Here is a 144,179-nt window from a genome sequence, read left to right on the forward strand (position 1 = left end):
CCTGCCTCCCCTTAAATGAGCCATTTTTTTCTTTCTTTCACACAAATTCCAGATTAAAAGGTAGCAACTCTTTCTGAAATGGCATGGCTTTGAAATTATTTCCCCTGGAAATTATTCTTTGGCATAGTTCTTTCCTTATTAAATAAATAAATAAATTACTCCTAAATTTAAGATAAAAAATAAGTGATAAATTCTTCATAATCTTAAAGTGCTCAAAGGACTAGATTTTAAAAGAAAAAGGGAAGGGGGGGAAGGGGAGAAGATCGTGGAGGGGAGAAGTGGGGGGGTGATAAAACCAGCATCTAATATGTTTGCTTGTTTATAAAAATTTAAGTAAATTTCCTCAAGATCTCAAGATTCAGCTACAATATTTTTCCTTTAATCACTCAAAGCAACCGACTTGTAATCACCCAGTGATTCCAGGAAAGCCACACCCATTCACTTAAAAATGTTGATGAAGATTTAAGGACAACATAGATGGTGACCATTCCTAAGATCTATATGCATTTGAGGGTTTGCTTACTTAATCAAATAATTTCATTGATGTCAAGTGTTGGTTCCCTCATTCAAAAGTTTTAAAGTTTTAATAAGTGCAAAAATGGCTGAAGCATATCAGAACTTTGAGACCCCATACACAAAATCCCAATGAAATAGAGGCAATCAGCAGACTACTGCCAAGAACACAGGTATGCTAATAGGAAACACGTCATCTGAGATAATACTCTCTCAGCCTCAGACTACACGAAAGCAAGCAACCTTGCCTTTTACTCCTGTGTGTAAAAAATAGTATCATTTTCTATGCACAAAAAAAAGGGATAGCACCAAAAGAGATTATGAAGCAATGAATATGGACAGAGAATGTTGATGAGAAGAATGATTTGAAACAGAAAAGAAAAAATTCACTGAAAGAAACAGTCAAAATGGTTACAGAGATGTAGTCAATTCAAAAGAACACAATGATTAGAAACATGAGTTACAGTTGTGAGCATTTCTAGGCAAGATAATATGGTCAAGAGTTAAACAGGCAAAGAAATACATTAAATGCTCTGATGATGGTAAAGTGTCTGAAACAACAACTGTCATGAAGTCTGCGTCTAGAATACCACAAGAAAGTAAATAAACATTTTGGTTTGGTTTGGTTCAGTTACTTTTCTTAAAGATATACAACTCAAAACTGCATTCTCTTCAGTGTACTCTAAAATGCAATAACCAAACAGAAACAGTTATTTGGATTTTATTTACACAGCTGATTTTTTAAATGCATAAGTTTATTGCTGACTATAAAAATCTGCTTTAATACAAATACATGCTATTCCACAAAGCAATAATTAGTAGTATTTCAGTGAGATTAAAATTCAAAATGTAGTACTTGGTACAGTAAGGAAAACAAAGATTGGCTAAGTTACAAAATTTTATAAAATTAATTTAGTCATATAAGGAGTGTTTCTTCTTAATATTGAATTCAAATTCAAGTGACAAAATCCCTTTGAGAATGCTCACAATGGTCTGAAATCAAAGTAGCTTTTTCACTTTCAAATCTTTTCATTAGATACTAAACATAGGGAAAATCTTAGGATCAAACCTCCTAGAAACTATTTTTATTTTTAAGGTACAGCCAGTCAAAATATATTGTTATTATTATTATTTGGGAAATTCTATGGTTTAGGAATGTTTGTCAAAGTTACCTTTCTGTTATCTCTATGGGAAATAACACTAATTAAATAATAATCCCACAAACCAGAGATAGTTACTCCTAATATTCTAATATATTCTTAAAGAATTTTTCTTACACATTTTTTTACATAATAAACATCCTATAATTTTGCATCATGCTTTCTAACATAATATTCTATTACAAGCATTTCCTATCTACTTACTTATATTTCAGTCACATTATTGGTAATAGTTACATATTACTCCATCTTACAACTACATTATAATTTATTCCAGCAGTTTTAACTCCTGTTAAACATTTAAGTAATTTGTATTAATTAAATAATTTGTACTTATTATTGTAATACATACTAGAAATGTAATACATACATAGTATAAATATTATAAAATATTTCTATTAATATTTTATTACTAGAAACAATATAAACTTCTCTAGACAAAACATTAAAATATACACCAAGGTGTGTTTTAGCAAAATAAAAAACTATTTTAATATATAGTCAAGTAAGAGAAAATTAAGTCTTAAGGATAAGTAGGATATGAACCACTCACCAGGAGTATTAGAATCAGAAAGGCCATAGTGGCTGGAGGCTGCAATTTAACGGTTAGGAAATAGGAGAAGTCACACCCATGAGAGTCAGAACTAAACTTTGCATAAAACAGGGAACTGTGAAGGACTGTGCATTCTATTCTGCAAGCTCTGCTTGCCAGCCTTGGTAAGTTATAAAGAAGCCGGTCACGTACACAGGGATAAGGTTGAAAAAGAATCACCCGTAGGAGAGCAGAGCTCCAAACTTGTGCCATGGGTAAGAGGGTCACATTCTCTGAGTATGGAAATCCCAACATGAGAAACTAATAGAACAGTCTGTCCAAACCAGTAAAACTCATAAATCCTTGGAAGAGGCAAATACAAAATCATTCCACAGGAATGACTCCACAGAGATAGTTCCACAACCCAGGACACTGGGACTTCTGTGGTAAACAACCCCTACTGAAATGAAAAGTTCCTGTTGTGGCTCACAGTGAAAAATTATAAGCCCTCCACAAAATCGAGCTACACTAATGCAGAGTGAGTAGATACAACTAATGGAATCATTTGAGTCCTAAAAACTGAACATAATAGAGCAGTCCAAAATAAAGTTGCCTCTCAAAAATGAAAGTAAGTTTCAAATGATCAAAGAAATATTGAAAAGAACAGAAATTCAATGTTGGGAACACAGGATTAGGTGTGAAGGTAGTTTTTTTAATTCTATAAATAAAAATATACAATCAATGTAATTTTTTAGATTGAAGTGTTTCAACTCAAAAGTCATTCACTGGAGCTGAGAACGATGGGTGTCTGTGCAAGGTCAATGAGTGGGGAACACAGATGCAATGAGAAACGGCCCACATACAGGTAGGACTGATGCAATAAATATTTTGAGGTAATGGAAGTCAGTTTCCTCATGTGGGAGCAAGGAATAAAAAATACATAAAGTTAAAAAAATAAAATGGATTGGAATTGACATTAGTGGGACTCACGGTGTCAATATAAATTGTATTAGAAGTAAATATTAAAGTATGTATATATTTATATATTTATGAAATACTCACAGAAGGAGAGAGATGACAGTGATAGGATGTAACAGCAATGATTATACCTAACATTTAGATCTTAATTTCTAAATAATCACTTTCTACTAAACCTACAAGTCTCCTTGAAGAAAGGCTTCCTGAGCTGTGCCAAAGAAAGTAGAGGTGATCCTGGAATATCTTTGGGCCAGAAATTAAGAAAATCAAAGAATTAAATTAAGAAATTAAATTAAAAAATTAAGAAATCAAAGAACCACTGGTAAATAACAAAGACACAGGGAGTTCCTGTTGTGGCTCAGCGGAAACAAATCTGACTAGTATCCATGATGATACAGGTTTGATCCCTGGCCTCGCTCAGTGGATTAAGGATCCAATATTGTCATAAGCTGTGGTGTAGGCCATAGACATGGCTCAGATTCCACGTTGCTATGGCTGTGGTGTAGGCCAGCAGCTACAGCTCCAATTTGACACCTAGCCTGGGAACCTCCGTATGCTGCAGGTGCAGCCCCAAAAAGACAAAATAAATAAATAAATAAATAAATAAAATAACAAAGACACAGACATCGGTGTAAAGGAGTTCCTAGCCAAGTCTTTGACAATTTGAGAATCAAAATAAATAATTATTGAAACATACTTAAGTATATTAAACAAAACAGAAATTCATGAGTCCATACTGATATAAGCAAATAAGTGAGTATCTAAGCATGGAGAAAAGTTTTCCTTTACAGTAGACTTCCAGTGAATAAATATAGAATGAAGATAAAATTCAGTTTGATGATCATACGAGTAATTAATTCAGCCAAGAAACATCAATGGATGGTAAAGCCACTTAGTGAAAGTTTAATGAAAAAAGGGATGTATGGTTTCAAAGAACTTCTTCACAAAATCCATATTAATCACAAAAGAATAAAAAAATACCTTTACAGTGGAGAGTCCTGACAGATACCACTTTAATCATGGTTATGATCACCAGTAATGGAACAAATCCAAACCATGTGCCACCTGATAGGATGCAATGAAAAGAATATGTTATCACTTCCGTGATACTCCTATCAAAATACATAATCTGAATATAACCATAAGGAGATAGCAGAGGTGAAAACTGAGGGACATTCTACAAAATAATTGGGCTGGAATCTTCAAAAGTTTCACTGTGAAAGTCAAGGAAGACTGAGGAACTGCTCCAGACGAAAGGAGACTAAAGAGACAACTACACACAATGCATAATTCTGTGCTAAACCACTTTACTAAAAAGGGCATTATTGAGGCAATTGGCAAAACCTGAATGGAGTCTGATTAGATGGTGGTAATGTATCAGTGTTAATCTCCTGATTTTGATGACTGTGGTATTGTGGGAGAATTTCCTTGTTTGTAAGAATTATACACTAAAGTAATCAGAAATGATAGGACATCACATAGGCCACTTTTAAATTTTAATATTGGGAAAAAAAGTTCTTCATCCTGTTCTTACAAGTTTTCTCTAGTTTGAAATTATTTCATATGAAAAGAATAAAAATGTCAAATAGTGGAACAAGCACAGCTAATAGTGAATTAATTATTTGGAACCTCATACACAAATAACTTTAAAACATGGGGATTAATATATGGGACAAAAACTAAGAAAATGAGTGGGACATTTCAGAGTTAAGGATTTACAAGGACCTTACATTGGTTCACAGGAAGACAGAGATATACTGCTTAATTTCAGATTTTAAGGAGACACATAAAAATTTAAAGGTAACAAAGTAGAAACAGCATTAAAAATTTCCAAGTTAATAGAGAAAAAAGTGAGAAAAAACAAAAACATGGTTTTATGGAAAGCCAGATAGAGAATAAATCCATAGAAACTAAACAAATGTGACTGAAAAAAATAAGTTCCCCACATTATAATAATCCTCTTTAAATATATTTGATAATGTCCATAGAATCCCCAGAAACAGAATCACCATGTTAACAATTTATGTACACAATTTTATTATAGACACAATAACTCTTGATTCATCAACAACTAAGGTTCAGTTTTACGAACTACACTTTTTAATAAAAGGTTTTAACTGCATATCTCTTAAACTTCACTTTGCCATGCTCCATCCTGTCAATGACGTCCCAGCCACATCACTCTTCTACCTGCTCCCAGAACATGCCAACCTCCTTCTTGCCTTAGGGTCATGCAGATGCTGTTCCCTCTGTCTGGTCTCCAACTTTCTCCCGCACCCCATAATAAACATGGTCCCTCTGGTCTTCCCACAATTTGCACCTCCCTAGAGAAGTCCTGTCTTAATTCTTCTTTAGCCCTTCCTGGGAGATCACCTCTCAGGGAACCCAAAGCCACATTCTGCAGAAAATTTTCTACAACTTTCTCTTCTTAAACTGAGGAGTAAGTGTCAGCTTCTTATGTTAATTTTTATAGAGCAGTCTTTCTCTTTTGACACATTATATTCAGTTTTTTCTTCCATAAATCAAGCTGCTAAGTGCTAATAAAACATGTAATAAAAAGGTAAATGGCCTCTCTATTAATCTTAAGTACTGGCACCTATAATATGATTTTTAAAGCTATATTCTCAAATTGCATAAACCCCATGAGGCTGATTGTCAATGTCTCTCATAAATAAGAAAGCCTCATGATAGCAGTCAAATAACTTATGCCAAAACTGTTTTCTTTTCCAAAAAGAAAAAAAGAAGAAAGAAAGAAAGAGAGAGAGAAAGAAAGAGAAAAAGAAAGAAAGAAAGAAAGAAAGAAAGAAAGAAAGAAAGAAAGAAAGAAAGAGAAAGAAAGAAATCTTGTTATAAGAGACTTTTGTGAACTTAGTGCTGGTAAAAGGATCCACACTAATAGCTGGTAAAAGGATCCACACTAACAGCTCATGACTTTGACCTTGGCTTAACCACAGGAGAAACACCCTCTTACAGCACTGATATGCCTCATATGCACTTCTCCAAATCCACATTTTCTTGTTAACAATTACCTAATACCATTGAAAGTTTTCGTCATCTGAGTTTTTCCCATTTTCCTATAGGAAATTACCTGGAGCACTACAAAGCAACGGGCTTTAACAGTCTGGAGATGGTCGCCAGGCATAAACTGGTGAATTATTAACATTACTAGACCTGTCTGTAGCATTTAGGATTTTCAGAGCATTGTACAATCCCTCTTAGTTATAACTCATAGACTTGTGAAAGGGGCAGCTCCTGTCATTTTTGCTTTGCAATTTGGATGCTGATCCATGGAAAGGTTAAATACCGTTTCCAGGGTCACCAAGAGTTTTCCTGACAGAGCCTACTTAAGCATTCATTGCTGCTGACATCGGGCTCTGGGGAAAAGGAGAGAGACGAGGTGAGGAAAAGCCCTAGGCTAAGAGAATGCAACATTATAAGCACATTGCTGAGGATAGCCTTTCTCATAAATTAAAGACAGCTACACCACAAAATATCTGATTATGACCAGCTTATGCTAATATTAAATAACATTATCCTTAGAATTCCTGAGAACAGCAAAGCTATAAACTGAAATAGAATGGGAAGGGGATGAAGGAAAATACCTTAACTTTTTTAATATCTCCAAGATATACTATTTTTTTTCTATCTATAGCATGTCGATACTAATACATGTAGCTTATATTTAAACTCTAATGTAGTCCTATTGTGTATGCTGAAAACATTAGGCATTGTCTGATTTTTCTACCTAGGGTCACAATAGGATCTTATTGTCATTACTGAGAACAGCACACTGTCTTCAGAAAAGTTACATGGGTTCATCTAACATTGCACAGCTACACAGTGCACCTTGCCCCCAGCTCAGCACCCTGTCCCCAAGCCATGCTACCTCCCTCTGGCCTTTCTCTGATGGACACTACTGATATCTTTAAATATGCAGAAAATAGCATCTATGAGGACATTTTAATTTGGGAGGATGGCATGAGAGGAGGCAGCAACAAGAGCTACTAGTCAACTGGATTTGGATGAAATACTGAAAGTACTCATATGATGTGAATACCTTTAAGGAGAGGACTTCCCCACTGCTCAGGAACCATCAATCCTTGTTTACCACTTATCCTAAGAACATGGACACAGAGTTGAAAACCCAGATTAGCTCTGGAGGTAGGCCGTGACTCCAATCCTAGGCTCTTAGTCCCTATAATTATTTGTTTGATCGGACTACCTTCTGCACACAGAAGGGTACAATAATGGCTATTTCTCAAAGAAAGAAAAGTAACAGCATAGGAATCAAATCTCTGGTCTTTGCCCTGTTTATTCCAGATACAAATTTATTTCCATTGCACTGTAGTTCACAAACACATGTGATCATAAAATCTTGGCAGCTCTTGGGAGTTAATGTTGTCTAACCTAGAGTAGAATGGATTCCAAGGCATGGCCTAGAGCAACGGAAAGACCTGGACCTTCAACAAATTCCTTTCAACTCTCCTCTCCTCTAAGCAGAGTTGAAGCATGGCCTTTTTACTCCTGCCTTCAGCAGCAAACTAAAGACTTTTCACTGTGGGATTTGGGGATTTGGTTTGTTTTCCCTCAGCCCTCTGACCATGACTTTTCTGGTACTGAGTGAGTTCATTGTTTCTCTGCTGAGCTTCCCAATTGATCCCCACAGAACAGACTTGGCACCCAAGGTGACATAGCCAGGCAGACCACAAAGCCTGCAGAATGAGAAAATGTTGGAAACTGATAATATATTCAGCCAAGCATTCTTCCTGGCAGTGTGAGTGAACCTTAAAAGCTTAGTGACAACAACAAATGAGCACTGGCCTGGAAAATCCACTTCCTCTTAGGCCAGACAAGGTAGGTAACAGGAAAATAAGCTTTAGGTATTTGCAGAATCTCTCTGCATTAAAAAAAAAATGGACACAGTCATATACAGGCCACTTTCATGGAATCATTCAGCTCTTCATCCCCTGTATGTAAGATCCAAAGCTCTTTGCATCTCTGACTGCTTCCCAGTACCTGAGGGTCAAGTATCCCACTGAGAGCTTGGAAAGAGAAGCCAGAAAGATTTGGAGCTGGTGTGGGTGACTGTAGAGCACAGATGGCCAGTTATCGATGTAATCTGTGTATCTGGGAGGCATGTGCTGTAAGGAGGCAGCTGCTAAACCAAATGAATTAAGTCACAGTTTTTAAGAGAGTATAGGTTGGAAGAGAAGTTTTGAATGTATGCAGTTGTGCAGAGTTATGATCTATGGTTAAAAATCAGGATCATGTACACTGATTGAGGATTTTCCTAAAGTGCAACTCTATGGAAGTAAGAGTGATAACCATTTTATTGCAGGTGGTGAGGTAGCATCATTTTGCAAGCTCACCTTTAACTCTCAGTAGTCCACTATTTCCCTAGTATGCCAGAATGTGTTATATTACCACTGGTGCTCTGTGCTTTAGGATAAGATACTCGGTCCAGGTTTAAAAGAGGTATTGGCATGCTATTTTCCTATGGAGGGAGAGCAGGGAATGTTTTTACTCCACTTATTGATCTCTTATATGAGGGGCTTAATCTACAGGACTGGATAAATTCTGAATTTTCTATCTGTCCATGGTATAACCCATAATGTTAATGGAAAATGAGCCAACATTATTTCGTTCTGGCTATGTTAGCAGCACTGAATTCTAATTTTGTTTCACCATCTAAGCCCAAGAATGGAAACTGCCAAGATCAATTCATTTTGATAAATCAGCTGTTTCTGATGGCCATCTATGCTGAACTACAGCTGCTGTTCTTTTTTTTCCTAAAAAAAATGATTGTGAAGCAAGCATATTCCAACTATTACTCATATTGTTTTACTGAACTAATGAATTGCTCTCGGAAGCCAGTTATGAAGATTTTTGATCAATTATTACATAAAAATGGTTAAAGGGAAATACACCATAATTAGGCTAACAAATCTGCTATGATGCTGCCTCTCCAGATGAATGAATTCCTTAGAGACGAAATGGGGACATTAGGGTACTTTGTATTTTTCTTTTTATATTGTTATACCATATAATATGATGGATTAACCAACACTGCTTCACAACTGCTCTTTGTCCAGAGTTTAATGGAGAAAAAAAATACCTTTTTGTCTCTAAAAATCTCCTAGAAGTGAAGGAGGAATAAGCATATGGTCTCCAGTAATACTACTGAGAACACCTAGATCAAAATGAGGAGATGCATTTCATCTGTCACTACCATGTCATTACAGCCCCTCCTCAACTGCATTTATGTTGCCAACAAGAATCCTCACCAGATCAAAATGATTGGAATCAGGCCCAAGACAGCTGTGGCCTAGATAAAGAAAATCAAATGATTTTCAGTCTCCTGGTTACCAAGAAACGGAATATGTCATCTATGGCCAGTTAGTGATATTATTCTACACTTCAGTACTGCTCATCTGTGTGCAATACTTTCTGTATGGTCCCTGGACCATTGTTATCTGTCACAGTTTAAAAAGAAAAGGATTCCACTTTCTTTAAAGCCTTTTAATACAAAGTTGGGGATTCAGACACCAAGGGACAAAGAGAAAACTTCGAGAGCCTATAAAAAGAACCATCAATTCCATCAACTAAAATGCCCTTTATTCTAACAATTTTATTGTTCAAAAACTGAGGAGAAATTGGCATGTATACAGACTCTAGATTGGAGACTACCAAATGACATATGGAATGAGACTCTGGATTTATTAAAATTTGACTTTCTATATAACATAAAAGGGGGAAAATCACTACATGAAGGAAAAGCATGAGTCAAACTCTCACGTTTTGGGCATTAATAAATCAACCCTTTTACACACACCAACCCATATTTAAAGACACTGTTAACATTACACTCTTTGAGATGAAACTTAAGGATTTAAAAATGCTGTAGGTCAGATATGAATGTAGGCAAGGTCAAAGTCAGCTGAACTTTATGCCCAAATAGAAGAGTCTGTGGAACACAGGGGAGGTACATTTCTTAGGAAGAATCCATGTACCACCTTCCCCTATTCCACAAAAGAAGACAAAAGGGGTCCCTTTCTTGGGCCTCCACTTTCCCTTGTGAGTGATCTTATTCTTGTCTGAGGGGCTTTCTCCCAGGAACTCTTGAGCTCCCTTGATCACAGAGTTTCTTGTTGCTCCAAACTTTTGTTCCCTCCCCCAGTAATAAATCCTCATTCTCCCTGAAATAAAGATAGTAACACTATGCAGGAGATAATTTGAAAAAAGTATGTTGTCCTTGGAAAACCAACATTAAAAGGTCCAATCACTAGTGACTTAAAGAGTGTTCCCAACCTTTCTCACATCAGACAACACATAAAGGTAATGTTTATACAGACAAGGCTGTCTGAGATCAGGCAACCTGCCTGGGGTGGCTCCAGCAGCAAACTGCCACCCTGAGGACTGATATCTCAGATAGACTGTAAGCTATTCGCATGAGAAGCTTTGCCATCCAGCAGAGGATGTTAACCTTTTGCGCCATAGACCCACCCATTTAGTATCTGGTGATGCCCTTGGATACCTTCTCAGAACAATATTTTTAAACGCACAAAATAAAATTCATAGTATTGAAAAGTAAACTGATTATATTGAAGTAGTTATAAAATATTTCAAAACCAAACGTATGATATAGGACATGTGCTTTTTTATTAAAGCATTGAATAAGAAGATCTATTGGCAAGCCTAGTAATGACCATAATTTCAAAGTGGTTGGGAGGATAAGTAATATTTCAAGATATCTGCAACGATTACACTGTGATATAAAAACATTTGTTATTTCTATTAAAGACAAAGTCATGGGTGTTACTAACATGAAAGAGGTTTGTGGATTAAACTCATAGTTGGAAATGCCAACTTTCAGTTAGGAGTGAGAGAGAATAAACATGAAGTTTTTCAAATCCCAACTCACAAACCCCCTGGTTTTTCTCTATGGATCTCATGCTGAGAACTCTGTTCTAAAAGAAGAAAAGTACAGGAAAGAGAGTCTTCTCTGCTGCTCCATATTCCTCCCTCTCCTCAGAGTTATCTCAAATCTCTTAATCCCCTTCCCTGTCCCTTTTTCCTGGAGTTTCTATTTATTCTCTGTATCTATCTTCCCTTCACTCTTTCCTTAATTCTTCTTCCCATTCTTTTCCTTCACTTCATTCTCTTTTCTCATTTCCAGAATCCCCTCCTTGACACACTGAGCACATAAGCAGGCCATTTAGGACAGACCCCTGTCCATGGCAAACAGGGGAGGTTTGGGTAAAAGAGGGAAATGCACCATGAAATGCAGCCAAGGTATGAGATGGGTGAAGTTTGCTCCAGGCCAGGCCTCTCTATCACAAGTAGAAAGAAAACCCCTTCCACAGCTCAGAATGAAAATGGGCAACTGTTTGCTAACTTTAGGTCAATGTACGATAAGTAAAGTCATCCAATCTCCAAAGAACATTTTGACTTAATTTTTATCACTTAAATATCAAGTTCTTCCTATAGAAATTAAGGTTATAGTAATCAATCCCATATTGTAATAGAAATCAGTGTTTAAAAAAACCCTAAAAATATTTCTGGATAATCAAGAAGATTGTAAGGAAACTTAAGTATTTAAAATCGTTATCCACATACCTCAAATACACAACACTCAAAAGTGTAGCAACACTTCACACACACACACATCATTCTCCTCCTCAAATAATATTCTAGAAGTATCTTATGTGAGTATTCTCTTTCAGGCCACTGAATTCTCTGGATGGCCTTCCGGGCATGACTGAGTAAATCCAGAAGACTGTTAAATTCCCCAGCAAATAGTTACTAAAAAATACTGAGTAAATATGGAAACAATAGGAAAACAAGAGACTCATAAACGAAATTTATTTTCAAATTGTGCCAGATAGATTAGACTTGCCAGTGAGGAAAGAGAATTTATTAAATGTTAAATATTTCATTCCAGGAAAACACATGTAACAACATTTAACATAATTTTGTGTGAGACCATTTGAACTAATTTTGCAAACCACCAAAACTCAGCCACCTGGGCAGAAAACTGTCTGAAAAAAATAGTGATAATTTATAATAATGCCAATTGGTGGAAAGTACTTAATACTATGCTGTCCAGCTTATTCCAATTATTTCATTAATACTCTGACATAAAGTTTTTTGTGTTATTTTGTTCTTAACTCATCATTAAGAAGATGCTATCAAGAGGCAGGTAGAAGCATCTGTGTGAAATTCACACTTTCTTTTTCAGATGACTGATCCCTCCGCAGACTACATCAGTCTCCCTACTTGCTATTTCAATAAGTAAACATGATGTCTCTCATTCAGTTCTTGGCTCTCTGACCAATTGCGTAACCTAGAGCAGTTACTTTTTTCTAAGTCCCAGTTCCTTCTAATACAATACAGGCACAATTCACAGAACAAATATGAAAATTAAGATAGACAATTCAGAAGTTCAGAAGTTCCCTGGTGACCTAGCAGTTAAGGATCCAGCTTGTCACTGCTGTGGCATGGGTTTGATCCCTGGCCTGGGAACTTCCGCATGCTGCGGGGTGCAGGAAAAAAAAAAAAAAAAAAAAAGGACAAACCTTGATGTTAGTACTGAGCCTGGCACAGAGTAAGCTCTCAATAAATAAAAGAGTTATGATCTTTAACTGATCCATCCAACAGAGCAGAAACAGACCAGATAATATTTCAAACTATGAAAAGGGAACGCAATTGAATTGTGTATACTGTGGAATATCTTTTACCTGCTTAGGAATCCTTTTTTTTTTTTTTTTTTTTGGATTTTTAGGGCCACACTCACGGCATATGGAGGTTCTCAGGCTAGCGGTTGAATCAGAGTTGTAGAAGCTGGTCTATTCCACAGCTACAGCAATGCTGGATCTGAGCCGCATCCGCAGCCTATGCCACAGCTCACAGCAATGCCTGATCCTTAACCCACTGAGCAAGGCCAGGGATAGAACCCAAGTCCTGATGGATACTAGTCAGTTTCATTAACCACTGAACCACGACGGGAACTCCAGGAATCTTTTTGTTCTTATATTTTGTGAACTATATACCAAAGGTGTGCCAATGCTGTGCCATTTTTTTTCACAACAAAGTTGTTAGAAGTATAATTTTAACTTGAAGTTAGCAGTTCATATTATGCCTAGGACTATGTCATCTGCTTTGATACAACATAAAGAAAAGTTGTATCTACCTGGAGAGAGAGGGGACAGTTATAGTGTTGCTTCTATTAGGGAGAATAAATAAAAATTTTGTGATTTCTGCCAAAATAATTTTTTTTTAAATAATAGTGATCTTTAAAATTAGGGGAATGATTAAAAGCCCATCTCCTTTATTCAGCCCATTCAAATACAATATCTATAAAAGCTCTGTGTTCTGGTAACAATCCCTTACTATTTCCTCTCTCTCTACTTGGTCTTTTCATTTATTCATTTCCCACTAATCGTAAAATTGAAATAAAAAGAGAATGAATTTTTTAAAGTCACTTTCCATTCTGGAGCTTTGCTAATTTCTTCTAAGTGCACTTTAGTGCTATTTAATTTGTATCTAGGGGTAGTGCACTGTTACGCACTGTTCGCTTATTCCTCCAGATAGAAGCAATTAGCTGGGCTAGCCAAATCCTCCACCTGGCCACCATCAGCATATGCAAAGCACCAAGAAAAAACAGGAGGCCAAGTGTTCCTTCTAGCCTGTTTCCTTTGGTATTCAAAATCCTCTTTCACCAGTGTGCCTGTGGTAGTGAAGGCATATTTATGGAACTCAGAACATCTCTGAGTCTAATCCAGCAGACAATAGACATAGTTATATTCCTACTCTGATATTTCAAAACCAATTAGTTTTTTTCTATTTAAAAGCTATTGCACTAACAAATAGAGAATCTTTAGAGTGCAATTACTAATCTGGCATTGGCTGATACTTGGTTTGTGTATATTTTTAATAACACCAAGCAATTTCCTATGACACTGGCTGGGGGTTCTACAATTTAACTTGATTTAACACTATCTACCTTGAGCCAGCATCAGATCAGGTTAAGGGTTCAGTTCCACAAGGCTTGCCCCCCCACCCCTCCACCCACACACTGCCCCAGATGCCACACAAGGTCAGGTTGTTATCTGTGTTTCTTACCAACCAGCTATAGATCAGAGGTTCCCATGAACCCGTCTTTGATTTCAATTAATTTGTTAGGGAGAAAGACCAAATATATATATCTTATTCTATATCACAATATCACAGTACTGGAACTCAATGTTTTGTCTGTTATATAAGAAAAGTCTAGAAAGAAACAAGAGTGACCCTGGTATGGCTTAACTAGTGCTATGGATGTCCAAATTTTGGAAAATGTAGTATATGGTAAGACTGTCTTTAGACAACTCCATGTCCTTGTGAATTCAAATTTAATAAGTTTGAAGTGTAACCTGAAATATACCTATGTTTAAAATTTCTGTTCTCTTAATGATAGCATCACTAGTTTCCAGACTTTCTTCCCAAAACTTAGCATAGCGTTTTCTGTTGAGTCATCCTAACATCTGATGAGTGCTCATTTTGATGCAGAAAAGTGTGAATTTAAAAATTAAGTCATGCTGCATCTGGAAATGAATCTGAGACCCAAGAAAGCAGTCTTTTTTTTTTTTTTTTTTTTTTTTTTTTGTCTTTTAGGGAGTCATCTGCGGCATATGGAGGTTCCCAGGCTAGGGGTCAAATTGGAGCTATAACCACCGGCCTACCCCAGAGCCACAGCAACTCAGGATCTGAGCCATGTCTGTGACCTACACCACAGCTCACAGCAATGCCAGATCCTTAACCCACTGAGCGAGGCCAGGGATCGAACCCGCATCTTCATGGATGAAAGCAGTCATTTTTAATTAAGGATTTATTATGTCATATTCAACTGGAGCAAAGATTAAGCATGCTGTACAAGATTTTACAATAGAATACAGCACAATATTTATCTTCTGTATGAAATGCTTGTAATTAATCTTGTTTTTATTTTGAACAATATTTTATCTATCTCCTTAGGTTTCAGCAAAACATGTAGGGTTCAGAAGACCTCATCTTGGAGGTCTTGGAATTTTCACTTTAGAGAATGATTCTTCTTAACCTTGGTCATGTTTTTCTAGATATTGGAAGCTGCTCAATTCCAAACCCATAGGGATTCAGAAAAAAATGCTGACCAAGGTATCACATCAAAATACTGAAGAGACGCCCCAAACATCTTTAAATCAAGTTCAAAAGTTGCAAAATTTCTTCTTCCAAAGAAAATTAACTCCTTTTTTTAAATTAGTTGAGAAAATCATCTGCTAAATACCTTCTTTCTTTTACTATGTACAATTTAAACTGCTGTTCACAGTTGTAATCGGGGTGCCTAGCTCAGTGTCAAGCATATGAATGATACCATATAAAAATCTTTAGCAATAATAAGAGACTAGTTTTGTGAATAGATAGATGAATAAATGAATGAAGACCATATTATGTCTCAATCTATCACCACCAGCAGAAATGCCCTGAGAAGTGTTATTGTTAATGTTATTTTAACATTCATCATCATCATCACACTTTCCCTATTCACACCATCAAAAAATGTGCAAATGCAGAATTGGACTCTAAATTGCTCTGCAGTTGTAAGAAGCCAAGGAACAGAGCAAATCAAGGTGCAGGAAATTTTCCAAACTCTTCACTTCTCTGGCAAATGAATAAACTATCCTGCATGTTGTCCTGGATTTGAAAAGATGTTAAAACAAATTACTTTTTTTTTCTCTTGGCTTTTTAAGAATCAAACTACATTCCAGTTTTCAAATGTGAAATATCCTTCAACCATAAAAGGACAAAAAGGAGGAGATGAAATGATACATTCAAGGACATAGTTTTGGAGAATTAGATTGCTACATCACTACAGAGCAGTCTGGAAATGACAATTGCTAGGCTTTTTGGTGGTATTAGCAGAGTAGTAAATATAATGTATATGTCATTTTTATTCCAGACAGGAAGACTGGAGGTAGTTACTAGTGAATGACAGTAAATTGTACCAGATGCCAAGTAAATTTTAACAGCCTTTTAGCTGCACTTCTTATATTCACATACTCATTAGTATTTTAATTTTTAGGTATATAACAAGGTTTCAATACAACCCATGTGAAAAAGAAAATTACAAAAATGTCTATAGAACATTCCGCTCTTGAGACAAGCACCCATGATGGATCAAGAAATTATTCTGTATCTACTCAAGAGAAATGAAAACATGTATCCACAAAAAGGCTTATATGTTAACGTTCTTAGTAGCATTATTCATAATAAGCAAAAAGTAGAAACAATCCAAACATCCATGAACTAGTAATTGGATAAATAAAATGTGCTCCATCCAGACAATGAAATATTATCCAACAATAAAAAGGAATGAACTACTGAAAAATATTATAGCATGGACCTCAAAAAAAATTATGCTAAATGAAATAATCCAGGTGCAAAAGACCACTTATTATATCATTCCACTTGTATAAAATGCCCAGGAAAAAAAATCATCGGAAATAGCAGATCAATGACTGTTTGGAGCTAAGGATAGGAGCAGTGATTAACTGCACAGGGTTCTGAGAGATTTATTTGGGGTGACAGAAAGGTTCTAAAATTGGATTTCAGTGACAGTTACATAGCTCTGTAAGTTTACATCATCATTGGTTCCTCACTTTATATGGCCTCACAGGAATGTGCTTTAGGCCTTAGAGTTGAATCTCTAAGGACTGAGACTTTGGGGAATGTTGGGATGGATGAATATATTTTGTAACTTCACCTTTCCAAAAACCCAGACAATCACTTCCAACTCCCTACTGCACATTTCTACTTAAATAACATATCAACAGTGCAGATTCCTATACTGTATTTCATCAAATCTAAATTGCTATCAATTACAAAATAAACCACTACTTTATATACCATTAAGAAAAAAAGAGTCTGGGAGTTCCCACCATGGTGCAGCGGAAAAGAATCTGACTAGGAACCATGAGGTTGCAGGTTCAATCCCTGGCCTCACTTGTGGGTTAAGCATCCAGCATTGCCATGAGCTGTGGTGTGGGTTGCAGACAAGGCTTGGATTGAGTGTTGGCTGTGGTGTAGGCCGGCAGCTGCAACTCTGATTAGACCCCTAGCCTGGGAACGAACCTCCATATGCTGTGGGTGCAGCCTAAAAGGCAAGTCTGGAGTTCCTGCCATGGCTCAGTGGTTAATGGACCCAACTAGTATCCATGAGGATGTGGATTTGATCCCTGGCCTCACTCAGCGGGTTAAGGATCTGTCATTGCTGTGAGCTGTGATATAGTTCACAGATGTGGCTTGGATCCTGCGTTGCTGTGGCCGTGGTGTAGGCCAGCAGCTGCAGCTCCAATTTGACCCCTAGCCTGCAGAACCTCCATATGCTGCAGGTGTGGCCTTAAAAAGACAAAAGGACAAAAAAAAGTCACCAATTTGATTATGATATGCTATTCATTATTAAGAATCACAGCAGAGACACACTAAAATGGAGAAGGTGACACCATGCCTTGGATTCAATGAACTGTGGGAAGGAGGCGAAGAATTTTCTCAGCTAGACTTCACAAAGGAAGCTATTCCCACCAGCAGGCAAATCACAAGCAAAGGAACAGATGTTTAAAAATGCCTGGTGTTTGGGCAATGATGGTACCTGGAAGGACCAAAAACAACTTGAAACAGCCTATCATCAAAAAGGCCTGAGCAATTAAACAAGCTTTCTCAACAATCATCCACAATCCCTACCTCTGCAGTGAACTCAGCATCCACACTCAAACTCTCATTGAAGCTGTCACATTTCAAATGAAGATTTACCATTCACTTTAGTCTTGAAAGGATGCCCCCTTTAAATTACCTGGTAAGCAGCTACAAATTTTTAAGAATTCTATAACTTAGAAATCAGAAAATTACACTGGCTTTTTAGAATTCTAAATACATAGAATATAGCTTTAAAACATATTCCTTTAAGAATGTGTTAAATGTAAAATTTTAAAACACATAAATGAGGAAGTACATCTGGTGCTTGCACACATTTTTACCTACAGTATTAGGCAGGCCAAACTCCAGAATATCCCATGGTCTACTGAAAAATGTCAAGGATAGAAAAAACTATTCGATTGGATCACAACGAGACAAGAATTAGCAAGAAACAAACACCTCTTTTTTACTTCACTTTGGAGAGGTAGTGTCACAACTAAAATAGAAGACAGAAGTAAGTATACAGCTGCTAGTTGCCCCGCCCCAACTCATCTTCACCTGGAACTAGTAAAGGGAATCAAGCCTAAGAAACATGAAGAAAAGTAAGAAAGCATCGGTCCATTTACTGCCATCACGGTCTCCAGGCCCAGCTGGACTATGAGGAAAACTTTCCCTGGGGGACCGGAAAGTACTTGCAGATGTTCAGAAGGAACAAATGCCAAGGAACTTTGAAGAAATCAAGTTACCTCTAGTCAAGAAAATCTTCCTGCTCAGTAACTGCCACTGTCTTTGTAGGCAATTGCTATTGCTTTCCAGCTTGTCACAACTCAGTTTCCGCTTCTCAGGCCATGCTTCAAGATTTCTTTTGCCTTGGGTACAGTTGTTCCACTTCAGCTCACAAAACCACAGCTGCTTACAGGACCACCAACCTCTATGTTCTGCATAGTTTCGGAGAATAATCTACTGGAGCAGGCATCATTTTCATGTTGACATGTAAGCACTTCATTGTCACTGATGTTGTCTTGTAATTTAATGCTTTCATAGGTTCTAAGGGATGCTGATGGAGCCATCAAGAAGCCATGACCAATGTCTAATCTAAACATACTACATATATACCTTTTCTTGATTTGCTTCTCCAGTTGGGTCCACGTAAGTCTTACTGATGTTCAGCAGTCTTAGCTTGACTTGGAAGCAAGTTAATTCTATCAATGGACCAGTGGTTCTCAACAGGAGAGGTTTAGCCCCAAGAGGTCATTGGATAATGTCTGAAGACATTTTTAGTTATCAGAACTCAGAAGAGGCAAGGGGGTTACTATTGGCATCTAAATGGTAGAGTATAGGGATGCTGCTAAACAGCCTAAAATGCACAAGACAGCCCCTGAACAAAGAATTATCCAGCCCAAAATGTCAATAATGCTAAGATTAAGAAACCCTTGCAGTAGTCTTACAAAGCATCACTAATTCCATGACTATAAACTTATTTTTCATTTGTCATGCATTTGTGGTATATAATCACAGTATTTACAGAACCTGCCTTCAAAGCCTGAACAATAATAAGATCTAGAATATGAATCTGTTCTGCATGCCTGCCATGCATACATTTAAATCATATTCAGATATCACCAGCATCAGATAAAATAATGCATGCCAAAATACTCTTGACTTTTTTTAATTCCTAAAATATATGCAGCTATTAATATGCATAAATCTTTAAAACAACTCACTTAATAAGTTCATGAAAGAACAAAGTCCAAAGTTTCCATGCATAATTTAGATTTATTAACCTGTCTCCAGACTCTCATCTCCATTAAAATCATACCTGCATTAAACATAGTATCCCCTATTATAACCAGGAAGAATGTATGGAGTCCCTCTTTCATGTCAGCAGATTTGAGCCACATACCTGACTCTGTATGGCTAGAATATACATTATATTCTGAATCTTCTTGATGCCATTAAAATGCTCCCACACTGAGGTACTAATTTATGTAAACATTTTATGTGATTGACAAGTGAGAAGCAGAAATGAGCAAATGAATGACTTTAAAAAAATGAGTATGAATAAGAGAGTAAAAAAGAAAGAAGACTGGGAATAGAAAAAGAGAGAAAGAGCTTTTTTAAAGTAAAAATCATCAAGTCTTATGCCAAAGATGTTGGGGATAATTACTTCAGCTATGTCTGTCTCCCAGCCTTGGAAGCCCTGCCATTGTCCACAATATGTGACTTGATCCTGTATTACTCCTGATCAACTTGTCAGTCTGTTGTTTAGAATTTGCCATCAAACAAAACTTTTACCAACTGCTACCCTTATGCCCATTGGACTTAAACCAGCCACTCTTTCCCACATTTTATACTCTGAACTAAATTGTGTGTGAAAATTACCTTTTATTGACTTTAGTGAGAGCCTTATACAAACAACTGAGGGCAGATTTCAACTGCCCACTGCCAAAATAGCCCTCTGTCCCATCTGTTGGATGCACATATCATTAAGACTTTTATTAGCCTCAGAAATAGAGAACTCATTTTATGGTGCTAGCTAAAACTCTACAAAAGTCCTTGAAAAGCAAGCTCTTACTGGTCCTGGTAACCACTGCATCTAAGCAAATGCTGCTAAAAAACCAGACTGGCAACAGATATTAAAAGATAAAATTCCTCCAAATGATAGCACCAAACTGTAATTTCATGTCTGTAAATTCATACTTTCCATTAAACTGCTCAAAGAAAATATACCTATTGTCCCTCTAAAATGGAGGTCTTTTTTTTAATTTAAGCCTTGAAAGAAGAATAAGATGTCCACAGAGATATTGGGAAAAATATAATTCCTTAAGAAACCACTGTGAAGGAAAGACAGTATAAGAGTCATCATCAGAAGAAATCAAGAACTTTCTTGGAAATGGGAAAGTTATAAAAGACTTAACCATTAGGGGCTCAGGGAGAAGTAATGATCTTTTACCAGAAGAAGAGAATAAAATCATGGAAGCCTAATATGGCTTTTTACAGTTCTGCTTACAATTACGCATTAAACAATTTACCCCTTGTGGATGAGTTCCTAAAGCCTGCTGAGATGTTGCACTTGGAGAAACGAGTACATGCTGTTTTTTCTTCTGTTGTGGTTTATTTTTATTAAAACAAAAAACTTACAACAACTAAAAAAAATTCACTTTTGCTGAATTTTACTCTTTCCAAGAAGACCAATAGTATGGATGAACATTTGTCCAATGTTTGTAGGAAGCCCAACAATAAAAGACAATGGCTTATACTTTCATGCCCAGTCAATGTCCTATGGGCTGGAATTCATAAAATAAAGGCAGCAGATGGCATACCTAAATTTAATTTGCTATTTGATTCATCCTTGTGTTACCACTCTGAAATGCAGACACTGAATGTTTATCCAACACTGCTAGAAAACACAAGATCCTGCTTTGTGAAAGTTTATCATGCAATCTGATGCTGGATCATCAATTCTGAGAATGAAAACCATTGCCCATCTACAGAGGCATTTTCCTCAAATTAAAAGGGACCTGTCAACAGCCAATACTCTGTGTATCAGAAATGGCATTCCATGTGGCTTGGAATCACTTCTCATGGCAGTAAGGCAATACTAGAGACCATAAAAAAGAAGAATGTGCTTTGATTCTTCTGTTTAATTTAAAATTAAGGGGGATATTTTGTGTTTCGGCCTCACCTCCCAATGTTCCATAAATGGGATCACTTTTCCTTGTGGGTTCTTCTCTTAAATACTGTGCTACTGTCTTTGACTACCCATTAGTATGTATACATCAGACCAATATTCTAGACCACTACACCCTAAAATGAAAACTTTTTGAACCTTATGTTACAGCTTTTGGCAGCTGTCAAAATAATTCCTGCTGACATCATGTTTAACAGACTTGCCTCAGAGTCAGATCAATGTTGGGAAGCAGCATGCAGTGCTACAAAATTAGGTCATTAATTGTGAAACAAGCTCAACCCTGCTTGCATTCGGAGGCCAAAAAAACTCTCAGTTTGAAAGAAAAAAAAAAACAAAGATTCTGGAATCTTCTTTCAAATCTCAAAAAAGGTGTCAATTCAGCTATTCTCAGAGTTCTTCGGAAGAATTTTATTATTTAAAAATATGGTGATATAATGTCTAGTCCTCCAAAAGGACTATAAAACATTCCAGCATTAAAATATATACCACTGCTAAAGGGTGAAAATCCAAGTGCTAATGTACCGACCATCTTTCTGAGAATTCAAAAGTAAACTTTTTCAAATGACTCCAGGAGAACCTGTCATCCACCTATCAATCTCAAGTGTCAACCTGAGTAGTCCTCATGGGATTCACCTATAAAATTAACTCATAGTGATCTAATAGAAAAAAAACACAAGAGTCTCAATGACTTAGAATTTGGGAACAGAAAAAAACAGTCTGGTAGTTAGAACCACACTGCCAAATGACAGCATCAGCTGCATTATCTGTGTGCCTGGAGGTTGCCCTTCCAAATTAATTTCAAGAATAAATTGAAATTGCACTGGAGCCATGCAAAATAGAAAATGGACCTTTTCGAAGATCATATCAGGTAAAGAGTAAACAAGTTGTCAGAGAATATTGACATTTTCTTTTTAGAATTGATTTTGTGCTTTTATTTTTCTACTCATATGGCATGTTATACTATTAACATTTATTTATTAAAACCCTGCCCTTTCTTCAAAAGGTTTTAAGGAGTTTTAATGTTTTGTTACAACATTTTAAGATAAAAATAGTTTCCTATTATCTTACAAACTAGAATGAAACAAATATTTCTCATATTTAAATTAAGGGCAGAGGAGTTCCCATTGTAGCTCGGTGGTAATGAACCCAACTACTATCCATGAGATGCAGCTTCAATCCCTGGCCTCGCTCAGTGGGTCAAGGATCTAGGATTGCTGTAAGCTGTAGTGAAGGTGGCAAACACAGCTAGGATCCTGCATTGCTGTGGCTGTGGCATAGGCTGGCAGCTGCAGCTCTGATTTGACCCCTGGGGCCTGTGAACTTCCATATGCTGTGGATGTAACCCTAGAAAGGAAAAAAAAAAAATGAATTAAGGGTAGAAATGTACATCTTCTTAAGTTTGTTTCCAATAAAGTTGTTAATACGGAAATAGAAAAAAAAATGTCACTTATTCACTTTAATTCAAAATAACTAATTTTTAGGGAACTTTTCCCCAAAATCCATCATTAATGCACAAATCAAAAATCACAATATGAAAATGGTCTATAAGAATGAACTAAGATAAATGTAGGTACGAAGATAAGTTGATTTATTTATTGGTAAATTGGCACCACTCCAATTTACCTCCCTACTCTTCTGCCCTGATTAATTGCCCTCAGCAAGGAGCTGGAACCTAGTTATGCTATTTTCTTAATTCTTGTTGATGAGGTGTTGACATAAGGATAGAAAGAGAACCAACTGCCTTTTAACTAGCCCATTCTTCATGAGTTAATCAATCATAACTTGTCCATTTTAATTATCTCCCAAATTCCAAGTAGAGACATGCTTGCAATTTCCAAATATTTGCATGATTAAAGATGTTTTCCTTGTTTCAATAAGGAACCTCAAATTGATGAGTAAGGTGGCAAGATTTATGGGATGAAGTTGTCCTGTTTATCTTCCAGCTTTCAAAAATACTGGTCTGCAATTCAGTAACAAAAAGCATTCCCACCAGAGATATGCAGACTATGCCCATTCATGATGATGAGCATGTTTAAAATGTGTGTGTGTGTGTATACACCAACATCAGTAGATGCCAGAGAGAAAAGCTGCCAAGAACATGTTTACTAGCCTGCCTCTTCATATCCATAAAAAGGCAATCTATTCAAATATTAAATATAATTACACAGAGCTAACAGGCCATTCGTACACCTGGATAACATTTCCAGGTTGTTTTTCCCCTCCTTGGAGCAATACCAACAGATTGTGTCATCAATCAGTTATACTCCCTCAAGTTACAGGGAAACTCTGGCTGCTTCACAAACAAGTGGACAGTTCAGTTAAGATACAGATGTGAACAGAACTTTCACTGAATTTATGAAACCAGTTATTTTGATTGGATGCAAACAGAAACAAAAGCCAACTCTGTTCAAAAATAATTTCCTATTTAGGAGCTTCCCTTTTCTATCACCTAAAATCCTATCATGTTTAAACATCAGAATTGAAGTGACAATATTCTTCTTTCACAGTAAATGGTCTAGCAATTGATGATAAAATATGATGATGATAATGATACAGAGTTTCTGAGAGAATAATTGTTACATAAAATTTTTCCTACTCAATATCCAATAGACACAAATACATTTAAAAGTACTTGAACTCCTCCAAGTCATTAGAACTGTCTGCTCTGATTTAACAGAAATCTCCCATTTCCTGATTCATCTCTCTTCCCTTGTATCATCTGGTCCTTTAACAGTGAAGAAGAGCTGTCTATTTACTCCTCACCCATCAGTTCTAGGTAGTAGTCAAACTGAGAGAATGGTTTGCTCAGAATCATCAACTGACCCAATTATTAAACCCATATTCCACAGTGAAGAAGAAAGATGTCAAGAAAACCACTCCCTTAATACTGGCCTAACCACTAACATGCCTGTCACAGCACAACTTGAGGAACAGGAAGCAAGCCCTTTTCATCTCTGAAAACTCATAGTCACTCCTCCCAAGAGGGGTGATCATTACTTGCCCCTCCTGGTAGGAGTGACTTATCTGCCTGGTAAAACTTGGGAGAGGCTGACATCCATGACAATATCATCCTGGAGGCAGGGTACTGTTTAAAGTACAGGGAGTACAGGTTCATCTCTCTTTCTCCTGGACTGGTCTATCCTTAAGTGAAGAATTTTTATATAGCTCCAAAAATCAAGTTATATTTCAATATCCTAAATCATGTAATCAAATATAACTAATACATTCATATATATTCACTGACACTTAAAACTTCCATCTTAATAGTATAATTTATGATCCAACATGGGTTTCAAAACATGCCTGTAAACATTCTTCTGAATATATTCTTAGCATTTTATAATCACACCAATAGCACTTAGCCCAGTGACCTTAACACTGAAGTCACAATAAACTTTTTGGCCTTGAACAAAACAGAGCAAGAATGCACAAGTTAATATGATTCCATCTGTGAACTCAGTCTAGAGTTTCCCAGAATGTGCTCCCAAAATCACTGGTCCTAAGTGATGTTTTTGACGAAAATATTCCACAGTCGAACAAAATGGAATGTAGCAATAGTCCTAAATATTCTAATTTAGCTGGACTTATCCAACCTGATACTCTACTATGAGATAAGTTTAAGAAATGTTGTATCAGAGTTCCTTTTTGAGGACTTACAATACATATTAATGACTCTAAAAAGCCCTAAAACAAAACAAGTTTGTTTATTTTAATTTAAAGCAAACACATTTTACCTGAGAACCCTTTCCTATTTAACACCATGGCATACGCCTGGGAAAGTGCTTTTCCAGGAAGCGAAACATCACATAGAATGAACCATAACTCCACAGGGCAGTTTCCACATTCTCCAAAATCTCATGCAACACAGACACTCTTGGCTTATTAATCACCAAAGCCATGCATAAAAAAAGAAGAATTTAAACATATAAACATGAGACAGGAAGCAGAAATTTTAATATCTATGAAAAAATATTGCAACAAAAATTGCTAACTGAAAAACCTAATTGATTCACAAAGCATCAATAGAAATAATTTCTCCAGTATATTTACTGTCCCAAGTACAATACCACAAGTCATCCACAAATGATTATGTCCTCCTTTAGTGTCCTCCTTTCATCATTCTTTTTTAACCATCTAATTCAAACCACTATTCTAAGTTTGGAGAATGCTCTAGTTAAGGAGTCAAAGGAGGCAGAGGCCCTTCCCACTATCAAAGTTAAAAGTCAGACTTCCACTTTCCCAGCCTCTCTTGTAGCTAGGCACTGATCTATGACCTTGACTTTGACAAACACAAGTGAGGACTACTCAAGATCCATCCTGGGAAAAGTACCAGCAGCTGCAGGAATAATTTTATTAGTATTTTAGGTGGATTTATGCCAAGGTCCTAGGGGTGATCAAATGATTTAGGTCGGGCCACTCAGCACATCCTATCATCCACACAGAAGTGTTTCAAGAATAGAAAAGCACATGTGCCAAGTCAGCCCATTGAAATTCAATCTGCATATCCGAGCTAAAATTTTGGGGAAGAAGAAACTGCCTTTCTGGGTCTTTGTTTTTTTGGGTTTTTTTTTTTTTTGTCTTTTTTTTTTGCCATATGTTCCCATGGCATATCGAGGTTCCCAGGCTAGGGGTCCAATTGGAGCTGTAGCCGCCGGCCTACGCCAGAGCCACAGCAACGCAGGATCCAAGCTGCGTCTGTGACCTACACCACAGCTCATGGCAACACTGGATCCTTAACCCACTGAGCAAGGGCAGGGATCGAACCAGCAACCTCATGGTTCCTAGTCGGATTTGTTAACCACTGAGCCATGACAGGAACTCCCAAAACTGTCTTTCTGGATTGGCTAATCCAGTAGGATGCAAAACTTGACCTATTAGCAATTCCCTGGTGGCTCAGTGGGTTATGGATCTGACATTGTCACTGCTGTGGCTCAGGTAAATGCTATAGTAAGGCTTTGATCTTAGCCCTGGAACTTATGCATGCCGCAGGCACAAAAAAAAAAAAAAAAAAAAAAAAAAAAAAAAAAGGACCTGTTAGAGGCCATCCTGCTATCACATGGCAGAACTGATCAAAAGAGTGATCCAAGCTTAACAAACATCATCAACTGATGATGTGAAGCCAAAACTACTGCTAAACTTTTCAGTTACATGAATACCAAGTTCTCTATCATTTAGCTAGTTTAGACCAGGGTTGTTATGCATGATAGAGCTGCCCTAGACTCCCTTCTTGCAGGTGATGGTGGCGGTTGTGCAATAGCTAACATTTCCTGTTATAATTGTATTACAGTCTCAGTGGAACAGTCAATACTGAAATTTAGGAAGAAAGCTACAAAATAGATTTTACTTAAAACTCCTTTACCTACAGACTATTCTAGGTCTGACATCCAAATTAGATAGGCTGAACTTCAGTTATCTGCACTGTTTCCACAGGTGTTGAGAGAGATATACTCTCAGACTTTACACAGGTACCAAATCAACCATGGCAGGAAAACCATTAATCAAGATTTGATAGTGCCTATTTGCAATCAGGAGAAAAAAACAAAGAACACCTCAGATTATAAAAGCAGGCAAAACCCACCCAAAAGACCTAGTTAGGCACAATGTTGGCGTTCTTGATTCTTGTGACTGTGACTCTAGCATCTGCTCATCATTCTGGTGAGCACTTTGAAGGGTAAGTAAGCAACACCTTAAATGAGCAAATCCTTCCTTACTAGCCAAAAAATCTAAACGCATCACTCAACTTAAAATTTTCTCTCCTTCTGTATCTCACCATTCAGTGAGAAGGTGTTCCGTGTCAATGTTGAAGATGAAAATGACATCAGCTTACTCCATGAGTTGGCCAGCACCAGGCAGGTAGATAATAATGCTATCCTATAGGTTTCCTTCATACTTATTTTAAAATCTTAGACTGCACTGTTATTCTATCAAAGGAAGAATGGTATGAAATATTAACTCTAGCACTTTTGTAGCAAGAAATAAAACTTGAAAAACATTTAGTGCCACCATACCTTCTTTTTCTGCCTAAATTAGATTGCCATAAGGCCTACAGTATTATAAATCCTTGGTAATTTTTTAAAGAGCTGATAGAGGATGACAACTGGATGAGTTGTAACTATTGCAAAGGTCACAGAACATCTAAATGTACAGTAACTTCCCTTCTAAGGCAAAAGAGAAAAATGATCAACTTGGGTATTACAGAAAAACTGGGCTTTTGTCCAACTTCAAATTCATTTCCACATTCCATGTATCAACTGTTCTCTTTGATTTTCTTTCACTCCAAATCAAACAGCTTGGGTTTTCATGACCTTGATTCAGGCCCTCTTAATGATATGATATGAGGGAGGTAATGAAGGTAAAAAGCCATGAGTGATTTCCATACTTTTATTTCACTTTCAAGGAACTAAAATCTGTAGGCTACTTCAAAAAAAAATCTACTGTATATTGGATGAAAACTGACATTTTAATTATATATAGAGTGTGTGGTAGGAAGCTATTACTGACCGTGAATGATTCATTTGATCCAATGCTATCTTTTCATGAATATATAAACCAAAATAGTCTACCAATTTCTAAGTATCAATCTTTCTATAGCTATTTTGTTTCACTTTTAAGGTGTGGAGGATAAAAGAAGGTGGAGAGTATCATAATCTGAAATGGGTTCAGAATGTTAGAATTGAAAGAGAATATGAAGTCATCTATTCCACCCTTCTACTCAAATTTTGAATTTCCTCAGTGGAAATAGCATCCTTGATTGCTAGTCCTAATAAAATCTGTTTGAGTACTTGCAAGGGTAGTAGGAATACTGCTTTTTCAGAGTAGCAAATTTGTCTTAGAAATCATTCTAATTGTTATACTGAGATGAAAGTTACCTTATCTAACTTTGACCCACTGGATCTAGCTGAGCCAACTATTGTTTTACCTCTAAGATTTACCTTTTCCAAGCTTTCTATCATCTTTCCTAGCCCTGGTTTACAGACACTTGTTCTGGTCACCTCTGGATATAACTCAATCTTTCTGTCTATATTTCTTTTTTAAAAGTAGCTCTCAGAATTGACAATGGATGGAGTTCCTGTCATGGTGCAGTGGAAACGAATCTAAGAACCATGAGGTTTCAGGTTCAATCCCTGGCCTCGCTCCGTGGGTTAAGGATACAGCATTGCCGTGAGCTGAGGTGTAGGTTGCAGACGTGGCTTTGATTGGGAGTTGCTACGGCTGTGGTGTAGGCCAGCAGCTGTAGCTCCAATTAGACCCCTAGCCTGGGAACCCCCATATGCCTCAGGTGCAGCCCTAAAAAGACAAAAAAAAAAAAAAAAAGACAAAAAAGAATTTACAGTGGGCCTCCAGGTGTTCTCTGATTAATACCTACTGCAGACCACTGCCTGCTTTCATTTGTTAAGTAGACATTTATTAATGGGGCCCAATATTTTTTTTAGTATCTTGAACAGATATAGAATACTCCAAGCTTATAGAAAACTTATGGCAAATCAGAACCATTAGGCTGATTTTTTTTCTCACATGAAAAAAAAGCAAAGTATTCTTCCTTCTATACTTGTCTAATTTATTTTTTAACCTAAATGCAGGATTTTAGATTTACTCTGATAAAATTTATCTTGATGGCATATCAAGTCATCCAAGGAAATAATTCCTCTCCCTAACTTTACATTGCCAGCAAGTTTGATACACCTGCCTTTCTGACTTTTATCTTTGTCACTGATAAAGGAAAAATATTAAATAAGGGCCAGCATAGAATTAGAGGTCCCTTCATGGTTCATTCATTTAATACCTATTTATCATGAGTCTCCAATATGCCAGACATAATGTTAAGCACTGAAAGTGATTCATTAATCAACTCTCCTTGGATGAGTTTGCTCTACCACTGGGCTGTCACCTACAGCTTTCCTTCCTGTAAAGAATAATATAAATGCAGAAACGTGGTCAAACACTTTACTAAGAACCAGATCCAGCATTCTATCAGGTGAGTGGTCTCTTTCAATAATAACATGAAGTCATTTGGGCCTGACTTATACTTGCTTTAAACTGTGCTGGCTCCCAAGTGTCACAGATTCCTTTTCTGGGCATTCACAATCCATCTACTTCCAGTTTACTCTGCAGCTTTGCCAGAATCCATATCAGGCCTCAGGACCTCCTGCTTCTGGGATTCACCTGTTTTCCTGCTTATGAAATCCAAGATATGCCCCCTCTACTCCTCAGTGATCCCTTCAAGCTCTGCTTCTGCTAAGGTTGCTGAGAAAGTTCTGCAACCATATCCTCAGTATTTTTTAGTTACTTAAAATTCAGCAATTCATGGTGGTCAAGAGCAGAGAATCTGGATTCAGACTTCCTGGGTTCAATTCCTGGCTCTACCACTTGCTAGCTGGATGCTGGACCCTTCTCTGGGTCTCAATTTTCTCATTTGCCAAAGAAGGAGAATAACAGCATTTACCTTATAGGATTATTATGAGATTTTAAAGAATTAACATAGAGCACTTAGAAAGAACTTACATAGTAAAAACTATGTAAGCATATTATTACCATCATTAGATCAAGGATTTCAATGCAATTTACATGGACAGTATAATCCCCTCTCTCCTTATCTATCCTGGGCCTCAGTGTTCTCTTTCCAAAGAAGGTATTTCTGTTAATATCATATGTGATAAAAATTCTTATAATAATTTCATCTCTCAATAGAAGTATAAAATGCAAGATATAGCATAGCTCCTTAGAAAAGACAAAAGCCAAACTAGAGTTAAACATGGCTACTTCCTCTCTTGCAGCTGCAAACATCATGCTTCAGCTCCAAGCAGAAGGACCACATGTTTCTTCTTTATTCATTTTATTTCCAAAATAATTGAAAAAGAGATTTTTCACTCTCCTCAGCAATCCTGCAACTGCAGCATATTCTGTATTGTAGCCTTCCTGATAAGATCATTACAAGGGCATCTAGTCTTTGTATTCATCCTTGGCCATGTGTCCTTCCTCCCAGCTTTTGAACATGTCCTTTTAAAAGCTGAATGTATTAGGACTCTAGAAGCCTCCCTCTTTTCATATGTAATTGTACAGTAAGGATTTTATTTTATTTCCTTGTTCCTTTATTGGAGACATTCACCATAGAACATATTCTCCTTTCTCAGTACTTTCTTGAATTCTGTTTCTCTAATTTCTGGTGCATGCTTATCTATGCCCAGAGTAATATGATTACAGTCTTTCAATGTTCCCAAACTCTCATTATACTTATAAATTCCTCTCCTGCTGTCTGGAACTAGACCTAGAGTAGAAGTCATTGACTTCAAACAAAAAGGAACATTCAATTAAGATAAATGAAAAGTCTATCATATGCCCAACTCATAGTCAAATGTAATGTGAAGAAAAAATTGTGTAAATAATATGAAGAACCAAAATTCCCCAACACCAAATATTTATTCTAGTATATATCCTTCTTATTTCCCAGAAGAATTTAAGGTAAGTACACTACTTTATCTGGCTTTTGTGCTGGTTTTGTAATATATTTGAGGAAGAACTGTAGTTATTAGCCCGCTGGCTGATTAAGTTAACATTCCCACAATGCTATCACTTGAAGATATTCCTTTATCTTCCAACAAATGTTCTTTATGGTTCTTTGTCACTCAGGTTCTTGGATTTATAATTTTATAACCTCAGTTTTATATAATTTACATATAAATTTAAATTTACATAATTCAATTTCCTACATCTCATATCAGATATTTTACTCCACTTCCATATATGCTTTATAAAATACAGCCCACATTAGGGTCAGCCTCATTCCTCAGTAAACATGTCATTCCCAGACCTACTAAATCAGAAATGGGACTGCACCTACTATTACAAGTTCCGCAGGTGATTCATACCCTCATGAACATTTGAGGCCCACTGCCTCCAACCTCTTCTATCTTAGCTAGACGATCCCTTAACTTGTGCAAAGAGAATTTTATTCTTTTTCATTTTATTTTATTGGTGTAGAGCTAACTTACAAAGTTGTGTTAGTTTCAGGTGTCCAGCAAAGTAAATCAGTTATACATGTACATATATCTGTTCCTTTTCAGATTCTTTTCCCATAGAGGTTATTACACAGTATTGAGTAGATTTCTCTGTGCTATTCAGTAGGTCCTGTTACCTATCTATTTGATATATAGTAGTGTGCATATTTCAACCCAAACCTGCTAATTTATACACACACACACACACACACACACACACACACACACACATCCCCTTTGGTAACCATGAGTTTGGTTTTGAAACCTTTGAGACTGTTTCTGTTTTTTAAGTTAGTTTTATGATTTTTGGATTTCACATATTAGTAATCTTGTATGATATGTCTTTCTCTGACTTACTTCATTTAGCGATAATCTCTAGGTCTACCAATGTTGCTGCAAATGGTATTATGCTTTCCTTTTTTATGGCTGAGTAACATGCTATTTTATATATATATATCTCCACATCTTCTTTATCCAATCCTCTGTTGATGGACATTTAGTTGCTTCCATGTCTTGGCTATTGTAAAATAGTGCTGCAATGAACACTAGGGTACACGTATCTTTTCTAATTATGGATTTCTCCAGATGTATGCCCAGGAGTAGGACTGCTAGATCATATGGTAGTTCTATATTTAGTTTCTTGAGGACCCTCCATATTGTTCTCAATAGTGGTTGTACCACTGTACATCCCCACCAACAGGGTAGAAGGGTTCCCTTTTCTCCATACCTTCTCCAGTATTTACTGTTTGTAGACTTTTTGATGATGGTCATTCTGACTAGTGTGAAGTGAAACCTCATTGTAATTTTGATTTGCATTTCTCTAATAATTAGTGATGTTGAGCATCTTTTCATATGTTTTTTGGCCTTCTATCTGTCTTCTTTGGAGGAATGTCTGTTTAGATCTTTTGACCATTTCTTAATTGGTTTTTTTAACATAAAACTATAAGAGATGTTTACGTATTTTTGAGATAAATCCCGTTGGTTGCTTCAATTGCAAAAAATTTCTTCCATTCTGTGGGTTGTCTTTTAGTTTTGTTTATCATTTCCTTTGTTGTGCAAAAGCTTTTAAATTTAATTAGACCCCATTTTTTAATTTTTGTTTTTAATTTCATTACTCTAGGAGGTGGATCAAAAAAAGATATTGTTGCAATTTATGTCAAAGAGTGTTCTGCATATGTTTTCCTCTAAGAGTTTTACAGTATCTGGTCTTATGTTTCCACTTCCATATATTAAACATAGCTCTCACCCACAGGGTGTTGGTAATTCCTGAAATTTGTATTTATCTCCTTGTGCCAATATTTTAAGTTTATTATTTGTAACCATAGTTAATGCATTATAACCATCTATGAGGCTATAGTGTTGTTCCTGATTTGGGGCTCTATTTCTTCTAAGAAGAACTAAGGACTAGCTCCAGCTTAGTAAATCTGCATCATATTTGCAGTATTCCATTGTGTTGGATGTTGGTATGTTTGCTGACCAGTTTTCTCCTTATCGAACTGAAATTTTTAAGGGACCTCAGGTTAGATCTGTAAGTCTTCTGTCAAACATGTTTATGAGACTTCTCCACCCTGTTTTTAAAAATCTATCATTCTCAATGCAGAATCTTAAAAGTAACACACTCTCCTTCTCTTTCTCTCTCCCTCTCTTTCGTGTGTGTGTGTCCTCCCAATATTTGGCAAAGCCAAGATGAATGAGTTAGAGGTTAGGAGATTAGGAAAACCGTCTGTAAGGCAATTACGCTGCTCTAAAGTGGTACTAGATATACTCAAGATTGTATTATAACCATCACCAAGAATACTGTGCAGGCATTTGTTACTCTAAGTGGGAAATCTAATATCTTAATATAGGTTCTTCCAGAAAAGATACTTAGACAAAGATTCAAGGGCAAAGATATCATTTGGAAAGCACAGGGAGCCTGGGGAAATAAGTTAGGAGTGATACACAGAAGGGAGGACAGCTAACTAAGGGGGCACTATTAAGCCAGCTACCACAGAGTATGACTAGAGATTAAACCTACAGAGAAACTCCAGGAAAGGGTGCAAATTGCAAGCTTCAAAATAATCCCACCTGTGAAATGAGCAAATTGAAGTATTTAGGCATCTATTTTCTAGGGTCATTGGTTAAGCACTTCTCTGGAAAGAGTTATCTCTTTGGCACCTCCTGCCTGCTACGTACGAGCTGTTAACTTGGCTTTTTCAAGTTCTGGGGGAGCTTTCATGCACAGAGATGCAGATCTTGGCAGTGGGGTGTCTCCTGAGCATGCTAAAAGGTCCCAGCATTAAGTATGAGTAGGGTACTGTCAAGTTGCCAGGAGATGCTTAGAGGACTTTATGTGCTTTACCAATTCTAAAGCTCTGTATCTGTAATAAATATACACCCCCCTCCTCCCATTCCACCATGGAAAACAGGCATTTATTAAGAATACAAATTCAGAGTTAACTTTTAAAACTATGCTTTCTCCTGCAATGTGCTTATCTTCATTGTCCTTCTCTTTACAATGCTGGCTAACTAGAATTCATTGCCAGCCTTCTGCTTTCTCTGTCCTTATCATGATAAGCCTTTACACTTCCCTCCAGTATCTTTTAACCTCTCATCTTTGACTCACTAGATCATATTCTGTAGCCAATCCTTATCAAGTTATCAATACTCTCTCCTTTCAACACCTTAGTGACAATCACACTCACACTATTTCCCCTGGAATCCCTTCTGTGTAATCCTAATATCCCTACCTCCCACTGCCCTGACATTCCCTATGATCCTGACTCATGATTCAACATCCTCTAGACATCTGTAGTGGTTAGAAGATTATAATGATGGGATATAAGGCTACTGTGTTATCCACAGGTGTATCTAAAATTGATTCAACTTAATATCTTACATCATTAATTTCTACTTAACAACCTCTAAGTCTGCCCAAACTCCTTCCTACATTCTAAAGCATGGTCCTAAAAAATACCACCAGTCACAACTCCATCTTGAGACTAGCTAATAAACATCTAAACAGGATTTAGGTGAGACACCGAGTCCAAGAAAGACCCAATGTCCTGGTTACCTCAGGGGTCTAGGGCTTTACTTAACTCAAGGAAAGAAGAGAAAAACAGAGACCTAAGAGAGGCAGGTTGTCCTTGGTTAACATTTTCCCAAGGAAAAAAGGAGATTTGAAACCACACATCCACAAAGAAAACATTTGAATTATCATATATGCCATCCTACATATGTGCATAATTTTCTCTACAATATCCCCATGTTTTATTTGCTCATTAGTATACTTCTAAGTCTCAGGCACAGAGCCTAGCAAATAGGGAGCACAGTAACAGTTGATAAATAATCAAACAAATAAAAAAACAGCACATTGTAGGATCCTAGTGAATATTTTGTTTCTGGCCATGGTACCAAGATGACCACTATGGAAAGATACATTTTTCCTCCCTGATGGATCCTTCACAGGTCAGGGATGCTCCTGGTTCCACTCATTATTGCGACTTGTATAGATAGCACTGAGTTACAAGATAAACTCATAAAACAAGTCCATTAAAAAGTAAAAGGGGCAAGTTCCCACTGTGGCACAACAGGTTAAGGATCTGGTATTGTGTCTGTGGTGGCACAGGTTCAATCACTGATCCAGTGCAGTGCAGTGGTCTAAGGATCCAGGATTGCTGCTGCTACTGTGGCATAGGTTGCAGCTTCAGCAGAGATTCAATTCCTGGCCCAGGAACTTCCATATGCCACGGGTGCCACCATTAAAAAAAAAAAAAAAAAGTAATAGGGAAAGACCAATTTCCTTCTATTAAATTTTGTGGCTCTAGTTAATTCATCATCATTCATTCAGCACATTTATCCATTACTACAAACATTGTTATCACAATAAGCAGTTGCTCCAGAAAATCAATAAATAGCAAAGAGCAGTTATAGAATACTGCAATTAACTAGCATTATGGGAGATGATTATATGTTCTTTATGATTGCTGATAATCAATAAATGCTATGTATGTACATATGTGTAAACACTTTTATTGACATCTAACTGCTTGGTCCCAACTCCTGTTCACTCAAAGGAGATACTTTTAAGAGATTTCATGGATAATTTGAGTTTGAAAATAACATTGGAGTAGAGCAATAATGTGCTTGCTGGTGATAATTTACCCACTGAATTATAGGTGTCCAATACAATATGTTTTATTCCTTATTCAGATTGACTTCTGGAAACCAGATTCTGTCACACAAATCAAACCTCACAGTACAGTTGACTTCCGTGTGAAAGCAGAAGATATTTTGGCTGTGGAAGACTTTCTGGAGCAGAATGAACTACAATATGAGTAAGTTCATGTTTTATAGTGATGAATACTCTCTCCCATGTATGCTCACATCCTGGTCTCTGAAAAACCCTGGGAAGGTAAAAACAAGTTCAAGACACTGGCTTCTCCAGTTCCCCACAAATAGGTCATGGCAGAGCTGGCCCTGAATTCTAAGTCTTAAGATATCAGGCCTGGTAGATTTTTGTGTTTAACTATTGCTTTAATAAAAATTATTTTTACTCTTGAATCTCAAATCTTTAGCCAGCAGGTTTAGCAATAACCTTCTACTGGCTTATATGGACTACAAGCCATATGATATATGGACTACAAGCCAAACCAGTGGATATCCTATTATTAGCTAGACACAGTTTTAGTCCCAAATCATATCAAGTCTTCTTTTAAGGTGAGCACCAGCCCTATTATGAGCCACAAGGGTTCTTCATACTTCTCTAGATTAAGGACCAGACTATAGTCAGTCTGAATGGTCCTTATGTCCTTTTCCCTCCCAAAGTCCCCAACTATCTCTAATGGTAGGAGAAGGCATGGAGAGGAGGACTGAAAAAAAGGACAGTGGTTCCCCAAAGGTCTAGAGTATAATTGATTAAGCTGATCACTCCATATCTCTTCTCTAAATACCATGCTGGTCCATATAAGCCTTTTAAGATGAGAACATCCAGAGTTCTTGTTGCAACACAGAGGAAATGAACCTGACTACTATCCTCTGAGGTTGCGGGTTCAATCCCTGGCCTCGCTCAGTGGATCGAAGATCCAGCATTGCCATGAGCTGTAGTATAGGTCACAGACAAGGTTCAACTGCTGTTGCTGTGGCTGTGGTACTGTGCTGTGTTGTGCTGTGGTACTGTGCTGTGGTACTGTACTGTACTGTGCTGTGGCTGACAGCTGTAGCTCTGTTTTGACCCCTAGCCTGGGAACTTCCATATTCCATGGGTGTGATGTAAAAAGCCAAAAAAAAAAAAAAAAAAAAAAAAAGTTGGGGATGTCCTAAGTAGAGGCAGTTGACCATTTACTGATCCAACAAATAAATAGTGTGTGCCTACAGATAAAAAGTATTGAAAAAATAGATTTGGCCCTGCCCCTTCAGAGGAAAATGAACTTTAAACAAAGAATTTTAATATGTGTAATAGATATCAAGAAGAGTAAGAGCTGGAGATGGAGGGAAATAGCTCAGGTCTAGGGATCATGGAGGGTCATGCTCAGAAAGGAGGCTGCAGCTAAGAACTGAAAGATGAGAACTTAGCCAGACAAAGACAAGGAAAAATCATGCTAAGAACAGACTATATGCTAAGACTTATACACACTTGAGGGAAGGCAGAAATTAGGTCTTTAGCCTAAAGCAGAGTTTTCCACTAGAGAGTGGATAAGTGAGAAGCAGAGAGACCATCTCAGGATCCAGTCCTGAACATTCATATGTTAATCCAACAATCCCCTACAATAAGCTCAAGTCTCCATTATAGAGAAAATGTGACCTACATAATTCTAACAGAAATTTTCTGTTGTTTTTCACATCTCAAAACATAGAATAGCATTTATGCTAGTAAAGATATCAGAATTATCACCTATAAAACCTGAACCTCCATCAGGAGAAGTGGTGCAGCATAATACAAGCTATGCTCTGGGGAAAAAAATAGATGAGGCTTAAATCCTGACTCTGCAACTTCCTGGCTAAGAGACCTTGGATAATTTGCTTAATCTTTCTGATCTCTGGCTTCCTTGTCCTTATAAGGAAAGGATCCTTATAAGCTTATGTTCATAAAGTGAAGATATACATATATATAATGCCACTCTAAAGGGCTGTTATAAAGATGAACTAAAACAATATGTAAATAAACTGCAACAGTTATTATCATTGCTATGAATGCTACTATGGTTTACTATTGTACAAAGAGGTACATTATATGCATTTTTAAAGGTCAATGGAAACTTTTTTTAACCCCCTATCACATTTCATACACAGTTTAATTATCTGCTTTTGCCTGAGGGAAGAGTTAAAATGTGACCTTAAGAATTGACTGTCTTTTTAAAACAAAGATACCAATAAGTTTCAAAATGCGATTAAAATTCATTGTGATATTTTGTTCTTTTTATTACATTAGGAAGGACTTTAGAAGCCCTGAGTATTATTCAAAAAGATAATAGTTCTTTATAATTCTTTAGGAAAAACAAAAGATCAGCGACCACAAGATAATATCCCTGGCCACCTGAATGACATTCTAATTGTACTAGGATCACAAAGTAGTAAAATAGTTTTTAATCACTTATCAATCTCTCTGTACCAGGTAGAAAAATTCATGTCTTTTTTAGTGGGTAAGCTTTTGGGGAATTGTGTATACATGATATTTCATGTAGAACAAAGGACATTCCCTGAGGGCTAAAATCTTGTTAATTTTTGCTTAGCACATTTACGGCATATAATTTTCTAAATATTAAGTAATAATAAGTCCCTAGAAATCCTGTAGCAGCACACCAGCAATATCCTTGCCGGACTTTAAGCATCCCATTATTACTTCATATGGTAATTAATGTGCATTTTTAAAATTTCTTTATTATAGCTGACTTACAATGTTCTGTCAATTTCTGCTGTACTGCAAAGTAACCCAGTTATACATATATACATATATATACACACACACATACACACACATTCTTCTCACATTATCCTCCATCATGTTGCATCACAAGAGACTGAATATACTTCCCTGTGCTACATAGCAAGATCTCATTGCTTATCCACTCCAAATGCAATAGTTTGCATCTACTAACCCCAAACTCCCAGTCCAGTCCATCCCACTCCCTCCTCCTCCCCCTCGACAACCACAAGTCTGTTCTCCATGTCCATGAGTTTCTTTTCTGTAGATAGGTTCATTTGTGCTATATTTTAGATTCCACATATAAGCAATATCATATGGTATTTGTCTTTCTCTTTCTGACTTACTTATGAGAGTCTCTAGTTCCATCCATGTTGTTGCAAATGGCATTATTTTGTTCATTTTTATGGCTCAGTAGTACTCTATAGTGTATATGTACCACACCTTAATCCATTCATCTGTCGATGGACATTTCTTTCAGTTGTTTCCATAACTTGGCTATTGTGAATAGTGCTGCAATGAACATAGGGTGCATGTATCTTTTTCAAAGAAAGTTTTGTCTGTATATATGCCCAGGAGTGGGATTGGGCATCATATGGTAGTTCTATATTTAGTTTTCTGAGGTACCTCCATACTGTTTTGATAGCGGTTGTAACAATTTACATTCCCACCAACAGTGTAGGAGGGCTGCCTTTTCTCTACACCCTCTCCAGTATTTGTTATTTGTAGACTTACTAATGATGGCCTTTCTGACCAGTGTGAAGTGGCACATCATTGTAGTTTTGACTTGCATTTCTCTAATAATTAGTGATGTTGAGCATTTCTTCATACGCCTGCTGGCTATCTGTATGTCTTCTTTGGAGAAATGCCTATTCAGGTCTTCTCCCCATTTTTCAATTGGTTTTTGTTGTTGTTTTGTTTTGCTTTTCGGTTTTTTTTTTTTTTTTTTTTTTTTGCTGTTGAGTTGTATGAGTTGTTTGTATTTTGGAGATAGCTGGAGTTGTTTGGAGATTAGCCCCTTGTATACTACATCATTTAAAATTATTTTTCCACTTTCTGTAAGTTGTCTTTTTTTTAATGGTTTCCTTTGCTATACAAAAGCTTGTCAGTTTGATTAGATTCCACTGGTCTATTTTTGTTTTTATTTCTATTGCTTTGGGAGACCCACCTAAGAGAACAATAGTATGGTTGATGTCAGAGAATGTTTTGCCTATGTTCTCTTCTAGTTTAATGGTGTCTTCTTTTAAGTCTTTTAAACCATTTTGAGTTTATTTTTGTGCATGGTGTGAGGTATGTTCTAGTTCATTGATTTACATGCAGCTGTCCAGTGTTCCCAGCACCACTTCCTGAAGAGACTTTTGCCCATTTTATGTTCTTGCTTCTTTGTCAAAGATTAATTGACCATAGGGTTTGGGTTTATTTCTGGGTTCTCTATTCTGTTCCATTGATCTGTATATCTGTTTTGGTACCAGTACCACACTGTCTTGATTACTATAGCTTTGTAATATTGCCTGAAGCCTGGGAGAGTTATGCCTCCTGCTTGGTTTTTGTTCCTCAGGATTTCTTCGGCAATTCTAGGTCTTTTATGGTTCCATATAAAGTATGGATTGTTTTTTTATAGTTCTGCAAAAAATGCCATGGGTAATTTGATAGGGATTGCATTGAATCTGTAAATTGCTTTGAGTAATATGGCCATTTTTATGATACTAATTTTTTCCAACCCAGGAGCATGGAATAACTTTCCATATCTTTACATCTTCTTTAATTTCCTTGATTAATGTTTTATAATTCTCAGCATATGTCTTTCACCTCCTTGGTCAGGTATATTCCTAGGTATTTAATTTCCTGAGTGTGATTTTAAAAGATATTGTATTTTTATATTTCTTTTCTAATATACATTGTTAGTACACAGAAATGCAACTGATTTTGAATGTTAATCTTGTATCCTGCTATTTTACAGAATTCATTGATCAGTTCAAGTAGCTTTTGTGTAGAATCCTTAGGATTTTCTATATATAATATCATGTAATCTTCACAGAGTGACAATTTTACCTCTTCTCTTCCAATTTGGATACCTTTTTTTTCTTTGTCTCATTGCTGTGAGTAGGACTTCCAGTACTATGTTGAATAACAGTGGTGAGGGTGGACATCCTTACCTTGTTTCAGATTTTAGTGGAAAGGCTTTCAGCTTTTCTCCATTGAGTATTATATTTGCTGTGGGTTTATCATAAATGGCTTTGATTATGTTAAGGTATGTTCCATCTCTACCCACTTTGGTAAGAGTTTTTATCATGAATGGATGCTGGATTTTGTGAAATGCTTTTTATGCATCTGTTGAGTTGATCATGTGGTTTTTTACTTTTCTTTTGTTAATGTGGTGTATGATGTTGATTGATTTGCATATGTTGAACTATCCTTGTGAACCTGGGATGAATCCCACCTGGTCGTAGTGTATGATCTTTTTGATATGTTGTTGGATTCGGTTGGCTAAATTTTGTTGAGAATTTTTGCGTCTATATTGGTTATAGTTTTGGTCTACAGTTTTCTTTTTTAGTGGTATCTTTGGTTTTGGAATTAGGGTGATGGTGGCATCATAGAATGTCTTTGGGAGTGTTCCTTCTTCTTCAACCTTTTGAAAAAATTAAAGGAGGATGGGTATAAGTTCCTCTTTGTATGTTTGGTAGAATTGGTTTGTGAAGCCATCTGGTCCTGGACTTTTATTTGTAAGGAGTGTTTTTATGATGTATTCAATTTCATTTCTAGTGATTGGTCTGTTCAGTAGATCTATTTCTTCTTGATTCAGTTTTGGTAAGCTGTAAGGAAGTTGTCCATATCTTCTATGTTGTCAAATTTGTTGGCATACAGTTGTTCATAGTATTCTCTCATGGTTTTTTGTATTTCTGCAGTATCCATTGTGACTTTTCCTTTTTCATTTCTTATTTTATTTGGGTTTTTTCTCTCCTCTTCTTGGTAAGTCTAGCCAGAGGTTTGTCAATTTTGTTTACCTTTTCAAAGACCCACCTCTTGGTTTTATTGATTCCTTCTATTGTTTTTTGAATCTCTATTTTATTGATTTCCTCTTTGATCTTTATGATTTCCTTCCTTCTGCTGACTTTAGGTTTTGTTTGCTCTTCTTTTGCTAATTCATTTAGGTGTTGGGTTAAGTTGTTGATTTGAGATTTTTCTTTTTTTTTTTTTTTTTTTGAGGAAGGCCTGTATTGCTATGAATTTTCCTCTGACCACTGTTTCTGTGGTATCCCATATTTTGAGTGGATGTGTCTTCATTATCATTTGTCTTGAGGTATTTTTTAATTTCCTTCTTGATTTCCTCACTGACCCATTGGTTTTTTAGTAGCATGTTGTTTATTCTCCATGTAGTAAGTTTTTTCTCATTTATTTTCCTGTGGTTGATTTCTAGTTTCATGCCATTGTGATCACAGAAGATACATGAAATAATTTCTATATTCTTAAATTTGTTGAAATTAGCTTTGTGCCCCAAGATGTGATCAATTCTTGAGAATGATCCATGTGCACTTGAGAAGAAGGAATATTCTGATTTTTTTGGATTTAATGTCCTGAAAATGTCAATTAAGTCTAACTTTTCTATCATGTCCTTTAGGATCTCTGTTGCCTTATTGATTTTCTGTCTAGAGGATCTGTCCATTGATGTGAGTAGGGTGTTAAAGTCTCCTACTATGATTGTATTCGCATCGATTTCTCCTTTTATGTCTGTTAGTATTTGTTGTAGGTGTCTGGGTGTTCCTATATTAGGGGCATATATATTGATGATTGTAATATCCTCTTCTTGAATGGATCCTTTAATCATTAAATAGTGTCCTTCTTTGTCTTTCTTTATGGGCTTCGTTTTAAAGTCTATTTTGTCTGATATGAGTACTGCAACTCCTGCTTTCCTGTCTTGTCCACTGGCATGAAATACCTTTTCCCATCCCCTCACTTTCAATCTATATGTGTCCTTTGATCTAAGGTGAGTTTCCTGTAGGCAGCAGATTTTAGGTTTTTGCTTTTTTATCCAATCTGCCACTCTGTGTCTTGATTGGAGCATTCAGTCCTTTGACATTTAAGGTGATTAGTGACAGATACGTATTTATTGCCATTTTAAATCTTGTTTTCCAGCTGATTCTATGTTTCTCTTTTCTTCTTTTCTTTTTTGGGTTGGATGGTTTCCATTTATTTTATGCTTGAGTACTTTTCTTTTCAGTTTTTGTGAATGTAATATTTGGTTTTGACTTGTGGTTGACCTGTTTTTTTAAGCACATTAAGCCCTTCCTACACCTGCTTGCTTTTGCCTCTTAGTCATATAGGCTCAGACACATCTTTAAAATTAAAAAAAGAATCTATATTTTCTTAATTTCCTTCCCCACATTGTATGATTTGATGTCTTTTTTTTTTTAACATCTTCATGTTTAGATCTGTATGTGGCTTATTTAAGTGATTGCTTTCCAATTGTGGTTTCCTCCATCCTAATTCTTCCTTTTCTCTCTTTTCTATCCTTTTTTTTTAGAGAAGCCCTTTCAGTATTTCTTTTAGAATGGGTTTAGTACTGCTGTATTCTTTTAGCTTTCATTTGTTGGAGAAATTCTTTATTTCCCCTTCTAATTTAAATGATATTCTTGCTGGATAAAGTATTCTAGGTTGCAAAATTTTTCCTTTCAGCACTTTAAATATATCTTGCCACTCCCTTCTGGCCTGCAGTGTTTCCGTAGAGAAATCAGCTGATAGGCTTACGTGGGTTCCCTTATCATTAATGCATTGCTTTTCTCTTGCTGCCTTTAGAATCCTTTCTTTAACTTTTGCTGTTTTTATTATAACATGTCTTAGTGTAGGCCTGTTTGTGTTCAACTTGTTTGGGGCCCTCTGTGCTTCCTGTATCTTGATATCAGTATGCTTTAGATTTCTAAGTTTTCAGCCATAATTTCTTCAAATATATTTTCACTCCCCTTTTCTTCTTCTTTTCCTTCTGGAATTGCTATTATGCATAGATTGGCCTGCTTTATGTTATCCCATAGGCCTCTTATATTGCTTTCATGTTTTTTCACTTGTTATTCTGTCTTCTGTCCTGATTGGGTGATTTCCATTATTTTATCTTTCATTCACTAATTCGTTACTCCGCATTATTCTTTCTGCTCTTTATTGCCTTAAGCTCAGTTTGTATCTCTGCAAATGAATTTTCTAGTTTTTCTTGGCTCCTTATATTTTCTAGTTCCTTTCTAAAGGAATCTGCATTACTTAATATCCTCTCTTAATTCCTTCAGTATTTTCAATACCTCCCTTTTGAACTCAATGTCTGTCAGACTGCAGAAATCTATTTCATTGTTGTCTGCTTTAGGTGAATTCTCCTGTTCCTTTAACTGGAAATGGTTTCTGTGCTTCTTCATCTTGCTTGTGTTTTTCTTTTTATGTGAGTTCGGGGAAGCCAAACTGTAGTCTGTAAGGCTACTTCTATGCAAGAATGCCCCTTTGTTTTTTTGGGGGGTTGCTATTTATTTTTGCTGTGGGAGTTTGAATACTTGCTGTCTCTTTCTTTGGTGTGAGCAGGCTGTTGTTCCCAGGATGCTCAGCGTGTTTTCAAGGAGAAGGAGGCAATGGGTAGAGCCAGCAGTCAGTGCCTGGTCATTGGGCTCTCAATAGCAGCAAGGACCTGCAGGAAGGTGGCACAGGCTACTCCTAGTTGCAGGGCCCTGGGAAGTGGTAATAAACTCTAGGCAGATCTTCAAGGTGACCAGAGCACTTGGCAGTAGCAACAGCAGGGTGTGTGAGTTCCCAGGGGAGTGAGAGCAACAACAGCTTGTGTTTGATTGCAATGCCCTCCTTTAAGGTGACTGGAACCACAGGTGGTGCCTGTTCAGGGACCCCTAGTGGGAGTAGGCCATGACAATCTCAGTGATAACTGCAGTGGTTTGCCCCTGCCACCTGTAGACCATGCATGAAGAAACCTGTCTCACTTAGCCTATATATGAGGTGTTATAAAGGATGCTCCTAGTTGCAGGATTTGGGAAGTGACAGAGATCAGGCATGTGGGTACTGCCTGGAATGTTTGGCAGTGGCAACAGCAGGGCGGATGTGTTCCCAGGAGTGTGAGAGCACCAACAGGTGGTATTCGGTCACAATGCCCTCCTCTGTGGTGCCCTTGAGGTCAATGGGGCTGCAAGTAATTTTTGTTCAGACATCTCCAATGGCAATGGGCCACGTCCACCTCTGGAATCAGAGATAACTGCATAAGTTTGCCCCTGCTGCCTGCTGACCACTCTAGAAGCACCCTGCCCCCTTATCCCACACAGGAGGTGCTGCACCAGTTGCTCCTAGTTGTAGGGCCTTGGGAAGGGACAGTGACCAAGTGTCTTGGGGTCACCCAGAGCATTTGGCAGTGGCAGCTGCAGGATGGGTGTGTCCCCAGGGGAATAAGAGCAACATCATTTGGTGCTTGGTTACAATACCCTCTTTTTTGTGTTTTGGCAACCCCTGAGGTGACTGGGACCACTGGTGGAGCCCACTCACAGGCCCCCAGTGGTGTCAAGCCACACCTCCCTCTGGCCTCTGAGACGACCGCCACAGTCTGTGGCCCCACCACCTATGGATCGTGCAAGAGGCACCACATTGCACTTAATCCCCTTATGCCGTTAGCCCACAAAATAGGTGGCCACCGGTAGCCTCCACAAGAAGTACCTAATCTCCCTTAAAAGAGCAAGAGGCTTCTCTCTGCCCATAGCCTCCCCAGAGCTGTCCCACCCTCTAAGCCTGAGGGCATGTACATGCTCCAGCACAGGGAACTTCCTATGGTGGCCCACCCTTCCTCCCCAGCAATGGTTCCTTGCCTCTCCTGTGGGTCTGGACCTTTTCCCAGGTTCCCTCTGCCATGGTGTTCCCCTCCTTAGCCCATGGTGCACTGCTCCTTAGCCCCTCATGCCATCCCCAGTTTTCTCTCCGGGACTGACCTCCGGAGCCTGAGTCTCAGCACCCAGCCCCCACCCAAGCATCTCAGGCTGTGGTGTCCAGGCCAGTGGTTCAGATGATCTGTGCAGCTCTCACTCTGCTTTGCTGTTCTCAGTCCAGCTGCTATGCTTTTCTCAGGAACTTTGAGGTCCCACTGACTCAGCCGATATTTCGTCAGTTAGGTGGCTTCCCAGGAGATGGGTTCCTTTTCTCCTTCACAGCTACCTCTCAGGAATGCTAGTCCCATCCTGATTCCTTCTCTCTCTCTCTTTCTTTTGTTCTACCCAGTTATGTCAAGAGTTTCTTGCCCTTTTGGAGGTTTAAGTTCTTCTGCCAGCATTCAGTTGATGTTCTGTGCAAGTAGTTTTACATGCAGATGTGTTTTTTTGATGTGTTTGTGGGAGAAGGTATGTGCAAGCTCTTACTTTTCTTCCATCTTGCTCTGCCTCCCACTATCTCCTTTTTGAACTAAGTGTCTATTAGACTGTAGAGATCTGTTTCTTTGTTTGCTCCGTCAGGGGAATTCTCCCATTCTTCTAACTAGAAATATTTCCTAAGGTTCTTCATTTTGCTTATATTTTTCTTATTCTGTGAGTTTAGGGAAAACAACTACTATAGTCTTGGAGGGCTATTTACATATGAGAGCACCCCTGGGTATTTTGTGAGGGCTTACTATTTATTTTTGGCATGAGGACTGCTCTAGGTTTGGGTACTTACTGTCTCTTCCCTCCATGTGTGCAGGCTATTATCCCCTTGATAGGGTGCTGTGTGTGCTTCCAAGGAGATTAAGGCAATGGGCAGGGCTAGTAGCCAGTGTGTGGTTGCTGAGCTTTTGATAGTAAGCAAGGACCCGTGGGAAGGTGGCACAGGCTGATCCTGGTTGCAAGGCCCTGGGAAACGGCATTGACCCTCAAGCAGTTGTAGATGGTGCCCAGAGCATTTGGCAGTGGCAGTGGCAGGGTGTGTGCATTTCCAAGGGTGTGAGAACAACAACAGGTGGTGCCTAGTTGCAGTGCCAACCTCTGAAATGACTGGGGCCGCAGGTAGTGCCTGTTCATGGACCTCTAGTAGTGTGGGCCACACCTGCCTCTGAAGTCTGAGACGACGTTAGTGGTTTGCCACCACCACCTGTAGACCATACAAGAGGTGCCCAGTCAAGTTCAGCCCATGAAGGAAATGCTGCCACCCAAAGCCCATCACCCATGGTCTTGCCGCCCATGTCCCCACCCTCTGAGAGTCCACATGTACACACAGAAAATTATTCCTATGACTGTCCACCTGCCTCCTCTTGCCCTCCCCAATAATGGCTCCTTGCTTCTCCTTCCAGCCCAGACCTCCTCCCAGGTTCCCTCCTCTGTGGTGCTCTGCTCCCCAGCCCTTGGCGCACTGCTCCCTAGCCCCTCAGGCTGTCTCCACACAGCCAACCCTAGCCCTCTCTGGGAAACTGACCTCTAGAGCCTGAGTCTCAGTGCCCAGCCCCCTTCTGAGCATCTCAGGTTGTGGTGTCCCAGGAGGTAGTACAGATGGTCCATGCAGCTCTCTCTGCTTTCCTCTCCTCAGCCCAGCTGCTGAGCTTTTCTCTTGAGGCTTTTGGTCCCTCCATCTTGGCTGATCTTCCTGTCAATTAGGTGGCATCCCCAGGATGTGGCTTCCTTTTCTCTTTCATAGCTCCCACCCAGGGGTGCTTGTCCTGTCCTTATTCCTTTTTTTTCCCCTCTCTTCTCTCTCTCTTTTTTCCCTTTTGTGCTACCTGGTTATGTGGGGAGTTTCCTGCCCTTTTTGAAGGCTTAATGTCTTCTGCCAGCATTCAGTAAAGATTTTGTGCAAACTCTTCTACATGTAGATGGGGTTTTTTGATATGTTTGTGGAAGAAAGAGTGCCATGTCTTACTCCTCTGCTATCTTGATCCCATCTCCTAATGTGTATTTAGATGGTTTTCTGCCAGCAAGAATTTGCAGTTGTTTTTCTATATAACAGGAACCATTGACTGCACCAGTTCCATCAAAATAGTTTTTCAGATTTTTCAGCAGTTCCAACCCTCTGCACAAAGACTTTCATCATTTAGCAGTTTTAATCAGATTCTGAACTACTATTAAACAATTCAAAATGTGTGCATCAAGAAAGATAACTGAGTTTTTAAATGCTTATGTCTCACCTTAGGTACAGATTAGGGATTAGATGGTGTAAATCTCCAACTTATGGTTCTGAAGCCAAGTTGACAGAAGCTTTTGGTGGGTGGGTGAGCCTTCACAGAATTCCCTCCTACAAATTGCAGGAAGGTTGTCTGCGCCCAGCCAATCAGAAAGAGACTGATTGTTGCTATCTGCCTATAACATTTTTCTGCATATTTCAGACTTGCGTGGGAGTGTTCTTGGAAAACAAGGGGTACATAGTCTGGAAACTGATCAAATCCACCTTTTTCAGGAATCTAAAAGGGGGAAAAAACTAAGTCATGTTTCTCTTCCTTAGACATCATACTTGTTTCTTGCTTTTGGGGAGTCTCTCTCTCTCTCTCTCTCTCTGCATGCTTAAAAAAATAAAGTTGGATAACACTATAAAAGGAACATATAAAAGTATAAACTAGTGTACATGCCTCTGTATTTTGGAGCTATAACGTGATCCCTATCACATTAAGAGGCATTATTTTAATTTCCTAGAATAGAAGCTCATTATTTAGTAATATTATTTTGTAATATAGCTAAAGTAGTGCTCCATCCTAAATCTAATAAAATCAAATAATCATAGGGCTGAAAAGGATCATTTAAGGTCAATCCCCAACCATCAGGCATAATTCAGCACCACTTATTAACCTCATTCTAATACTCTTCCGAAAATTACCAGAGGAGACTTTTGGGTGTCATCTTAAATCCAACTGTTTTTATTATGCTTCTCTGTCCTGATTATTGATGAAATATTTAACATAAAAAGAACTCTAACAGAATGTTTCTTCTTAGTACCAAACAAGACACCAGCCTCTACACTGTCGCTTATTCTCCCAAGTAATCTGAATTTGAGGATTGAGTGCAAAAGAAAGGATATTGCGATATGCTGTGGAAGTCCAACTTCGCCGTCCACTCAGAGCTAGTTACTGGTAGTTCAGAGGTCACGATGGTTATGGTCTTAGATACAAATGTCTATTGGTGTCCTGAGGCTATAGAATGCCTGGGAACAATTAACTGTGGATCTCTTTTCTCTGAGCACCCACTAAGACACCATGTGACCTAGATAATTATTTTACTTGCTCACTGACAATGGAAGATCTTGTTAAAGGGAAAGTAGATGTCGTTTACCATCCCCTCTCGGATTTTAGTTTTGCCATTCTGTCAGAGAAATTCATCCTTGTTAGGCAATATTTGTTCTTTCAAATTGTAGATCTTGGAAAATAGTTGTTTTCTTAAAGGTTTCTGCCTGTTCATTTTTAGTTTTCAGGGTTTTTGCTTTACTTGTTTTGGTTCTGTTTGTCTTTAATTTTTTAGTTAGATTTGAAAATAACTTTCCTAAATTATCTCTATTGTAGATATTTCCCCAGAACTTATGAAGATGGTAACTGTCAACTGTACTATAGTTTAACTTTTCTTTCATTCGACCTTGGAAGACATCTGTATAAATGACCTAGACCTATAGATTTGAATCAAATCATTGCATTTTAGAACTGAAAAGGACAGTGAACACCAGCTAATCAAATATCCAATTCTAAAAGTTATGAAATTAAGGCCCTGAGATTAAATGACTTTTCCAAAGCCAATTTACATATTAGGCAAAATTATGACACTGAGCTTTTGATTCTTAATTCTAGGTTCTTTCTACTCCATGCTATTCTCTAAAATTCCAATTTGGGTGTTGAATATAATTAATTATACTACTAATATAATCATTGTTCCTAACTGTAGCAGAATGATTGACTGTCTCCCAAAAATGTCTACATCCCAATCCCCAGAACACCTAAATATGTTGTTAGTGGAAAAGAAAAGTTAGTGTCATAAATGAAATTAAGGTTGTTAAGCAGCTGAACCTAAAATAGGTAGGTTATCCTAGATTGCCTGGATAAATCCAAAGTAACCACAGGGTCCTTACATGTGGAAGAGGGAGGGAGAAGAAGAGGTCAGACTGATGAAACATGAGAAGGACGTGAGCTGCTGTTGCTGATTTTGAAGATGAAAAAGGACAAGGAGCCAAGGAATGTGGGCAGCCTGTAGAAGCTATAAAGGGCAAGGAATCAGATTTCCCCTCTACAGCTCCCAGAAATGAGCATACCTCTGTTGACACATTGATTTTAGCCCAGTGAGACCTGTGCTGGTCTTCAAAACTGTAAAATAATAAATTCATGTTGTTTTAGCCATTTAGTTTGGAATAACTTACAGCAGCCATAGAAACGAATACAGTTGGTTGTTTAATGGGGAATTTTCATTCCACAGAATGATTTTTTTTTTTTTAGAGCCACACCCACAGCATATGGAGGTTCCCAGGCTAGGGGTCGAATCAGAGCTACAGCTGCTGGCCTGCACCACAGCCACAGCAACCCCAGATCCGAGCCGCAACTGCAACCTACACCATGGCAGCTCATGGCAACGCTGGATCCCCAAACCACTGAATGAGGCCGGGGATCAAACCCACATCCTCATGGATACTAGTCGCATTCATTTTCACTGCACCACAATGGGAACTCCCTCACAGAATGAATTTTAAACTCTTCTTCTTTTCCTTTTTTATTTTAAATACTACCTTAAGACAGTTAAGGACCTTAAAACAATATTTGTCTCTTGCTAGGAAACAAATATCATTTAGTATTAGTTGATTGCATTTTCCATAAATAGGCACAAGTTCATGCCCAAATGAAGGAGAGAGCAGGTTCAGATGTCCCTGACATACTTCATCAGAATGCCCTTGGGGCAGCCAGAGGAGAAGCAGACTTTTGATGTGCAGCTACAATTCTTCATGTGTCAGATAAAAACATTTCAAGGCTTGACTGAGGATAATAGAAGTCTCTGCAAACTAGCTACTGTCTACAATATTTACAGTGCTATGATCAAAGACATTAATGCTCATAAAAAATTTTTCCCTTAGGACCACACTTGCTACTCAAACGTAGCAAAGAGAAACAAATTCACATAGACCCACACCTTCACACCTGCCTCTTATAATATGAACTTTCACTCAAACAGTCATTTATAGGCTTAACCAGGCCTCAAAGTTTCTGTCACCTTGCTACCGAACCATTCACATCAGTGTTCATATCACCTTGTTGGAGAACCATTCTTGGATTACTCTAAAACAGCCAAAAGAAAGGCAAGTAGAAGCTAGTACTTTAAATGGTATTCTTTGGTCCAATAAATCTTTAGCTTGTTAATATTTCTGAATTTCTATCCATCAAGATAGTTTTCTCAAATCCAGAGAAAGGCCTTAGGTGACTAGCTGTTCCAATTTACCTGAGATTGAGTAGGTTCCTGGGACATGGGACTTTCAGTGCTAAAACCAGGGTGCAAAACCAGGGAAATCTTGAGGGCTTGGGCGCATGCTTTTTGTAGCAGCCCAAGATCCTGGTCCAAAATGCCCAGGTACAAGGAAATCATTTTCCAAGTTTAAGGTCCAAGAACACCCAAATATGTGAAATGTGGGACAAAGAAGAGCCTTGCTCATACTCTCCAGTATCCTTCTCAATGATTGACCCACTCTTTGTGATGAGTAGTTCATGCTGAAGAGCATCAAGAACAATCAGAGGACACATTTGCCTCCATGGAGAATGCATTGTACCATTTGCTAAAGCATAAACTCTGGGTTTTTACATATGTTCACTGGGAACCACACCTATGTTCACAGAAGCACACCATTTGGTTTATTACAGGGTACTCATAAACAACCTGAGATCTGTGCTAGAGGCTCAGTTTGACAGCAGAGTCCGTACAACTGGACACAGTTATGAGAAGTACAACAACTGGGAAACGGTATGGTGTTCACATGATTTCAACAGACATTGCTTTGGGAATTGAACCAAGAATGTTACATTAATCCACAAATGGTTCCATTTCACAGATAGAGGCTTGGACTAAGCAAGTCACCAGTGAAAATCCAGACCTCATCTCTCGCACAGCCATCGGAACTACATTTTTAGGAAACAATATATACCTCCTCAAGGTAATTCTCTTTAACCATAACTTCACCGTGTCTGAGGGCTTTAAATCAATGAATTCTAACACATTAACATCTGTTTCACAGACATGTTCATCCCAAACATTGTTATAACTCTTTCCCTGCCTATATCCTCCAGGGAATCAAACAGATTCCCCAGATTCTTTTATCATATGTGAATTTTTAAATCATTATTTTGATTTATTCAAAAGGAAAAATACAATAAAATAACAGAAGTCCTATAAATTTAACCACATTCCTGTAAGCAATGTAAATGATCACCTACCTTGATGAAATTCTCCTCTCCCAGATGTTGTTTGCAAATCCATTTGCTAAAAAGGTTCATAAACTTCATGTCTATCAGACAACATTACACAGCGTATCAACAATTTGTTTCTGTCGTCCTCTAATGCCATTTTTATCATGCAATTCTAATGAAGAAAATAAAAAAATGAGGAATACGTGGGAGAGAAGGAAAAATTCTTACAAGATTAGCAACAATCATGATTACTTCTAATTACTCATCCAGTTGTCTTGGTCATGTCACCTAATAATAGCAGCATAAAATAACCTCCACGTGAGTACAATTAAGCAGGGTAATCAAGCATCTTCTGAAAATATGAGCTTGTCAAGCTTAATAAAAATAATAAACAGCCATGTAAGCCTTCAGCTCAAACATTGTGAGTGTCTAGAGGCAAGAACACACTGTGCTAGTATTATGCTTTAATTTAATCATGGAATATATTTCTTGCTGCTGTCAAGTTTCACCTGTTGAGTCCAGAGCCCAGAAGGGTAGTGAATGTTAACCCCTCAATGTGATGAATCTCCCTTTTCCTTTTGTTTGCAATAGGTTGGCAAACCTGGACCAAATAAGCCTGCCATTTTCATGGACTGTGGTTTCCATGCCAGAGAATGGATTTCCCATGCATTTTGCCAGTGGTTTGTGAGAGAGGTCAGTATGTAGAATGATTATTGACAGAGAAAAGTAGAAAGTGTTTTTTTTTTATTCCAATCAATCCCTTATAACCTAACTACAATAAAAGAGAACTATAGCACAGAAAAAAATTCACAATTACAAGTTCCAAGCTATAAAGGTCACCAAGAGAACTTTATAAGGCAAAATTTAAAAATATCTAGAAAACTGTATTTATTTGAATTTCACTCAACTTTCTTACCCACTTTTGGTAGAAAGGCAAACATGTAGTAAATATAGTGACTAAGTCATTTAAAAGTTAATGACTGTGGATAAACCACCAACTTGATCATTATCTCCTGGATAGTAATCAATGTATACATCAGAACAAAAGAAAATAGTACATAGTAGTCAATATCTAAATAACACTGTTTTATACTCATAATTCTAATGGTAAGATATGTGTGAAAACTCTTTTAAATATCCATGAGCTCATATTGATATAGATGATTCAATAAATAAGAGCGAAGGAACAACTCCATCTTTCTTTATAGAAGAATTACAACTAGTGGATATACAAATGCCCTACCATTAGAACACCATAGTAATAACTACTTCAGGAAAATCTACAGATAGATGCAAAAATTACTGGATAAAAGTTTAAAGAGGAATAGGTTATTTGCAGCATCAAAGTATCTCCCAAAATTTTGTAATAAATTACAAAGGCAAAATTTACAGTGGAGAAACCTGGCAGAAACTCCCTTAATCAAGTAATCAAGATTAACAATACCAGTGACACCACTAGTTTAACACATAATGAACATCATGTAACCTCTGACATTATACACTAAAAATATATACCACCTTTTTCGTATTCTTTCCCAAGATGGATAACCTCCCTCTGATCATTAAAAAAAAAAAAAAAAAAAAAAAATCAGACAAACACAAGTTGAGGGACCTTCTGTAAAATAATCAGACCAGTACTCTTTAACAGTGTCAAAGTCATAAAAGACATGGAAAGACTGAGGAACTGTCACAGATAAGGGAAGACTAAGGAGATATGAAAACCAAATGCACTGTGGGATCCTAGATTGGATCCTAGAGTAGAAAAGGGGCATTAATGGAAAAAAATTAACAAAATCTGAATTAAAGCCTATAGTTTAGCACTGTACCAATATTAATTTCTTCACCTTGATCGTTGCACCATGGTTATGTAAGACGCTAACATGAGGAGAAGCCGGGTGAGGGGTATATGGGAACTCCCTGTATTTGCAACTCTAAAATTATTTCAAAAAGAAAAGTTTAAAATGTTGAAGTACTTTAAAATATAATAATATTATTACATGCAATATAATTTCTTTTTAAAACACTTCTGGTAATTCCCATTGTGGCACAGCAGAAATGAATCTGACTAGTATCCACGAGGATGTAGGTTCGATCCTGGCCTCGCTCAGTGGGTGGGCAATCTGGTGTTGCTGTGAGCTGTGGTATAGGTTGCAGATGCAGCTCAGATCCTGTGTTGCTGTGGCAGTGGTATAGGCTAGCAGGTGCAGGTCCAATTTGACCCCTAACCTAGGAATTTCCATATGCTGCATCTGAAGCCTCAAAAAAGAAAAAAAAGAAAAAACAAAACTGCATAAACTAAAATAAAATAAATATTTCTATATCTATTCTTCAGGCTCTTGGTTTCTAGACATGCTATGTACCCAAGTGGTATTTTTTTTTTTTTTTTTTTTTTTTTTTTGTCTTTTAGGGCCACATTAGCAGCATATGGAGGTTCCCAGGCTAGGGGTCGAATCAGAGCTATAGCTGCTGGCCTATGCCAGAACTACAGCAACGTGGGATCTGAGCAATGTCTGTGACCTACACCACAAGCTCTTGGCAACGCCAGATCCATAACCCACTGAACAAGGCCAGGGATCGAACCTGTGTCCTCATGGATGCTAGTCGGGTTTCATTAACCACTGAGCTATAATAGGAATTCTTTCTTCTTTGGTTTTGTTGTTTGTTTGTTTGTTTGTTTTTTCCGGCTTTTTGTCTTTTTAGGGCTGCATCCATGGCATATAGAAGTTCCCCGGCTAGGGATCTAATTGGAGCTACAGCTGCTGGCGTACACCACAGTCACAGCCACAGCAACACAGGATCCAAGCCATGCCTGTGACCTATACCACAGCTCACAGCAATGCCAGATCCTTAACCCAATGAGCGAGGCCAGGGATTGAACCCACAACCTCATGGTTCCTAGTCAGGTTTGTTTCCTCCTTGCCATGACAGGAAGTCCCTCAACTGGTATCTTTTAATTTCAGTAGTATTTTGCCATCTGCCCTCTAGAAGGAAAGAACTTTCATCATTACTTTGTTACCTCTAATTGTAGACCACTAGTAGAACATGGTTCTATAGTTCCTCCAACCTAAAAAGCACATGCTTTATCATGTGTTAATAAACATATGCGTCCAAAGCCCAAGGAGTATATAAAACTATTACTACCTAGAAGCCTTAAATATTTTAAAATCTATCCAAGCAACCCTAGGGAAGAATTAAATGTAAATTTAATATGATCCTGGGGCTGAAGAAATGTGACTAAGAGAACTCAATACATAGGCATGAAGTGCTTCATTCATAGATAAGGGTCCACAACATTTAGCAGGGAGAGCTAGACCATTAATAGGGTTCCCTTCTCAAGAAAGAGGAGCAAGAGGAGACTTCAATCATGCAACTTGGAGGTTTGGTGAGAGCCTCTCCAAAACCATGTTATCTCACTTCACAGTGGGAGGCTTTTTCATCCTTCTTCCACGTCAAGCACTTCCTTCATTGAGACCATCTACAGGAAGTCTCATCAAAATTAAACTGATTTCTAGATGATAGTATTAGGAAAATGCATGGTTGTCCATAGATATTCCTTTACTAGGAATAGGACTTACTCTCATATCCTACTAACTTTGAAAAAAGTTATTAAAATGACTATTTCAAAGAAAATGAGTATTTATGTTCTTTCAAAGTCTTTATTAAATTTTTGTTCATCTTTAAAGTTAAAATATAAAGTAAGAATTATATGAATTACATATGGATAGAATATCACAGAAACAGCAGAATTAGAAACTATTTTAAACAAAACTATTAGTAATATTTTGCTAATTGCTTTTTAAATATTAATATTTACCTCAAAAGGGGATAGCACCTTTGTTACCAAAGTCAACATTCATCTAATTTATGTAAATTTTAACAGCATAATGCATTCCATTTTTCCATGAGATTCTGCTTTGTAATTTATATACAGGCTGTTCTCACCTATGGATATGAGAGTCACATGACAGAATTCCTCAACAAGCTAGACTTTTATGTCTTGCCTGTGCTCAATATTGATGGCTACATCTACACCTGGACCAAGGTATACGAACCAATACTGAGGGGCTGATGAAATTAAAACCAGCTACTTTCCATTATACTTGTCCTAACCATGTAATGCATTTTCAGAACCGAATGTGGAGAAAGACCCGCTCTACCAATGCTGGAACTACCTGCATTGGCACAGACCCCAACAGAAATTTTGATGCTGGGTGGTGCAGTAAGTATCTGGCTGACTATTTTGCATGCATCTGTTGAAAAGCATAGGAGAAAAATATCAGAGGAAAACACAACAGTGTATAAAACAAGAAAAAATACAAAATTTTATATTTTAGAATTCCAACTTTCTGAAAGTACAGTTTATTTATTCAGTTAATAAAAAACATACTGCTTACTCTGTTGTGTTTCCAGCTGTGCTAGATGCCTGGAAACATAAGACCAAACAAACCAAACATAATCCTACTACTTGTGGAATGTACAATCTAGAGGAGACCATCATTAAATAATTATTTAAACAATTATTTAAATAAAATTATGACAATCACAATTTTTTGATTCAATTTCAGTAAATGATTATAGTAATATAGAAATTTCTCATGTATATCAGTTTGTCCCCTACTTACTAATATTCTTACACGATATTAATACTGTTGCTTAGTATTACACAGGGACATACTGGTGATTGCATGTGCAACTTTTTACCCTATTAGCTTAAAAACACCCTAATCTTGTGACTAAATGTATACATACTTTATAATGTATACATACATGAGGATGATTATAAAAACTCCTGTGAGCGTTGCTGTGGTTCTGGCTTAGGCTGGCAGCTACAGTTCCAATTAGACCCCTAGCCTAGGAATCTCCATATGCTGTGGGTGCAGCCCTATAAAGGACAAAAAGACAAAAGAAACAAACAAACAAACAAACAAAAAACTCCTGTGAAAACTTAACTCTCTCTCTAATTTTAAATTTTGAAACATGCCCTGAGAACTTCGGTAGGTGACCATTTTCCGCTAACAAAAATATGCTTTCCTAGCAACTGGAGCCTCTACAGACCCCTGCGATGAGACTTACTGTGGATCTGCTGCAGAGTCTGAAAAAGAGACCAAGGCCCTGGCTGATTTTATACGCAACAACCTCTCCTCCATCAAAGCATACCTGACGATCCACTCATACTCACAGATGATACTCTACCCTTATTCCTATGATTACAAACTCCCCGAGAACAATGCTGAGTTGGTAAGTGGTTGTGGTAGTATATATAGTATTTCACTGTTGAGATCTTTTAAATTCTATTCCTGGAAAAAAATTACAAGAACAATTTCTGGAAGTTTCATTACTGATTTTGGGTAACAGAAGTAAAAAATAATAATAAAAATACCACTACAGATTTACAAGGAATCTTAAATAGGCCAGATAAATTAGCTAGAAGAAATATCATTTTGATGCAAGGACTGATCCCAAACATGTGGTTAATTCACTAATCTTCAAAATAACAATAGTTCCACCTCCTCCTGCTTCAATACATTACTGACACACATGATACATCTGGGATAAGTGACAAAATTTCTTTATTTCATACATAATCTTAATCAGAAAGTCAATTTTATCAAGTTGCCTTGAGCTGGATTTGACACAGGCAGAGTATGGCAGATGTCATTAGGAGTTAAAGACATGTGGTTGATATTGGGTTGTGATAAGATCCTAAAACTGCTTATTTTACTATTGGATTAGGTGAGACAGAGAAGTAAATCAATCAATGAACAAATGATATTTAATGGTTCCTTACTAGATATGAGAAATAATGCAAAGAAAATTAAGTATCCCTAACTCACAAAACTGGCAATCTTGTTGAAGAATCAGGATATAATGACATGAAAAGTTAAATAAGGGTTTTATAATATTCATACTAACAAATATTATATATTAATGGATATTTTTTAAACAAGCAGGTTTTAATCCTTCAAACAACTTTTTAGAAAATGTATGAACATCTGGCTGCCAGAAATTGGAACCAATGACCTAAAAGAACAAGTATAAGATTTAAAGCATTTAAGTTATGCTGAAAAAAAAAAAAAAAGTATTCCAGTATTCCACTTAGACAATGACATAGATATTTGGCTTACCCAAATGCATAAATTCAAAGACCCAGTAACTTTATCAACTGGAAACTATTGTTTTGTACTTTCAGATTCAGTCTTTCATAGACCAAACAAAACATGTAATGCTGTAAATATTTTGTGAAGAGAAAAACAGAAAAATAACTCAGAATCTTAGAAAATGGGCAGCTAAGGCCAGATCCTTTTCTTTTAAAAAAAAAAAAAAAGCTATTTTTCAAAACACATCCCATTTTCCTTGTCCATTGCCAAAAAATAAAGGAGAACATCACTAGTTGGAACAATTAAGTACTTCAGTTTTCCATCATGCTCAGTCTGTAAGTGTTCCCAGGAGTGGGTGCTCACAGGCCTGCTGTCCCAGAGATGGGTGTGGTCAGTTCCTCATTCCAGTCCCAGATTTCTGGCCACCAGAGGAGAGGAGGTGGGGGATGTTGTTTGTTTAATTTATGTAAATATATTTAAATTTGACTTAGAAGATGAAAAGGCAAAGCCATAAAAACTAAGCACTAATGTGTTAGTAAAATATTAAAACTAAAATTATAAACCATACTAAATATAATAAGAAATATATCCAGTTTGCTTATAACCAGTTTTAAACATAAACACTAAAAGACTTAATGCTAACATAAAAGCTTAAGGTGTCCTTTGGAATGGAGCTACTTCACAAAGTTTCAATGCTTTTTCTTATTTGAGGAATAAGTTTAAGCCCTTTTAGTGATAAAAATTTTGTTGCCCCACTGGCTCCATACAATTATGATGTAAGTCTACAAATTATCCTTTAAAAAAAAGAATTAAGGAGTTCCCATCATGGCTCAGTGGAAACAAATCTGACCAGCATCCATGAAGATGCAGGCTGGATCCCTAGCCTTGCTCAGTGGGTTAAGTATCCAGTGTTGCAGTGAGTGGTGGTGTAGGTCGCAGATGCAGCTGGGATCCCACACTGCTGTGGCTATGGTGTAGGTCAGCAGCTGCAGCTCTGATTCAAACTCTAGCCTGGGAACCTCCATATGCTGCAGATGCAGCCCTTAAAAAGACAAAAAAAAAAAAAAAAAAAAAAGAATCAAATAAGCTCTACCATTAGAATCACATGAATAATTCTTGTTACTTCCTATGATTTATCCAGGAAAAGACCCAAGACTCAGAGTGAGTTCACATGTGCTGCAACTGGTGTGAAACCATTGATCCACTGATACTCTCCTCTAAAAATCACTTCTCTATCCTCCAAAATTGCTTTTAAATTCTAATTAACAAAGAAGTAAAACAAAATTATATGGAAGTAAAAAATTCATAATCAATTCTCAAAAAAAATACAAACTTCAAAATAATCTTATCTTGGATATTTATTTTTATACTGACAAATCTAATAAATTCAAGGAAAAGGACGTGCTACTTCCTATGTTTTCCAGGGGATGATAAGATAGGTGATTAAAATATAAAACTTATTTGCACTTATATCACAGGCATTGATTTTAAAGTTATTTTAATTTCTAATTTTTCTCTGTGATTAAACTTTAGCCTAATCTAAAAGAAACATTAGATGCCATCAGTAAAATCTAAGTTGCATGTTATTTGATTATTTGATTCATTAGGGATCTAAAGTTAGTTTGGTACTCCAGAGCAATTTAACCCTTTTAGATGGTTAACTAGAGATCCTTTCAATCTTTTTCTTATTTAAATCCAATTAACTTATTTTCTAAGCACATTTTGCTCTAACAATTAATAACTGCAGTATTATTACAAATATACATATTGCCAAAAGAGAATCTGAGTATCTAGAAAAGAAAAATATTGGCTTTTTCAGGGTTTTTATTTGTAATGAAGATATCACTTTAAAAAGGTAAAAAGCTTTGTTTTTGTCTTTTTTATTTTTTTAGGGCCACACCCGTGGCATATGGAAGTTTCCAGGCCAGGGGTCGAATCTAAGCTGTAGCTGCTGGCCTATATCACAGCCATAGCAACGTGGGATCTGAGCCCCGTCTGCAACCTACACCACAGCTCACAGCAAGGCCAGGGATCAAACCCATGTCCTCATGGATACTAGGTCAGATGTTACCACTGAGCCATTGACAGGAACTCCAAAAAGGTAAAAGTCTTGATCTAGAAAGATCAATATTCCATCCAAATCTAGTGCCTCCATATTAATTCTCAATTAGAAAAGTGACTCCACTGTAGAAAACAAAAGATAGTAAAAGATTAATAAGATGAATTATTGGCACCATATCACATTATAGAAAACTCAAATTTTCTTAAAGGAATGCAAAGCATACTTTGTCTTATATAGATTTTAATTCTTATTTTTTATATCTATAAAATGATAAGGTCATGTTTATAGCAAAAAAAAAGCTACAATGAAATAATCAGAAGCAAATTAGTCTGTACAGTTAACACTGGCACTCTGGGTCCAAATTTAGGACATACTAGAAGCAGCAATCCTTTGACACGTGAGTCATGATAAAAATGTATACAGCTTCATTTATGAAAGAACTTATATGTAGATTACCTGACAATTACTCATCATGAAACAACCTTCTGTGGGGAGAAAGGCAGATATGGGAATGCAAAAGACCAGCGAAGTAAAAGTACAGAAGTAATAGCATGGATTACAAAGGCTGTCAAAAAATATACCTTCAGCAGATGAGTAAAAAGTTTGAGGAATCATAAGTGTATCTGACATACATAATGCTTTCCTGATTGCAAATTGCTTTTACATACACTGTATTATTTAAAGAAAGACTACAAAGTGCACTGTGAGTTTCTAATGGCTTCATGAACCACCCAGTTATAGTGCTGACTTCTTCAATATAAAGCTACCACTATCTTCAAGGGACATTTTAAGGCACAGAAAAAGAATATACTTACATTTTCAAAATTCTAAAAGGTAATGAAATATTGAATTATATGACCTCTTCATCATCAGAGGAAACAAACCTAGGAGATATAGTTGAAAAGTTCCCAAACTTATCCATATCTCTGCCTTTATTGACCATAGAGAAGCTCCCAATCTTTGGTCTACTTTCCCCCTAAACATGCCTACATGGCCCTGTTAATAACAATAATTATCATAATACCATTTCTAAGTTCAAAAGCAGGAGCCCAGAATAAAGACTGATCAACTAAGTATCTTGACCCATTCCCCAAACTGTCCAAATGGAAAGCTACATTCCATGTGATGGACACTACACAAAGGTGCTGATCCAAGGCATGCATCTATCACTAAGTTTCTACATTAGAAGCATAGAGCTTCACAGATGGAAATCTTGGAATTTCTCTGGCTCTGCTTCATTTTGAACTGAGATAATGAAGGCTTTGCTGAGCCAACACCCATAGTAGAGGCAGCCTTGGGCCTGGAACTATTGGATACTGAAGATCCTGCCCAATTTCCAAAGATACACACACATATTTGTGTACATATTTGGTACTCCATGAAGCTAGTCCGCAAAAGACCATTCATCAATTATTTTATCCCAACATCATTATTACCCTCTGACCCTGAACACTGCTAAATATTTATACTGGTCAGCTAATATCCCTGACTTCTCAGGGCCCAGTCTTTATAAGTCTGGCCCATACTTTCATGGATATATATATATATATATATATATCAGTAGAAATAGGAAAGTCTAATAATTTCTGAAAAATTATTCAACTTTACCTAAAGAAAGAGATCCATTTCTAAAATCTAACACCTTCTAGTCAAGTACACCTTACTAATTCTCAAAATTTTAGTTAATGAGCTACTAAGATAGAAACCCACTGCTCCACCCAAGCATGTAAGCAGAAAGCAAGACCATGATTAGAGATAAACATGAAAATCAGAGGGAGGAAATATTGTGATTAGGAGGTGGACAATTGCAGGGCCATGTGCACACTCAAACACAGCTGTCACCATGTCTCTGCCTAATAACAAGAGTAACAAGGTCACAGTCCCTCTGTCAGGCAGGCTTTCAGCAACTAAGGCAGAGGGACTTGAGGCACAAAAGATTTACTTCAGGAATTTTCTCAAAATTTCTAATCTCACTTATAAGACAAAAAAATTTTAAATGACAACTACAGAGTTTCTTGAATTAGAGAAACTGGTTGCTGATTTCCCACTATACATTTTAAGTGGCTTCTTGGTCTGTTGACATTCTTCTACAGAGCCTGATCAATAATACATGATTCATCAGGCAATTACCAGAAATTCCACTGAGCACCTATTAAGTGCTCTGTATAAACCACAGTTCCTGCCACTGAGAATGCAGGATCATATTGAAATGGCAAGACTTGGATATCAGAAACCACACAAGGGAAGTACAGAATTGGAAATCTCCAACTAGGGAAATCGTTGTAGCAGAGATTCAGGGCAGGAAACAACAACGTGTGATGAAGCTATTCAGTGAAGGTTACAGGGAGGACATACAGTTGTTCAGAGCCTTGAAGGATGAACAGAATGTAGGTGACAAAGGAAGGAAATGAGCATTTTAGTCAGAGAGAAGAGGCAACAAATGTGCAACGGTGGGACTGAAAAATGGAGCTGAGGAAGGCCATGGAAGGGGGGCAGGCTGTTATGAGTGTTCTCATGTGGGAAGAGTGGGAGTGAGGTAACCAAATTATGGAGGGGCTTGAATATCAGAATGAAAGTCACAGCAGGCCTTAGAGCCAGTGATTTGGTCAAAAGGATTGCCAGGTCAAATACAGGATTCCCAGTAAGATCCGATTTGAGATAAGCAACAAATAATTTTTAGGGTTAAGTACATTCCAAATATCTCATGGGACAGACTTATCCTGGAAAAGCATTATTGTTTATCTGATATTTAAGTTAACTGGGATATTCTGTTTCCTTTGCTAAATCTAACAACCCTACAGGTAAAGTGTGATTTTTTAGCTGGAGTGACCTAGCAGTGGTGTTTAGGAGGCACTTATACTATTGTTGGCAGAGAATAAGGCATTCAGAGCACTTTCAAAACCAGTTGTCTTCCTTTCTAATTTCTTCTCTGAAATACTTTCTTCTTTAATGTAACTATGTCTTTTATCCGACTTTCCTTCAGGCTAACTTTTGCCCCTTTCTGTTCTCCCAGAGGACATTTGGCAATGTTGGGGGTACGTTTTTGGTTGTCGTAACTGTGGGAGTGCTCCTGGAATGTAATGGGTAGAGGTCATGGGAGGCTTATAAACACCTTCCAATGTACAGGACAGCCCCCACAACAAAGGATTATCCAGCCCATGTGTCAAAAGTGCCAAGGTTGAGAAACTCTGCCTTAAACAAAGATAAGAAGAGCCTCGATCCTGGCCAAAGGTCCCTGGCTTTCACAGGATTTACACCTCCTCACAAATAGTTTAAAATTTTCTGCACATCTAAAGTGCAAGAGAGGCTGAACATCCCCATTATAGAGAGCTTTAAAAAAAAAAAAAAAAAAAAAAAAAAAAAAAACATTTATTTGAAAGAAGCACTATTGCCACCAAAAAAAAAAAAAAAAAAAAATCTGGACTTTGCAACTTCAGCTGACTCATGCTTCACATTTTAATTGAATTTTAAAGAGCTCAGAAATATATATATGCAGATCAGCCAAAGAAAACATATGGTTTATATCTGTGAAAGCACTGCCATGCTCCCCAAGGGGTCTGCCAGGATAGACAGATTCTGCTCTCCTAAGGCAGGCCTTCCCCAACTCCTCACCTTTTTTTTCACCTCACAGCTTTGCAGCCAGAGTCTGCACTTGTTTACTCTCCTCTTTTATCACAGAAACACATTTGTTTTTTTAAAATCCCAAAGGCTTTATCTTCAGTCCCTGTCTGAAGGCCTTGGGGGCTTGTCCTTTTGCTCCAAAATTATAATCGTTAAATTCCTCATTGGTCCCTTGGTATATAAGTTACCCATTATCACAGACTGCAGTTAAAGATCATTTTGATGCTTCCATTATCACATGTATTCACCCAAGAGATGGTTAAACTCAGAACTTCGAGTTAGAAATGAAGTTCTGAAGAAAATTTCCTTTGAATTTGTTTAGATCCTACAGTCCGTTTGGGGCTTTTGTTTTCTTGTACTGTAATAATGAACCAGTGGAAGATTAGAAGAGTCAGCTCCTGCTGTCATGGCACTGGTTGTGTACATGGAGGTTGCAATGCGGACCATAAGCACAGTCATGAGACAGGGGCTTCCTGATCAGATCACATGTTACCTGGGAATGCAGGTCAGTGGAAAAGATCACCCTCACCTTATTCATCTCACCAGCCCCCTGGAGCTCAGAGCCTGGGGAAACATTACACTAGTTGGTCCTTTGTCTCTTGGGCTTTGAGTTAGATGTGACATTTTAGACTCTCTGTCTTTTGCTCTATGACCAAGGCCTCTTTTTAAGAAAACAGGTGACAAAAGAGAACATGCATAAGACGTGGTAGGAAACTCATATCTAAGGATTAATAAAGGCTGGCCATGTTTGGCCTTGACTGAAAGCAAAGTTTTCTCTGAGGCTGATTTATATTTAGCTTCCTTCTGTTCTTTACAATTGGTAAAACCAGCTCTAGCAACACTTCTTTTGAAGTATTCCAAGGCCACAAGGAGAAGTGAAAAAGAGCACAGGATTTAAAGCAAGAAGAACCTAGCTCAAGTCAGCCACTTATGGGGCTGCATGCCCTTGGGCAAGTTCTTTTATCCTCTCTGAGTTTCAGTTCTTTTATCTGTAAAATGGGGATAAAAATATCTAGCTCTTATCAAGAGCTCTTTGTAAAGTCTAAGGTTTTATGTAAATGTTAGTTCTTATTTTGAACCCACTGAGCAAGGATATAAGATGTCCCTCAAATAACAGGATATATAGAAAGTGCCCTTAATTAGAGTTTCAAGACATGGACCATGCTCTCTGATGTGCTATTGTTTCTGCCAATCTTTTGTCAGCTGTCTTAGTCCTTTTTTACAGAAATGTACAAGGAAAAGGAGTTACCTCTCTAGTATTTTAGCAAATGCAGGACTCACTTCTCTCTCCACCATTCCTGGCAGGGGTCATTCACCCAGCTTGGTTGGAACAGTCCCATCAAGCATGCTGCCTCACATGGCATTCCATTCTCTAGAAAATTCTGTGTTGATGAAATGTGGACAGATAATTTTGGGAAGATAAATGAGTAAGATTTGTAAAAATATTTGAACTCTTGAAAAGAAAAGACCCACACTGATTCCATGGATTTTTGTTATGGTAATTGGAATTTAAAATATGATATTTTGGTTGGTTGATTAATGCCTGTTCTGACTTTTTTGATCCTTGGCCTCAAAGGGGCTAAGAGAAAGGATCCACAGACATCACTTGTTTTTTTTTTTTTTAATTAATGGAAATAAGTAAAATGCACAATAGAGGTCAAGGTCTAAATGTGGTAACTCATTAGTTATCACTACACAGTACTGCCACCCTCCCCACAAGCATCGCCAGTCTCCATTTGGGGGAGGGGGTTACAGCCTTTGCAGAGCTCAGCACTCTGCATCTCCATCCAAATCAGACCTATCTGAAGCCCTAGGATAAGACACAATCAATCAGCCATGTGCTAGTGTTATGCAATCTGCTGAGGATACAAAATGAATAGCCAAGTCTCCCTTCCCACCCATCAGGAGCTCACCTGAAGGGCAAAGAGATACAAAAACAAGTGGTTACAGTATAGAATGACAAGAACTCTGATAGAGGTGGGACCCCTCACAAAGAAGAGGGGCTCACTGCTCCCTAAGAGAATTAGGGCAGTTTTGCAAAGGTGACATTTAGACTGAATGTAAAAGAACAATAGCAATTCTCTTTGGGAATAAAGAGAGAAAGAGGATTCCAGTGAAGGGAGAAAGATACCTAGAGTGATGGAGGCAAGAAGAGGCAGGGAAGGTACAGAAAGTGGTTCAGGGAAACCTGGCCTGGAAGGAACATGGGGATGCACAGCAAGTGATGCAGCCTGAGAGAGAAGGTAGGAACTAACTCACAAAGACTCTTTATGTCAAGAGAGGAGGCTAGACTTCAGTAGAGGGTGAGAGATCCACTGAAAGATGTGATGAGCGGATGCTCAGTGTATGAGTGATGAGGTAGAAACCAAAATGAGAGGGAAACTGAGGACAAGGAGAGCCAAGGCTGAGGCACAAACTAAATGCTCCTTCATTGGGCACCAGTGATAGGAACAGAATAATTACAATCTGACATATTGCTTCAGCATCAAAGGCAGAGTAACTGTTTCCAAATGATGTCTCTGAAGGCTTAGAAAGAACTTGGTTATCGCTTTGAGGAAAGGCAAAATAACCATTTTTATGAGGCTCTAATGGTAGTTATGACAAAATGATAAAAAGATAACAGATCATGAGTAAGCCCCTTCAATTTGTCAGATAACTCAAATATTATGTACACCAATAGAGATACCGGAGACTTGAAAGTCACCTGATACATGGGAGGTCAACAAATAATGACAATGATCTTGTCTTAAATCGCATCTAGACTTCATAACTTCTTACATTTAGAACTAATCTTAAAGAATCATATTTCCTTTGTATCCATTTTTATTGATGTATAATTGACATATAGTACTGTGTAAATTTAAGGTGTACTATGTGATGATTTGATATACACATATACTACAAAATGTTTACCTAGGTAGTTTACACAGCCTGTACCTCACACAATTATCATTTTGTTGTTATGGTGAGAACCTTAAAGCCCTACTCTCAGAACCATATTCGACTATACAGTACAGTATTGTTAATTATAGTCACGTGCTGCACATTACATGCCTGCAACTGAGAATTTTATTTCTACTAACTAAAAGTAAGAATTCAAGGCATAAAAGGATAAAAACAGAAGAGAAAAAAAAACCTATGGAGGGTAGCTAGGGAAGAAGTAAGAGTTCTTTAGGATCAGAGGTTCTACCTTACAGAAAATAAGTAACTAGAAATTTCCTTGGATGAATGGAAAGTTAAAAAAAAAAAAAAATGTAGAGGAGTTCCCTTCATGGCTTAGCAGTTAACAATCCCCGACTAGGATCCATGAAGATGTGGGTTTCATCCCTGGTCTTGTTCAGTGGGTTAAGGATCCAACATTGCCATCAGTTGTGGTGTAAGTTGCAGATGCAGCTCTGATTTGACGCCTAGCCTGGGAACTTCCATATGCCATGCGTGTGGCCCTAAAAAGAAAAAAAAGATTGTAGAATAGTAGGAAACATGCTGTTTATCTACCAAAAGTACTAGTACCTCACTATGTTTCACATCTCTGAAAGATGGTTTGAAATCTATTCTGAACATTATGCAATGTTTATGGATTATTCCGATTTCAATCAGCTATAGGCCCCATACTAAAGGGTGGAGTGAAGATCTTGCTCTAGTATGTTGATTAGAATAAGACTAAATGATAGAAATAATACCTCTACATCACAACAGTAAAGATTCCATCCAGTATGTGGAGGCAAATATTAGCTTACCAGTTTGGAAAAAGGGTAATAAAACCCTAAAATGTTCAAGTTACTGCTCCAAAACTCTAAGAATAATAAGTTAGTTCTAAGAAACTGATTGCATCATTTCAGTGGATCAAACCAGAAAATCACGATTTAAGTTTTACAAGTCCTTTTAAATTTTCAAAACTGTTTGGGAGCTGAAATCCTTGGAGTCTTACAGCCATGCTCTCATCAATTAGACTTAAGAGATTTACTGAACTGGTTTTAATATTAAAATGAGGCTTAAGGGAAGTTGCTACTTTGTAAAAACAGAATTATTCTGATGTCATCACCAACCTCTCAGCCTTCCAGGCATTATGCACAAGACTGTCATGATGCCAAAGTATGAAATATAGCTAGTTTCATAGCCAGAATGAATTACGGCTAATTCTCTTGGAGTAAACAATCAGATTCACAAATCTGTATTCTCTAGACAGCTCAGCCAAGCCTTGCTTTCCAAGTGATTCAGTTAAATAGACAGTATGTTAGCAGACACTATGGAGATTATGGCACAGGGAGGAGTTGGGCACAGAGCCCTTCTCCTTGAGAAGCTGGATATAGGGTTAGGGGAGGTAAGCAGGTCTGATGAAAAGGCGATGCTGCTGCTTCTAAGGGAAAAAAACACGTAAGTTAATACTCACTAGTTTTTTTTTAAATTCTAGAATTCAAATGTTCTGCATTTTGAAATGAAATAAATGCCCCCTATAAAATCTCTTCCACGCTGGAACTACCACTCTTCCTTAGAACTGTCCATCCTTAAGTATTTTTATGCTATCACTGAATGTTGCTTTGACTGTCCAAACATTCATATGAATGGTTTCTAACACTCCTGCCCCAACTCATATAATCCTATCATGACTTAATCTTGGCTTTATAACCTGCCATATTTTCAGGTGGTTTTTGCATCATTTTGTCTAGGTTTATTTTGCATGTATTTGGTTTTTGTTTGTCTGCCTGTAATAGTTAGGCAACATCTTTGCACAACCATAAAGACCTCTTGCCTCCTGCTTTTCTCACAAGCTCCAGAAACAAGACAGATTTGCCAAACTAATCCTTAGATATAATCTAATTCTTCATATGCAGTGACATTTTACTATGTCAATAAATATGATATCTGGGACAGTTACAGATCATTACAGCCTCATTTCTCTAGCCTGAACTAAGAAAAATGTTTAACAGACCTAAATAAGAATTCCAGGGAAAAAAAGAGCAACTAAATTATATGTAAATTAAAAAGAAAGTAAAAGACTGTCCTCTGACTAAAACAGAACTTAGAGCTAGGACCAAGATTTTACTGCACCAATGATTTAAAATAAACATAAGGACCTAATTCTCAAATAGTAGGATAAGAAGACTACTAATTATCCTCAGAGTTTTAACAAATCGTTACTAAGTAACCACCAAGTAGCAAGCCCTGGGCTAAGCATGGGGGACACTGAGATAAAGCACAGAAAAAGTCACGGAGAACTCAGAGGGCAGCTAATAGTATTGACACAATAGGACATATTCTGTGTGTGACAAAAAGAGGCTCAGGGTGAGTGCTTTCAGAGGGCGATAGGGAAGACATCCTCCAACAAGAATCACTTGATCCTATGACTAAGTTAGCTGGAAAATGGGGATGGGAACTGAATAAGTTTAAACCACTAATCCGAAATGTGAACTACGTATCTCCAATGATGTAAAAATAATGTGTTTGTCAGTGTGTGCTTTCACTCACCTACTGCTGGCTGTTTTGCAGAATAACCTGGCTAAGGCTGCCGTGAAAGAACTTGCTACACTGTATGGCACCAAGTACACATACGGCCCAGGAGCTACAACAATCTGTGAGTCTTGGCTTCAGAACCATAATAGAATCCACATGCCTAAAAGGCAACAAATGGTTCCCAGAGTCTTTCCTTTCTGTCATTTAAAGCATGTGGCTACTGCCTGATAGTAAATTTTTAATAAAATATGTCATAAGTTTTCTGCTCAGAAAAAAAAAGGGGGGGGGGAGTTATCCCTTTCAACCCACAGAAACATTGTAAACATCTATTGAGCATCTACCATGTGCCAGATCCTTAACGGGCGGGTGCAAGGGGATAAAGGAAGGAAGGATGGAGAGAAGGCAAGAGGGAAGAAGAAAGGAGGATGGGGACCAGAGCAACTGTCAATGAACCCACAGTAGGGAAACAAGAAAACTAAATGTCAGTTGTCATACAGGTGCTAAATGCAGTGACTGAAGGATGCACAAGAAAAGAGCACACCCAAAGACTAACCAACCCCTCCCACAGTATCAGGGATGATTTCCCAGGATGATGACACAGAAGTTTTATCTGGAAGGACAACTGCCAGAGGAAAGCAATAGAGAGAAGGTTGTCTTGGCTAAACAGACTGCAGGTTCAAAGGGCTACTTCAAGCTCAAACTACTTTCAAGGGATACAAGCAGCAAGAGAGTTAGGTAGGGGCTGGACCCCAGAGCCTTCCATGCTGTAGTTTGGATTTCACCAGCCAGGCAAATTGTGCAGGTCCTATCTTCAAATTTCTACATATATTTGCCTTGGCATGATTTCTTTCTGCTCCAGGTCTTAAATGGGCAGAAATACAAGAATAAAAGGCCAGTTTCATTATCAAGGGGCCTCTAATTCAAAGAGGCTCCAATCCTAAGGGTTTTATTACAGCTCATGAAGAATATAGTTTTCTGTTTTCTTATCCTTTATTAAACTTACCTATATCATATGGGCTATACTATTTTCTTAAGTGGACTCTATCAGAAATAATCCCTGTATTCATATATTGTCAACTTCTTGTCAGTTTTACTCAGGCTAGTTCAAAGAGGTTTCTTTTTCCATTATACTGTAAGCCCTTGGAGGGCAAGGGCTGTGCCCTTTCTTTGTCCTGGCATCTCCAGTGTTGAGCACATGGCCTGCTGCTCAATGAGAGCTATACAACTGTTGACTTAATAAATGTATGAATGATTGAACAAACATGTGACTGAATAAATGAATGACATCATAACTGTCATTGAATGAATAACTGAGAATATCTAATCTATGCCAGGCCATATGCCAGACCCTGAGGAAATAAAATGAAGGCACAAAATGAAGCCCTGCCCTCAAGCTGCTCCAATTTCATCATTCAGTACAGTTTTAGGAGGATTTAGAGTCTTTTCTCTCATCAATCATCATGCAGTTTTCCTTATTTTTCCAGGAGATATGCATTCTTTTCCCAGAAACGTATATACTTTGTAAACAAATTACACACTGCATAGCATCATTTACTACAGCATATAAGCACACTGAGAAGTTTATATATTACAAACTACATTCTTCCTGGGGTATTAAACACATCACTCCCGCTAAGGAGACTTAGAGGTAAGACTGGACTAATTTTTAAAATAGCCCTCATACCTTTCATGATTCAGTTCACTAGAAAATCCATCTCCCCATGTTATTTAGTACAGGGAAACATTAGTAATTATAAAAGAAAGCTAATAGGTTTTTTTAATCTCCTTCTAGATTTAAACTTTTTTTTTTTTTCTCTCTCTCTCTTCTGTCTGCTCATTTCAGATCCTGCTGCTGGGGGCTCTGATGACTGGGCTTATGACCAAGGAATCAAATATTCCTTCACCTTTGAACTCCGGGATAAAGGCAGATATGGTTTTATCCTCCCTGAATCCCAGATCCAGGCAACCTGTGAGGAAACAATGCTGGCGATCAAATATGTTACTAACTATGTCCTGGGACATCTGTACTAGTCTGGAGTGCTAAAAGCCTTATTTCTAAATGTTGACTCCTGGTTTCTTTTCTTATCTTGAATTCCTACTTTTGTTTGCTTGGATGTTTTCCAGATCCTAATCTTTCTTTTAAGCTCCTGGTTCTTCTAAACTACCTGGATCTTTACTACTGATCATAATAAAAGAGAATCACTATAATTAAAAAACCTGCAGATTATCTACTTACTTGGGGGGGGGGAAGAGTAAACAAACAACGAAGCATGCCATGCACAACTGATGATGTAGTTCAGCCATACAGCTTTTAAAGTCCTTGGAGTACTGGCCAACCCTGGCAGAGTACAAAGATGCAACATTATAGTGGGGACCTGATAAGGAAAAAGAAATATAAGAGGAAATTTAGGATTGTAAAATGTGGTATAGATAAAACAATCCAATCTTGGATTAGCTTTTATCTCAGCTCACTCAAGGTATTTTCTGAGCTGTTTACTACATGCTAGGCAGTTTGCTAAGCAATTGAAACCAAAGCAGTGAAAAAGAAAGATAACATTTCTGCCATCAATGGTTATATAGGCCATGTGAGAAGGTGGGCATGAAATAAGTATGCAACTAATTATTTAATAATTAGTGGATTAATTTACATTGTCTACCTGATTGGGGGAGAAAGCTCTCTTGGGAGGTGCTGAAACCTGAAAAATGATTCATAATTAGCTGGACAAAGGGAGTACCCCTTCCAGACCCCGTAACTATGCAGACACTGTAAGAAGAAAGCCAGAGAAGGTGGAACTCAGAGCATTGAGGGGAGAGGGGCATGTGTAAGAGCTGATGAGGGAATCGGGAATCATATTAGGCAGGTTCAGAAGTCATGGTAAGAATTTAGAACAATGGTCTAAGAACAAAGAGAAGCCTTTGGAGATGGATCCAAAAAAAAAAATACTGTTTCAAGTTATGTCAAAGAGTGTTCCATTCATGTTTCCCTCTAGGAGTTTTATAGTATCCAGTCTTATATTTAGGTCTTTAATCCATTTTGATTGTGTGTGTGTGTGTGTGTGGAAAGGGAGAGTATATGGTATTAGAGAATGTTCTAATTTCATTCTTTTACATGTTCTAATTTCATTATTTTACATGTAACTGTCCAGTTTTCCCAGCACTACTTATTGACTATCTTTTCTCCATTGTATATTCTTACCTCATCTCTCATAGATTCATAAGCAAAGGAAACAAAACCAAAAATAAACAAGTGGGACCTAATTAAATGTAAAATCTTTTGCACAGCAAAGAAAACCATCAATAAAACAAAAAACCAACCTATTAAATGGGAGAAGATATTTGCAAATAATATGATCCATGAAGGGTTAATATCCAACATATATAAACAGCTCATACAAATCAACATTAAAAAAACAAACAGCCTAATAAAAAGATGAGCAGAAGTGATTAGACATTTTTACAAGGCAGAAATGAAGACGGTCAACAGGCACATGAAAAGATGCTCAACATAGCTAATTATCAGCAAAATGCAAATCAAAACCACAATGAGATATCATCTCATACTGGTCAGAATGGTTATCACCAAAAAGAATACAAATAATAAGTGTTGGTTAGATAAATTGGGCAGCCACTATGGAAAACAGTATGAAAATTTCTCAAAAAACTAAAAATAGAACTACCATATGACCTAGCAGTTCCACTCCCAAGTATAGATTCAAAAAAATTAAAAACACTAATTCAAAAAGATACTTGCACCTCAATGTTAACAGCAACATTATTTACATTTGCCAAGATATAGAAGCAAACTAACTGTCCCTCTAAAGATGAATGGATAAAAAATCATGGTATGTGTATACACACACACACACACACACAAACACACACACACACACACACACACACACACACAGAATGGAATACTACTCAGCCACAAAAAGAATGAAATTGTCATTTACAGCAACATGGATAGACTTGGAGGGCATTATGCTTAGTGAAATAAGTCAGACAGAGAAAGACAAACACTGTACGATACCACCTATATGTTGAATCTAAAAAACACAACAAAGTAGTGAATAAAATAAAAAAGAAGCAGATTCACAGATATCAAACAAACTAATAGCTATCAGAGGGGAGAGGGCAGGGGCGAAGGAGCAATACAGGGCTAGGAGGAAGAAAAGGGTTATTATGGGATTATGTAAAATCATGTGTGTGAAAATTTTGAAAATTATAAACCACTATAGAATTTAAAGACTCTTTCATTCAACAAAAAAGGACAATTAAAATCCATGGAAGATGTTAAATTGTAAATGACATGATCAGTTTTTCTAAAAAATACCAGCCAGGCCAAAATGTGGAAAGCAGATTGGAAATGAAACAAGAGGGTGCCAGGGATCCTGGCTGGAATAGCTGGGCCTAAAATGAAAGAGGTGAAAATCATTCTATAATTTGTACATCAAACATGACCTAAAGTTTTCCAGAATTAGAACTGAACTTGCTAATAATGTTGGAGAGTGTGCAAAGTTCAAATTTTAAAATATAATATGTATTAGATTATAATTTGGGGCATTTCTCACTTTAAAATCATAGAAAAAATATTACCTCATTGTTTTCCATGTGGATTCAAGGGGTACAAGATTCCATATCTAGCATAATATGTTGAAATATTTGTAACAGTGTTCTATTCAAAAACGAGCTCCATTGAAGTCCCAATGATTTGTTTAGAAGTTGTCAAGCCAAAGAATGATTAATTGCATTAATTGTCCACTAGATGGTAGCAGTGCAGCTGCTACAACTTGTCAAGCAAGCATCTTCAAAATAATTTAGTAATAATACATCATTTAACTAGCCAGAGAAAAAGAGAGACCCTAAGGTGCAAAAAAAAGGAAAAAAAATTCCCATGAATTCTTTATCAGTATTGATATTGATTTTTTAAATATGTGTAGTTTAGTGAAATTTTCTTTCCCTCATTCTATTTGTTATATTCATGTGAACTGGAAGGTTCACTCAACCAGTTACCTGAGTGAAGTTATCTTGACAGAGGTGTACCATACAACTGGACACTCATTTACCCTGCCTCTAGCCAGTGGCGTCAACTTCTAAGAGATGCTGCAGCCCAAAGTTCAGTGCTTTAAAACAGAAAATATGAACATATATGGATTTCTCTAAAATTCCAAGGGATATTTAAGACAAATAAGGAATAGGAAAGTAAATATGCAATCATTCTCTCTTAAAATCAATGTATCTGAGATTTCTTGCACTGGAGACATTTTTGCTGCCTCTCTTCCCAACTGAACGTTAACAGCCAGCAGGCTAGGAGTGCCACTTGCCTGAGCTTAATCAAGAAAACAAACAGAAAGGGAAATCTGGTTTAGGCCTTACTGGTGCAAAAGTACCACATGCCTTTCTGCCTGGTGGACCAGAGACTGCTGCCTTGCCAGATCAGACCTTGCCCAGCCTTGCCCACACAGGAGCCCCAGGCTGTGAGAGCACCTCTCCTTTTCCCTCCTTTGACTTCCTCCCACCCTGAGAACCTAGGACAGGCTCTAAGCTCTTCCTTCAGTCCCAAACTCTCACCTCCCCAAAGCAGCAAGTAAGGAACAGCACAGGAATGGCCCCTGAATCTTTCCTATCTCAAACAGTGTGGCTACAAAATGGAAGACTCAGTTTTCAGTCTGGTGTAGGGAAGTTCTACATATCTAGAATCACATTCTATGTCTTCATCTGCCTTGGCCAGATAACCTATATGAATTGCTCAAAGAGAGGATTTCAGGCATATAAGGAAGACAGGAGGAACCAAAACAGTCAATAAGGTTAAGTTTCTCTGCTTTTTTTTGCAGGGCAGTTTCACTCCAATGTTAAAAATCCAGTATCCACAGCTAAAGCCAACAAATTTTCTTTTCAACATATCCTTTATGAAATAACTAAAGGTTTTCCAGATGTTTACTAGATTTGATTTGAAAATAGAGAATTATTTGAAAGATTCTGGTAAATCATAAGAGTACTTTCATTTCCATTCTCTAGGACATTTCTTTTATAGTAATAATGTTTGAAAATATGCAGGAAAAGCATAGTTTAAATATCAATATTTTAAATATGTCCAGACATAGAAAAATCCTATGAGTACAAAGATTCAAGAAGATGTAAAATTATTATTGTTTGAAGCATTCAACTTTAAATAATTTTTAAAGAGATTAATTAACCTATGAGCCTTATATATAAATCCTAAAATGGTATGGTATCTAACAACTATTCATCCTACTCCATACATATGCCACCCTTCATAAATCTTGATTCAGTAATATAAAGTTGTACTGAAACTATTCCTGCCAAGAAATCACAACTATTCTGAGAAAAAGCTCCAAAATATTCTTGAAATCCATCTGCCATATTGTTTTTCAGAGGCTAAATAGATTGGGGAGAAGTAGGAGGTCTTAAAACATCATATCTATGTCCTATTCCAGAAACAAGGAATTGTCAATATGCAATAGATGTTAAGAAGTCAAAGATAATTTATCATCAAAGTCTTATCCTAAGAAATATCAGGATTTTTCAAACATTTACTTAGATCTCCAAATAAAATAAAAGTACCCTTCCTTGTTGACTTGAAAAACAGGTATAGATACTTTCTCTACAGTTTTAAACCTAGTCACACAGAAAAGGGTTTTAACATAGAAAATATATCAGAATGCTAGAATTAAGAGTGATTCCTATTCTTTCAATTTTTCTATATGTTTCTAAATTATTTCCAATGAGTATGTATTACTTTTAGAATCAGAAAATAAAACTCCAAAAAGCAAAGCTGTAACATACAACTTTTTTCTTTGAAGCAGTCCACATGAAAACAAATACAGGGAGATATTTTGCCCCTCCAGACACAGCCACTACTTTAACCTAAACATGATGTATGCAGAACTCATCAGTTCTGCAGCCTAGCCTAACAGTGGCCAATTAAGTCTGTTTACAGAACTTGACAATTACATTAACTGCCTAGAGGACAGGGGTGTGTTTTTGTACCTCCCACCCACCAAGTCCCTTACAAATGATCTCTTTTAGCCCTCACAGCCATTTATTAGAGTCCCATTTGCATCTCCATTTTACAGATGAGGAAACAAAGGCCTGGAATGACCAGGCAGCCTGCTCAAGGCAAAGTACTAGTGCTTGGGAGCCACTCTGAGGTTATGTGTGTCTAATTCCTAAGTCAAGCACTTCCTTTTCCTCCGTAACCCTGTCAAATGCACGCTTAGAAGCAATGGAGCAAGAATTTGCTTTGAGATCTTCTACTGCTAATGAGGTTGTCCAATGTAAAGAACATGAAGGCATTTGTAAACCCTTCTCTTCCTTACTTGCAGGGTTGGGGGACACGTCATATTGCATATCCATCAGATGAAAAGGAATGAAGCTATTACTGCTATACATATAACAGGGCGTCTCCCCAACAATATTATTTTGATAATAAAAATATATAACTATGACTCTGAGAAATTTCATATATGACCATCTATATATTTCTCAATGTGAAGATGTAGTTTTTGAGAGGAAAGTCTAAGTTATTTGATGAGATAAATGCACTCACTATGTTAAGTTACCTATAATTCTGGGTAAAGGTGTTGCCTTCTCCCAAACAATCCATAATTAAGTGAGTTGAGTTCAAGATTGAAGAATCCCCCAAGACATTGTTTAAAATGGTTCATAAATGACTTCCATTAATTCAACTTTCAAAAAGCACTTAGTGGGCATCTAGAGCATCTAGACCGTGAGGAAATCAGCCAATGAACAAACATTTGAGCAACCATATTATCTTGCCCTCTAAATGTCCTCGAGTTGCTTTATGAACAGGGGTTCCCTCTGAGGATAGAGGGAGGAAAAAGAGAAAGGAGTGGAGATGACATGATTTAGTAATTTCTGTAATGTTTACTTCTTTACAAAGAGAGATATCAAGCAATGATAGCAAAAGTATAAAATCAAGATGGTGAATACATCAATGTTTTCCAGATTACTCACAGTATTTTTAGTCTATTCAAAATATTTTGTAAGTTAAATGTTTTTAACAATTCATAATGTACCTTCAAAAATCATATTGTTTGTTATTAAGGACTACCCATCAAGGTTATATGGCCAGATACCCAAATTCAACTCAGGTTCTAGGTGCAAATTTATAAACTAACTCCTTCCACCATTCAATTCAAGCATAGGGTAGGGTAGTATTTTTTTTTTTTTTTTTTTTTTTGTCTTTTTAGGACCGTACCCACAGCATAGGGATCTAATCGGAGCTGTAGCTGCTGACCTACGCAACAGCCACAGCAACGCCAGATCCGAGCTGTGTCTTCAACCTACACCACAGATCATGGCAACACCAGATCCTTAACTCACTGAGCGAGGCCAAGGATTGAATCCTCAACCTCATGGTTCCTAGTCAGATTCATATCCACTGCGCCACGATGGGAACTCCTCTGAGTAATATTTTAGAACAAAGAACTGGGTTCAAATCTCAACTCTGTGAACATAATAACTCTGCTACCTGGGCAAATTATTTGCTAAACATGGAATTTGCCTCTCATCCCACCTGTAAAATGGGTATTTCCAATTATAAAAGGTATATGAGTGCATAGCACTTACCTGACACAAAGTAGGCATTTAGTGTTAGTGTTCCTCCCCAACTAGAAAATATAGGGGGAACATGTCACCCACCAGAACCCCAAGAGGAAATGAGTTGTACCTCCAGATAAGAGCTGAGGCATAAAACTGGCAGGGGTCTTCTTGGGGCAAGCACAGAAGAACCACACGGTTCATCCTGGCTGTGGGTTTAATCACTACCATTCTTGCTTTCGCTCATGTCTCTTTTGACAGGTAAATCTCACTGCCCCTTGTTTCAGATTCCGTGTGAAAAGAGGACTAAGAAATACTTCTTTGCAGTTCGCATGTTGCATCTTTTGTATTCTTCAAGGGAGAAGGTACTCCGTGTGAAGCCCCAGGATGAAAAACAAACAAACACCATAAAGGACTTAGCCAAAACCAACCAGGTAATAGAGGGCTATTTTATATTTTCTTTCCATTCCCTAAAAGCTACTTTTTTTGTCTTTTATTTTTAATGCACACGGAGCTACCAAAGACAAAGGTAGGGTAAGTGATAGGGACAACCTGGGTAATTCACACAATATTTTTCTTTTTTTTGTTTATTTTTCCCCAAATTATCACTTGTTTTCCTACCCAAAAGCTTTGCAGACAACAGCTTTTTCTGGATGAAACTGTGAAGCAGGGAGATGTTCCTGACACTTTTATCATGGTCTCTTCTCCCTCCCTTCTAGTGCCTAGCCCGCTCCTCCTCTCTCCTTACTCCATTCTAATCTGTACCAGTGACATAATTTCTGTTAAAATTATGATAGCATCAAGGTACTGGTTAACATCAATGTATTGGGTGATAATATCAAGATGTGAGCTTTTCCAAGAGCAGGTCAATTTTAAAAGAAAACTCTTAAAGTTAGATTGGTCTTTTAAAATCCAACGATCTAAAGCAATCATTTTATCACTTGTTCAGCTGCTCCTATACACAAGACACACTGTGCCAGCCACCTCATATACATCATTTCAAATTCTCCATTAGACTTTCAATGTTAGTGTCATAATTTATCTTGTTTAAAACATTAGAACTGAAGTTCAAAGACAATAAATTATATGACCAAGACCACATATCAGGGGGCTTTTTTTGGGGGGTTGTATAATGATTTTTTTTTTCCATTATAGCTGTACAGTAGAAAACTGACAGAACACTGTAAACATATCAGGTTTAAACCCAGAACCAAATCTGAGATTTATTCTAGTCACATCAAATCAATCCAAAGTCCTGACTATACTGATTCCCAAATGTTTTTTAAATCCACACTCCGTCTTCATTCCCCTGCCACTGCCAAATCCATGTCTCCCCTGGCTTTTAAAGGGACAATCTCAACAATTTCAATTTGTCTAGTGTTTAGGGTTCTAGTCCTGCCTCCCACAAAGCAAAGTCCTCAAAGCAACCTGACTGCTTTCTCTAAAACTGGACAATTGCATTCCTCTAATTATTAGTGAAAGGCAGCCTAGTATGGAAAGATTATGGCCTTCAGAGGTTCAAATCCTAGTTCTACACTAGCTCTATGTCCTTAGGCAAGTTACTTAACCTCTCTGCGTCTCGATCTTCTGCTCTGTAAAGTAAGGATAATAATCATACCAACATCCTAAAATTGCTATAAAAACTAAATAAGCTAATATTTAGGTAATGCTCGGAAGCAGGCCTGGCCTTAATAAGCACTGTAGAAGTTATTACGATATCTTATTACAATAGAAAACTATTGGTATTGCTGTGGCATTCCAAGACCTTCACAATCTGCCAATCCTCTGAACCCCTCCCCATCACCCTCTTTCTCACCCTTCAAGTACCATAACTACCAAAAACTAACCCACTTTTCTCAGGAGGAATGTATTTCCTTCTTGACTTGGCTAACTGCTTTTCATTCTTTAAGAACCAGCTCAGGCAGCGTATCCTGAAGGAAGTCCTTTTCTGGTTATCAACCCTCATGATCAGTTTGGGTTGCTTCTTGTGCTCCTAGAACACCTTGTGCTTGCCCCTGGCATTGGTTAGCATATTGGAAATGCATATACAGCTCTGTTTCCCACACCAAACATCTTGCTTCTCATTTATTAACCTCTACAACCCTGCCACCCAGCTCTGTGCCTGGTGCTTAACAAATGCTCACAAAAGTTCACCAAGCCTTCAACTCCTGCACTACATTAGCTTGTTAGAACAGAAAAATTGCTATTAGATTAGATTAGATGGCCCTGCCTAATTCACCTTTTAATCACACATCTCTCATATCTAATTATACCATAGCTTTTTGATCAAAATAAACCAATATATATTGGTTAGGTCATAGCAGCCTCATATTGGCACATAATTGATTGACCTAGAGGTAGAATGGGAGCCAACCACAAACCAGCCAGGTAGACTGAGACATACCCACAAGCTTGGCATAATGGGTGGAAAGTGAGCATTTACTCCACATTTCCTAGGTGGGGAATTTGTACTTCATTTGGTTTCACAATTGAGTATGATTTTTTTTTATAATTTTTTTTATTTTCCCACTGTACAGCAAGGGGGTCAGGTTATCCTTACATGTATACATTACAATTACATTTTTCCCCCACCCTTTCTTCTGTTGCAACATGAGTATCTAGACAAAGTTCTCAATGCTATTCAGCAGGATCTCCTTGTAAATCTATTCTAAGTTGTGTCTGATAAGCCCAAACTCCCGATCCCTCCCACTCCCTCCCCCTCCCATCAGGCAGCCACAAGTCTCTTCTCCAAGTCCATGATTTTCTTTTCTGAGGAGAGTATGATTTTGAAGAACAAGAATTGAAATCTTCTCAAATTATTTTAATCTGAATGCTATCTTTATAGCCTTATTCACCAAGTTTCTAAAATTATCAGCCAGAGGAAAATAAAGAGAAGGGAATCAGCAGTTGTTAAATGCCTGCATGGCCGAGACATCATAGCTATTTCACAATCTTCACAGCACTGCCAGTGGAGTACTGTTAACCCTATTTCTTAGGGGAGAGAACTGAAACTCGAAGAGTTTTACTATTTTCCCAAGAACATACTGCTAGAAAAGTAACTGGGTAGAGATTATGCCTTCATTGGACACAAACCTTCCAGGAATTGCAGAGTTTATAGGGACATCTCGTTTTGAGGCCTGACTCAGGAGTGGGAGCAGGGGAGAGGGATGCCACATATTAATCCATATTCCCAACTAGAGACAGATGCTATGGCTAAATCAATTGTGAAACAACTCCAACTGACCCCAAGGTGGTAGAAACAAACATATTAACCAAAAGCTGCTCAATCTTTTTGCATGTGTAGCTACTATGTCCTAAAAAAGTGATCATCAGTACAATGGTTTTTTCCCCACTCCCTAATATTCAACAATTCTTACATATATATGTAAAAATCTCATAGGCTTATTAAAAGAAGGGTCCGTACTTCAGTCACATTGAACCCCAAATTCCTTTCACTTACAGTCATTTCTTAATAAGTATGTGTTGAGTGAGCAAGTAAACAACTGTGACTAACACTGAACTCATCTCCACAGCTTGACTTCTGGTATCCAGACACCACCCACCACATAACTGCTAACATGACAGTGGATTTTCGAGTTGGTGAAAAGGAATCCCAGTCTATTCGGTCTGCCTTGGATCAAAATAATGCATTATGAGTAAGTCCTATGCAAATATTCAAATGTGTTAGATACTCAAAGTTTGAGGAATTTTGAAATTGAAAAGAAAGTACAAGTTTTGAATTACGCTCCCCCAAAATGAAAGTTTTATCTCTAAGATAAAATTTATAGTTACTTCCAAACACAGTATGGAGACCTACTTACAAAAATGATGAGCTCTAACCTGGCTTCTCAGCTTCCATCTGATGTTTGCTGCAATCTGCAAGAATGACAATTATGATATCTGCCATCTCCAAAAATCAGCCCCTGGTTATGACAGAGTGCATGTGAACAGGCATGGAGGCTTTGGTCACACTCATCATCCCTGACAGGGGATCAATCCAGAGCTCAGCACTACTGATGACCAGCAGCACTGCATTCTTGTATTGGATTCTCCTGATACATAAAAGAAGACCCGAATAACAGTGTTCACCTTGAGTCACAGATATATGAATATAAAATATATAATAAGTAAGTTTTTATGAAAAAAAAATTCTTCCTCAAATGCAGTAGAATAAGACAGATCTAACAGGAGAGAATTGTCATATGGCCAAAGATGGAGAAAGGAGTTGCTGTAGTCCCATAGAGAAATGGGAGGACATTAGAATTTACTGACCACCAACTATAGGTCATGCACATACAGTCTGCGCCCTGGGGCAAAGAATAAGAAGGAAGCCTAGAAATGAATATTGCAAATCAACACATAATAGAGAAAACAAAATGTATTTTTATACTTTAAAGCATTTAGCAATTTGATGTACTGAGAGTTCCTGTTTTAACTCCCCCAACCCTTGTCATTCCAGCAGTACCCTTTATTGAGAACCCTCACCACTCAAAACATTCCTAAATACTAGTTCTTTCTTTCTGACTTGCTATTTCATGCCTCTGCTACCTAACTTAGTGCTGTAATTCAAAAGACCTTCTACTCCTGGCTCAAACAAAAATCCCATAATGTTATATCACAGGCAGGATTTATTGATGCTCATGTGCCTTAATTGTATTTATTATATTGCTATAATATCCTTAATAAACATAAACACTATTGAAATGAAGGAAACATACATAAGACAAAAGGTATTTTTGTCTGTGGCTTAATGGCTTAAAAAGTCACAGGCTATTATGTGTGCTTGTCAATCACTGTCCTTGTTTTTGCTATTGTTTCAAGAGGGTTGTGAAACAAACAGAAGTTAGTAAATGGGAACAACACATTCAGAATTAATTTAACCAGTATCTAAACCTTTTTAATTAATATATGTACTTTTCTATGATTTTATAAATTGCATGTTAAATTAGAAATAAGACACTTTATAAATATACCTCTGGGATCACAGGAATTAATAGTGCATTACAGACGCTATGCTTAAGCTAAGGCTGAGATGACATCTTGATTCTTTCAGCTCAAAGAAATCACCCCTCTACCCTACATACTCCCTGGTGACTGTGTCTCCTGATTCACTTCACAGCCTGATTTCTCAAATATGTGCCTCACTTATTTAATCTTCACTTTACTTCATTAATATAAACCTGATCCAGACTAATTCTTAAAAAGTATCTAGCTCAAGCAAAAATAAATTTTAGCTGGCCAACTTTGTATAATTTGGTTTGAAAAACAGGGTAGTTCTATGTTTAGTTTTCTAAGGAATCTCCATACTGCTTTCCACAGTGGTTGCACCAATTTACAATCCCACCAACAGTGTACTAGGGTTCCTTTTTCTCCAAACCCTCTCCAGCACTTATTATTTGTAGACTTTTGGATGACGGCCATTCTGGCTGGTGTAAGGTGGTACCTCAGAGTGGTTTTGATTTGCATTTCTCTAATAATGAGTGACGCTGAACATCTTTTCATGTGTTTCTTGGCCATCTGTATGTCTTCTTTGGAGAATTGTCTGTTTAGATCTTCTGCCCATTTTTTGACAGGCTTGTTTGTTTTTTTGGTATGGAGCTGCAAGACATGGAAACAACCCAAATGTCCATCGACAGAGGAGTGGATCCAGAAGATGTGGTACATATATACACAATGGAATATGACTCAGCCATTAAAAAGAATGAAATACCAGCATTTTTTGCAACATGGATGGACCTAGAAACTATCATACTAAGTGAAGTCAGCCATACAATGAGACACCAACATCAAATGCTTTCACTGATATGCGGAATCTGAAAAAAGGATAGACTGAACTTCTTTGCAGAACAGATGCTAACTCACAGACCTTGAAAAACTTAAGGTCTCCGGAGGAGACAATTTGGGGGCTGGGGGGATGTGCCTGGGGTGTGGGATGGAAATCCTGTGAAATCAGATTGTTATGATCATTATATAACTACAGATGTGATAAATCCATTTGAGTAATAAAAAAAATGGGAAAAAAAAGAAAAGAAAAACAGGGTAAAAATGAAGTAGTATATTTTCTTTAATATTCTGGTAAGGTAGATAAGAAGCTAGTTGCTTGACATTGAAAGTATATAGTAAAAATAAATCACTATGACAGAAGACACCTAGGCAGGGGGCTGCCATCCTTCTATTTTATCAAATAGCTCATATCAGCCCTTTCTCCTCTGGTCCTCTCCTCACCTGAAACATTTCTGACTCAAAACAGAGGTCTAAATCGAGATCCTCACAAATAGTGTAGTTTTTCATTTTGTCTTCTGCCAAATACTTTCTTGCTATCTCCATCTAGAACCAAAGTGTTAAACTACCTGTAAAATTTAGTTTTATTTAATTAGGACATGATTTCTAGAAATTGGTCTGAATTAGCCACAGTTGCGGGAATGCCACATAATTAGTTACATTCCTCAGAAATATAAATATGTAAAGTGATCTGTGCAGACAAGAACTATTTAAACTCTTGTCTCCAGTACTAATTATATAGATAATTTTATTTGCATATTAATTACATGTGTTACTTAGTGTCAGTCAGTAACAGAAGAGGGTTCTAAGAACAGAAGCATCTGGTTGCACCCAGGCACCAGTCTGAATAAAACCACATTAAGAGGCTGGTTTGACACAATGATTTACTTAGACACCCTTCATTAGATAGTGCATGTAAACCACTATTTAGTTTAAAGCATCTGTGTGATTTTTTTTTAATTTTCAGAAAATTAAATTACTAAGACAGATTTTATTTTAAAGTAGTATGTTTTGCTCCCTTTCTGTTTACATTCTTACATAATCACAAAAGGTCAAGTCCAAAGAACAAATTATACTAACAAACCTGAACAGACTGGCTCAATAAATGTCTAAAGGAATGTACATCCATTGCACTGACCTTAGGGGCAGATGCCATATTTAGATTCAGTAATTGAAAACCCTAGTGTTTGAACTATTTTTTTTCATATCTCAGATATTTATATTTTAGATGCATTTTAGATTATCTTTTCTTTGATCAAAAGCTAAAATTAGAAAATAAGGAGTTCCCAACTTGGCACAGCAGAAACAAATCTGACTAGGAACCATGAGGTTGTGGGTTCGATCCCTGGCCTCACTCAGTGGGTTAAGGATCCGGCATTGCTGTGGCTGTGGTGTAGGCTGGCAGCTGTAGCTCCAATTTGACCCCTAGCCTTGGAACCTCCATATGCCAGAGGGGTGGCACAAAAAAGCAAAAAAAAAGAAAAAAGTTAAAATTAGAAAATAAAGCATTGTAAAGGAAAGATCATTCAGAAAGCAACTGTTAATAGTAAAACTCAAATGATTCAATTTAGTAAAATCTTATTAAGATCCACATAATTATGTGGATTATGTGAGAAATGCAGAAGAGACCTACACCAAACTCATCATCAACAGTTCATATTAATGTCTAATTACCTAATAATATTGTCTGATAAAAATTCATATTCTAAGGATGTACATGGTCCTATAAGTATTTTTAATCAATAAATCATTCTAATGTTTCATCCTATTCATTTTTCTTCTGTTCCATATTTTTACATATTCCTTACCCAATAATAAAACAGGTAGGTTAATATCTACTATAAATGTCAACAAAATATTGGTCACTGTAGAAAGCAGAAGAGTGTGGTAGAAAAAAATGTGTACTCTTGGGTGAGAGTGTCTGAGTCTAGTCCCATTTAAACCATGCATTAGGTATTTAACATTGGCAATATATTTAACTTCTCTCCATTTCATTTTCTTTATCTTTAAAACGATGTTTCATTGAGGCTTCACAAAGCCTGGCTGAGACCATAAAATTGTTCCTTGCCAGGTTCCTTTACTACTTTTATCAATGTAAGTCGAAGAAAGAGCACTTACAGTGTGCTCACAAGAATGTGTGTGCACACACATGCATGCACACTGCAACAGAGGATAACTAGAGACTATCATCAGATGCACCCTTTCCCTCCTAAGGAATAAATTAGCACCTTGAAGTTTATTATCCAACACAGTAGTGTGCCTCAAATGTTAGGAAATCCATGTTAGTAAGTGCCAAGTTTGATATAAGATAACCCAATTAGGGAATTAGTGGAGACAAATGAGATATTGTGGATACCTGAAATTAGATTTTAAGCAGCCCGGGTCCTACAGGAATGTGGGCAAGGGAGAAGACAGACTGGATCAGTATACAAGGCACCATAACAATGATTCTGCCTCCCTGAAACATCCTTCCCACTGCGTGTGCACACACACACACACATACACACACACACGCCCACAGCAGTCATATACACTATATATGTTCTATATTCCTTCTTTTTTTTTTTTTTTTTTTGTCTTCTTAGGACCACTCCCACAGCATATGGAGGTTCCCAGCCTAGGGGTCGAAGGGTCGAATTGGAGCTGCAGCCACTGGCCTACGCCACAGCCACAGCAATGCAGGATCCGAGCAGCATCTGTGACCTACACCACAGCCTATGGCAGCGCTGGATCCTTAACCCACTGAGCAAGGCCAGGGATCCAACCACATCCTCATAGATACTGGTCAGGTTTGATAACCACTGAGCCATGATGGGAACTCCTTCCTTCTTTATTTTTAATTGAAGTATAATTGAGCTACAGTATTATATTAGTTTCAAGTATGTAGCATAGTGATTCAGTATTTTTAACAATTATATTCTATTAAAAGTTACTACAAAATAATAATTATAATTCCCTGTGCTATACAATATATCCTTGTTGTTTATTCTTATACACACTAGTTTGCATCTCTTAATCCCATACCCCTATCTTTCCCTTCTTCACTCCCCTCTTGCCATGAGTAACCACTACTTTGTTTAAATCTGTGTCTGTTTATATATTTACATATATATATAAATTGATCTGTTTTATATATATTATTTGGTTTTTTTGAATAAGTGATATCACATATTATTTGTCTTTCTCTGCTTATTTCACTGGGCATATTATCTAGGTCCATCCACACTGCCGCAAATGACAGAATTTCATTCTTTTTTATGGCTCAGTAATATTTTGTTGTATACATATATACACCACATCTTTATCCATGTGTCTGTTGATGAACACTTAAGACACTTCTATACCTTGGCTATTGTAAATGGTGCTGCTACTGAATATTCAGGTGCCATGTATCTTTTCAAATTAGCTTTTTCATTTTTTCTGGATACATACAGAGGAGTGCAATTGCCAGATCCTATGGTAATTTTATTTTCAGTTTTTTGAGGAACCTCCATACTATTTTTTATAGTGCTGCATCAATTCACACTCCCAGTGTACAAAGATTTTCTTTTTTCCACATCCTTGTCAACATTTGCTATTTATACACTTTTTGATAATAGCCATTCTGACAGGCATGAGGTGATATCTATTGTTGCTTTTATTTGCTTTTCTCTAATAACTACCAATTTTCAGCATCTTTTCATGTGCGTGTTAGTTACCCATATGTCTTCTTTGGGAAAATGTCTATTCAGTTCTTCTGCCCACTTTTTGATTTTTTTTTCATATTGACTTGTATGAGCTGTTTATATATTTTGGATATTAAACCCTTGTCAATCACATCATTTGCAAATATTTTCTCCCAGTGAGTTGTATTTTTGTTTTTCTATGGTTTCCTTTGCTATGCAAAAGGTTTTAAATTTAATTAGGTACCATTTGTTTAGTTTTGCCTTTATTTCTTTTGCCTTAGGAGACAGATCCAAAAAACAGTGTTACAATTTATGTCAAAGAGTATTGTTCCTATATTCTCTTCTAGGAGTCTTATATTTTCAGGTCTTAAACTTAGGTCATTATCTCATTTTGAGTTTATTTTTGTATAGAGTATGAGGAAATATTCTAATCTCATTATTTTACATGTAGCTGTCTAGTTTTCCCAGCATCGCTTACTGAAGAAGCTTTTCTCTATTGCACATTCTTGACTCTTGTCACAGATTAATGACTAGAGATGCTAGTATTTATTCTTGGGCTCTTTATTCTGTTCCATGGATATATGTGCCCACTTTGGGCCAAAAACATGCTGTTTGATTGCCATCATTTTGTAGTACAGTCTGAAGTCAGAGAGAGTGATACCTCCAAGCTAACAAATTCCAACATTATATAAAAAGGATCATGCTCCATGATCCAGTGGGATGTATTCCAGGGACACAAAGATGGTTCATTATTCACAAATCAGTCAATGTGATACACCACATTAACAAAAAGAAGAATAAAAATCACATGATCATCTAAGTAGATGCAGAAAAAGCATTTGACAAAATTCAATATGCATTCATGATTAAAAAAAAAAACCTTCATCGAAGTGGGTACAGAGGAATATATCTCAGTGTAACAAGCCATTTATTACAAACCCTAGTTAACATCATACTCAATGGTGAAAAACTTAAAGCCTTTCCTGTAAACTGAGGAAAAGACACAGATGCCCACTCTTTCCACTTCTATTTAACATAGTATTGCTATTATATTTAAAACTGGATTGTGATGATCATTGCACAACTATAAATGTAATAAATTCATTGAGTAATAAAAAAATAAACTAAAAATTTTTTAAGAAATTTAAAAATAATAATAAAGTAATAATATAGTATTAGGAGTCCTAGCCACAGCAATCAGATAAGAATAAGAAGTAAAAGTTATCCAAATTGGAGGGGAAGAGGTAAAATTATCATTGCTTGCACATGACATGATATTTTATATAGAAAACCCTAAAGTCTCTACCCCAAAACTATTAGAATAAATGAATTCAGCAAAGTTGCAGGATACAAGATTAATATACAGAAATCTTTAGCTTTCCTATACATTAATAATGACTATCAGAAAGAAAAAGTTTTTAAAATTCCATTTAAAATTGCATCAAAAAGAATAAAATACCTGTTAATAAGTTTAATAAAGGAGGTAAAAGAAAACTACAACCTGGAGATCATAAAATACCGATGAAGGAAACCAAAGATGATGCAAATCCCATGCTCTTGAATTGGAAGAATAATATTGTTAAAATGGCAATATTATCCAAAGCAATCTACAGATTTAATGCCATCCCTATCAAAATACCTGTCACATTTTTCATAGAATTAAGTATAAAATCCTAAAATTTATATGGACTCACAAAAGACCACAAATTGCCAAAGCAATCTCCATTCTTTTTCATTATTCTGTAAAAGCCTCAGAAGGAGACAAGCCTTGAAATTTCAAAATAAAATTAATTTTGCCTCTTCTCTGAACTTACCTGCCCCCTGATCTTGGGACTTAGGCTTCCGGGAGAGTGGGACAAATCAGCAAAATCTGCACAAGACTCACGAGACTAAGACTATAGGTCTGAAGACAATACCCAGGATTTCACTCTTTGTGATGGAGGCACTGTTGTATAATGGTTCATAACTAGAGTTCTGAAGTCAGACATCTCTAGGTTCAATTCCCAACTTCTGTATTTTGCCAGTTGTGACAATGTTGGAAATCTAACCTCTAAAAAATGTAAGTTATAATGATATCCAATTAATAGGGCTGATATAAAGATTAAATGATAAAATGTAAATATCATGCTGAACAGAATGCCTGGCACACAAGAAAGACTCAATAAACATTATCCATTTATATAAATAAATTCTCAGGGATAATTATTTATCTTTTCACCTATATTTAGGAACATTTTTAACAAATTAAGCAAATCTTGGAGTGTTAAAATAATATTTGAGAGAAAGTAATTTGGTTTCATTTGCTTAAACCTGGCTGCTGGTTAGTGGAAGGGTTCATGAAAATAACATCTGGCCGAGTTCTTAATTTCCAGCTTTAGGCTTAATTTCTAGTCCCTATCAGCAACAATCTGGCACCATTCTGATGTCCTCATGCAGCTGCATTTGTGGAAAGGTTGTATTTCAGCTCATACAATTTTCTTTTTCTGCTGTTATCACAAGAGCTAAATTGATATGTGTAAGCCTAAAAATATTCTTAGATACTAGCTTCCTGTGACTAATTAATACTGCCTTATGTTACAAATCAACCTCTGAGACCATAAAATCTCTCTTTTGCCTGATTCCTCTACTTCTATTAATGCAGTTGAAGCAAAAGCCACATGCACTCCTTTGACCTTAAAACAATTAATGATGTCTGCAGCGATGACACAAAATATAATTTCCAAACTTCTCAGATTTCATATGTTTTAGCGTAACATGCCCCACCTGATTCCAAACTTGTTGTCATATTTTTTTCTCAGAAATCCCAGAGTCATCATAAGGCAAAAGCCAAGCATATAGTGAGTTAGATATAATATGCATAATAACATGCTTGTCATTGATGTTAATGGGAATCAATATTCATGAGCAATACTTGGTCTCATGTGCTAAATAAACTCTAATTAGAAATATACCTCATTTATGTCCTTCCTCTAAACTAAGATCAGTCAATCAGCAAGAAGAGCACAGTTCTAGATAAATGGGAATATCTGAAGCCAGGCACATGACATGTCTAAGAGAGATGGTTAGAGAATAATGAAGAAACAGAGCAAACTTGATCTAAGACGGAGATGAGGGAAGAGAGAATTTCTACAAATGAAAGACAACTGTTTTTCTTTCTCTGGTAAATGTGCATTTTATCATCCCCCTGTCAAACAGAATCTTGATTCAAGATGTACCAGAAGAGGTTGAGAAACAGTTTGATGTTAAAAAGATATTCCAGGCAGACACGGCTCTGAAAAATACAATAACTGGGACAAGGTATAGTATAAAATGCCTATACCTCCAAAAAGAAAAATGTTACTAAGATTGTAAATCAGCTATATCTCAATAAAAATCAGAAATAAAATTAAAAAAGAAAAAAGTTACTCTCAACATTTGTTGTCATTTAGTTTTCTTTTATTCTAATCCCTCAAAATTGGTTTTGTTCTTAGGATTGTTGCTTGGACTGAAAAAATGGTACATCAGCATCCTAAAATAAAATGGTCTCTCACATTAAAATTGGAACTACTGTTGAAGATAATCCACTATATGTACTCAAGGTAAAAATAATTCAAGAACTATTTATTATTGTTGAAAATACGAATTTAAAAGTTATTCTTTGGCCCAACTAGTTAAATTTTAGATAATAAAATCTATTTAAAAAAAACAAACAAACATAAGCTCTAGACATCCATTCAAAAATAGAAGAGGCAGCTGGTTTTAGATGGAAACAAGAAAGTCCCTGAATAAACTACTTGACAGACATAGTGGACAAATCCAGACATGTTCTTAAACCATATCTTTATTACAAGAATTTATGATGTCCCTGGCGTATAATTCAGTTTTCTGTCTATTAAAATTCAGTGAAACTGCAGTTCCTGTCACCGCTCAGCAGAAATAAATCTGACTAGTATCCATGAGAACACAGGTTGACCCCTGGCCTCGCTCAGTAGATTAAGGATCTGGAGTTGCCATGAGCTGTGCTGTATGTTGCAGATGTGGCTTGGATCCTGTATTGCTGTGGCTGTGGTGTAGGCTGATGGCTACAGCTGGGATTCAGCCCCTAGCCTGGGAACCTCCATATGGCTTGGTGTGGCCCTTAAAAAAAAAAAGAGAGAGAGAGAGAGACAAAAAAAAATTCTGTGAAACTGATGAGTAAGTGTCAGGAAGGAAAGAAATTTAAGAATCACGTAATCATAGGATCCCAGGACGGTAAGTAAGGCATTTCAACTCCATGTTAATAATAGGGAATTCCTTTCTATGACAGAGCTGACAACTGCCATTCAACTGCCAGTAGATTTTTGTACATCCAAAGACAGTGCTCCCTAAAGCATATCCTTAATAACTGAGACGCCCTTCCTTACCCTGGATTCCCATCCATTGATTCTCTTCAACCACCCAAAACAAATCTAAATTCTCTTCAAAATGACAGCCCTTCAAATGTCCATCCAATATTCCTCCTCCCTACTGCAAAAACAACTACAAAATCTTTTCCACTCTAGGCTAAACCTTGTGTTTATGAAGAAAAACAAAAGGAAATGACAAATAAAAGCAACTTTATAATCTATTTCTCAGGCCAAGGGATGTTAGCAATAAAATAAGAAAAACAATATACTGTGATTTTTAATGCCTAAAAGCAACTCTGAAATTTCTGAAAAATATACTATGAAATAGATTATGAATTACGTATTTTAAAGATATGTGTCATGATCCTCCCTGAGAATAATATGTGCACACACAGTTAACTCATTCAACAGGAGACAGCCAAAAGGATTGCTTTGAGACTATGAATGAGTTATTGGACAACAAGGGATCAATGTGTGAGTTCATGTAAAACAATATCTCAACATTTTTTTAAAAGATTGGGAAAGGGATGAAAAAAGAAAGGCTATTTTTATGGACTCTGGCATTCATGCACGAGAATGGTTCTCGCCAGCATCCTGCCAGTGGTTTGTCTATCAGCTAAGTCAATTGGAACATTCACACACAATTCTCCTTTGGCTGCCATGTCTCCAGCACTTTGCTGAGTGGCAACACCCCTTTACAAATGAGCACAGATCCAGTTAACTAGAAGGGCCCACACTCGGTGCTGTCAGGAAATAAATGCTCTGGGTTTTACTCATCGTTGAGGCTTTTATAAAATTGACACCTTCCTTCAAACTTCTTGAACTCCAGCAGACAGTTTGTAAAACTAAAATATATATACTTTATAATATGGTTTTTCATATAGTTAAGTATGGAAAATCTGAAACTATCTTTATATTACAACCTACAAACTTGGCTTTTCTTCAATGAACACAAAGCACAGAATTTTAGTTCCTGTTTAGAAATTTAATTGGCTACACACACAATTGGAATTTTCATACCTAAATTTTCTGAGTGAAAAATAACTCACTTTTTTAAAAAGTAAATCCAGCTATAATTTTGTTGCTCCTCTCTACTTCTATTGTATTCTGATTCCTACTATCTTTTAACTTTCTCTTTTCTGCCAGCTTTTGCATACACATGTCATTGGAATATGCATCACGACCACTTTCAGGGCAAGGATACTTTCACTAGGAATGAGTCTGCCAGTGGAACTGATAAATCCCTGCAGCTATTTTAGTTCTTCTACCTGAGGGTCAAGAGCTCTGTTTATTCAAGCCATAAAGGAATACACAAGATAGGGCTTCAAGAAATATCTTGGCTCCATTACGATATGCCTGGAAGAGACTGTCCAAGAATAATGAGAGATTTTAGGTAAAAATGGGAAGCTCAGGAAATTAGAGAAATTTCAATCCAGTGTGAGAAAATAAAAATTTGGTCAACCTAAACACTCTCATTGTTTAATAGCATTTGTTTTTTCTTTAATTCTATTTATAATTAATTCACAAATGCCTCACAACATTCACATATTCCTACACATACAAACTCAATCTATATTTACCTAAAGATGTGAGGTAAAGAATTCATTTAGAACAAGCTATACTTGTTTAGCAATTGTTGTACTAAGTTTTAACATAGCCTCCATTCTTCCCATGAAACTTAAATTGAATGCTACATTTGGAATGCTACAAGTCTTAATAATTAAATGATCCTTTAAAGAATATTCAGTTCAATTAATTTCACTAGTCTGATAAGACTCACTTTTTTTCTTTTATCTATATGGGTCATTTATCTTTATGCAGTTTAGGGGATATATGTTTAAACATGTAACCTTGAGTAAATGACTTAAGGAATGATAATCATTGAAGTTATAACTACAGCTTTCCACATGGTACTAAACTTTATACCAACCACTTAAATTTTCCTACCCCTACAGGAAACCAAAACTTATGGTTAAAAACAAAATTATGACCAAACTTCTGAACCAAAGAACTTTTATGTTCTTCCTGTGTTAAATGTGGATGGAGGAGTTCCCGTCGTGGCGCAGTAGTTAACAAATCCGACTAGGAACCATGAGGTTGCGGGTTCGGTCCCTGCCCCTGCTCAGTGGGTTAACGATCCGGCGTTGCCATGAGCTGTGGTGTAGGTTGCAGACGCGGCTCGGATCCCACGTTGCTGTGGCTCTGGCATAGGCCAGTGGCTACAGCTCCAATTCGACCCCTAGCCTAGGAACCTCCATATGCCACGGGAGCGGCCCAAAGAAATAGCAAAAAGACAAAAAAAAAAAAAAAAAATGTGGATGGATATATTTGGTTATGGACACAGGTACTGCTCTGAATTTAGATAATACATTATTTACTGACTTTAATGCACATTGATTGTTATGCATTAAGTTTAAGGTCTGATTAACCAGTTAATTCTAACTCAGAAAACTATTTTTTAACTTAGTTTCAGAGTAAGGAAAGCATGATTTTCATGTTATATAGAACTCCTTGAAATAATATGAAATTTTTGTTGTTGAAGCTAGTAATGCAGAAAAATAAAAAAGCAGTAATTATAAAGGAATTGAATGTTATATGATATAGCAAAAGTATATTCTAGCTAAAAATAAAAGTTATTTAGAGACATGAACATACTGACTTCAAAACAAAAGTCATTATATTCCATCAACTTGGGACAGAATCTGAGGTGGATAGCTATCAGAAATAAATAAAAGTGACACAGATATCTGTCTTTTAAGATAATATTTTATGCCCTACTGTTACTAAATAAGAGTAATTTTGAAATATTAGATGGATACTACCACAAAAAAATTCTTTTCTAAAAATCATGCTCTAATGGTCACAATTTGAGCTATATTATATTTGAATCTATAAATGGTAAAAGATGTTATGAAGCTAAAATTCAAATTATAGGTAATTTCAGAACATCACTGATTATTTTCTAGTATTGAGAATCAACTGCTTTTAAAACAAACTGAATTTTTTTCAAAGCCTTAGAATATTAATATAAAAGCAATGTTTCTGAAAATATTATAAGAAAAATATTTTTTCTTCATGATAATGGGCCTCAGTTTAACTAGATAAATTTCAAATAAAGCTATAGACACTTGCAGAGAAAATCTGAAGTAATAAAATTGAAAAATGCAAACTGATCTTGCATAAACACTTCCATCATTCAATTCTGCGGAGTCACATGTGGAGAAAAAAATCATTCTAAGAAACAAAACTCCAGATGCATCGGAACTGACTTCAACAGGAACTTTAATGTCTCATATAACTGTTAAGTAGCTGACTAGATCTCAAGGAAAATAGCTACAGTGTTTAAACACAGAGTTCAAACTATCTACTTCTTTTAGTAAAGATAGGTATTCCCTAAGTGTTAATTTTCTAATCTAAAAAATTAAAGAGGGAGTTCATTGTGGCACAGCAGAAACAAATCCAACTAGTATACATGAGGATGTGGGTTCAATTCCTGGCCTTGTTCAGTGGGTCGGGAATCCAGCGTTGCCATGAGCTGTGTGTGGTGTAGGTCATAGACATGACTTGGATCCCGTGTAGCTGTGGCTGTGGCATAGGCCACCAGCTGTAGCTCTGATTCGACCCCTAGCCTGGGAACTCCCAAATGCCACAGGTGCAGCCCTAAAAAGCAAAAAAAAAAAAAAAAAAAAAAAAAATTATTTTTAAATAAAGTAAAAATAAAAAATGAAAGCATCACTACTATAGAAGTATTATGAATTTTTTCATAGGAGTAATTAGGAGGTAAGATTATTTATCAAACCATCTCTTAATACATTTGGCTTGCTAAAAATCATATACAATCTAGAAATTCAGAAAATCTGAATAGAAATCTCAGGTCCCTCCTCTTCCTGACCTGATAAAATTTGAAAAATAGCAGTGGTTAGAACCAACAACTAAGTAGTTCTGTAAAGTTTAGTGAAAAGACACATCTGGAGTGAAGAAAATGAAAAAGTTTAATGGAAAAACAACGATAAGCAGAGGCCTTATTAGATGATACCGCAGTTGCTACACAACTTTATCATATCACATATATTCAAGGAGAAATTATCATTACCCCAACTCATAAATTTATTGCTTATCTAACTTTGTTGAAAATGCCACCTTAGGAGTTCCCGTCGTGGCGCAGTGGTTAACGAATCCGACTAGGAACCATGAGGTTGCGGGTTCGGTCCCTGCCCTTGCTCAGTGGGTTAACGATCCGGCATTGCCATGAGCTGTGGTGTAGGTTGCAGACGCAGCTCGGATCCCGCGTTGCTGTGGCTCTGGCGTAGGCCGGTAGCTACAGCTCCGATTGACCCCTAGCCTGGGAACCTCCATATGCCGCGGGAGCGCCCAAGAAATAGCAACAACAACAACAACAACAACAAAAAGACAAAAGACAAAAAAAAAAAAAAAAAAGAAAATGCCACCTTAGCATCTAATTCTATTCTACCATAATGAATATGGTAATAGCATATATCTCTGGGTGAAAGCTGCCCTACTGAAACAGGTTGAATAAACTCAGGTTCAAAGAAGGTAATTTGACAGACAGACAGACCAATGAACAGAATAGAGAATCCGGAAAAACCTGACACCTATGGTCAATTAATCTTGACAAGGAGGCAAGAACATCAATGGAAAGGAAAGTCTATTCAGCAAGCATTGCTGGGAAACCTGGACAGCAACATGCAAAGCAATGAAACTAGAACACACCCTCACACCATGCACAAAAATAAACTCCAAATGGCTGAAAGACTTAAATATACGACAGGACACCATCAAAATCCTAGAAGAAAACATAGGCAAAACACTCTCTGACATCAACATCATGAATATTTTCTCAGGTCAGTCTCCCAAAGCAATAGAAACTAGAGCAAAAATAAACCCATGGGACCTCATCAAACTGAAAAGCTTTTGCACAGCAAAGGAAACCAAAAAGAAAACAAAAAGACAACTTACAGAATGGGAGAAAATAGTTTCAAATGATGCAACCGAAAAGGGCTTAATCTCTAGAATATACAAGCAACTTATACAACCCAACAGCAAAAAAACCAATCAACCAATGGAAAAATGGGCAAAAGACCTGAATAGACATTTCTCCAAGGAAGATATACAGATGGCCAACAAACACATGAAAAAATGCTCAACATCGCTGATTATAAGAGAAATGCAAATCAAAACTACCATGAGATACCACCTCACACCAGTCAGAATGGCCATCATTAATAAATCCACAAAGAACAAGTGCTGGAGGGGCTGTGGAGAAAACGGAACCCTCCTGCACTGTTGGTGGGAATGTCAACTGGTACAGCCACTATGGAGAACAGTTTGGAGATACCTTAGAAATCTATACATAGAACTTCCATATGACCCTGCAATCCCACTCTTGGGCATCTATCCGGACAAAGCTCTACTTAAAAGAGACACATGCACCCGCATGTTCATTGCAGCACTATTCACAATAGCCAGGACATGGAAACAAGCCAAATGTCCATCGACAGATGATTGGATTCGGAAGAGGTGGTATATATACACAATGGAATACTACTCAGCCATAAAAAAGGATGACATCATGCCATTTGCAGCAACATGGATGGAACTAGAGAATCTCATACTGAGTGAAATGAGCCAGAAAGACAAAGACAAATACCATATGATATCACTTATAATGGAATCTAATATCCAGCACAATGACATCTCCTCAGAAAGAAATCATGGACTTGGAGAAGAGACTTGTGGTTGCTGATGGAGGGGAGGAGTGGAGGGATCGGGAGCTGGCTTATCAGACACAACTAGAATAGATTATAAGGAGATCTGCTGAATAGCATTGAGAACTATGTCTAGATACTCATGTCGCAACAGAGGAAAGGGGGGAAAAAACTGTGACTGCAATGTATACATCTAAGGATGACTGACCCCTTGCTGTACAGTGGAAAAAAAAAAAAAAAAAAAAACAAAGAAGGTAATTTGCACCAGTCTTCAGAGAGTTAGAACTGGGGTTGAATCAGACCTGGCTCCAGGCCCTGGGTTGCTGCTGATGTGTTATTCCTATGACTCTTGGAAATGGAAGGAAAATAAACAATGCTAAGAATAAGAATATCAAGTGGGCTAAGTCTATTATACTCTCAGTTATATAACAAAGTGAGTCTGCAGTGACTGTGATACCCAGGACATTGAGGCAGCCCTGTAAGCCTGGGAGACTTAAATGTTACAAACATTTTGTGAATCTACATCAAAAGAGGTAAGGGCTCTACTGAAGGGGGGCAGATTGTGATCTAATCCATCCATGTCCTTTGCAGTTTTCCCTTACACCAAGGACCCATGTAGGGAGATCTATCCGGGCACCGCACCAGAGTGTAAGAAAGAGACCAAAGCTGTCACTGATTTCATTTGAAGGCATCTAAAAACAAGGCCTACATCACCTTCCATTCCTACTCCCAAATGCTATTGTTTCACTATGAATATACACCTGACCAAGAGGACCTGGTATATAGGAAAAAGTCTGCAGTTTATGCATTGACACCACCATTGACTTTCAGTGGGTTCATCATTAACAACTTGAGTTTTCTTTTAGTGGGTGGGGGGCGGGTGCCCATGGTATGTGGGAGTTCCCAGGCCAGGGATAGAACCCACACCATAGCAGTGACAATGCCAGATCCTTAACCCACTGAGCCACTAGGGAACTCCAACACCTTGCATTATCTTGGAAGAATTGCACTATTTTTTTTAAGGCCACACCTGCAGCATATGCAAGTTCCTTGGCTAGGGGTCCAATCGGAGCTGCAGCTGCAGGCCTATGCCACAGCCATAGCAACACCGGATCCAAGTCACACATACAACCTAAGCCACAGCTTGTGACAACACCGGATCCTTAGCCCACTGAGCAAGGCCAGAGACTGAACCCACATCCTCACTAATACTATGTCAGGTTCTTAACACACTGAGCCACAGTGGGAACTCCAAGAATTTCACATTCTAATGCCAAAGACAAGCTAATGAAATTTACCTTAGAGTTAAAATCATAACCTTAATTTTTCATGTGATAAAAGTATATAGATAATAAAATCTTTTGATGTGATTCTAAGATTAAAACCAGTTGGAAGAAAGGTCTAGGCTACCAAAGTAGAATTTCATTACTATGCAGATGGTTGTGTAGTTAAATATTTACCATGGATCATAACATAAAACCATACACAGCAAAAGCCTTATGACAACAGCAAATACATCTGCTATTCCTGTCCCCAAGACACCAGATTTAAGGAGATCAATTATTTGTTTATCCTCTTGATCAACTTGGAAATCATATTAATTCTTTTACCAATCAAAAAAAATTATGAATGTTAATGAAGCTTCTGCACTAAAAATACATTATTACCAAACTATGACCCACTAAGCATCCATTTACTTTCTACAAAAAATAATTTGATCATGTTAGCTTTAAAAAAAAATTCTGCATATGAGGAATAAATACTTTTTAACTGCTGTAGAAGAAACAAAGCAGATAATGTTTAGTGTCCTAGTCCCATGGTGGCTGGCAAATATAATATCCGGTAAAAGCTGTGATTCAAATACTGCTTAACAAATTTAATTTTTTAGAGGTTAGAACTGTCATTCTAACTTCAGTCAATTGTTTTCAGCATTCAGTTTTGAGTTGAAACAGAGATTTGAACCACTCATTAAAACGTTCTGTGTATATACAAAAAAAAAAAAAAAATACAAGCAATGTGTGGCCCACTGAGTCTTCTATTTAATTAATCTAGTTGGGAATCTGAACCCATGAGTTTGATTAATTTATGCAAAGGTACAGCAATGAAATTTATGTCCACCCTTAGGAAATGGTATTACAGATTAAAAAATACAAATATAAAAAACAAACCACTTTGAGTAAACTAAGTGTCCTGGCACAACAACTAAATTGATTAAGAAAAAAATTATTTGGGGAGTTCCCATAGTAGCACAGCAGTTAACGAATCTGACTAGTAACCATGAAGTTGCGGGTTCAATCCCTGGCCTTGCTCAGTGGGTTAAGGATCCGGCATTGCCGTGAGCTGTGGTGTAGGTCGCAGACACGACTCAGATCCTGTGTTGCTATGGCTCTGGCATAGGCCGGTGGCTACAGCTCCGATTAGACCCCTAGCCTGGGAACCTCCACATGCTGCAGATGCGGCCCTAGAAAAGGAAAAAAAAAAAAAAAAAAGACAAAAAAGAAAAAAGAAAAAACCTTATTTGGGATTGTATATATTATACATACAGACGAAAAATATATTCACCTAGAGTACAAATATGTTAGTGACTATACCCTATTAAAATGAATTCCAATAATCATTCCCAGGGCACAAAACACTAAGGTGTATTAAAGATCATGAAATGCAATTTCAGAAAGGAAACTCTAATTCAAAAGAAATACTTTAAAGAGGAGTCAACCACCTTCCCCCCTTGGCATCCTAAAATCACACATGAAGAAAGACCTATGGCAGTGTGGAACCTATGAAGACCAATCAGGTGGAAGTGAGAGAAACTGACTTTGGAAGAGACAAATATCTGAAGCAAAAAAAAAAAAAATCTGAGAGGTAGAAGAATATCTTTTAAGAAGAGAGTTCAGAAGTCAAAAAGGAAGAGAAAGGTGGGGGTGGGTGGAAGAAAGAGGAGCAAGTATAAAGAAAGGGTAGAAACACAAAATGAGATATGACATTACTGTATATAACTTATTTCACATTGAAGAGGCCTCACAATAACAATACATATACCTTACAGAATTTCTATTTTAATCATTTATTTTGCTCTTCAAATGCCAAATAACCAGTAAACTTAATTTTTTTTAATCCCTAGTAAATTAACAGCATTTACATAGTCTCTTGCTATTCCACTCTAACTTCCCCTTCTTTCCAGGCCAAAGTTGCAAAGGTCAGCACAGATGTTATATTAACTCGATATGAAACCCACTACACCTATGGCCCCACAGCATCAACAATCAACAATGTATAAGTTTTTTCCTATTATTTACTGTGTAAATGTTCCCTAATTCTCTTTTATAGCTATTAAATAAATTTGTAGAATTTATACTTAGGATAAGAATATCTGGAATTGCTTTTTTTTTTTTTTTTTTTTTTTTTTTTTTTTTTTTGTCTTTTGTCTTTTAGGGCCTCTCCATATGGAGGTTCCCAGGCTAGGAGTCCAATCAGAGCTGTTGCTGCTGGCCTACACCACAGCCATAGCAACGCCAGATCCAAGCAGAGTCTGCGACCTACACCACAGCTCATGGCAACGCCAGATCCTTAACCCACTGAGCGAGCCCAGGGATTGAACCCGCAATCTCATGGTTCCTAGTCGGATTCGTTTCCACTGTACCATGACAGGAACTCCAAGGAATTGCTAATTTAAACTTCAATTCAACAGGAAATTTTAAAGTACATGTGAATCAATAGAATAGATCCCATGCTTGAGAGGAATAACATTTTTCTAGAAACAAATTACACTAAACTTTTACAAGGTTACAAAATCATTGGAAGTAATTACATCAGGACAATTTTACAGTTTATCAGGACAAACACAGTTCAATTCTTCCACTTTTCTCTACCACCACCACGACTGTTATATCCTCACAGGAACTAACAAGAATTATCTGGGGAAGAGTTAATATTTTTTTATTTCATCATTTAACTTCAACTGGACTCTTTCTTCCCTGGTCTTATCCTCATGCAAGCACAGTATTTTCCCTTGTTCCTGCTGGGAAATGGGTAGCCAACAGTTTCAGCCACCTTGATCATGTAAAACCAGCCCTCTGTCCCTCTCACCAGTCCCTTCCAGTGGTGAACTGAAGGGACTAAAATCTACTGAAATCTACATGGTAAATTAAGAAATGAGATCACAGGGTCCTAGTTCTGTTGCTTCTGTTTTATTTTTTTAACTGAACGAATTTTATTACATTTGTAGTTGTAAAATGATCATCAAAACCCAGTTTTACAGCATTTCCATCCCAAACCACCAGCCCATCCTTCCCCCTCCCCAACCCATCTCATTTGGAAACCATAAGTTTTTCAAAGTCTGTGAGTCAGTATCTGGTTCTGCTAAGAAGTTCATGGTATCCTTTTTTTAGATTCACATATGAGTGATAGCATATGATGTTGGTATCTCACTGTGTGCCTAACTTCACTTAGCATAATCATTTCTAAGTCCATCCATGTTGCTGCAAATGCCATTATTTCATTCCTATTTATGGATGAATAATATTCCATTGTGTATATGTACCACATCTTCTTTATCCATTCCTCTGTCAATGGACATTTAGGTTGCTTCCGTGTCTTGGCTATTGTATATAGTGCTGCAGTGAACATTGGGGTACATGTATCTTTTCAAGGTCATGGTTTGCTCTGGAGAGTTGCCCAGAATAGGGATTGCTGGATCAAATGGTAATTCTATTCCTAGTTTTTTGAGGAATCTCCATACTGCTTTCCACAGTGGTTGCACCATTTACATTTGTGTGAGAGGGTTTCCTTTTCTCCACACCCTCTCCAGCATTTATTTTCTGTAAACTTTTTGATGATGGCCATTCTGTTTGGTGTAAGGTGGTACCTCATAGTAGTTTTGATTTGCATTTCTCTAATAGTGATGCTGAACATCTTTTCATGTGGTTTTTTGGTCATCTGTATATATTCTTTGGAGAACTATCTGCTTAGATATTTTGTCCATTTTTTAATGGGGTTGTTTGGTTTTTTTGGTACTGAGCTGCAGGGGATGTTTATATATTTTGGTGATTAATCCCTTGTCAGCCATTTCATTTGCAAATATTTTCTTCCATTCTGTGGGTTGTCTTTTGTTTTGCTTAGGGTTTCCTTTGCTTTGCAAAAACTTTTAAGTTTAATTAGTTCCCATTTGTTTATTTTTGTTTTTGTTGTCATTACTCTGGGAGATGGATCTGAGAAAATATTGCTGTGGTTTACGTCAGACTGTGTTTGGCCTGTGTTTTCCTCTAAGAGTTTTATAGTATTCATAGTCTTATATTTAGGTCCTTAATCCATTTTGAGTTTATTTTTGTGTATGGTGTTAGGAAGTGTTCTAATTTCATTCTTTCAAATGTAGCTGTCCAGTTTTCCAGCACCATTTATTGAAAGGGCTGTAATTTCTCCATTGTATATTCTTGCTTCCTTTGTCATAGACTAGTTGACTGTAGGTGTGTGGGTTTGATTCTGGGCTTTCTATCCTGTTCCACTGATCTATATTTCTGTTTTTGCTCCAGCACCATACTGTATTGATGGATGTTGCTTTGCAGTATAGTCTGAAGTCAGAGAGGCTGATTCCACTAGCTAAATTTTTCCTTCTCAGGATAGCTCTGGCTATTCAGGGACTTTTATGCTTTCAAACAAATCTTAAAATATATTCTATGAAACATGTCCTTGGTAATTTGATAGAAATTGCATTTAATATGTAGATTGCCTTGGGTAGTATAGTCATTTTGACAATACTGATTCTTCCAATCCAAGAGTATGTTATGTCTTTCCATTTGTTTATGTCATCTTTGATTTCTTTCATCAGCATCTTATACTTTTTGGGGTACAGGTATTTTGTCTCTTTAGGTAGGTTTATTCCTAGGTATTTTATTCTTCTCAATGTGATGGTAAAAGAGATTATTTCCCTAGTTTATCTTTCAGATCTTTCGTTGTTAGCATATAGAAATTCAGTCAATTTTTGTGTATTAATTTTGTATCCTACAACTTTTCCAAATACATTGATGAGCTCTAACAGTTTTCTGGTAGAGTCTTTGGATTTTCTGGCTATAGCATCATGTCATCTGCAAACAGTGATAGATTTACTTCTTCCTTTCAAATTTTGATTGCTTTTATTTCTTTTTCTTCTCTGATTGCTGTGGCTAGGACTTCCAAAACTATGTTGAACCGTAGTGGTGAGAGTGGACATCCTTGTCTTGCTGCTGATCTCAACAGGAATTCTTTCAGCTTTTCACTATTAAGAATGATGTGGGTTTGTTATATATGGCCTTTATTATGCTGAGGTGGGTTCCCTCTATGCCCACTTTTTGGAAGGTTTTTATCACAAATGGGTGTTGGATTTTGGAAAAGCTTTTTCTGCACATATTGAGAGGATCATATGATTTTTATTCTTGCGTTTGTTAACTTAGTTGTTTTTCTGGGTGTTTTTCTTGCTCCCTTATCTGAGTCATAATTCTTTGCCTTTTCGTTTTATATAGAATTTTTGGTGTGGTCTCCTTTTTTGCAGACAATAGAGTTGTAGCCTCTCTTGATCTGATGTCTGCCCCTGCCTTGTGGCAGAAGTTGGTACAGGGGCTTCCTATATGCTTCCTGATGGGGGGACTGGTGGCTGCCCTCTGCAGATGGAGCTGATTCTCATCCCTCTAGTGGGTGTGGCTTTGTCTCTGTTGAGATTAGAGGTGGTTGTGTACCTGCAGGGGTCTTAAGGCAGTCTGTTTGCTGATGGGCTGTGTTCTCACCTGGATTATTGTTTGGCGTGGGGGTCTCTCAGCCCTGATGGGTGGGGCCAGATTTTTCCAAAATGACCACATCCAGAGGAGCACACACAGATGATTATTCTCACTAACTTTGCCTCCTATGTCCTTCCCCCAAAATGAGCCACAGTAACCCCCTGTTTTTCCCAGGAGATCCTCCAAGAACTGCAGTCAGTTCTGACTCAGATTCCTATGGAGTCTCTGCTTTGCCCTGGGATCCAGTGCACAGAAAGCCTGTGTGTGCCTTTCAAGAATGAAGTCTCCATTTCTGCCAGTCCCATGGAGCGCCTGTGCACAAGCCCCACTGGCCCTCAATGCCAAATGCTACAGGGGCTCCCTCTCCCAATGCCAGATCCCCAGGAGTGGGATCCTGACCCGTGGTTCAGAACTCTCACTCTCATAGTTGAGTCTGTGATAGTTACTTTCCAATCTGTGGGCCACAGCGGATACAGGGTTATTTATATTTATATTTCTACACCATCTTTGGCCTCCTCTTTGTCTTCTGGAGTAGGATTTTATATATATATGAAATTGTAGTCTATTTGGTTAAAGGTTGTTCAGCAGTTAGTTGTAGTTTTGTTGCTTTTATGAGATAAGATGAGCTCCAGTCCTTCTACTCCGCCATCTTAATCCTGTCTTCCTCTATGTAGAAATCTTAGCCTATTGCTTCTGTTTTAGTGTCTCAGTACCACTTCTTATTCTTCACTATTTTTAAAGTATTTTCATTTTTTAATTATTGATTTAGATTTCTTACAAGTCATGCACTCTGCTTAGCCCTTGATTTTCACAATCTCAGTTAATCCTCACCACATTCTATGAGGTGAGTAGTACATATAACTGGCTTAACTGGGACTCAATCCCAGGTTTTAACAAAACCAAATTCCACAATCTTGACTACTGTACATACTGCTTTCTCATTTGGTTTTTGTAGCTACAATAACCAGGCCTTTCTATTTTCAAGAAATAAAAAGAAATTATTTGGTTTTCACCAAAAACCAATAATTTAGACCTTGGGAAATGAGATCATTTCTCCTCAGATCCCACTGATTTTAGTTTGGAATTTTTTTTTCTTTAGGGTTGTACCTGTGGCATATGGAAATTCCCAGGCTAGGGGTTGAATTGGAGCTATAGCTGCTGGCCTACACCACAGCCACAGCCATGCCATATCCAAGCATCATCTGCAACCTAAACCACAGCTCACAGCAATGCCCTGGCCTTAACCCACTGAGCAAGGCCAGGGATGAAACTCATAACCTCATGGATACTAGCCAGGTTCATAACCAGTTGAGCCAGAGTGGAAACTGCTAGTTTGGAGATTCCTTAGTAAAAATCCCCTCTTCTCCAAACCATTTCCATGATTCACTTCTTAGACCCAAACTAATTCCATGCTTCACTTCTTAGGCCCAAACTTTACAGGAAATTCCAGTGAAACCTCTAAAAAAACCTTAACCTCCTAACAATGTTTAGTTCCTTAAAAGCAAGGATTACACTTCAGATCTTCTCTCAGACTATATAATACCTAGTACTAGGCATGGAACAACAGGAGAATTACTTCTCATAAACTTGTTCAATGAAAATGGCGTCCTAACTTGTCCAAAAGCAGTGAATATGGATTGAAACTACAACAAACCTCGACTTGATTTAGCCTGTATCACTCTCTAGAGCCATGAAATCCAACATTTTTAGCATGAAGGCTGCTGTTTAACTCTTAAACATTTCATTAACAGCTCATCACCACCAAATATGCATGATTATTTCCATTATATTTTGAGAGCCTATTGATTGAAAAAATAAATACGTGCATCTGTGGATTCCTTACAATAACTCTACCTGGCCCCACCTTATAAACCATTTCCCTAGCCCAAGCTGAAAGGATAAACTGTAACTAAAAGTCTATACCCTCAACAATTGCTATGGAATTTCAAAATGCTGTAGTCATCACAAACAACTTCTAAAGCCTATTTACTGGAGGTTCCTTTAGTGGCAATGGAAAAATTATTTTAAAAAAAAACAGACAAGTTCCATTCCTGCAGAACATTCATCAGTAATTACCTATCAACCAGGTGTGCTTTAAAGGGCTGAAAAGAAAGTACAATGACACAGCCAATTACCAGCATCCAAATAGATCTTCCTGCAACATAGCCATGCCAGGGATTCATTATACATAAAAGTAGATGACAACGAGATTTCAAAACATATAATATACCCAGATACATGAATGGACAAAAAGTAAGCAAAGTAAAGAACCAGAGGACAGACTAGAATACCAGTTTAAAACAGCAGCCTACTTAGTGGATACTAAGAAATAGCAGGGCCCAGTAAGCCACCCAGATATAATGTAAGAGAAGCTCCTATATCATAAGTAGGAAAAATACAAGAGAGCCAAACAGATATAAACTTTGTAAATGGCAGCTAAGGCATCAAAGCGTTACTACTCTCCCAATTTCCATATATATATATGATGTATATTTACATATATATGCAAATTATGAGCATTCTAGAGCTATGCATTTGCACGGCATCACAATCATTTAATAAGACTTTATGGAGCAACAACCTAATAGCCCAGCATTTGGCGTTTTGAGAGATAGGTAATAAGACTGTAGACACAATAACTGCTCTCAAAGAGTTACATTCTAACTGGGAGGAGCAGAGGACCAAAGGTAACAGAGCTCCATGTTATTGCGTGTCATTTTTAAAATGGGAGGATAGGGGTAAAGCAGAATTACTACTCTATACGACTATGTAGAAGTTATTTTAAACTTTTTCATTATAAGGTTTTTTAGGCAATTCAGATTTAGAAAAAATTACTTCTTCCATATGGGGCTACAGCAGCTTGATAGACATTCAAAAATTTAAGGAACCACTGCTTTAATAAAGCATCTGATTGAATGTTCATCAACATTCACAAGAAGCAGGGGGTAAAAAAATGGTTGACTTGAATAGAAAATAGGAGTACGCTCATGATTAAAGTTTAGTCATTCCAATATCCTAACTGCCATTTAACAAGCTCTAGTATTTGGGGAAAACATCTAGCATTTACCAGTATTTTTCTCTCTTTGATTTAATGACAAGAGAAAAGGATGGAGGGAGCATTTTTTTTTTTTTAATCCAAGTTATGAAGAGATCTCTGGCCTCCAGAAAAACATAAGTATGTACACAATTTGAACCTAATAAGCAAATAATTTAAAATGATAAAATGTGAAACCAGGAGGAAACCTATGAGATGCTCATCATGAGATACATCATGGTTCTCAAGCCTGATTTCCCATTAGCATTATCTGAGGAGCTTTGAAAATATGCAGATGATCTGGTCCCATTCCTAGAGATTCAGACTGCAGTAGTCTGCAGTGGGGACTAGACACTTGAATTTTTTTAAGTAGTCAAAGTGATTCAAAAATGAAACAAGTTGAGAACCACAGCTCTAAGCCAAATCCCTCATTTATAGACTGTAATTGAGATGCAGAAAGATTTTATCACTTAGGGGCAGAGGAGGATCAAAAATCAGCATTCAAGTCCAGAGTCAAATTGTATACCAACTATTTTGCCATGAAGTAGCATTATTTAGATTGCACAAAAATTGATATTAAAATACTGTGAAATGGGAGTTCCTATCGTGGCTCAGTGGTAGCGAACCTCACTAGTGTCCATGGGGACTCGGGTTCAATCCCTGGCCTTGCTCAGTGGGTTGAGGATCTGGCATTGTGTTGAGTTGTGGTGTGGGTTACAGACTCGGCTTGGATCTGGCATGTGCTGTGGCTGTGGCATAGGTCAGCAGCTGCAGCTCCAATTCAACCACTCTGGGAACTTCCATATGCTGCAGCTGTGGCTCTAAAAAAGGAAAAGAAAAAAAAAAGATTATGAAACATTTATATTTGCATATTGACCACATAACCAATCCTTTACCCTAAAAATAACTAAACATAGTACCTAATTAGCAAGAACAGTTCACTGAATTGAAAGGAATCAGGTTCTTGAATCATTAATATCATCTATGCATCACATTACGAATTAAAATGTTAATTTCAAACTGCCTTTCTTGTTACCTTCCCCACAGAGCCAGCTCTGCTCTTATTTCTCAACCTTGTACTGTTTTCGAGTCTATCACTGTACATTTTGAAAAGGAGAAAATCAACATCTCAGATTTGTAGCTTACAGCACCCAATAGCTATCCACTAAGAGATATTCAAGTGGAAATTATATTAAAGGCAACAGGAGTGCAAAGAAAATATTTGGGTTTATAACCATGTATCTCTAGTTTCAGCTCTTGCTTCAAATAGAATTTTCACTTAATGTTGATATAAAAGTGTGTTTTTAATGTGTAATGAATATAGAGAATACTTTTTTATAAAACACACAAGTTAACTCACCAGTTTAACTCACATACTTTATATGTATCTCTTTGGGATGAAACCAGATCACTAGTTTAGTTCAGTTTTATTTCGACTTGTTTAGACTGAATAACAGTGAGTTCTGTGCACTTAAAGGAACAGGAAACTTTTTTCTTACTGTCAATATTTTAAGAAAATTTTGTCAAAAACAGGGAGTTCCCATCATGGAGCAGTGGAATCAAATCCAACTAGGAACCATAATGTTGCAGGTTCAATCCCTGGCCTTGCTCAGTGGATTAAGGAGCTGACATCACCATGAGCTGTGGTGTAGGTCACAGACGTGGCTTGGATCTGGCGTTGCTGTGACTGTGGCGTAGACCAGAGCTGTAGCTCTGATTCGACCCCTAGCCTGGGAACCTCCATATGCTATGGGTGCAGAACTAAAAAGCAAAAAAAAAGAAGAAGAAGAAGAAGAAGAAAATTTTGTCAAAAACAAAAAAAAATCTTGTAGAATTCAATGAAGACTTTTTATTGAGAGGACTATAGACTGACATATGGTAGGTAATACAGTACAATGATTAGTTGTACATACTCTGAAGACACACAGGTTAGGTTTGATTCCTGACTCAGCCACTTACTAGCTATGTGTCCTTTTTTTTTTAATTGAAGCATAGTTGATTTACAATATTATATCAGTTTCAGGTGCACAGCATAATGATTCGGTATTTTTACAGATTATACTCCATTATAGGTCATTATTAGACAATGGCTATAATTCTCTCTGCTAAACAGTGTATCCTTGTTGTCTATCTATTTTATACAACTACCTATGTGTCTGAGTAAGGTACTTAATCTCTTTGTACCAAAATTTCCTCTTCTGTAAAACAGCAAATAGTATTAAATCATAAGGTTTGTGATAGGAATTAATAAAATGAGTTAGCATATACAACACACTTAGAAGGGTGCCTATTATTTAATAAGTGATTGTTATTATATTTTATAAATATATAAACATATTTTAGTGGGTACAGAGATAAATAAAAAGCTAAGTAGCATGTTCAATAAATTAAGTTGTATAATAATATATTCTTGTGAGTAAAAAGTGTTCAGTGGTGTATTCATTTTGTCTCAACACAGCTTTTGTTTGCAAATTAAGGTTTCAAAGATTCAAAAGGTGGTATCATAAAATTACACTCAACATCAAACAATTATGAAAAATCACAAATTAGAAATATTCTCAATTACCACTATTAATCCTAATGAGAAATTTCTCATAAAGTAAATTTGTCAAAATGGCATATCTATATCCAACTCTGAGATCACAGCAATTTACTTAACTGTAAAAAGAGAACTAGCACAACCACGTTTAGTGAAATGTCTAGCATACGCTAAATCACCATGCAAAATATAATTTCTATTTACCCTACCTCCTTTGCCACAGAACTCTTACCATTGTTCTTTTTTTCCTAATGAACTTAAACTCACCTCTAGCTAAAAATGACACCCTTCTTGATCACTAGAACCAGTATATTTATCTCAGATCACATGCTCCACCAACTCCCTGCAACATTGGACCCTGCTGATATCCCTTCTTCCCTGGCTTCCTTGAAATGATGAAACTCACCTGGTTTGCCTCCTCCTCCTTTTCTACTCTGTCTCTGCTGACTGCCTCTAAAAGCAGACATTTTCCCCAAAATAGGTACAATATACAGATATTTCACAAGGTTCTCTCTTCTCTCCCCTCCTTGTCCTTCTGCTTCTTTCCTCATCAGGGACGTGCTCTCTACCCTCACAGGCTAGAGCCTGCATTTGCTACTTAGAGGCACCAGTGGCCTGGCTAGGAAATCATCTTTCATCCATGCAGCAGTTACTCACAGGGATCAGTGGGAGCCTGGCAGCACCAGGGGAACCAACTAGATGAAATTGGTAATGAAAAGGCTCTGAAAACTAGATTGACACTAGAACCAGAAGTCACTAAAGAAAACCAGGGACTACATGCTAAACCAGACAGGGTGAGTGCCTGCTAAAATAGATTTTAGTTATGATTTAAGATTTAACATTAATAGCCAAAGTGTCTAGGATACAATAAAAAATCATGTCAGGGCAAAAATGAAAAAAAATCAGAGTTCAGAGTTCCCATTGTGGCTCAGCAGGTTAAGAACACGACTAGAATCTGCGAGGATGCAGGTTTGACCTCTGGCCTCGCTCAGTGGGTTGAGGATCCAGCATAGGACACAGATACAGCTCGGATCTGGCACTGCTGTGGCATACTCTGCCAGCTGCAGCTCAGATTCAACCCCTAGCCAGAGAACTTCCATATGCTGCAGGTGTGACCTTAAAAATAAGAAGAATAGAAAAGACCTCGAATGAGAAAAAAAAAATCAACAGATGCCAACAGTGAGATAATTTAGGTCTTGGAATTATCTGACAAGAATTTCAAAAGCATCATAGAAATGCTTCAATCAGCAATTACGGAAAGTCTTCAAAAAATAGTAACAGAAAATCTCACCGAAGAAATAAAAGGTATAAAAAGGAAACAAATGGAAATTATAGAACTGAAAAAAATACAGTAACTTAAATTTTTAAAATTCACTGAAGGGGATCAATAGCAGAATGTCTATGACGGAGGGAAGAATAGGTGCACTTGAAGACAGAAGAACAGAATTTACCCAATCTGAAGAGAGAAAACAAACTGAAAAAAAAAAAAAAAAGTCAATAAAATTTCAGGGACCTGTGGCATAATTAAAAAAAAAAAATCCAAAATTCACGTCATCAAAGTCTTAGAGAAGAGAAAGAAAGTAGGGCTGGAAAAAATATATGAAGAAATAAAGACTGAAATTTCCTAAACTTCTGAAAGATATAAACCAACATACTCAATAAATTAAAACACAGTCAGAGTAAGTTCAAAGAAATTCATACCAAGTCACATGCCATATTAAAGTTCTGAGAATTAAAATTCTTGAAAGCAACCAGAGAGAAACAATCTAGAGGGGAAAAACAATTCAAATGATAGCAGATTTCCCATTTAAAAACATGGAATGTCAAAAGAAAGGGACAAGATTTTTCAAGTGCTAAAAGAACTATCAATCCTAAATTCCATATTTGGCAAAAATATCCTCTGGAAGTGAAGAGAAAAATAAAGACAAAGGAAAATTAATACACTTTTTCGCCTGCAGTCTTACCATTTAAAAATGAATAAAGAAAGCTCTCTAAATAAAAAAGAAATGATAACAGATGGCTTGAAGCTGTGGAAAGGAAGGAAAAACAATAGATTAGGGAATGAATTAATGAATAGGGTAAATAAACTATCTTTCCTCATTATGGTTGAATCAAAAATTGTAACTCCATCTGATGAGATGTTTAATACATGTAGAAAAATACTCAAGACAATTGTATTTTAAAAGTGGGAAGGGGAAAAGAACCTAAACGCAAGTAAGATTTCTATGTCTTAGTTGACATGATAAAACATTGATACTAGTACATTATAAGTATCTATGTATATTGTAATACCTAGAACAACCACCAAGAAAACTATACAAACTGATATACTCAAAAACATTATTATAAATAAATCAAAATGGAATCCTAAAGAAGACAATAAAAGAGAAATCAAAGAATGAAAAACAGAGGGAACAAAAATCAAATAGCAAGATGGAAGATTGAAGGGCTATCAATAATTTACCTAAATATTGGAGTTCCCGTCATGGCACAGTAGTTAATGAATCTGATTAGGAACCATGAGGTTGCCAGTTCAATCCCTGGCCTCGCTCAGTGGTTAAGGATCTGGCATTGCTGTGAGCTGTGGTGTAGGCTGCAGACATGGCTCAGATCCGGTGTTGCTATGGCTCTGGCATAGGCCGGCGGCTACAGCTCCAATTGGACCCCTAGCCTGGGAACCTCCATATGCCGTGGGTGCGGCCCTAGAAAAGGCAAAAAAAAAAAAAAAAAAAAAAGACAAAAAATTTAAAAATAATAATAATAAAATAAATAAAATAAAAAATAATAATTTACCTAAATATATTAATTAAAACACTGGCAGAGTGGATTAAAAAAAATAAGATTCAACAACACACTGGCTACAAGAAACTTACTTCAACTATAGCAGGTTGAAATTGAAAGGCTGGAGAAAGATATAACACAAACATTAACTGGAGGAGTGGTTGTATTAAACATCAGATAAAGTGCATTTCAGAACAAAGAAATTCACTAGAAACAAAAAAGAACATTAATGATAAAAGGATCAATCTACCAAGACGACATAATGATCCTGAATGTGAACAAACCAATTTCACCTATGATGCTTCTGAAAATAATTTCAAAATCCATTTTCCCAAGCTCCTTCCTGAATGTCTGATTGATGCTAACCATGCTCTTGTGTCTTCCTTTCCTTTCCCCATCACTATTCTCTCTCTGAATTCCAGTTTCTATTAATAATACATGAATTTTTTTCAGCTACCCAGATTGAAATCACAATCATTTTTATCAGATTCTGTGATTCCTCCATTCCAATGTTTCTTCTTTTTTTTGGAAGTGAGGGGAAACCCATGGCATATGGAAGTTCCCAGGCTAGGTGTCAAATGGGAGCTGTAGCTGCTGGCCACAGCCACAGCCACAGCCACGCCAGATCCAAGCCGCATCTGCGATCTACACCAGAGCTCACGGCAATGCCGGATCCTTAACCCACTGAGCAAGACCAGGGATCAAACCCATGTCCTCATGGATACTAGTCAGATTCACCACTGCTGAGCCACAATGGGAACTCCCCCATGTTTCTTAAATTAAAGCCCCATCAATTCTCTTCCCAGTGTGGTGACTCTAAGTTCAGGCTTTCAGTTCACAATACTTTCTAAATGGTCTCTACTCTTTGTGGTCCAGATAAACTGTCCTAAGTAAAGCACTGAAATGGCTATAACTGTTTCCCAAACTAAACATCTTTCTTGACTTATCAGGTTTTCTGAGCTTCATCCACAAACTCTTACTGCTCCATTTGTTCCAGTCCAAATGGATCTCAGTGGACCCTAAAAAATGCATCCATGCCTTTCTATCCTTGTAGGGTGCTGACCAGAATTCTTTTCTTCAATCTCCACCTGGAAAAATACTAGCCTTTCTTCTGGGCTGTCCTCAAATACAACCTCCATCATGAAAGTGGTATTTAAGCAGATATTGAGCATGCAATGTCATCTTCCTCACCAGGCTTAATCTCATTCCTTTAAATCTTCATAAGATATTATACCTTTCCTATGGTACTTTTATATTCTGCCATGTTGCTATTGATTTGATGTCTCTCCCCTTGATTATAAGTTCCCAAAGACTCCAATAGCATCTTCTTCATCTTTGTACCCTGCATGACCCACACTCCACAGTGTCAAGTAAAGTGCACTGTGCATATTAAAGGCTTAATAAATATTTTCTGAATAATTTTAGAGCCAATCCTATCTCTTTCCACCAAAATATTCCCTCCCTCTTTATCAGAGCTTTGAATCCTTATCTTTCAAACTTAAATGTTTGTAGCTGTTAAATTCATTACTTTTCCTAAAACATAAATAATTTTATGTGCAAAAAAATTATTTTTCTATCATGTGAAGGAAAATATTCACAAATACATTTATAGTATTTAGGATACACTTTATAAACCTTATACCTATATAATTTCTAGAGATCTATATTTTCTTTTTTTAATAAATAACACTCTTAGTAAAATTTAACAAAAAATTGACATGGAAAAGTTGGATTAGGGGATTAAATACATCATTAAAATAACTGATTTAGGCTTTCTTGGTCCTGTAACTACAAAACAGTTTACGCTAGCTACATGAATGGAAAGAAACATAAACTATTAGAAAGAATGTGATTTTGCATAGCTTGTATGTATGGTTTTCCTTGGTGGATTTTCAGTAACAGTAACCCCTCCTTAGCTGGTTTCCGCAGCTGTCTGCACTTGCTCAGACCACCTCCATCTATGACAATGTGCACCCGCCCAGGAGACTAACTCCATTTAGACTCAAAATGATCCAACAAAATGTAATTTTGAAAATATGACACATATTTAAAATGTGTGGTGTATTCCAAAGCCATGATTATTTTTTACTACACGTGCTACACTATGCAGACCACTATTCCCATTCATTACAGCAATTAACTGCACACATAATTATTTTTTATTGCTAATTTTACACCAGTGAATTTTCATTTCAAGAAAATCGTTAGCATTTGTTTCTAATTAAATATTTACTGCTTATGTTTTACAGACCCAACATCAGGTACTTCTTTAGACTGGGCTTACAAACCTGGGCATCAAACACACATTTGCCTTTGAGCTCCAAGAAGGCAAATGTGGTTTTTTCCTTCCAGAACTTCCGATAAAGTCAACTTGTACAGAGACCATGATAGCTGTCAAATTTATTGCCAAGTATTTCCTCAAGAATGCTTCCTAAAGAATTGTTCACTATTTGAAGTAAACTAATTAATCCTTCCCCATGCCTTTCACTAGAACGTCAATCTTTGCTTATCCTGAAATATGGTTTCCACACCACCTAAATAGGTCCCTCTCTTGCTCACTTAAGTCCTGTGTTATTTCTTTTTTTTTTTCTATTCTCAATATCACCTAACAAATAGCTTTAAGTGAAAGTTTTAAGCAAATAAAGGTAGAACCCAGCACAAAATATTATTTTGAGTGTTTTGAAAGGTTATATACAATGGGTCACAGGAAAGAAATGAGAACCTTAACTTTCTCCAGAATCAGATTTTCACCATGTGGCTTCATCATTTCATGTGCTAATATAATAAAAATAAAACATATTCCAAATATACCTTCTATTTTTTATAAGTTATATTCTTTACATTCCTCTATTAGCATTATTAGCCATGCATTAATGCTTCTAATGCATTCTGTTAATAAGAAAGAATATCCTCAATTTTAAAAAACATATTTTGTCAATATACATATTTTTTAATACAGTAGACATTGTTTATATCTTCACAATAGCAAAAGGATATTGTAGCAGGAAATAAAGTGGTTTATTTAGAGATGAATCTCAGTGCTTTAAACAATTAATCTGATTCTCATCAACATAATGTACACTAAATTCAAAATAGTTCAATTTCAACCAGCCATAGTCAGAGGAAATTACCTACCAAAACATCTCTTGGCAGTTATAGACACAGCCAGAATGTCTGGTTAGTTGTGAGCCATGCCTTCATAATGGATAGAAAAGAAGCCTGGAAATAGAGTACAAGTGGAAAAGAGAAAGTCATGTTGACCAAGGCAATCAGAGTAACATATTGCCTTTATACTGTTATTTAAGATAGTATTACAAAATACCTTTTCCCCAATTTTGATTCTTCAATATTTCATCAGATGGCAACATGGTATCTACATTCTAGAAATCCAGAACATAGACGTATGACAAGAATTTGAGGGGCAAGTAGAGTTCCCTGACTTCTTATAAACTTACTTCTCAGAACACTCTGGATAAAATTTTTGAGTATCTTAAAAGACCTTGAGAAACCAAGTAACAAATAATCTTAGACATCCCTCATAACTCCTTTAGGGGCCCATAAAAGAATGAATGCCATCAAATCTACAAGGTGATGGTATCTCTGATAGTTAGGAGGTACATGAAAGTTTCCCATACAAAACTGTCTACGGGAATCAAAATAAACCAATAAAATTGTTTTACAGGTGGAGGAAGAAATGGTGACAAAGGCAAGAAAGTAAAAGATAAAACTCTGATAATGAGGTTAAATTGTCCTGTCCATTATAAAAAATATACTATCTATACCTAAATATTTAGCATTCAAAACTGGCTCAGAACAAAGAGAATGTAAATTAGTTCCATTAAGAATGCCATATGGGAATTACACACTCATTCACACTTACTTACTCAACTGATACAGGATTGAAGGAAACTATAACCTCAAAATTTACATAAATTTTTCTAATTCCATTAGGTCTTTATGTGGAGGCAGTAAGACAGAGAATCTCAATTGTTAAATATCATCCAGTGTTCATCCAGTTTATAAAAGACACAAAAGTTTTACTCACCATTTTATTTGAGCTGTTATGTAGCTTAATATTCCTTTTCTCAACTAGAAAGAAATCATTTGAGTGACTAAAAATCAAAAATCCTAACAAGATCATTCCTTATCTTAATTGAATAGCTTCTGCATACTACCTAGAGTATTTTGCTTGACTTCATATGAACTATGAAAATATATGAAGAAAAATATCTACATTAAAATTTAAAAACTAAAACTATATTTTACTTATGGAAAAGACTTTCCCAAACAAAAGCTGAGGGAGTTCATCACCCCTAGACCTGACTTACAAGAAATCGTGAAAGTTCTTCAAGTTGAAATAAAAGGACACTATTTGTAACAGGAAAACATATGAAAATACACAATACATTGGCAAAGGTTAAGTATATAGTGAAATTCACAATACTCTCTCAAATGTAGTGGCATATTAATCTAATGCTAGTAAAAAAGGTTATAGGACAAAAGTATTAAAAATAACTGTTGCTCTAATAATTTGTTAATGAATACACAATATAAAAGAGGTAAATTTTGACATCAAAAACATAAAAGGTGGGGATTAAATGGGTAGAGCTTTTGTACACAATTGAAGTTAAGTTGTCGTCAATGTAAAATAGACTATAAGATAATGTATGTAAGCCTCACAGTAATCACAAAGCAGAAACCTACAGTGGATAGACAAAGGATAAAGAGAAGGGAATCAAAGCACTATTGAAAATCATCAATTCACAAAGGAAGACAAGAGAAAAAAAGGGAACAAAAGAAGTAAAACAGAAAACAATAATTTGGCATTGTAAGTACTTATCTACTAATAATTATTCTAAATGTTAATGAATTAATTTTTCCAATCAAGACAAAGAATGGATAAAAAACCAAGACCCAACTATGCTGCCTAAAAGAGACTCATTTTAGCTTTAAGGTCACCCACAAGTTCAAAGTGAAGGAATGGAAAAAGATATGCCATTGAGATGGAAACAATTTAATTCAAAATTGATTAAATATTTAAACATAAGATTTAAAACCATAAAACTCCTAGAAAAAAACTTAGGAAAAGGGCTTCTTTATATCAGTCTTGGTAATGATTTGGGGGATATGAATCCAAAAGCACAAATAAAAGCAAAAATAAATAAGGAGCACTACATCAAACTAAAAAGCTTCTGCACAGCAAAAGAAACAATCAATAAAATGAAAAGGTAACCTGTGGAAATGGAGAAAACCATATTTGCAAACCATCTATCTGATAATAGGTTAACATTCAAAATATATAAGGAATTTACAACTCAATAGCAAAAAAAAAATCAAAAAATCCAATTAAAAAGTGGTCCGGAGGACCTGAATATACATTTCCAAAGAAGACATACAAATGACTAACAGGTACATGAAAAGATGCTTAGTATCACTAACATCAGAGAAATGCAAATCCAAACCACAATGAGATATCACCTCACACCTGTCAGAATGGCCATCATAAAAAAGACAGAAGGTAAAAAGTGTTGGCAAGGATGTGGATAAAAGGGAACCAACCCTTGGACACTCCTGGTAGAAATGTAAATCAGTGCAGTGACTACAGAAAGAAGTATGGAGGTTCTTCAACATACTAAAAAAATAGAATTGCTATATGATTTCCCTTCTCTGTACATCGTCCAAAGAAAAAGAAATCAGGTCCTCAAAGAGACATCTGCGCTCCCATGTTCACGGCAGCATTATTCACAATAGCCAAGACAAAGTTGTGTCCAACTATGGAAGAATGAATAAAGAAGAATATTATTCAGCCATGAGAAAGAAGGAAATCTTGCCATTTGTAACAACATGGATTGTCCTTGAGGGCTTTATACTAACTGAAATAAGTCAGACAAAGACAAATACTGTGTGATATCACTGATATGTAAAATCTAACAAGCCAAATTCATAGAAAGAGTAGAATAGTGAGTGGTTGCCAATCACTGAGGGTTGGAGGAATGGGGAAATATTGGTCAAAGAGTACAAACTTCTAGCTATGAGATTAGTAATTTCTAGATATCTAATGTACAGACAGTAAATCTTAACTGTTCCCACCACACAAAAAAAGTAATTATGTGGAGCTCTCATTGTGACTCAGCAGTAAAAAACCCAATTAGTATCCATGAGGACACAGGTTCAATCCCTGGCCTCCCTTAGTGGGTTAAAGGCCTGGCGTTGCCATAAGCTGCAGTGTAGTTCGCAGATGTAGCTTGGATCTGGCATTGCAGTGGCTGCCATGTAGGCTGGCAGCTGTACCTCCGATTCAACCCCTAGCCTGGGAACCTCCATGTGCCATGGGTGTGGCCCTAAAAAAAAAAAAAAAAACACACACACACACAAGTAATTATGTGAGATGACTGAAGTATTAACTCAATTGTATCTCAAAAAACTAGGGGGAGATAAAGAAAAAATATTTGGCCCTTATAGATGCTGTGATATTTTTAACTGCACATGTTACAGTGTTATGAGATAATCTGACCTAATTTTCCATCAAAAAAAATTAACACATTGAAATGGGATAAGCAGTATTCTACCACTCAGAGAAGAAAGAATTGAATTATAGGAAGTTCAGATTACCTCTGGTTGCAGAGGATACCTCCTTTTCATTCAACAAATAACATAAAGAAAATTATTAATGAAATAATATTCCTCAAATTAGGAATAACAAATATATTTGACCTTCTAAATTAGAAGGTTTTATTATATAACCCATATCAAAAGCAACATTAACTAAATAGTACAGCTAATGAATATACAGCAGTTTTTCAGACTATCCATTATATTTCTTTCTCCTTTCCAACACAATTGTATTTCATGATTAAAATACCAAGCTATTTTTCTATAATGAGTAGAAATGAGTCATAATAGCATCTTGAAAATTTCGGCAGCATATAGGCTACTGTCAGAAATTCCTTAGGCAAAGCTTTTGGGAGACTGTCTTGCATTTTCATTGTCACAAAATCCATTATACCAGGACAGATATCAGCCTGCCTGAGTAATATCTATCTGAGAGTTATAATTTTGTCATAAAAATTTACTTTCAATGAACTTAACATAAAAGGTCTCCATCCAGAAAATAGGAATTCAAATGGATATATTATCACTTGAACTGCTTTTTTGCTCACTTATCCTTCAATTACAAGTCTTAGGTTCACTGGTGTCAAGAGAGGTTAAACCAGAAAAATGTAAAACAATTTTTGAAATATGTGAGGGAAATTTGACACTTAATGTGCCAAAAGCATTATTATTGCCATAGTATCACTGAAGTGTGCTATTGATTCATTTTACATTATGGATTAAAGGCTTAAAAGACTATTCATGAAACAAAGAAAAAATCCATATGCATCATTTCATATATAAAAGAAACTGCAAGAATGCTGGTTTCTTTTCTTCTTTAAAAAGTCTGATTTTTTTTAAATCTTTGCTTTGCAAAACAACTTTCAAGAGGTAATCAAATTTTAATGGGGCAAAGAGGAGGCAAGTGAGAAGGAAAAGTTTTGCGAACTACAATCATATTGGCAGTAATGACCATATGAAAAGTAACATTTGCATAGCAATGGATAATTTAAAAATTTGCCCTCACTTGCATATCTACATTTGATCACAACATCTCTATAAGCCTAAGTTGGGGAAAGGCTAGTATTATCCCATTTTGTGTATTAGAAACCATGGCTCAAAGTACTCAAGGGACTTGTATGTGTTTTTTATTGTTTTTGTTTTGTTTGTTTGTTTGTGCTTTTTAGGGTTGCATTTGCGGCATATGGAGGTTCCCAGGCTAGGGGTCCAATTGGAGCTACAGATTCTGGCCTACACCACAGCCACAGCAACATCAGATCCGAGCCATGTCTGCGACCTACATCACAGCCACAGCAATGCCAGATCCTTAACCCACTGAGCGAGGCCAGGGATTGAACCCGTAACCTCATGGTTCCTAGTCGGACTCAACTCATTTCCGATGGGAACTCTGGGACTTGCATGTGTAAAGTTGCAACTGGAAACTAGACCTTCACACTGAAAAATTTAAATTCTTTTCCTTACTGTCCAATGGTCATCACGTTACTAGAAGGCAGAGAAAGTTATATAATATGTGAGTCACCAATTTAGGTTCCAATTCTCAAAATTTGCCAAAGGTATATCATCTTAATGACCCATCAGATACTCTTCTGAATGGTCTAGACTTGAATTTGTATCAGAATCACCTGGGAAGCTTACTAAAGTACAGATTGCTGGGCCCCTCCCCCAAGGTTTCTAAAATAATACATCTGGGGTGGAACACAATAATTTTCACTTTTAACAAGTTCTCAGATAATGCCAATTATACTGGTCCAGGAATCACATTTTGAAAATGCTGATATAGAATAATCCTAAGTGTTCTAAAATAAAAATAAGTCCATGTGTTAATGATTGTATTTTCAACAATTTTAGTGATCTTCATTGAAGTAACAAATTTATTTGTAAAAGTAATCTATTCATAGGTTTTATCTTCAATTAAAATTGCAGACAAGTCAAATGGATAAAATAGGGATAATACTTCCATATTAACTTCTATCATCCATAAAAATATTTGTAAATAAGTGCTTGAACAAAGATTTACATATTTCAAATCCATTATACATTAAAACAGTTTAAAATATACATAAAATAATAAAGGTCCTTCCTTTGAAATTTTGTTGATTCTACAGTCTAAGATAATGGCATTAATTTTTTATTATTTATATTAATATCTTACATTTTATGTATCAATTTGTTGCATTTTTAAATATTTAAAGTTTTTATGCTAAAGGTCATATCCAAATCCATTTTTGGAACATAAAAAAGGGTATTTCTGCCAAGGTCCAGGTTCACTATGGCTACATCCAACTGAGGAAATTTTGGTTTAGTTTGGAGTAAAAATTCCTTCAGCAATGAGCAGTAGCTTTCTTACTAGGAAAACTGAGACAATTCTGTGAGAGGTATCTGCAAAAGTTTTTTTGGAATTAACAGCATTTGTTTCAGTGAAAACTAAGGGGAGAATTCCAGCAGATATGGCTCTTTGGCTGCCACATACAAAGCTCAGACAGGGTGATGGGATAATTTGAGGACTTTCTTATATTCAGGTGTTCCTTTGATGTTGCCACTTGACAAAGCTCAATTGAAACTGCTCTAATTAATCTTTTACAAAGGCAAAGAAATGAAGAAAGGTAAGGAATACATACCTAGTCATTTTAGCAGAAGACTAGAAAGAGTCAGGAAGAAAAAAGTAATAAAATCAGATTTTCCCTAGCCACCTCCCCAAACACCCACCCACTCCCAGAATTATTTTAAATATTCTGCCTCTAAGCCTCATCTTAACCCAACCAAGCATTTCATCTGGTCTACAAAAGGCAAGCCTTTGTGATGAGTGGCCTTTCCTCAAACTGAACCAGCATAGCCTCATGATTCTGCCATGTCCAATATATTCCTATTTACTACTTGCTGATGTTTTATTAAAATGACCTCATGGAAGTTATTTTATTCTTTTATCTTATTCTAGGCAAAATAGGCTTCTGATAATACATTTTGAAAGTCTAAGAACGCAGAAACAACATTTGAATTCATAACAGATATAATGGAACGTACAGGCCTCTGAAGCCCCTCAAATGCAGGTTTGAAGAGAGGCTTACTAGCTGTGGCCCATCTGTGAAATTCAGGTACTGGTACCTATGTCACAAGTTTACTGTGAAGATTTTTAAATAACTATATAACACATAAGGGTGACCAACTGTTCTAATTTGCTCAGAAGTGAGAGGTTTCCCAGGATATGAGCCTTTCAATGTTAAAGCCAAGACAATCTTGGAAAAACTAGGACAGTTGAACCCTGAATTGTATGAAAATGCTTCTCAAGCAAAATAAGTAAATACTAGAACTCCTTCCTCTCCCCTTCCAATTTCTGAGGAACTATTTTACCAGATAAAACATATACCAATATTTATTAGTAGTTATCATTTTGCTATTAGGTGTTAAATACTTTACATGAATTATGTTATTTTTTAAATGAACCCTTAGAGCTAAGTGCCATTTGAATCATTTTGACAGATGCCAAATGAAGGCACAGAGCAGGTAAATGCCCTACTCAAGGTCACAGAGTTAATAAATGGAACAACAGGCATTCAAACCCTAGCAGTCAAATTTTTAAATATGCACACTGACCTCTTTCTACTCAGTGTGGTCCTCAGACCAGCAGCCTCAGCATCACCTAGGAGCCTGTTAAAAAAGCAACTCTCAGCAACACACCCACCTCAGACTAACTAACCCACAATCTCTGCTAACCTACAGTGCCTGAGACATTTATAGTTAGAAAGAATTTTAAATTGTGAACTTTAGGTAACATGAGCAAATTCTCATTCCATGCCCCTGGTTTTAGAGGTCACAGATCTGAAGCCCAGAACCTCTAAAAGCCACCCAGAAACTTAGTGAAGGAAACTGAAGTTTAACTAAAGTAGAACTTGCATCTCTGGAAGTAGACTCAAATTCACTAAGCACTCTCAAAATAAACACAAGCAGTGCTTTCTTAAAGTGCAGGTTTGGAGGTTTTCCCGCCTCAAAATATGTCTATGTAGAACATGACCGAAACTATATCTTTTTTATAATAAAAAAGTATAAGGAAGTGGGGAGAGCAGAGACCAAAAATATCAAAGCATTTTGAAAAGAAACTAAGCTGATTGCTTTTTTGTGCTGTACAAGTTCTCAGCTTTCACATAAAACTGAAAATAGCAAGGAAATCCATAATTAGGAGACTTGCTTAGGTTTAGCACAGATTTAGAGTTTTGAATATAAATATAAATTAACAAGTATTTAATGTTCTTTTCAAAAACAGGATCTTAGCAGAGATAGTCTATCAAGCACTCTTACTGAAAGCTGAAAGCACGGCAATAAAATCTCATCCAGGCTGAAACCAGACACACAAAGTCAGAAGTGATGAAGTCATTATGATTCGCTAGATTAAAAACACTCAGTCTCAATAACAACTCAGACCCAGTTCAGAGTAACAGCTTCAGTCTATCAGAGTAAATATTTTATGTGCCAAAATATGTTGGGTACACAGTCTGTACCAAATTATGTGTTTAATTAGCTGCATTTCATCTGATGCTTTTATACCAAGGCTATCTCTTCTATATGACATATTTTTTCTATATAAAGTGAATAAAAGTCTCTGAAAACAACTGCATTTAGGAAATAAGACTATAATTTCGCCATCAAAATTCCTCAGCCTAAATCTAAAGATTTTTCTCATAGTGTTTTTTTTTAATAATGCATAAATATCTTATTTTTCATTAAATTTAAATTGGATTTTTAAGGTTTTAGCTTAAGATATCACAACTGACATATTAGGCTATATTACAAAGGAACTAACATTTCTGGAACTCTATGCTAGGCACTTTATCATTTTATTTAATCTCCCAACAATGTTATGAGACAAGTACAATTAACCACCATTTAAGGGAGGAAACCAATATTCAGAGAATATAAGGGAATCAGTCACACATGGTTTTCACTGGAAGGGCAGCACTAAGATTTGAACCCATGTCTGAGCCCTAAACAGAATGCCTTTTAGGAGTTCCCATCATGGCTCAGTGGCTAAAGAACCCAACTAGCATCCACGAGGATGAAGGTTCGATCCCTGGCCTCGCTCAGTGGGTTAAGGATCTGGCATTGCCATGAGCTGTGGTTAAGTCACAGATGCGGCTTGGATCCTACATTGCTGTGACTGTGGAGTAGGCCAGCGGCTACAGCTCCAATTGGACCCCTAGCCTAGGAACCTCTATATGGCATGGGGGCCGCCCTAAAAAGACGAAAAAGAAAAAGAAAAAAAAGACAGAATGCCTTTCGAAAGTGACCAGACACTTTTTGAACATCATTGGTACATCATTGAAGGCCTCTGGAGCTGAAAGTGAACTGTTTCCTAACAAGTGAGGGTTTACTGATACCATAAGCTCACAAAGAATGAGTAAACAAAAGGAAGTTTTAATGTTTCTCCCTTCCACCTTAGAGCCCTGCCTCCATTCCACCATAATCCATGGAAAAGCAAATGGTTATACCTCTTCTCTAGTGAGGAAGAAGAGGGAACCATAGCTCCAAAAGGTGCAGGTCCACCCAGGAGCTAGTCAGCATCATCCAATAGGCCAGGGGCAACAACTGCCCCAGCAATCCAGCACAGGTGACACAATGGCTTGGACCCAAGTGTGTGGACTACACTACATCTGGCTGTCTCAAAAATCAAGCCATCAGGTTCTCCCCTTTATGGGTCCCATCATTGCACCTCTAGATCTTTTCCAGAGCTTCCAGGGATTCATAAACTAAACTTCCCATAAACAAATAAGCCACCAAGCCTCTCCAATGACACTGCTAAATGCCAGTCACCAGCCTTCTCAGCAAGCATAGCATTTAAATCTACATTCAAATCTCAAATCCCACAATCAAGTTACCTGCTCTTGGCCATCTAGACTTCAACTAACCTACTGGTCAATTTGGTAACCAGAGAGGAATAAAATTGAATTTTATTTATTTTTTTCTGTTTGTTTTTGTTTTTGCTTTTGCTTTTTAAGGCAATACTCACGGCATATGGAGGTTCCAAGGCTAGGGGTCCAATCAGAGCTACAGCTGACGGCCTACACCACAGCCACAGCAAAGCAGGATCCAAGCCATGTCCGCAACCTACACCACAGCTGACCGCAACACCACATCCTTAATCCACTGAGTGAGGCCTGGGATCATACCCACAACCTCATAGTTCCTAGTCGGATTCGTTTCCACTGTACCACGATGGGAACTCCTAAATCGAATTTTAAAATGACATTTTCTTGGGAGGCCCAAGCTCTAAAAAAAATGTGTCCTAGGGTCTACAATATCACTCCTGCAATTCAAATCCACTGCTCAGACCTGGCCCTCACATGGGGTCTTTCCAAAAGGTCCAGTCTATGAGAGTCTCCTCCCTCAGGAATGCTCTCAGAGTTTGAGTCTCTTACTCTGTTTTTAGGGGAACCCAAACTAAGAGGGAAATGAAGGCAGAAGAAATAGCCAAATCATCCAAAAGAGATGAAAGAGAGGCTTATGTAAATAATTCACACACCACCCAGCATAATCCTTAAGGCCCTAAATTTAAATTTCTCAGAAATGTTTTGCAGGCGGTGAACAAAAGTCACTTAATTTCCAGCAACATGTAATTCAACTGAGGAAAATAATAAAACCATTTATTAGTCATAGAAAATGCTAAAGAAACTCCAGTAATAATTCTATCACTGCTAAAGGTGCTAGAGAGATTGAAATCATGACACAGTTCATAAAAAGCAGACTAAACCTGTAAAGCTATGCATAATCACCAATAACTGTTGTTGTTATATTTAATTTTTGATAGACTTATTTTTTTAGAGAAATGTTAGGTTCACAAAAATTAAGCAGAAAGCAAAGAGTTCTCATGCAACTCCTGCCCCCCACACATGTAGAGCCTCCCCACCCAAACATCTTGCACTGAGGTATACATTTATTACAATCAGTGAACCAAAACTGATACATCTCTGTCACTCAAAGCCCATATTTATTAAGGTTCACTCTTGTTGTTGTACATTCCATGGGTTTTATATTTAATTTTAAATGATACACAAAAATGGGATCTTCCCCCAAAATGTTACAGTATGGGCTAAGAAAAACATAGATGGATTGCCACTGAGCTAACTCTAAGTCCTCAGAATAGATATCCAGGAACCCTACCCAGCCCATCAATTAGGTTAGTTCTTGATACATTGCATAAATGTCTTAAGATAGATAAAGAATAAGCTCATTGAGAAGTGCAGAACCGCATGGTCATTCCTAGGGGCCTCACTGAACCACTGGAAATCCTCACACCTTGCATCCACAGACCATTTAAGTACTCTTTGAGAATGGAATAGGAATTAGCATAACATCAAGATAACTCCAACCCAACTGGCAGAATAGTTGTTGGCAGCTTGAAAGAAAAAAAGACAGGAGAAAATGATGGAGTAGTCTTTTAAGAAATGCTCTCTCACCAATGCTCCTGATGCCTCCTGATGAGTGAGAAAACACACACACTGAGGCCTCTAAGTGGAGGAAAATTGTTCACAGATGCAAAATTCTGAATAACAGCAAATTTATTGTGTTCACATTTGCATTATTATGTGTGTACAATTGTGATACATGTTTTATAAGACCTACCTAAATAAGGCTAAAAGAGCCTTTTTTTAAAGTATGGAATAAAAATCACAGAAAGTTTAAAAACGTTCAATCAATTAGAAGCTCTTTTCCTTTCTTAATGACACAAATTGATGGCACTTTAACTTCAATAAAATATGGGAAGTGCTTACAAAATCATCTGATGGTCTGGGGGAGCAAAGGTCAAAGTAAGCTTTGGCACTGTCATTTGCCCTTCACCTGCCCACCTGCTAGCAGAAAATAATACCTTCTCCTAATTTTCCATTTTTGAAATCTCAGGTAAGTGTTTCTCATTAACAGAACCTGACCCAAAACTCTCTTGACTAGGAGTTCTGGGAAATGTGGCTTTAGGTACCATGGACTGAATTGTGTTCCTCCAAATTCTCATGTTGACAAGCCTAACCCCCAATGTGAAGGCATTTGGAGATAGTGCATATTGAGGAGATGATTAGGTTTAAGTGAGGTCATTAGGATGCCCTGCCCCTCCCCTCCCCCATGATGGAACTGGTGCTCCTATAAGAAGAAACCAGAGAGCTTGTTCTCTCTCCCTAGCACATTCTGGCACAGCAAGAAGGCAGCAAGCAAGCCAGAGAGCCCTCACCAGAAACCAACCATGCTGGCACCCTAAATCTCAGGTTCCCAGCCTCTGGAACTGTGAGAAATACATATCATTTAAGCCAGCCAGTCTCTGGTACTTTGTTATGACAGCCCAAGCTGACCAATATACTATGCTCTCCCCCCCCCCACCTAAATGCAGTGTAATCAGCACCTTTAATACAGTATAAGGGATGGGTATGATGGTAAGAAAACAGTAGACAATCTGCACAGTGGCTTTGAGGATGATGATATATGGGATTATTATTCTTGATTCCTTACCACTTCTTAATGTTACACATCAATACTCCTTGCCATGTGACTTTTCAGTGCCTCCCACTGCAGGTAGAGTATATATCCCATGCTACTGCAGCTGAGCTTGGTCATGTGATTTGCGTGGGATGATAGAATTTTAGCAGATGTGATGCAAGCAGAAGTTTTAAATATACTTGAGCGGTTTGGCCTGCTGACTTACATTTCTGTGGTTTGCAATAAGACGAGCATGCCCCAGAGAGCCGTTGGCATTGGAGAAGCAGACGGGAACCCAACCCACAGCGTGGAGCCAAGGATAGCCAATTCTTGAGCCCCACTGAGCCACAGACAACCCACAGGCCTGTAAGGGTAAAAAAAAAGAATGTTTATTATTACAAATCCTCAAGATTTGGACATTCTTATGCAGCAAAAACTAATGAGAGGATTAAACATATAATATCTAAAACAGTGTTTGGTGCATATTAACCATAATTATTCATGGAGCTTATAAATTATACTGAGCAATATGTTCAGAGTCTTTGTTTACAGATAATAGCAGGTATGAATAGTAAGCCTTCAATATGTAAGAAATGTTGCCTTTTTGCATTTTTCTAGATCAAATTATATCTAATTTGAGCACCAGACATTAGGAAAAGAAGCCTTATAGCTGTCCTTTTTTTTTTTTTTTTTTTTTTTTTGGTCTTTTTGCCTTTTCTAGGGCCACTCCCATGGCTAGTAGTCTAATTGGAGCTGTAGCCACCGGCCTATGTCTGAGCCACAGCAACGTGGGATCTGAGCTGCATCTGTGACCTACACCACAGCTCATGACAACGCCGGATCCTTAACCCACTGAGCAAGGCCAGGGATTAAACCTGCAACCTCATGGTTCCTGGTCAGATTCATTAACCACTGGACCACAACGGGAACTCCTAGCTGTCCTTTTCAATCACCATACCTTTCTTGCATGATATAAAACCCTAGGACTTACATGATTCCAAACAAAGGGGGAAGGCCACATTTTTAGACAACTTCTGGAAGTAACACTAATTTCAAAAAATATTCTGTAACTTTCTAGGACACCTAAGACTTCAAACCATGTAAGTAATACATGCTCTCCATATTGCTAGAATCTGAGGGAGTAAGTGTCACCCATTGTCTTAATTTATATTTATATTCCTAATTACTTAAATTAGAATTAAAATTAGAATTAGAATTAGACCTAAGAGGATTTTACAGGGCTATTTGGAAGTAATAGTGGTTTAAAAAAAAAAAAAAGAAGATGGTCTATCACCATTTTAATTTAATGTATCCTTAAAAAATGTAATCAGTAGTGTAAAAAGACAGAAAAGGATTTGTCTTAAGTGATATACAACAAGTTTGTGCATATGCAATTAAGTATACATCAGAATAAGTGTATAGAAAACCATTCAGAGAGTAGTATCATTCTTTGAAGGGCAATTTGGCAATACTTATCAAGAGCCATAAAGTTTTTACATCCATGGACCTTGTAATCTCATTCTTAAAATAAATTTAAACCAGTAAATCAAAAGAAAAAGATACATTTTTTAAAGATGTTATACTCATCTCTAGGAGTAAGAAGTAAAAAGAACCTAAACATAAAAGAGCTTTGATAAATTTTAATATGTGGTTTTTTTAGAATATTATGCAACATATGAAAAATAATAAACTTCAGAGCCGTTAAAATAAAAAGAACAAACCAAAAGAAGTAAAATAATGAAAGGTGAAAAAGCTTGCAACATTAAAAAAAAAAAAAAAAAATGTGGGCGTTCCTGTCATGGTTCAGCAGTAACAAACCTGACTAGTATCCCATTAGGACGAGGTTTCAATCCTGGTCTCACTCAATGGGTTAAGGATCAGGCATTGCCATGAGCTGTGGTGTAGGTCACAGACACAGCTTGGATCCTGAATTGCTGTGGCTGGGGCATAGACCCGCAGCTACAGCTCCAATTCAGTCCCTAGCTTGGGAACTTCCATATGTCGCAGATGCAGCCTTAAAAAGCAAAAAAAAAAAAAAAAAAAAAAAAGTGATTGTACGTGGCTAAAGATTAAAAATGGAACACAAATAAAGAGACTGGGTGTAGTATTTCATATTCTACATTTATATTTATATTCTAAACACTCTATATTACTTTGTGCTAGAAAAAAAAAAAGCAAAAAACAAAAAACACTGATCCCTAAAACAGTAGCAAAGGGTACTGGAACTATTTCCAGATCCTACTAGGAAGGTGAATAGGCACTGTTATTAATTCTCACATCTAAGATCAAACAAAGACATCAAGAAAGATATGAGAAATCCTTGAAATGAAGACAGGGCTGTTCTAAGTTACTGTGAGAGAGGAGAAGCTTCAGCTAACACCAGAGGCAGCCCAGTATAAACCAGAAAAGGTAGTCTTAGGACAAAGAATACCTATCCCACAACTACAGCAACTCAGACTTGATCCAAGTGATCTTAGGAGTTCCCTCTGTGCTTCAGTGGGTTAAGGACTCCATGTTGTCTCTATGAGGATGGGAGTTCAATCCACGGCCTCACTCGACAGGTTCAGGATCTGATGTAGGTGGCAGATGCGGCTTGGATCTGATGTTACTGTGCTATGGCGTAGGCCCCAGTTGCAGCTCTGTTTCATCCCCTGGTCTGGAAACTTCCATATGCCACAGGTGCTGCCATAAGAAGAAAACAAAAACAAGTGATCTCAAAAGGAAGGAAGGAAGGAAGGAAGGAAGGAAGAAAGAAAAGGAATATCAATGGCAGAATGCACTGTGATATGGTATAAAAAAATAAGGTAATGACTTTGGGAAGTTGTTATGTATAAGGAAGCTCCCTATCTAAAGTGAGTGGCATGTGTACATTCTTTTTTCTCACATTATCATGCTCCATCATAAGTGACTAGACACAGTTCCCAATGCTACACAGCAGGATCTCATTGCTAATCCATTCCAAAGGCAATAGTTTTCATCTATTAACACCAAGCTCCCAATCCATCCCACTCCTTCCCCCTCCCACTTGTCAACCACAAGTCTATTCGCCAAGTCCATGCTTTTCTTTTCTGTGGAAAGGTTCATTTGTGACTTATATTAGATTCCAGATATAAGTGATATCATATGGTATTTGTCTTTCTCTTTCTGACTTATTTCACTCAGTATGAGAGTCTCTAGTTCCATCCATGTTGCTGCAAATAGCATTATTTTGTTCTTTTTAATGGGAGAAAAAAGGAATGTATACATGTATGTGTAACTGGGTCACCAAGATGTACAGTAGAAAAAAATGTATTGTGGAAATAACAATAAAAAATAAATTTAAAAATAAATTTAAAAAAATTAAAAAATTAAAATTAAAAAAAGTCAGATATTTTACAATAGTTGAAACAATGAACAGAAAGATAAAGATACATTTTTAAAAGGACCATGTTGAGAAAAGACAAATAAATAAGAAGTATAAAAGTCAATAAAGAATAGAAACAGAGGTGCTAAAATCCAAATAATATAAATCACAGAAAGAAAAAAAATTTTTAAACAGGAGTAAATATTTGAAGAAATAATGTATATAAATCTCCAGATTTTTAAAAGAGTGCCAAAGAGGAGAAAGAAAAATCTACACATCATACTAAAATTTAAGGATAAGAAAGACAAGGAGAAAAATTCTAAAAGCTAACTAAAAGAAAAAGCATATCCACATCAAAGGAATAAGAATCAAATTATTCAAAGGCAACACTGACTACAAGAAGATTATGGAAGAAGAATTTCCAAAGTATTGAAGGAAAACAACTTAGAATTTTATATCCAGCCCTATATCAGTCAAATATAAAGACTTGATAAACATACTGGCAGGCATATAAGGCTTCAGAAGGTTTGTCATGCAAGGCTCCATGTTGAAAACAGGGTGAGGACATTCTCAAATAAGAAAATAAACAAATACAAGAGATGCTGTAATATATGAATAAAAGGGATCCAGTATCTTGGTTGTTATCTTAAAGTTGGTTGCTATCTTAAAGAAATGGCAAGAAAGAACTCTATTGTAAAAGTAAAAAAAGAAAACATTCATAATAACCCCTATTTAAAAGCTTAGATACTATAAGTATGTTGAAAGTTGGGATCTCATAAGGGATGTGAAAACACACTAAACAATATTCCTCAAAATGTAGTCCACCAAGTCGGTGTGTTTGTATCTATTTTTGATAAGAGAAGGATTTTGCACCAGCGTGCATATTATCCATGTCACCAACCAATGCTTAGTTGAGCAGATATGACTTTTATAAACTCCTCAATGAAGGCAGCAGTGATTTAATGTACATTGTATCATGAGGTACTTACCTCATTGTGGATCAGTAACAACTCCTAGAATAGCATTTTGAGTAGATATAGCTATCAATTTAAAGGAGAGAGGGAGAAGAAATGGGTGAACAGAAAGAGAAATAGGGAAAAAAACAAATAATAAGTTGAGATATTTAAAATTGGTCCATTTCTCTAATAATCAGTGATGTTGAGCATTTTTTCTGGTGCTTGTTAGCCATCTGTACACCTACCTTAGAAAAGTGTCTATTTAGGTCTTTTGCCCATTTTTCAATTGGGTTGTTGGCTTTTTTGTTGTTGAGTTGTATAAATTGCTCCTATATTCTAGAGATTAAGCTCTTGTCAGTTGCATCATCTGAAACTATTTTCTCCAATTCTGTAAGTTGACTTTTTTGTTTTCTTTTTGGTTTCCTTTGCTGTGCAAAAGCTTGTCAGTTTGATTAGGTCGCATTGGTTTATTTTTGCTTTTATTTCTGTTGTTTTGGGAGACTGGCCTCAGAAAATATTCATAAGATTGATGTCAGAGAATGTTTTACCTATGTTCTCTTCCAGGAGTTTGATGGTATCTTGTCTTATATTTAAGTCTTTAAGTCATTTTGCATTTATTTTCGAGTGTGGTGTGAAGGTGTGTCCGAGTTTCATTGATTTGCATGCAGCTGTCCAGGTTTCCCAGCAATGCTTGCTGAAACCTCATACCAGTCAGAATGGCCATCATTAATAAGTTCCACAAATAACAAATGCTGGAGGGGGTGTGGAGAAAAGGGAACCCTCCTGCACTGTTGGTGGGAATATAAGCTGGTACAACCACTATGGAGATCAGTATGGAGGTACCTTAGAAATCTCTACAAAGAACTACCATATGACCCAGCAATCCCACTCTTGGGCATATATCTGGACAAAACTCTCCTTAAAATAGACACATGCACCTGCATGTTCATTGCAGCACTATTCACAACAGCTAAGACATGGAAACAACCCAAATGTCCATTGACAGACGATTGGATTAGGAAGATGTGTTATATATACACAACGGAATACTATTCAGCCATAAAAAAGAATGAAATAATGCCATTTGCAGCAACATGGATGGAACTAGAGACTCTCATACTGAGAGAATTAACTCAGAAAGAGAAAGACAAATACCATATAATATCACTTATATCTGGAATCTAATATAAATCACAAATGAACCATTCCACAGAAAAGAAAATCAAGGACTTGGAGAATAGACTTGTGGTTGCCAAGGGGGAGGGGGAGGGAGTGGATTGGTTGGGGAACTTGGGGTTAATAGATGCAGACTATTGCCTTTGGAATGGATTAGCAATGAGATCCTGCTGTGTAGCACTGGGAACTATGTCTAGTCACTTATGATGGAGCATGATAACATGCAAAAATAGAATGTGTACATGTATGTATAACTGGGTCGCCATGCTGTACAGTAGGAAAAAAAATTATATTTGGAAAATAACTATTAAAAAATAATAATTATAATTAATAAATGGCTTTAAAAAATAAATAAAACTGGTCCATGTATATTTATAATTAGCAGATATAAACATAAACTGAAACTTTAAAAGACAAAAGTCACAGTTTGGATTTTATAAAATATAAAATATGCTATTTACAAAACATATACCTAAAGCATAATAAAAGATTAAAGGTTAAAAGTAAAAGAATAGAAAATGAAATGTGAAGTAAATACAATTAAAAGAAAGTTGCCATAGATATACTAATAACAGATAAAATAAATGTTAAAGTGAAACGTATTATTGGGGACAGATAATTCAATTCACTGCTTAATTCAATTCCCCAAGATGAAGTAATTTTAAATACACAATTACTAATAAAATTGCTTAAGGCAAATGAAGTAATTTTCATTGGAACTACAGGGAGAGAGTAATAAATCCATTAGCATAGTGAGAAATTTTAACACAGCCCTCTCAGTACTTGAGAAGTCAGACAGACAAAAAATCGGCAAGGATATACAGGATCTTAACGACAGAACTAGGAAACTTAATGAATATACAATGAAATCCACATCTGACAATTAGAATCAAGATACCGTTCAAAGTCTAGATGACTATTTATAAAAACTTATCATGAATTAGGTCATAAAGAAAGCCTCAACAATTTTACAAAAATAAGTATGCAACTAAAATATTAATACAAATATAAATTTTTGATCCCTGCTTATTTGAGATTTTTTTTTTTTTTTTTTTTTTTTTTTTTTTTTTTTTTGTCTTTTTTTGTTGTTGTTGTTGTTGTTGTTGCTATTTCTTGGGCCACTCCCGTGGCATATGGAGGTTCCCAGGCTAGGAGTTGAATCGGAGCTGTAGCCACCGGCCTACACCAGAGCCACAGCAACGCGGGATCCGAGCCGCGTCTGCAACCTACACCACAGCTCACGGCAACGCCGGATCGTTAACCCACTGAGCAGGGGCAGGGACCGAACCCGCAACCTCATGGTTCCTAGTCGGATTCGTTAACCACTGCGCCACGACGGGAACTCCGAGATTTTTTTTTAATACTGGAATATAACTCATAGGTTAAAATGAAATCATAATGAGAACTTTAAAATACCTACAACTGATTTAAAACTTTTAAAACTGTTTTATCAAAATTTATGTGTTACAGCAAAAGCAGTGATCTGAGGGAAATTTATAGCCTTAAATATGAATGTTAAGGGGGGGGAAAAAAGCCCCAAAATTAACAAATTAATTGTCCAAGTTAAGAGGTAAGAATAAAACAAGATAAAACTAAAGAAAATACAAGATAAGGGACAAAAGAAAACAAAGATAAAATAGAGACGATTAACAAAGTCAGAAATTTGCTATTTGGAAAGCTAACAAAATCAACTAAGCAAAATTAATCAAGACAAGTAGAGAGAAAACGCAAGTGATTTTATAATAAAAACTGAGACAATTACTACAGAAAAAATAGGGGCTAAGTTGATTACGAAAGACTTCTACTTTAAAACAAGGTGGAGAATCAGGAACCAAACTGATTCATCTGCCAAAAACAACAAAAAACAGCCAAATATATGGAACACTAATTTTTATACATTGGTCATTAGGCAACAGTTGACAGTGAGTCATGCCTGAGAGGGGAAAATTTGAGGGGAGCCCCATTATTACCCCAGCTTAATGCCTGGAGAAAGTTTTCAGGCTGGCAGCTCAGTAAGATTCTGTAGAATCTCTAACACATTGTTAGTATAACATAAATTAGTGCAACCACTTTAAAAAAGAATTTAGCACAATCTTCTACAGTTGAAATTTCACATAATCTGTAGCCTAGCAATTCTACTCCTAGGTATATTTCAAGAGAAACTCTAGCACATGTAAGAGATGTATTTAAAAGATTATTCACACCAGCATTAATTACATTAGTAAAAACCTGGAAGCATCACAAATATCCATCCAAAGGCAAATGGATGAATATACCATAGTATATATACACAGCATTCAGAACTCATAAACCACACAACAATATGCCGCCTATGGATGACTCCTAACAATAAGATGTTAATGAAAAAAACTCCCTAAAGGACAGGTTTGGCATGAGACTCTTTCTGTAGAGTTAAAAATAAGTTAAATAAAATCTAAATAGGAATAAGTAGATATACAAATCATCTATATAAAGAGGAAAGCAGCTTTCACTTCCAGAAAAATAGATGTATTTTTACCAAATCTTCCCACTAAGTACAACTACAAACCTTGGATATAACATATGAATAACAACTTGGTGTATATTACATCCCCATGACATTTATTTTATAACTGGAAGTTTGTACCTTTTGATCCTTTCACCCATTTCACCCACTTCCCAGCCTGAATAGGCCTGGTGTGTTAGTGACCAGAGCCAACATGGCATCACCCAGTGGCATCCACCTGCTCATCCCACAAAGACTGGCATAGAATTTTCTCTTTACTGCTCAATCATATCTACTTACACAATAAGTCAGGCAGTCAATAATGAAATTTACTTTTTTCGAGACAAAGATATATTTCACAGAGTATAGTTTTGTGGGATACAGTTTCTTCAGCTCATCTGTCCCCAAGTACATAAGGAAGGCAAACCATGTGATGACAGGCATTGTACCTGACAGCATAGAACTTAAGAATGAAAATGAGTTTTAAGGGCTTTGTCAGGCTCCTCAACTGGCCTCATCATGTTCTCCTCCTGGCTGAGAAGAGCTTAAAGCCTGATATGAAAACTGAAGACAGCGATAACCTTGTTCATCAGGCAATCATCAGCCATGAATGCCTACCCTACCCCTCTAGGCTGAGGTTTTCTAAAATCTCTTTATGCCTCGGTAAACAATGAGCTAGGTCATGGTATTCCTGACAGTCAACTTCTTCAGGATTGGGGATATTACCAACTTTGATGTCATTGACTATAACAATGGCTACTGTGGAGACACCTCTGAAACACTTTTGATGGGCGATGTGGAGGAATGGTGGTAAAAAGTTAGTGGAGGTTGCCAGGTGTAGAGATGAAACAATCAAAGCTTGCAGAGTGGGGTTCCTTTCTCTGTAATTGGAAACACGTAACTCATTAGCCACTTAACTCCTCAGGCTGGTTTGCAGGTGTGTCCACATCTTGTGGGACGCTGGGCATGGAGGCCTTTCTTTTGCCTCTGCTGGCTGGCCAGATACCCTGTCTATACCCAGCAGCCAGCTGAGGCCCACAGTAGGGGTGGAATCCTGGAGCAGGGCGGTGGTACATGTAGGCAGGGGCAGGGCCCATGGTCCGGCCGCCTCTCACCCCAATCCTTTAAGTGTGCTGAGGCAGAGAAGCCCACGAGAAAGGGTAGGGTCAGGAAGAGGTAGGCCCCGTGGTGGCCCCAAGTCCAGTTTGGTCACACACTTACCTGTGGCCAGGGATCAACAGGTCCACACGTTACAGCGTGACAGAGCCTCTGAGTGATGCCCGAGGGCCAGGCACACTGGGTAGGCAGCCAGAAAAGGGATTCATATCCTGAACACCAATGAGTCCAGTCTCAAAGATGACAAGGCCACTTGTGCGGAGGACTTGGCCTCCTTGGGCCTTGTGTTCCCACGCAGCAGCTCCCAGGTAGGATCCCGGGCAAGGCCTATCCAAGGCCTGTCTCTGGCTGGCGCAGAGCTCCGGAGCGGCTGCAGCCGAAGTAGGAAGAGTGCCGGCGGCTGGGCCAGAGACGCGGGCCTGCAAAGCGGGGACACAGCTGGACGCATCCAGGTGCTGGAATGCTCAGGGACAAGAACGCGAGGCCGTCAGACCACTCCCAGGCGCATCAAGACCACCCCGCGTTAACTGCCTCGCTCCTCGCTCTGTGCGCATGCGTGCCCAAGGGGTTTCCGCTCCCCGCCTGGAGAACCTGGCGGCCGTTCCAAGCCTGCTTACGTTGTTCCCCAAGGGCCCCGCTTCCTCCGGCACAGAGCTGACTCTGCTCAAAGAAGTAACCCAAGTGTTCGACTTCTTCCACCTGCGTACTCATCACAGGTGCCCTATGTTGGCCTGGATCTGATGGAAGGGCGGGCGGGGCCCTTGGAAGCCTTCTTGTTATACCGCAGCCGGCACCAGGGCTCCTCAGCGTTGAAATTGCGGTTCACCAGCTCTTCCCGCGCCTGCTGGCTTTCTTTCACTCTTTCTCCCCCTGGGAGCTGAGACATGGCCGTCTCCTGCCATCACCACTTCACCACAAGGTAGAGTAACTTCCCTCTTGAGGAGGATGTTGGGGTTCCAGAGTCGCTGGTCTTTGTTCTCATAGATCTTCTCACTATGGGGGTTCAAGTACAGGTTGCTGAGGTCTGTACAGCGTGTTGTGCAGCACAGTGAATATAGTCAATAATACTGTATTGCATATTTGAAAGTGGCTAAGAGTAGATCTTAAAAAGTCCTCATCACAAGAAAAAAAAAAACTTTGTGACTATGGTGATGCATGTTAACTAGACTTACAGTGGTGACCCTTTCACAATATATCCAAATATGGAGTCATTGTGTTGTACACCTGAAATTAATGTCAGTTATAACTCAGTTTTAAATAAACTCATACATACCTACATAAATACATACATGCAAATGTCAGAAGACCCAAAAGATGGAGGAAAGGCAGAACATCTAGGGATGTTGGGATTCAAGGAAGGATATGCTGGAGAGTTCACTGGATTTTCTTTTTGCTTTATATATATCAGACTTAAAGCTGAAGAAATAAGCAACACCATAGAAACCATCATAGAAACACTAATGGACACAGAGTTAAAAAGCCAGAACAAAAGCTTACCCTCTCTAGTCAGGGAACCTGGAAGGGGGCAATTTAACAAGACATAAAACCTGGAGGCGATAACTGCTCTATTCCAGCAAAACACTACATAAAAACTGGGTTCCAACCCATGCCAGCAAAAACTGAGGGAAGAGAATAGACTTCCACCCCCTACTTTCCCACACTCCTACACTCCTGGCCTATACTCCCATACCCCACACCCAGCCTCAGCCCCACCCACCCCCAACAAGCTGTTAACCAGGAACTCCAAAATACCCATCAGGGTGGTGTCAAAATATAGCAGACTAGGGAGCCAGAACTTTCATCTCCACCATGAGGCAATGAGGTCCTCCACTAGGTTCAGTGGAGACAGCTTGGGGAACCTGGATTTCCCCTCCAACCAGGCAGTAACAGAATGCTCCTTCCTCTCTCCACTGTGGTGGTGTGAGAGGAAGCCATGTGGATTGTTGGTCCATGTAACAATCCGAATGAATCTCCGAAGAATCATACTGATTTTAAACTATCCCTATCCCAAAAGGAAATGGTTTCTTTTATATAACATTCTTGAAATGACAAAATTATGCAAGTAGGGAACAATCTAGTGGGTTACCAAGGATTAAGGAGGAGTTGAGGACAGGGAGAAATTTATATGACTATAAAAGGGCAATATAATGGATCCTGGTAACAGTGGAAATGTTCTATATCTTGACTATCAAAATTAATATCCTGGCTATGATATTGTAGTATAATTTTTCAAGATGTTGCCATTAGGAGAAGCTGCGTAAGGAGCACACAGGATCATTCTGTGTTATTTCTTACAAATGCATGTTAATCTAGATTTATCTCAAAATAAAAGGTCAATTTTTTAGGGGAAAACAATGGAATAATCAATGCAGTTTCAGGATGATGGTTATCTTGTGACTAGAGTCAAGGGATATAGGAAAGAAGACCATATAGTAAGTTGTAGGATATTGTCAAGGTCCTTGCTCTTTTGGGAGGTGACTATGTAGACTTTTATCACATGATTAGTATTAACTAAATAATTAAAATCAAAAGCTTAAAAAAATGATGGGGGCACCACCACTGTGGCACAGTGGGTTAAGGATCCGGCATTACCACAGCTGTGGCATAGGGTCCAGTTCCCCAGCCTGGGAACTTCCACATGCTGCAGGTGCAGCCAAAAAAGGGAGGAGGAGAGAAAGAGAGAGAACCACCCAGGAAAGCCTCCTGACCAAGAATATCTGCATTGACACTGCAGGAGCTAGAAAGAAACCTTCACTGAATTGAGCCACTGAGATTTGGGTGTTTATAACTACAGACAGCATAGTCTAGCTGTATTACTCAGACTAATACATACAGATACTTAAAAAGACACCCAGAAAATTATGGAAACTCATAGCAGTGAAAACTAGAACTGGCAACTAATTGCCAAAATCTGGGAAAAATGGCCACTATTTGCAAAACCCTTAGAATTGGATTGAGAAATAGAACTGGTGACCCATGAATGTGTTGGCACTGGGTTGCAGAAAACCCGATGGCTGAAAAGAAGGTAGAAAGATGCTTTGTCCCTCCCCACTGTCTGCCCTGGCTCCAAAATGCAAAGACACTGCCAACCAAAAAATGGAGCAGCCGCTCTACTCCTACAGTGATACTTGCACTGTATGCTGTGAATGCTGTTCACACTCACTTCTATCTCATCCTCACCATGTTTGTTTTAAGTAAAAGAATATCATAGTTATGTTTGAAACTCCCTTTGCAACCGCCCCAAATCCTTCATCCTTCCTTATTCCCCTGCTTGGAATATGGTGTCTATTTTTTCTCTCCATATTTTTATACTTCCCTACATATGTATTTGTCCCAAAGTAAAAATAATAATGTTAGGTGTTTTAAAAGATTTACCTAGACACTGGCCTATCCTATGAATCCACAACTTATTTGTTTCATTTAGCACATTTTCTATGTTTATTCACATTGATACTTACAATAGTTTATTTTAACTCCTCTATATATTTACTCTACCACAGTTTTTATTCATTCCTCTATTAATATGTTGCATATACATTTTGGCTGTTACAAGTAATTGTTGTATGTCTAATTATGTGTATTTATAAGCATTCTCTAAGGCATATATCTGAGCAAATAGAGATCTTCGATTATACTAGATATAGTCAAATTGCTCTCATGTGGTATACCAATTTATATTGCCACCAGCAGTGTATGAGTTTTTACTTCCCCTCATTTTCAATTATCCTTAATATTTTCAGACTTTTGATCAGTATGAAATGTTCATTTTGAATAATCTCATTTTTCAATTTTCCCTTTCCCATTTAGCAATTATAGCTGGGCTACTTTATGGCAGACATATTTTCCAAGCATTTTTCCTTTAAAAGAAAATTCTTTGAAAAAAATATATCCAGTGACTCCCTGCCAGTTGTCTAATTGACTAGAATTGGGCTCTATTGGCTCTACACACAATGAGCCAGATTTTCAGACCAACCTGTCACGTGTGTGGTGACGGGGGTGGCAAGGGAGATGAGTGACACCAACTTTTCAAGTTTCCTACAGATGAGAAGGCTGGGAATTTTTCACCACTGTTCTGCCATGTGTCAGAATCAAGCAGACAAACCCTGTGTATTTACAAATAACTGCTCAAGCTATGGACTTTCTGCCCTGTTGGCTCTTTGCCACACTGAATGACATCCCATCAACAGAATTTTTTCAACTACCACCTTGAACTTGTATGGATTCTCAGATTTACTTTGGACTGTTTTTTTGTTTTGTTTTGTTTTGTTTCTATCACTCTCCCTAATCTGTAAGGTTTTGTTTGTTTGTTTTAAAAATATTTCTTTATAACTATTTTTATTCTTCTGAGGTTTTTAATCTTCAGTTTTATCTTTATTGTTTCCCATTCTTTTTTTAATCCTTAATCCCCTTTACTTTAATATTCTAAACCTTTATATCATGGATTTTAGTCTTTTATGTGCATCTCTTTTCTCTTTTTCTATTATATTGTTAATCTTTGATTCTTTGTAGCTTTATTTTAAATCACCTATTTATCTATAATTTTAGCTCCCAAACTTTGGTCTTTATTGGGATTTAATTGTCATATTTAGATTCTATTTTTCCTTTTAATATCTTCCTACATTTCAAATTTTTGTCATAATCTTCTTATAATACTTTAGAGTAACAGGTAGGGATCTTTCTATTGCGTATCACAGATGCCCTTGCTCAAACTGGCTGGAGCAAAATACAGGTTTGGACTCTATTAACTCACATCACTGAAAAAATCAATTTTCAGTCTTGAGTTCAGGAGTAACTAAGTTAGAAATTTCAAAAGCTTTCATTAAGACCCAGGTCTCTCCATGCTTCCACTGTGTTGTTACATTCTAGACAGGCTACACCACCACTAACCACAGGGTGGCAAGACGTCTACAACCGTTTCAGCCTACAACATCTTTCCTCATTCATATTCCTGGGAAGAAAAAGAGAACCTCTCCTCACCAGTCAGCCCTAAGAGACCGGGCCTTCACTCTTGACTGGCTCTACTTGAGTCCCGTGCCTCTTCCTGAAGGCTGAGGCAATCACTGTGACCAGGGAGAGTTTGGTAACTGACTTAGACCTACCTAAGCGCCCACTCCTGGAGCTGAAGAGGGGTCGGCCTCAATCAGAGTACTATAGAGGAGGAAGTTTCCCCAGAAAGAAATTGGGGAATACGTTACCCATAAATAAGCAAAAGGATGGTGGGTAGACAAAAGATAGCCAATATCTAGTACATCTACCCTCCATTTTTTTATACTGTTTTTAAAATGCTCCACACAATGCTTGACCTCAGAATGGTCAGATGAGCCTACTTCATATCAGGTCAGGTTAGAGATCCTGGGTCTTCCCTCTTTCCTGGTAGCATCTTCTCCACCTCCTCACAGTGGATGCCCTAGACTTTTTACAGATGAGTTTCTAAAAACAAGTATGTTTCAGAATTGTCAGTCTCACTAAAAAGCTGAAATGTTAAATTTAGTGAAACAGGGTAGCTTCCTGACACCTCACACAATCCAGGCTTTAAATAAATAAACAAAAAGCTTCCATTTTAAAATCCAATGGAAATAGTGTGTATAGGAGCCAAGAGGGGCTGATACATGAGTCCTTCCTTTAGGAGACACATAACTAGCCTGACTCACAGATGCAGTGGCTTGAGTGAGTAAAAAGCATCGAGATAAGCTAACAGTTTCATTTTTTTTTTAATACAATAGATACCCTCCCCCTAAAAAAGTTCTCTTGTGGCACAGTGGGTTAAGGATCTGGTGTTGGCACTGTAGTGACTTGGATGGCTGCTGTGGTGCAGGTTCAGTCCCTGGCCTGGGAACTTCTACATGCCATGGGGAAGCCAAAAGGAAAAGATCCAGTAGACACCTTGGAGTGTGCTCCTAGATGGCTAAGCCTCCTTCTAGAACAAGGCAGAGATCTGGCATTTTTGACAATTTATATTACTATTTTATACTTTTTTCTTCTTTGAATATCCAGGGAAAGAACTCTGAGTTTCATTTCATCAAAACTCCTTTTATCCAGGCTTAATTCAGTTCCAGGAAGATGATGGTGTTATCATCACACTCTTAAGCCACTGTCTGTACACACAGTATATGTACAATTTCAAAATTTTGTGATGATTTCACAATTTTTATTTACTCAACACACCGAGAGTAGAATTAATCATATAAGGAGAAATGAATGATGCATGCATAAACTTAACACATGTGTTAGCATAAGTGACCCCTCTATCTTTCCTTCCTATTTTGCTGGAATCCTTTTCTGGTATTTTGGCAGTGATTTCTATCACTTGAACATATGTGTGAGGAATTACATCAAACGTTGCTGGCCAAATCATTGTGCGTTGCCTCTCAACTTAATGCCTTCCACAATTATATAAATCCCAAACCCCAAGGTTCAGCAGTGAGCCAAAAACATGCCACATCTACATGACACAAAAGAGCTTAACCTTGAAATACATTATACCAAATGGAACCCCATTCCTTGCCAAACTCTTTGCAGGCATCTGTCACAACATTTATCTCCCTTCAAGCAACAGCATGATGGTTCACATTGTTTTCTAACATTGGAACACTGGTCCAAGTCTCTCTTACTCTGTCTTCTACAGATCTTTCTCCAAATGCATAGCAATTCTTTCTTTCCATTAGTTTCCCTGGTTTAGCCAACAATAATTATTTTTTCCCTCTGGTGGAAAACTTCTTTAATATATATGGAATTGACATTTTTTCAGACAATTTCTTAATTCAGTCTTTGCTCAATTAGTATCATATGATTCTAATTATTTTAGTTTTTAATTGTTTGATCTTTTTAAGTAAGTACATGGTATTTTTTTAAAGTTCAAAAGGGTAAAGAGTGAATAGTATGTTTTCTTCCCACACCAATTCCCATCCCGAATTTCCCTTTCCCAGAGATATCTACTAAAAGCAGTTGTGTTTTACAAGACATGTTCCTTTATTTATACAGAGGGATATATATCCAGTTTATTGAGAAATGTAAACTCAGTGGAGTTTAAATTGAGATATCTTTAATTTTTTTTTCAAGCACTACATTCAAATGAAAAGTCTCCTTTCTCCCCCTATACAACTGCTTAGGCAGATACTATAACTTTCTTGTCACAGTCAGTGAAATTTCATTTTAATTTGTTTTAAACCCCCACCTCACATTCAATTTAAGTCTCTTCTCCTCCCTTCTCCCCAGTGTAGTTCTAGCTTTGCCTCAGATGACTTGGAAGCTCTTTCATTGGGTATAGGAAGCAGGAAAGTGTCTGGCTCCTTTTCCAGATCAGGCATTTTGGATTAAAAGTCAGGGGACAGGAGGAATAAGAGAAGCAGAGACCCTCTTACATTACTGGCAACTAATGGGTGTTTGGGAGGCTCCTCTGGCCTTTCTCTGGCTCAGTTTAGATCCTCTTGCCATTGGTGGCCTCTGCTGATGGAGAGGTCTCCCCATGGGTGGGATGATTTTCTTGGAATAGTACTCAGTTTCCCCATTATTGAGAGCCACCTCAGAAAGTGGCTGCTCTGTCTTCTGTCAGCCCCACTCAAAGACTGACTAGGTCCCTGTTATGGGCTGAATTATGTCCTCATCCCCTCAAAAATAATTATATATGATTGAAGCCCAAAACTCCAATACCTCAGGATGTGACTGAATTTAGACTTGGGGTCTTTTTGGAAGAATTAAGTTAAAATGAAATTGTTAGGGTGGACCCTAATCCAATCTGACTGGTGTCCTTTAAGAAGAGGAAATTTAGATACATGAC

The 144,179-nt window shown here is 37.2% G+C and overlaps 2 protein-coding genes and 1 pseudogene across 3 annotated transcripts; all 3 read left to right on the forward strand.

Annotated features, from left to right (window-relative positions):
• CPB1 (carboxypeptidase B1 (tissue)) lies at nt 26,689-71,254 on the forward strand. 2 transcript variants are annotated; one of them, XM_021068540.1, is made up of 11 exons: nt 26,689-27,251; nt 27,358-27,433; nt 35,767-35,891; nt 51,270-51,369; nt 51,458-51,559; nt 52,404-52,505; nt 55,744-55,854; nt 55,941-56,031; nt 56,848-57,050; nt 69,081-69,165; nt 70,888-71,254. In XM_021068540.1, the coding sequence occupies exons 1-11, from the start codon at nt 27,181-27,183 to the stop codon at nt 71,073-71,075; spliced, it is 1,254 nt and encodes a 417-aa protein (XP_020924199.1). In that variant the 5' UTR covers nt 26,689-27,180; the 3' UTR covers nt 71,076-71,254.
• Nucleotides 76,163-114,955, forward strand: CPA3 (carboxypeptidase A3). Its single transcript, XM_021069814.1, is given in 20 exon segments — nt 76,163-76,189; nt 77,791-77,888; nt 77,986-78,061; nt 81,161-81,270; nt 81,272-81,283; nt 90,269-90,318; nt 90,321-90,375; nt 90,544-90,583; nt 90,586-90,651; nt 91,833-91,909; nt 91,963-92,052; nt 93,393-93,442; nt 93,445-93,473; nt 93,905-93,911; nt 94,648-94,737; nt 97,755-97,859; nt 97,862-97,941; nt 100,345-100,408; nt 114,513-114,547; nt 114,549-114,955. Coding segments are annotated over 20 exon segments (1,311 nt in total). The 3' UTR covers nt 114,699-114,955.
• Nucleotides 135,356-136,466, forward strand: LOC100628135 (annotated as a pseudogene).

The sequence above is a fragment of the Sus scrofa genome, chromosome 13 (assembly GCF_000003025.6).
Source record: "Sus scrofa isolate TJ Tabasco breed Duroc chromosome 13, Sscrofa11.1, whole genome shotgun sequence".
NCBI classification, from domain to species: domain Eukaryota; kingdom Metazoa; phylum Chordata; class Mammalia; order Artiodactyla; family Suidae; genus Sus; species Sus scrofa.

Excerpts from the sequence above, each read along its gene's own strand:
- CPB1 (XM_021068540.1), top strand. The coding sequence starts at position 27,181 with ATGTTGGCGTTCTTGATTCTTGTGACTGTGACTCTAGCATCTGCTCAT. Across the intron at positions 51,560-52,403 it reads ACAATATATACCTCCTCAAG|GTTGGCAAACCTGGACCAAA; the intron begins GTAATTCTCTTT and ends TGTTTGCAATAG. Across the intron at positions 69,166-70,887 it reads CCCAGGAGCTACAACAATCT|ATCCTGCTGCTGGGGGCTCT; the intron begins GTGAGTCTTGGC and ends TGCTCATTTCAG.